Source organism: Oncorhynchus clarkii, unplaced genomic scaffold (genome assembly GCF_045791955.1).
Source record: "Oncorhynchus clarkii lewisi isolate Uvic-CL-2024 unplaced genomic scaffold, UVic_Ocla_1.0 unplaced_contig_3709_pilon_pilon, whole genome shotgun sequence".
Taxonomy (NCBI): domain Eukaryota; kingdom Metazoa; phylum Chordata; class Actinopteri; order Salmoniformes; family Salmonidae; genus Oncorhynchus; species Oncorhynchus clarkii.
The window spans coordinates 6,154-150,332 of NW_027261024.1; the positions used below are offsets into that span (position 1 = coordinate 6,154).

The 144,179-nt window shown below is 39.7% G+C and overlaps 4 protein-coding genes across 6 annotated transcripts in view; 2 read left to right on the forward strand and 2 right to left on the reverse strand.

Moving 5' to 3' along the window:
• The window catches only part of LOC139403844 (myelin expression factor 2-like), a gene marked incomplete at its 3' end in the record, with an annotated part of 10,089 nt that extends 3,262 nt beyond the window's left edge, over nt 1-6,827 (reverse strand). Inside the window, exons 1-6 of the mRNA XM_071146998.1 lie at nt 6,650-6,827; nt 4,967-5,367; nt 4,101-4,153; nt 3,124-3,131; nt 507-600; nt 1-195 (exon numbers count right to left, since the gene is read on the reverse strand). The exon at nt 1-195 is cut by the window's left edge and continues 3 nt beyond it. Of these exons, the coding sequence (XP_071003099.1) occupies nt 1-195; nt 507-600; nt 3,124-3,131; nt 4,101-4,153; nt 4,967-5,367; nt 6,650-6,735 (837 nt within the window). The remainder of the gene's footprint in view (nt 196-506; nt 601-3,123; nt 3,132-4,100; nt 4,154-4,966; nt 5,368-6,649) is intronic.
• Nucleotides 6,828-47,279: 40,452 nt separating this feature from the next.
• LOC139403838 (solute carrier family 12 member 1-like) lies at nt 47,280-111,538 on the forward strand. Its single transcript, XM_071146987.1, has 26 exons — nt 47,280-47,754; nt 52,464-52,601; nt 55,161-55,236; nt 57,081-57,176; nt 58,331-58,470; nt 58,652-58,762; nt 92,619-92,730; nt 92,988-93,115; nt 93,915-93,999; nt 94,087-94,250; nt 94,388-94,495; nt 94,791-94,914; nt 95,071-95,172; nt 95,636-95,791; nt 95,989-96,088; nt 96,294-96,405; nt 96,514-96,654; nt 99,050-99,156; nt 102,118-102,200; nt 104,535-104,660; nt 104,933-105,061; nt 109,166-109,277; nt 109,548-109,634; nt 110,164-110,299; nt 110,748-110,815; nt 111,180-111,538. Exons 1-26 carry the CDS (start codon nt 47,494-47,496, stop codon nt 111,313-111,315), a joined length of 3,138 nt encoding a protein of 1,045 aa, XP_071003088.1. The 5' UTR covers nt 47,280-47,493; the 3' UTR covers nt 111,316-111,538.
• An 11,928-nt stretch (nt 111,539-123,466) lies between these two features.
• Nucleotides 123,467-127,884, forward strand: LOC139403841 (deoxyuridine 5'-triphosphate nucleotidohydrolase-like). 2 transcript variants are annotated; one of them, XM_071146994.1, is made up of 7 exons: nt 123,467-123,741; nt 125,244-125,400; nt 125,815-125,906; nt 126,586-126,630; nt 126,849-126,923; nt 127,249-127,319; nt 127,731-127,884. In XM_071146994.1, the coding sequence occupies exons 1-7, from the start codon at nt 123,681-123,683 to the stop codon at nt 127,785-127,787; spliced, it is 558 nt and encodes a 185-aa protein (XP_071003095.1). In that variant the 5' UTR covers nt 123,467-123,680; the 3' UTR covers nt 127,788-127,884. The 2 variants fall into 2 exon arrangements, with proteins under 2 accessions (XP_071003095.1, XP_071003094.1); XM_071146993.1 differs by lacking the exon at nt 123,467-123,741 and adding an exon at nt 124,620-124,761.
• Nucleotides 127,885-130,354: 2,470 nt separating this feature from the next.
• Nucleotides 130,355-144,179, reverse strand: part of LOC139403843 (fibrillin-1-like) — a 122,480-nt gene continuing 108,655 nt past the window's right edge. Inside the window, exons 58-66 of one of the 2 annotated variants that reach the window (XM_071146995.1) lie at nt 143,902-144,108; nt 142,919-143,044; nt 138,822-138,944; nt 137,737-137,853; nt 136,182-136,310; nt 135,815-135,934; nt 134,457-134,685; nt 133,635-133,860; nt 130,355-131,183 (exon numbers count right to left, since the gene is read on the reverse strand). In XM_071146995.1, the coding sequence (XP_071003096.1) occupies nt 130,803-131,183; nt 133,635-133,860; nt 134,457-134,685; nt 135,815-135,934; nt 136,182-136,310; nt 137,737-137,853; nt 138,822-138,944; nt 142,919-143,044; nt 143,902-144,108 (1,658 nt within the window). In that variant the 3' untranslated portion in view covers nt 130,355-130,802. Of the gene's footprint in view, nt 131,184-133,219; nt 133,286-133,634; nt 133,861-134,456; nt 134,686-135,814; nt 135,935-136,181; nt 136,311-137,736; nt 137,854-138,821; nt 138,945-142,918; nt 143,045-143,901; nt 144,109-144,179 lie in introns of those variants that run through there. The other variant, XM_071146996.1, reaches the window with a different exon arrangement.

Genomic DNA, 144,179 nt, shown 5'->3' on the forward strand with positions numbered 1-144,179 from the left:
GGCTACGAACACAGTAGTCCCTAGGCGTCCGACCCGTAGAGAGCTGATGACTTCATGGGGGACGTTGGGGTTGTTAGCGATGGAAGGGGGTACACCTACACCACCCGGTCCCCCCTCCTGCCCCCTGCCTCCCCCTCCAGGGTACATCCCCCCTGTACGCTGCAGCACACGCCGAGCACGCTCACCATCAGGATCCTGAAAGAGGGAAACAGATAACCCCTAAACTTTGACCTATTACTTCAACTCTTGAGCTTTAGCCGTCCACATCAGGGTTCTGGAGCAGGGAAACAAGGGGTTAAACACCTATGGCCCCATCCTTTGACCTCTGACCTATAATACAACTCTAAACTTTGACGTTAACTAGGCCTAGTTCTCAGTGATTACAGTTACAAACCATGTTAATGTAACCACATTTCCAGCAGGCTGGATTAAAGTGCAGATTTAGCACACCACTAAATTTAATCTCTCATCACTGTGTGGTGCCTAGAGTGTGAACAGGTCCTTACCGCCATGATATTGAGGGGTCTTCCATTCAGATCATATTTGTTCATGACTTCTATGGCCTTCTTCACAAACTCCTCATCTTTGAACTCCACAACACTGCAGGACAGACAGTCAGTGGATGAAGACATGCATAACAATGCCTCATGAAATTAAGGTGTGTCTGAAATAGACCCGATTCCCCATGTACACTACTTTTGACCAGAACCCTATTAGCCGCCCCATGTGACTCTGGTCAAAATTAGTGTACTGAATGGAGAATATAGGGCCCTACACGAGGACGGTACCACAGAATCCAGACAATAAAATTCAAAAATGTATTGAACTTATTTAAAATTTATTTTACCTTTATTTAACTAGGCAAGTCAGTTAAGAACAAATTCTTATTTTCAATAACGGCCTAGGAACAGTGGGTTAACTGCCTGTTCAGGGGCAGAACGACAGATTTGTACCTTGTCAGCTCAGGGGTTTTGAACTTGCAACCTTCCGGTTACTAGTCCAATGCTCTAACCACTAGGCTAACCTGCCGCCCCAACCTAGTAGGGAATCAACTAAATGTCTAAAAAAAAGTATTAATTTGCCCAAGTTTATCATAAGACATTAACAGAATGAGTCAATGATTTGTATTTCCTGCAACTTTCTGAAGAGGCAACGAGAATTCCCCCCACCTGTGCGTGCAGCTACCCCTTTATGTAGCCGTTTGCGACAATGCTAATAAACTCTTCTGGTATATGGAAAGGCTCACCCAAAAACCTTCTACACTAAATGTTCACTACTATAATTATTTGCATAAATCCAGTGGGTATCTGTTTGGCAAACACTACCGTCACATACACTACAAAAACAAAGCAAAATAAAAGCCAATTGCTAGGTGCTGTGTATACCAAAATAATTGACATTGAAGTGTTTTCCCCAGGCCTCAAAATTGGCCTCCTGAGGTGGTTTAAGCATTGAGCAAAACAAAAACGGAGAAAACGGAATTTGGGGAGAAGCAAAACGGAGTCACGCAATATAATTCATACAGATTGTATAGGGCCCTAGGAATAGTGTGTCATTTGAGAAGCACCCCGTGTCCGCCTGGTCTCAGACTAGACTTAACATATAAGTAAATCCAGGACACTGAAATGAGTATGACTTGACACTTTTTACATGAAACAGAAGTTTACTTAAGGCAAAAAACTAAATGGTGGTTGGTTGGGGTGGATATATAACGTCTAGCAACCCAAAGGTTGCATGTTCGAATCTCAAGGACAACTTTAGCAACTACTTACTACTTTTTAGCTACTTAGCATGTTAGCTAAACCTAACCCGTTAACTTCTCTAGGATAGGGGGCAGCATTCGGAATTTTGGATGAAATGCGTGCCCAAATTAAACTGCCTGCCACCCACACTCAGAAGCTAAGATACGCATATTATTATAGATTTGGATAGAAAACACAGAAGTTTCTAAAACTGTTAGAATCATGTATGTGACTATAACAGAACTTATTTGGCAAGCGAAACCCCGAGGACAAATCATTCAGATTTCTTTTGGTTTTTGAGGTCACTCTTTTCAATGGGTTTTCATTGGGAATCCAGATTTCTAAGGGACCTTCCTGCAGTTCCTATCGCTTCCACCGGATGTCAGTCTGTAGATATTGGTTGAGGTTTTTCCTTTGAGAAATGAAGAAGTAACACTGTTCAGAATGAGGGAAGTGTACTCTTTGTTAGAGGCGCGTGACCTGAAAGCTAGCTACACTTTGTTTTCCTCCGGTATTGAACACAGACCATCCCATCTTCAATTTTATACGTAAAAAAATACCTAAAGTTGTATTACAAAAATAGTTTGAAATGTTTGGACAAAGCTTACAGGTAACTTTTGTAGTCATATTCATATTGAGCGAGTTGGAACCGGATCAAACGTGCCAAATAAATGGACATTTTGGATATATATCGACGGAATTAATTGAACAAAAGGACCATTTGTGATGTTTATGGGACATATTGGAGTGCCAACAGAAGAAGCTCGTCTAAGGTAAGGCATGAATTATATCATTATTTCTGTGTTTTGTGTCGCACCTGGATGGTTGAAAAATGCTTGTCTGTCTTTGTTTACTGGGGTGCTGTCCTCAGATAATAGCATTGTTTGCTTTCGCCGTAAAGTATTTTTGAAATCTGACACGTTGGCTGGATTCACAACAAGAGTAGCTTTAATTTGGTATATTGAATGTGTGATTTCATGGAAGTTTAATTTTTATAGTAATTTATTTGAATTTGGCACTGCATTTTCACTGGATTTTGGCCAGGTGGGAGGCTAGCGTCCTACATATCCCAGAGAGGTTAACCTAACCCTTAACCTAGCTAATGTTAGCCACCTAGCTAGCATTGGCCACAAATTGGAATTAGTAACATATACACATTGCAAATTTGTAACATATTGTACAAATTGCAATACGTAACATAATATAAACGGCAATTTATAACATATGAAAATTGTAACTAACATTTCATATGAAATGAACACATACCATACGAAATGTAAAACATCATATTAAAGGGAGTGTGTCAGATTTACGTACAGGATCATACGAAATGTACTGAGACCACGTTGCATAGTTAGACAGGTAAAGTTTGGTTCCTTACCCACATCCCTGTACAGATAACACCAGGGGTTCCAGAGACACAGATCCATAACAGAGGGAATGAACAAAGACAGTGATTAGACTGACAACAGTTAACATCATTATTACACATTTGACATCATGCTATCAGTGGATTACAGAATCCATCTTGAAGGGCCAGCTAACAGGCCTTGATGTGGGGAGTGTGTTTTGCTTGTATCCAAGGTAAAAAGTTAAGTGAATTTAAAAGACATTGACTTGGTTTGCTATAGACTTGTTTTTTTTGTTCCCAGTAGAGACATGGTAGGTACCCTTACCGTCTTCAGTGGAATAAAAAGAACTCAGGATATACTTACAAATATGTCCGTTCTGTGTCTACGTTTGTTTAGGAGTATATACTAAACAGTCCGTTTCTCAAACTACATATTACATTAAATGGCTGAATTGAATACATTCACAACCTTGTTTGCAAATTCCTGGCTGCATCATAATATTACAGATGAATAAACGATGGTGAGATTTTACTGTGAGCCGCTGGAGAAAGAAGAAAGTTACTTTATACAAAATCTACAATATTTTAGAAATAATTAGTTTGTTCATGAAGAGATAATTGTGCCATTGATCCAAATAAAAAGGTAACAATTTGAAGACCGAAAAGTAAAATTGTCAATCAATAAGACATCAAAATCCATTTGAGAAATGGTCAACTGCCAAACTTTGACACCAATTGAGAAGACTACAACAACTTAAAAACAAAGGTGTACTAAGTTTCAGATGAATTCAAGTTAGTGTTCCAGAATCAACAAGAAGACATCCTCCATCACTCTACAGCCAACTAGGCTATAACAGGCTCTAGCTAACAGCCACCAACATATCATCCCATAGACATACATGGATAACCCCTTGGATCAGTGCCTTACAGAACACTTGGTAAATAAAGATATACTGCAGTGGAGGGCATTTAAAACCTCGTGCAGTGAGTTGGTCCACATCACTTACCCTTGACTTTCCTTCAGCATCCTTAAAGAGCTCCACGTATGTAACCTCACCAACTTCATGAGACATACAAAGGAAAAATACCAAGAGAACAAAAGGCATTTAAAATCACCAGTCGACTGTTGAACCACCACTCTCGCTCCAGGGCAGGCCGTTGCCTTGGTTATGCCGTTACGATGCTTCCCCATGATTGGTCAACAGTGAGCCCAGACCAATAGTCACCACACAACCCCTTCCAATGCCTTCCTGGGCTCGACTGAGACAGACACACAGTCAGTCAACTACTGTCAACCTGGGAATTCAGATCACACTTCAGTATAGAAGAACAGTTTGGTCAACACGGTTCCTGTCAACATAGCAAGAAGTCACTACAGTTTAAAAGGTGTCCTTTTCACCTTGAAAAAAGTATTTGTGAAGAGCTAAAGACCCAATAGTTCAGTGCACAGAGAGACAATGGTTTCATTCATACAAAACAATAATTTGTCACCTTAACACAGGTTCAACGGAATCAAGTAGTCAATACTACTAATTGTCTGAGGTTACATTTTGGAGCTGTAAGTCAATATCATAAAACCAATAGTAGCTAACTACATAACAACTTTAACAAGCACAGACATTTCAATTCAATCCAAGCTAAATTGGTGTCCACCAAGGAGTAAAAAATGAAAAATCCAGAAATGTCTATTCTACTGACTTAATAATATCTGCAATACAATAACATGTTGCCTCAAAAGAAGGAACTACGAGAAGATATGGCTAGGTCTATGTTCTGGTCACAAAGAGGACTGAGAAAGCTCCTGTTGAGCTGGAAAGAATAGGGCTCATCTCTATAGGGAGAAGAAGCATGGCCCTGTGTGTGGATGGATTACCTTTCTCTCTCATCAGATCTTTAATAGCCTGCCACTTCGTGTCATAGGGGATATTGCTAATGAACACACGGTTCCTGTGACCCCCTCCTCCGCCCTTCTTGTCTCCAGTGACCTGCTTCTCTTTGTAGGGGTGGAAGCGGTTCCCTTTGCGGCCTCCTCCGGACATCTTTTCTTTGAGCTCAGACTTAGTATTTTGGGTTGGGGCGGTTGCAGGGGAATCATTAGGGTCATCTGCAAGGGTTTCGGCATCATTGATAGGAGCGTCATCGATAGGGTCACCATCGAGAGGGGTATCATCATCACCAAGGACCTCATCTCCAAGGACCTCATCATCACCCAGGCCTAGGTCCTCTTCTTCTGCAGGGACATCTTCACCAAGAACCTCGTCTTCTTCCGGCTCTCTGAAGAAAACAGAAGAGGACAGTATTAATGGATGCAGCTAGCTTGTCTGTTATAGGTAATGTTACCTAAACCTACATGGCATGGTCATTTCACCCATGTGCACATAAATTTATGTAACTTCAATCTCCCTTAAGTAACATGGGTTTATAGACACAAACGGCTAGTTAGCTACAAAGTCAACTTTTCACAGAGAGGAGAGGAAAGTTACTGTAGGCAACTCTTGATTCAACTACAAACTGTCGGCTCTACACGGGCAATACATTACTACCAACTGTCTGTTGTTGGCTAACTAACTGTTCGCTAGCTAAATCTACATTAAGGGACTGTGCACCTAAACCATATAAATCCTATTAAATTACCGAGGGGCCATGTTATACACCTTCAAAGTCCCACAATGGGATGAAAATTGCAGCCATATTGGTCAGGGAGAAATCCAAACCAGTCTAATAGGAATGGATGGCAGTCGAGGTATAATCCAGATTTTACTTTATATAGTAAAAGAAAAGGCATGTGACATATCAGAAATGCTGTAATATAATTGTCAAACTAAAAATATTGCCATATATTATACAGTTCATATTAGTTTTATACAAATGTTCTGTATAAAGAGACTAATTAAAATAGTATATATAATATACACACACACACAAAACAGACCTTAATGTCTAAATGTTTGTTTTCTTGGACAGCAATATTAGTAACGTTACTTGTTGCATTGATAATTTGTTTAAATCCCATCATCAACTGATTTCAACCAGATTATGGCTGTGGATTGACTGCATTGTCTGAATGGAATGTTGGCATTACAAAAAAATATGGAATCATTCCTCTAAAGCTGGCTAACATACAGTAAGGATACATTTCTCAAATTCATTATTTACAGTCTTTTCACAGTACTGGCAAACTGGTTGACCAACTCCCTGCCCAAAATGGCTGACCTTTATCCGCCAAACGGTTCATGTACGCTCTAGTATGATAATTCTATGAGTTAAACGCACTAACGTTAGCTAGCTACACATGGTTGGATGGATAAAACTAATGTGGTTATCTGCATAACTACCTAGTAAAATAACGATATATTACACAAATCTAAAAACAAATTTGACGATCAACGAAGACGACGATAACCAACAAGTTAGCTAGCAAGCAAGCAAAGTAGCAACTAGGTAGCAAGCCATGGCTAGTTTGATGCTAGCTTTAATGCTAGGCTAACGTTAGCTAGCCTCCATCTTGCCTGTGAGTGCAGCACAGATTGTCAGAAAAATACGATATTTTAGTTACATTTTCAGGCCATTCGTGCCATCCTGAGATGTTCCCTCTGTCTCAGCCTCAATGGGTTCAATAATTTCCTGGACAATATCTGCCATATTCGTCGGTTTGCAGAGAAAGCTAATTCAATCGAGAGATGCGCCTCCGCTAACACTGCGCAATTTAAAATGAGTGACGCTCCAGGCCTCCACCAACGCGAGAAAATGCGAGAATTTGGCCTGGTTGTCTGGTTGTCTTTCATAGCCTAAAACCGAAACACCCGTAGGTTTCCCACAAACAATTTATATATTTCTACAGTTTCGATTTGGTTTTAGTCATTTCAATATTTCAATGAAACATATATTATATATATATATACAGTACCAGTCAAAAGTTCGGACAGTAATTTCAAAAAAATATTTTACTAGGCATGTCAAAGAACAACCAGGGAACAGCCTTGTTCAGGGACAAAAGTACAGATTTGTACTTTGTCAGCTCAGGGATTCGATCCAGCAACCTTTCAATTACTGGCCCATCACTGTAACCACTAGGCTGACACGGGGCTGACATATGGAACATTTCTGGGATCTTTCATTTCAGCTCATGAAACCAACACTTGTTGCATTTATATTTTGTTCAGCGCCATTGTTTGACACCCCTTCTTTAGCCTTTCTGCATCTCTCTCACACTCTCTATCTCTCTCTCGCTTTCTCTCTGAACCTAAGGCCCTTTAACTTTGTACATTCATAACAGTCCAAAAAATATCTTTCTTCTATGAATTGATAACATATTTCCAATCAATATAACCATATAAATATGATTCATTAACTGAATATCAATAATGTAATAATGATAAAAAAAATGTTTAGATTAAACATCCAACCAGGTCCAAAGTGTCATGTTGAACAGCCAGAAGCCCAAATATATATCTGACCATGTGCTTGTTGCGTCAAGTTGATATCTTTGGGTTCTGAGAGGGAGCCAGAGATGTTTGGCAAGTGGATGTTGTTATCAGGTCCACAATCAAACGGGCACGTAAGGCATGTGCCCTGGGGGCCCAAACCTCCAGGGGGCCCACAACCCTTGTAGAGTTGCAGGAAATTAGCTTTAAAACCGCATCATTTTCTCTCAGCCTAATGGCAAAATGTGAAGAATGGTATGACATATTATTTCTCTCTGCCCCATGATAAAATGTGTTGAAATGCAGGAAGTTAGCTGTTATCGCCCCCAAAATATGTTTTACTAAAAAAAATAGAGGTAGGTGCCCCGGGGCCCAAATGTGGTAGTCCGGCCCTGATCAGGTACATTCCGTGACACTTCTCACTATTTGAGGTCTGCATGTGACTTGTGTAATGTACCTTGTACATACACTAATAATAGTGAAGTGATACCATGATGTCCCACTGTAGAATAATGTGAATGTAAGTGGTCAGGTGATACCATGATGTCCCACTGTAGAATAATGTGAATGTAAGTGGTCAGGTGATACCATGATGTCCCACTGTAGAATAATGTGAATGTAAGTGGTCAGGTGATACCATGATGTCCCACTGTAGAATAATGTGAATGTAAGTGGTCAGGTGATACCATGATGTCCCACTGTAGAATAATGTGAATGTAAGTGGTCAGGTGATACCATGATGTCCCAATGTAGAATAATGTGAATGTAAGTGGTCAGGTGATACCATGATGTCCCACTGTAGAATAATGTGAATGTAAGTGGTCAGGTGATACCATGATGTCCCACTGTAGAATAATGTGAATGTAAGTGGTCAGATGATACCATGATGTCCCACTGTAGAATAATGTGAATGTAAGTGGTCAGATGATACCATGATGTCCCACTGTAGAATAATGTGAATGTAAGTGGTCAGATGATACCATGATGTCCCACTGTAGAATAATGTGAATGTAAGTGGTCAGATGATACCACTGATGTCCCACTGTAGAACAATGTAAATGTAAGTAGTCAGATGATACCACTGATGTCCCACTGTAGAATAATGTGAATGTAAGTGGTCAGATGATACCACTGATGTCCCACTGTAGAATAATGTGAATGTAAGTGGTCAGGTGATACCATGATGTCCCACTGTAGAATAATGTGAATGTAAGTGGTCAGGTGATACCATGATGTCCCACTGTAGAATAATGTTAATGTAAGTGGTCAGGTGATACCACTGATGTCCCACTGTAGAATAATGTGAATGTAAGTGGTCAGTTGATACCATGATGTCCCACTGTAGAATAATGTGAATGTAAGTGGTCAGATGATACCATGATGTCCCACTGTAGAATAATGTGAATGTAAGTGGTCAGATGATACCATGATGTCCCACTGTAGAATAATGTGAATGTAAGTGGTCAGATGATACCACTGATGTCCCACTGTAGAATAATGTGAATGTAAGTGGTCAGGTGATACCACTGATGTCCCACTGTAGAATAATGTGAATGTAAGTGGTCAGATGATACCACTGATGTCCCACTGTAGAATAATGTGAATGTAAGTGATCAGGTGATACCACTGATGTCCCACTGTAGAATAATGTGAATGTAAGTGGTCAGGTGATACCATGATGTCCCACTGTAGAATAATGTGAATGTAAGTGGTCAGATGATACCACTGATGTCCCACTGTAGAATAATGTGAATGTAAGTGGTCAGATGATACCATGATGTCCCACTGTAGAATAATGTGAATGTAAGTGGTCAGGTGATACCATGATGTCCCACTGTAGAATAATGTGAATGTAAGTGGTCAGATGATACCACTGATGTCCCACTGTAGAATACTGTGAATGTAAGTGGTCAGGTGATACCATGATGTCCCACTGTAGAATAATGTGAATGTAAGTGGTCAGATGATACCACTGATGTCCCACTGTAGAATACTGTGAATGTAAGTGGTCAGGTGATACCACTGATGTCCCACTGTAGAATAATGTGAATGTAAGTGGTCAGGTGATACCATGATGTCCCACTGTAGAATAATGTGAATGTAAGTGGTCAGATGATACCACTGATGTCCCACTGTAGAATAATGTGAATGTAAGTGGTCAGGTGATACCATGATGTCCCACTGTAGAATAATGTGAATGTAAGTGGTCAGATGATACCACTGATGTCCCACTGTAGAATAATGTGAATGTAAGTGGTCAGGTGATACCACTGATGTCCCACTGTAGAATAATGTGAATGTAAGTGGTCAGTTGATACCATGATGTCCCACTGTAGAATAATGTGAATGTAAGTGGTCAGATGATACCATGATGTCCCACTGTAGAATAATGTGAATGTAAGTGGTCAGATGATACCATGATGTCCCACTGTAGAATAATGTGAATGTAAGTGGTCAGATGATACCACTGATGTCCCACTGTAGAATAATGTGAATGTATGTGGTCAGGTGATACCACTGATGTCCCACTGTAGAATAATGTGAATGTAAGTGGTCAGGTGATACCATGATGTCCCACTGTAGAATAATGTGAATGTAAGTGGTCAGATGATACCACTGATGTCCCACTGTAGAATAATGTGAATGTAAGTGGTCAGGTGATACCATGATGTCCCACTGTAGAATAATGTGAATGTAAGTGGTCAGATGATACCACTGATGTCCCACTGTAGAATAATGTGAATGTAAGTGGTCAGATGATACCACTGATGTCCCACTGTAGAATAATGTGAATGTAAGTGGTCAGATGATACCACTGATGTCCCACTGTAGAATAATGTGAATGTAAGTGGTCAGATGATACCATGATGTCCCACTGTAGAATAATGTGAATGTAAGTGGTCAGGTGATACCATGATGTCCCACTGTAGAATAATGTGAATGTAAGTGGTCAGGTGATACCATAATGTCCCAATGTAGAATAATGTGAATGTAAGTGGTCAGGTGATACCATGATGTCCCACTGTAGAATAATGTGAATGTAAGTGGTCAGATGATACCACTGATGTCCCACTGTAGAATAATGTGAATGTAAGTGGTCAGGTGATACCATGATGTCCCACTGTAGAATAATGTGAATGTAAGTGGTCAGATGATACCACTGATGTCCCACTGTATAATAATGTGAATGTAAGTTGTCAGGTGATACCACTGATGTCCCACTGTAGAATAATGTGAATGTAAGTGGTCAGATGATACCATGATGTCCCACTGTAGAATAATGTGAATGTAAGTGGTCAGGTGATACCATGATGTCCCACTGTAGAATAATGTGAATGTAAGTGGTCAGATGATACCATGATGTCCCAATTTAGAATAATGTGAATGTAAGTGGTCAGGTGATACCACTGATGTCCCACTGTAGAATAATGTGAATGTAAGTGGTATGATACCACTGATGTCCCACTGTAGAATAATGTGAATGTAAGTGGTCAGGTGATACCACTGATGTCCCACTGTAGAATAATGTGAATGTAAGTGGTCAGATGATACCACTGATGTCCCACTGTAGAATAATGTGAATGTAAGTGGTCAGGTGATACCACTGATGTCCCACTGTAGAATAATGTGAATGTAAGTGGTCAGGTGATACCATGATGTCCCACTGTAGAATAATGTGAATGTAAGTGGTCAGGTGATACCACTGATGTCCCACTGTAGAATAATGTGAATGTAAGTGGTCAGATGATACCACTGATGTCCCACTGTAGAATAATGTGAATGTAAGTGGTCAGATGATACCACTGATGTCCCACTGTAGAATAATGTGAATGTAAGTGGTCAGATGATACCACTGATGTCCCACTGTAGAATAATGTGAATGTAAGTGGTCAGGTGATACCATGATGTCCCACTGTAGAATAATGTGAATGTAAGTGGTCAGGTGATACCATGATGTCCCACTGTAGAATAATGTGAATGTAAGTGGTCAGGTGATACCATGATGTCCCACTGTAGAATAATGTGAATGTAAGTGGTCAGGTGATACCATGATGTCCCACTGTAGAATAATGTGAATGTAAGTGGTCAGATACCATGATACCACTGATGTCCCACTGTAGAATAATGTGAATGTAAGTGGTCAGGTGATACCACTGATGTCCCACTGTAGAATAATGTGAATGTAAGTGGTCAGGTGATACCATGATGTCCCACTGTAGAATAATGTGAATGTAAGTGGTCAGATGATACCACTGATGTCCCACTGTAGAATAATGTGAATGTAAGTGGTCAGATGATACCACTGATGTCCCACTGTAGAATAATGTGAATGTAAGTGGTCAGGTGATACCATGATGTCCCACTGTAGAATAATGTGAATGTAAGTGGTCAGATGATACCATGATGTCCCACTGTAGAATAATGTGAATGTAAGTGGTCAGATGATACCATGATGTCCCACTGTAGAATAATGTGAATGTAAGTGGTCAGATGATACCACTGATGTCCCACTGTAGAATAATGTGAATGTAAGTGGTCAGGTGATACCACTGATGTCCCACTGTAGAATAATGTGAATGTAAGTGGTCAGATGATACCATGATGTCCCACTGTAGAATAATGTGAATGTAAGTGGTCAGATGATACCATGATGTCCCACTGTAGAATAATGTGAATGTAAGTGGTCAGATGATACCACTGATGTCCCACTGTAGAATAATGTGAATGTAAGTGGTCAGATGATACCACTGATGTCCCACTGTAGAATAATGTGAATGTAAGTGGTCAGATGATACCACTGATGTCCCACTGTAGAATAATGTGAATGTAAGTGGTCAGATGATACCATGATGTCCCACTGTAGAATAATGTGAATGTAAGTGGTCAGATGATACCATGATGTCCCACTGTAGAATAATGTGAATGTAAGTGGTCAGGTGATACCATGATGTCCCACTGTAGAATCATGTGAATGTAAGTGGTCAGATGATACCACTGATGTCCCACTGTAGAATAATGTGAATGTAAGTGGTCAGAGAGGAGCATGAGGGGTGTGGCAGTATTTTGCAGATATAAAACCAGTAAGCCTAATAAAGATGTCTCAGCAACTGGGCTCTGATTGGAGAGAGTGCAGACTGCGTCGCTGTTCTTAATGTCTCTGTAAGTCAATAACCAAATAACCATTACCACAGGACTCTCTGTAATGACCCAACGGGACACAGGCCAGAGAATGATGTGAATACATTCATCATGAAAAACATCAGCCTGTCTCAAAGGAGAGAGAGAGAGAAAGAGAGTGAAAGAGAGAAGAGAAAGAGAGAAGAGAAAGAGCAAATAGAGCAGAGAGAGAGAGTGAAAGAGAGAGATCAAATAGAGCAGAGAGAGAACGAGAGAGCTCAAATAGAGCAGAGAGAAAGAGAAAGAGAGAGATAAAATAGAGCAGAGAGAGAGAAAGAGAAAGAGAGAGATCAAATAGAGCAGAGAGAAAGGGAGAGAAAGAGAGATCAAATAGAGCAGAGAGAGAAAGAAAGAGAGATCAAATAGAGCAGAGAGAGAGAAAGAGAGAGATCAAATAGAGCAGAGAGAGAGAGAAAGAGAGAGATCAAACAGAGCAGAGAGAGAGAGCGATGTACCAGGTCTAATTGTTACATTAGCACTGAGCCAAAGATCAAAGCGCACTAATGAGTCTAGTAATGTGGGGCGGCAGGTAGCCTTATGGTTAGAGCGTTGGGCCAGTAAACGAAAGGTGACAAGGTAAAAATCTGTCGTTCTACCCCTGAGCAAAGAAGTTAACCCACTGTTCCCTGGCGCCGAAGATGTCGATTAAGGCAGCCCCCCGCACCTCTCTGATTCAGAGGGGTTGGGTTAAATGCGGAAGACACATTTCAGTTGAAGGCATTCAGTTGTACAACTGACTAGGTATCCCCCTTTCCCCTAATGTTCCCCTCACACTGCCCTAACCCATCTGGACAAGAGGAATACCTATGTGAGAATGCTGTTCATCGACTACAGCTCGGCATTCAACACCATAGTACCCTCCAAGCTCGTCATCAAGCTCGAGACCCTGGGTCTCGACCCCGCCCTGTGCAACTGGGTACTGGACTTCCTGACGGGCCGCCCCCAGGTGGTGAGGGTAGGCAACAACATCTCCTCCCCGCTGATCCTCAACACTGGGGCCCCACAAGGGTGCGTTCTGAGCCCTCTCCTGTACTCCCTGTTCACCCACGACTGCGTGGCCACACACGCCTCCAACTCAATCATCAAGTTTGCGGACGACACAACAGTGGTAGGCTTGATTACCAACAACGACGAGACGGCCTACAGGGAGGAGGTGAGGGCCCTCGGAGTGTGGTGTCAGGAAAATAACCTCACACTCAACGTCAACAAAACTAAGGAGATGATTGTGGACTTCAGGAAACAGCAGAGGGAACACCCCCCTATCCACATCGATGGAACAGTAGTGGAGAGGGTAGCAAGTTTTAAGTTCCTCGGCATACACATCACAGACAAACTGAATTGGTCCACTCACACAGACAGCATCGTGAAGAAGGCGTAGCAGCGCCTCTTCAACCTCAGGAAGCTGAAGAAATTCGGCTTGTCACCAAAAGCACTCACAAACTTCTACAGATGCACAATCGAGAGCATCCTGGCGGGCTGTATCACCGCCTGGTATGGCAACTGCACCGCCCTCAACCGTAAGGCTCTCCAGAGGGTAGTGAGGTCTGCACAACGCATCACCGGGGGCAAACTACCTGCCCTCCAGGACACCTACACCACCCGATGTCACAGGAAGGCCATAAAGATCATCAAGGACATCAACCACCCGAGCCACTGCCTGTTCACCCCGCTATCATCCAGAAGGCGAGGTCAGTACAGGTGCATCAAAGCTGGGACCGAGAGACTGAAAAACAGCTTCTATCTCAAGGCCATCAGACTGTTAAACAGCCACCACTAACACTGAGTGGCTGCTGCCAACACACTGACACTGACTCAACTCCAGCCACTTTAATAATGGGAATTGATGGGAAATGATGTAAATATATCACTAGCCACTTTAAACAATGCTACCTTATATAATGTTACTTACCCTACATTATTCATCTCATATGCATACGTATATACTGTACTCTATATCATCGACTGTATCCTTATGTAATACATGTTTCACTAGCCACTTTAAACTATGCCACTTTGTTTACATACTCATCTCATTTGTACATACTGTACTCGATACCATCTACTGTATCTTGCCTATGCTGCTCTGTACCATCACTCATTCATATATCCTTATGTACATATTCTTTATCCCCTTACACTGTGTACAAGACAGTAGTTTTGGAATTGTTAGTTAGATTACTTGTTATTACTGCATTGTCGGAACTAGAAGCACAAGCATTTCGCTACACTCGCATTAACATCTGCTAACCATGTGTATGTGACAAATAAAATTTGATTTGATTTGATTTGATTTCCTGACAGTCACTATATGATCAAAAGTATGTGGACACTTGCTTGATAAACATCATGGGCATCAATATGGAGTACTGTGTGAGTGTTTGTCTCAAAAAGCATCTTGCTTCAATCAGTTTATTCCAGTTAAGAATCAAATGTATTACTTGTAACAGCAACAGTTCCAACCTAAACTTGTTTTCAGCAATCATTTCTACAGTAAAATGTACAGTAGGCCTGATCATTTTTCACCTGTACTGTTTCTTAGGGTTGCACTAGCTAGCTTGCTTTGGCTAATGTTAGCTAGCTATTAGCTGAAAACAAGGGGATTGTTTGAAAGAGAAACTCACATCTACTACTATGAGAGATAGCACTCCCTTATTTCTGCTTATCATCATCACCTGTTATAAAATGACAACAATGCCGTGCTAATTGACTTACTTTCCCACTGTCGAAGCACTGTTTCCTGACGCATTCTGCCCTGTTCTGAAATAACTCCCTGTTTAACGTTAACGTCATGTTGTGCCAGGATGTTTGGTCAGGACATGTCATTTTATTAATTTGGTCGTGTCGAGAGACTCATTACTAAGCATTTCCCCACACAAAACAGATTGTGGGCGCTCCTCGATATTTCTCAAAGTTTGTATGAAAGAGACAAAAAGTAATCACTGAATTTGCTCAGTCAGAACTTGTGGCTAGCAGGAGTCCATTTCATGACAGCGGTGAGTGATGGCGAGCGGGAATAACAATCAGTGGCTTGAACAACAGCGCTGCAGCGTGTGGGTCGCGGAGTGATCTTCTAGAAAACTGCAGATAAAAGATCCGGTAAACAGCGAAGCACATGGGCATCTCCCTCTACAACCTCTCCCCAAACTGAGACCGCTGATAAGTAGAGAGCGCACTGAACGGATAGCGCGGTTGCACTTGGCCAAATGAATTCAATTAATGAAATAATTATACATTTACGTCGCGACCAACCATTAACAGGTCCACGACCCACTTTGGGTCTCGACCCATACTTTAAGAAACGCTGGTCTAGAATGTCATTGTATGCTGTAGAGTTAAGATTTCGCTTCACTGGTCACATTGGCAGTAAACCTACCCTAACCAGAAACCGTGAATTGATGGCTGCCAATGTTTGTCTATGGAGATTGCATGGCTGTGTGCTCGATTTTCTATACGTGTCAGCAACGGGTGTAACTGAAATAGTCAAATCCACTCATTTGAATGGGTGTCCACATACTTCTGTATATATAATGTATATTCTACTTTTTTTTTTAGATTAATCTCATCATTGATAACCCAATATTTCCACTGGTGATAATATGCTATGTGTGCATACAGTATCTGCTCATTCTGCAAAGGTATCTGGCACGATCAAATCTCAATCTACTAATGTTCTATTGTAATTACTTAGGACTTTAATTATATTTCTATGGGGGTAGATCAGCTTTAATATTGCAGACAGATTGTAGCTTCCATCAATGTAATTGTCTGCATATTTTCCAATCACCCATCTTTTTTGGGGGTATATACACACACACACACAAACCCACATTATTTATATATATATATATATATATATATAAACTTACATACACATTTAAAAAATATATATTTTCCTTTATTTCCTGCAAACCCTACCATCCCTCCCCTAGTTGGAGTAAACTAATAAACAATAACACTTAGGCTTCTACTTCCAGTTTATACATACTATGTACATTTTACAGACACAATCTATTTTACAATAGCTATATTTTGTTTGTTTTTAGTCCTGGCCTTCATCTATTTCTGATGTCTACACAATTCTATTTGCCATATTTTAACTCTGCTATTTCACAACAGTTCTGAACCTATATACATTTTACAGACACGGTATATTTTACAATTACTTTGGACTTTCCTGGAGTAGGCTACAATATGCAGTGTTATCAAAAAATGACATCTTAAAAGGGGAACAGCAGTAAAGGTTTGGTCACGCAGATTGAGGATGTGAATACAGTTGCCTCCTCAAGCCCCAAAGGTAATTTACTAGGTATAAGTTGAGTGCGAACACATTCTCTCTTGTACAATAAATAGCCTAATGACCTGGAGAAGAAAGGCAGAGCATGATAATATGCATACAGTGGCTAGTGAAAGTATTCACCCCCGTTGGCATTTAGCCTATTTTGTTGTCTTACAAACTTGGAATTAAAATAGTTTTTTTTTTGGGGGGGGGGGGGGTTGTTTCATTTAATTTACACAACATGCCTACCACTGTGAAACAAACAAGAAATAAGACAAAAAAAACAGAAAACTTGAGCATGCGTAACTATTCACCCCCCCCCCCCAAAAAAAGTCAATACTTTGTAGAGCCACCTTTTGCAGCATTACAGCTGCAAGTCTCTGAGGGTATGTCTCTATAAGCTTGGCACATCGAGCCACTGGGATTTTTGCCCATTCTTCAAGGCAAAACTGCTCCAGCTCCTTCAAGTTGGATGGGTTCCGCTGGTGTACAGCAAGCTTTAAGTCATACCACCGATTCTCAATTGGATTGAGGTCTGGGCTTTGACTAGGCCATTCCAAGACATTTAAATGTCTCCCCTTAAACCACTCAAGTGTCGCTTTAGCAGTATGCATAGGGTCATTGTCCTGCTGGAAGGTGAACCTCCATCCCAGTCTAAAATCTCTGGAAGACTGAAACAGGTTTCCCTCAAGAATTTCCCTGTATTTAGCGCCATCCATCATTCCTTCAATTCTGACCAGTTTCCTTGTCCCCGCCGATGACAAATGGGATGGTGTTCTCTGGGTAATGAGAGGTGTTGGGTTTGCACCAGACATAGCGTTTTCCTTGATGGCCAAAAAGCAACATTTTAGTCTCATCTGACCATAGTACCCTCATCCACATGTTTGGGGAGTCTCCCACATGCCTTTTGGCGAACGCCAAATGTGTTTGTTTATTCTTTAAGCAATGGCTTTCTTCTAGCCACTCTTCAGTAAAGCCCAGCTCTGTGGAGTGCACGGCTTAAAGTGGTCCTATGGACAGATACTCCCATCTCTGCTGTGGAGCTTTGCAGCTCCTTCAGTGTTTTCTTTGATCACTTTGTTGCCTCTCTGATTAATGCCCTCCTTGTCTGCTCCATGTTTTTTGGTAGGCGGCCCTCTCTTGGCAGGTTTGTTGTGGTGCCATATTCTTTCAATTTTTTAATAATGGATTTAATGGTGCTCTGTGGAATGTTAAAAGTTTCTGATATTTTTTTATAACCCAACCTTGATCTGTACTTCTCCACAACTTTGTCCCTGACCTGTTAGGAGAGCTCCTAGGTCTTCATAGTGCTGCTTGCTTGGGGGTGCCCCTTGCTTAGTGGTGTTGCAGACTCTGGGGCCTTTCAGAGCAGGTGTATATATACTGAGATCATGTGACACTTAGATTGCACACAGGTGGACTTTATTTAACTAATTCTGTGACTTCTGAAGGTAATTGGTTGCACCAGATCTTATTTAGGGGCTTCATAGTAAAGGGGGTGAATACATAGGCACGCACCACTTTAACTTTTTTTTTATAGTTATTTTTTTCATTTCACTTCACCAATTTGGACTATTTTGTGTCTGTCCATTACATGAAATCCAAATAAAAATCTATTTAAATTACAGGTTGTAATGCAACAAAATAGGAAAAATGCTGCAGTGATTGTTTTACAGTTGATTATGTCAGTAACCCGCTGTCCAACTCTCTCTGATAAAGACACTACATTTCAATTCAAGGGGCTTTATTGGCATGGGAAACATATGTTTACATTGTCAAAGCAAGTGAAATAGATAATAAACAAAAGTTACATAAACAATATCAAATGTACAGTAAACATTATACTCACAAAAGTTCCAAAAGAATAAAAACATTTCACATGTCATATTATGTCATATACAGTGTTGTAATGATGTGCAAATAGTTAAAGTACAAAAGTACAAAAAATAAATAAACAAATCTAGGTTGTATTTACAATGGTGTTTGTTCTTCACTGGTTGCCCTTTTCTTGTGGCAACAGGTCACAAATCTTGCTGCTGTGATTCCACACTGTGGTAATTTCACCCAGTAGATATGGGAGTTTATCAAAATCGGATTTGTTTTCAAATTATTTGTGGATCTGTGTAATCTGAGGGAAATATGTGTCTCTAATACGGCCATACATTTGGCAGGAGCTGAGGAAGTGCATCTCAGTTTCCACCTCATTTTGTGGGCAGTGAGCACATAGCTTGTCTTCTCTTAAGAGCCAGATCTGCTTTCGGCGGCCTTTCTCAATAGCAAGGCTCACTGAGTCTGTACATAGTCAAAGATTTCCTTCATTTTGGTCAGTCACAGTGGTCAGGTTTTCTGCCACTGTGTTTAGGGCCAAATAGCATTCTAGTTTTTTGTAAATTCTTTCAATGTGTCAAGTAATTATCTTTTTGTTTTCTCATGATTTGGTTGGGTCTAATTGTGCTGTTGGGGCTCTGTGGGGTCTGTTTGTGAACAGAGCCCCAGGACCGGCTTGCTTAGGAGACTCTTCTCCAGGTTAATTTCTCTGTAGGCGATGGCTTTATTATGGAAGGTTTGGGAATCACTTCCTTTTAGGTGGTTGTAGAATTTAACTTCTCTTTTCTGGCTGGTATCGGCCTAATTCTGCTCTGCAAGCATTATTTGGTGTTTTACATTGTACACAGAAGATATTTCTATTGTCAAAGATTCACTTGCGGGTGAAGCACATTCCAGATGACGAATCTGATAACAGTGATTCTATTGTGACTTAACAAGACACAGGGTTCTTTAAAAGCCCATCCCTCTATCCCTACATCCCCCTGTTCCTCCACCTCTCAATCCCATCATCAATTCATCCCTCCATCCACGTCCCTCCATTCCTACATCCCACCATCCCTCTGTCATCAGGCAGTGTCTGGTAATGAGTGTTTAATTAGATGGGCTGTTTCAATTATCAGCCAGCCAACAGTAGCACCAATTACACTACATATTATACAACCCATTGGGGAGGAGACTGGCTTATGTAGCAGTATACCTACAGGGTGAATATGACCTCATAGTGTAGCAGTATACCTACAGGGTGAATATGACCTCATAGTGTAGCAGTATACCTACAGGGTGAATATGACCTCATAGTGTAGCAGTATACCTACAGGGTGAATATGGCTTCATAATGTAGCAGTATACCTACAGGGTGAATATGACCTCATAGTGTAGCAGTATACCTACAGGGTGAATATGACTTCATAGTGTAGCAGTATACCTACAGGGTGAATATGACCTCATAGTGTAGCAGTATACCTACAGGGTGAATATGACATATTGTAGCAGTATACCTACAGGGTGAATATGGCTTCATAATGTAGCAGTATATCCTGCAGCATTAACAGAGCAGTACCTATAGAGATCAGTAGCTGGAGGGGCCTGCAGGCAAAACCATCACATTCCTCATATTCGGATGGATCTAGAAAATACAAATAAAGAAGAGGAGAAGGAGTGGGAAAAGGAGGAGGGGAAGAAGCAGTGGTGGAGAAAGAGGAGGAGGGAGAGGAGGGCTGTTGCTGCAGCCCCAGTACTAGTGCAGCAGAGGGAGAGAGTGTGTGTGTGTCTGTGTGTGAGAGAGAAAGAGAGAGAGAGAGAGAGAGAGAGAAACGGCAGACTGACTGGCTGTGTGAGACTAACAAATGGTTGCCATGCAGCAGGAGGGGGGAACGTGCTTTTGGAGGGAGAGGTAGAGAGACAGAATGATAATGAAGAGGAGGAGGAGGAGGCAGCGAACCTGATGCTGAGCCATCTGACCAGCAGATGGGGGTTAGTCTTGTGTATCTAATGAGAGGACTATGGATGGAGAGATACATTTACGGAGGGAGGGCTGTGTGTGTGTGCGTAGCGTGCTCTAGGAAACAGCAGTTCTCCAGTAGAAACAGAAACAGAAACAGCAGCAACAGGTTGGAAAGAATGTCACGACAGTGAGCTGCCTGCCTTCCTGCTGCCTACCTCTTCTCTACCCAACCACATCACATCTTCTGTCAACAGCACATCGCCTATCTCTCTCTCTCTCTCTCTCTCTCTCTCTCTCTCCTTTTCTCCCTCCCTCTCTCTCTCTCTCTCTCTCCTTTTCTCCCTCCCTCTCTCTCCTTTTCTCCCTCCCTCTCTCTCTCGCTCTCTCTCCTTTTCTCCCTCCCTCTCTCTTTTGCTATAACTCTCATTCTCTTACACTCTTTCTCCCACTATCTTCTCCCTCTCTCTCTGATCCATTTTTCTCATTTTCTCCTCTATCCCTCTCTCCCACTATTTTCTCTCTCTCCTCTCTCTCTCTCTTGCCACCTGCTGCTCAGTCATACCCCAGGCAGAAAGAGGCTAGTGTTGGTATCGTATGAGAGCAGTCCTCATTCCTCACAGAGCTCTGTCTTTTCTCCTTTCTGTTATCATGTGTTGTCAGTCTACATCACCTCCTTTTGTGATGAGATTACACCATCTGGCCAGCTGCTACTCACAACAAGCAACAGGTACAGAGGCTTTCTCCTTATTATACTATGCACCACAATGCATGTGTGATGTCAGGTTTTTGTTTGATATCCTATCGCTTATATGGTTTATGCCATGATGCATTTTCATTTAGTTACGGCATCAATGGAGAATAAGTCGAACTGAATTCGACATAGGCTTTGAACCGCATGTTACTGTTGTGCGGACTGTGTGTGTTTGATGTTATGACTGAACGTTAGATTGTCGTGTCTCTGTCTGTCTTCCTCTGTCTCTCTGGTGTGTATGTCCATGTTAGCGGTCTGCCGACTTCAGTTATGTGTACGATGAACAGAGGAGCTGGAGCGTGTGGATGTTTTAACGTTGTGTTTGATTAGATATTTACAGAGGAGCTATTTATAGATGACTATTTATTAGTGTTTCATTTCATTCAGTTCAATCATATTGGGTGGTTTCATTTGGTGGTTTAGATACGTACAGTTGCCAAAGTAAATTATTTAGATTAAATTGTATGTTATAGTAAATTCTAAACAGTACAGGAATTTAGTCTCCTTATGGGATCCTTTTATGACAAAACGTGCAGATATACAGTGAACAATCTAAGGTAAACGACTCCAACACAGCACCAACCCCCTCTCTTCCTCTGCTCTCTCCCTGTCTCGGTCTTTCTTTCTCTCGCTCTCTCGCTCTCTCCACTCTCTCTCTCTCTCTCTCTCTGTCTCTCTCCAGGTAGCATGCAGGCTTCTCCCCGTCTGGGCGTGTGTTCACCATGTGAAGCTAGCTTCCTGCTATGAGCGTGTGTTCACCAGGGTCATATTCATTAGTGTACACTGTAGCAAAATGGAAAACAAAAACAAGCGTTTCTCATTGGACAAGTCCAGGTAGTCCCCCCTGTTTCAGTCCGTTTTCTTCAGTTTGGTGCTAGTGAACACCACCCATGTGTAGCCTCCACTATAACCACTCCCCGACTGCTATGAGTGACAGTGAAATGCTTCTCAACTCCTTGATCCTGTCGGAACAGAAGGCAGCATTTGCCTTCATAGGGATGTTGCTGCTGGTCCTGGGCCTGCTCATAGTCCGGTGTTTCAGGATCCTTCTGGACCCCTACAGTAGCATGCCCTCCTCCAACTGGTCTGATGGGATAGAGGGCCTGGAGAAAGGGACATTTGAATATGCACTGACCTAACACAGAAGGATACACACATCACATACATTGATTGCAGAGGCACGTATGCACGTACACAAGCATGCACACAGGAACGAGTATGCATTCATGCACACACACACAGAAAACACACACACACCACAGACACATTAGATCCCAGCCAGCCCCTGAAAACTGGAATGAATTAACTGAAGATGAAGCTGTTTCTGTGAGCTTTTACTGAAACTCTGTCCAGCTCATTGTCTTAGGTAGGCTTTGCTTTCGTCGTCCGAGGGACTATAGCGTCACGTAGGACTGACGCCACCTGTGGAAAGACAATGCGTTCCACATGGGTAACATGTGAGTTGGTATTGAGCCTGGTTAGAGAGAACAGAGAACCATGCCTGTGGCAAGATGGAGGTCTCAGGGAAAACCACACATCTAGTGATTAATTTGGAGAAAGGTGAGAACGGACTAATTCTGATCCTGATTCAGACAGGAGTAACATGGAGGAGAGGATCCCATCTTTCACATGGCTCTGCTCTACACAACACAGTAATGTACGGATGGAAACAGGGTAATACAAGAATACCATACCAGAGCTAATCAACCATCAAAGTGCTGTTTGCCTGTCATCCTAATGGATTGTTGTGTAGTTCATTTAGGACGGTCCTATAGAACAAGATTGTTATATTATAGTAAGACTGATATTGACTGACCAACATTGTTCTCAGTTTCAAACAGATGATGTTAATAATGTTGATGATGGCGAAGATGAGGAGGAGGAGGAGAAGAAGGATGATGATAATGATATTTTTTTTATTTAACCTTTATTTAACTAGGCAAGTCAGTTAAGAACAAATCCTTATTTACAATGATGGCCTACTTGGGCCAAACCCGGACGACGCTGGGCCAATTATGTGCCGCGCTATGGGACTCCCAATCACGGCCGAATGTGATACAGCCTGGATGATGATGATAGGGATGATAACATTGATGATGATGATGGTGGTGATGATAATAATGATGATGATAACATTGACGATGATAATGACTAGTGCATTACATGTGTGTCATGTTCTTTTGTAAACCTACTGATCTGGCAGAGAGATACTATGTCTGAACTGTGATTTATCTGGACATGGTGTACAGAACTGTTTCTAATCAATGCAGCAATGGTCTTCAGAGTGAGTACTGTATGTATGTACTGTTGATGAGAGAAGAGAAGAGAAGAGTTGGGAGAGTCTTGTCACTGGCTGTCTCCTGAGGGAAAGGTTACTGGGATAATGATGGTGGAGGAGTGTTTATCCACACTGCACACGCCTCACCCTTCTTCACCCCATCCTACCCTGCACAGTCTCATCCCCTCCTCACCCATCCTCCCCTGCACATGAGTCCCTCTCTCATCCCTCCTCACCCCTCCTCCCTGGCACAAGACTAACTCTCTCACCCCTCCTCATGCTTCTTACCCCCTCCTTCCTCTCCTTTATCTACTCACCCTTCCTCCTCCTCACACATACTCACTCCTCCACACCATCCTCCTCACTCTTCCTCACTCCTCCTAACCCTAGGAATGGAGGAGAGAGCCCTCACCCAGACAGAAACAGAATGTTCATCTCAATGCTGTGAATCTGCCTTACTGTGACCTATGGGTTTACGTGCCTTTGTTTAGAAATATTTGCCCGTGTGTGTGTGTGCACATGCTTGTGTGTGTATCTGTGTGTGCACGCACGTGTGTGTGTGATCATGCTTGTATGTGTGCGTGCGTATGTCATGATGACTGATGACGGTGTATCTACTCAACTGTTGCTCAGAGCCAGAGGAAGAGACAACTCATTGCTGTTGGAATAAATCATGTCAAATAAAAACTACTTTATTTAAACAAATTCATTATTAATGCTTCCTGTGTCTACAAAATATATGATAAAACAATTCACACATCTATTCAATCACTTATAGTCTTGAATACTAACATCGAAGTGATTGATGTATTACTGATATATGGACTAAAACGGATACCACAATGGCCCTCAAAGAACTTCACTGGACTTTATGCAAACTTTATGCAAACTGGAAACCACATATCCTGAGGCTGCATTTATTGTAGCTCCTGAAATTCTATCAACATATTGATTGTTGTACTCGCGCTGCTAAAACCCTTGACCGTTTCTATACTACTTTCCAGAAAGTAGTATAGTAAAGTAGTCCCCGCCCTCCATTCGGCAAATCAGACCACAATTCAATCTTGCTTCTCCCCTCCTATAGGCAGATACTCAAACAGGATGCACCCGTAGTGAGGACTAGAGGTCGACCGATTATGATTTTTCAACGCCTATACCGATTATTGGAGGACCAAAAAAAGCCGATACCGATTAATCAGACGATTTTTTAATTTTGTAATAATGACAATTACAACAATACTGAATGAACACTTATTTTAACTTAATATAATAATGAAACATGTTCAATTTGGTTTAAATAATGCAAAAACAAAGTGTTGGAGAAGTAAAAGTGCAATATGTGCCATGTAAGAAAGCGAACGTTTGAGTTCCTTGCTCAGAACATGAGAACATATGAAAGTTGCTGGTTCCTTTTAACATGAGACTTCAATATTCCAAGGTAAGAGGTTTTTAGGTTGTAGTTAATATATAGTATTTATAGGACTATTTCTCTCTATACCATTTGTATTTCATATACCTTTGACTACTGGGATGTTCTTATAGGCACTAACAGTATAGCTTCCGTCCCTTTCCTCGCTCCTACCTGGGCTCGAACCAGGAACACATCGACAACAGCCACACTCGAAGCAGCGTTACCCATCGCTCCACAAAAGCCTTGCAGAGCAAGGGGAATAACTACTCCAAGTCTCAGAGCGAGTGACGTTTGAAACGCTATTAGCGCGCACCTCGCTAACTAGCCAGCCATTTCACATCGGTTACACCAGCCATTAAGCTGATAGGCTTGAAGTCATAAACAGCGCTGTGCTTGTGAAGAGCTGCTGGCAAAACGCACGACAGTGCTGTTTGAATGAATGCTTACGAGCCTGCTGCTGCCTACCATCGCTCAGTCAGACTGCTCTATCAAATCATAGACTTAATTACAACATAACACACAGAAATACGAGACTTTGGTCATTAATATGGTCGAATCCGGAAACTATCATTTTGAAAACAAGTGAAATACGGAACCGTTCAGCATTTTATCTAACGGGTGTCATCCCCAAGTCTAAATATTCTTGTTACATTGCAGAACCATGAATGTTATGTCATAATTACGTAAAATTCTGGCAAATTAGTTCGCAATGAGCCAGGCTGCCCAAACTGTTGCATATACCCTGACTCTGCGTGCAATGAACGCAAGAGAAGTGACACAATTTCACCTGGTTAATATTGCCTGCTCACCTGGATTTCTTTTAGCTAAATATGCAGGTTTAAAAATATATACTTCTGTGTATTGATTTTAAGAAAGGCATTGATGTTTATGGTTAGGTACAGTCGTCCAACGATTGTCCTTTTTTCGCAAATGCGCTTTTGTTAAATCATCCCCCAGTGTTGCATTGATTATATGCTAGATAAGGACACGCTAGATAAACTAGTAATATCATCAACCATGTGTAGTTATAACTAGTGATTGTTTTTTATTAGATAAGTTTAATGCTAGCTAGCAATTTACCTTGGCTTCTACTGCATTCGCATAACAGTCAGGCTCCTCGTGGAGTGCAAAGAGAGGCAGGTGGTTAGAGCGTTGGACTAGTTAACTGTAAGGTTGCAAGATTGGATCCCCCGAGCTGACAAGGTGAAAAATCTGTCGTTCGAACCCTGAACAAGGCCGTTAACCCACCGTTCCTAGGCCGTCATTGAAAATAAGAATGTGTTCTTAACTGACTTGCCTAGTTAAATAAAGGTATAATTTTTTTTTTTAAATAGGCTAAATTGGCGCCCAAAAATACCGATTTCCGATTGCTATGAAAACTTGAAATCGGCCCTAATTAATCAGCCATTCCGACCTCTAGTCAGGACTATTCAACGCCGGTCTGACCAATCCAAATCGCGCTTCAAGATTGTTTTGATCATGTGGACTGGGATATGTTCAGAGTAGCTTCAGAAAATAACATTGACACATATACTGATACGGTGAATGAGTTTATGTATTACTGATATATAGCTCTCGCCAGTTCGTACAACACTATTGTTTCTAAGATGGCGTAGCAGTCAGACGTCTTTGTCTTGTCTCGTGTATATATCTTTCTTTTTCCTCGCATTCTTTTTAATATTTTTCCTAAACCTCAACTTCAAAATACTCTCCTGCAACCCGCCTCACCCAATGTGGTGTGCATCTGTTTTTTTTCTAAGTATTTCTATTTACCTTCCAAACTGGAATACCTCAACTGAAGCTAGCTAGCTAACTAGCTACCAGCTATCAGTCAGCTAACCACTGCTAGAGGTCATCAGCTAACCTTTAGCTCGGAAAGCTCTCGTACAACGCGTTTCAAACCAGAGCATACCGGACCTATTTTTCTCTCCATATCCCCGGATTCCTACCTCAAAATCTGAACCTTTTCATCTGGATCATGGCAGCTAGCTAACTGCAACCCGGGTTGACAACTCCTGGCTAACGTTTCCGTCCCGGAGCAAGCACCAACTAGCCTGGAGCTAGCCCATGCTAGACCCATCTCCCGGCTAGGGCTCCTGGGCTACTCCTGAAGCCCACTCCTCGGCTACAATATCCGGACCCTTTCTACTGCCGGTACGGGGCACGGAACCCCGCCGATCCTTCACGACTGGAATACCGACATAATCTGCCCGAGGATCCCAACAGGCCCCTCAGGCGCGACTTCCCCTGAAGGCCCATTCTGCTAAACGCGGTCTGCTAGCTGTCTATAGCATATTGGACTGTTAGCTGATCAATTGGCCAGTTTCTTGGACCACTATACCCATTTTGCCAATTGGACTTGGACCCCTCTGCTACTTGGAACCCTACTAATTCCATGACTGGTCTATCGACGTCACCGCACGAGGAGGCAAAAACAGACTTTACCTCATCACGACGTCCCTCTAAGGCCCTTATGCTAGTTTGCTAGTCCCGGCCTGCTAACTGCTAGCTTGCTAGCCCTGGCCTGCTAACTGTCTGAATCGCCGTGTCCCCAGCCAGCCCAACCACTCACTGGACCCATACGATCACTTGGCTACGTATGCCTCTCCCTAATATCAATATGCCTTGTCCATTACTGTCCTGGTTAGTGATTACTGTCTTATTTCACTGTAGAGCTTCTAGCCCTGCTCAAAATGCCTTAACCAGCCATGTTGTTCCACCTCCCACATATACGATGACATCACCTGGTTTAAACGTCTCTAGAGACGATATCTCTCTCATCATTACTCAATGCCTAGGTTTACCTCCAATGTACTCTCTTCCTACCATACCCTTGTCTGTACATTATGTCTTGAATCTATGCTATCGTGCCCAGAAACCTGTGCCCTTTACTCTCTGTTCCGAATGTGCTAGACGGCCAGTTCTTATAGCCTTTAGCCGTACCCTTATCCTACTTCTCCTGTGTTCCTCTGGTGATGTAGAGGTTAATCCAGGACCTGCAGTGCTTAGCTCCACTCCTACTCCCCAGGTGCTCTCATTTGTTGACTTCTGTAACCATAAAAGCCTTGGTTTCATGCATGTTAACATTAGAAGCCTACTCCCTAAATTTGCTTTATTCACTGCTTTAGCACATTCTGCCAACCCAGATGTTTTAGCCGTGTCTGAATCCTAGCTTAGGAAAACCACCAAAAACCCGGAAATTTCCATCCCTAACTATAACATTTTCCGCCAAGATAGAACTGCCAAAGGGGGCGGTGTTGCAATATACTGCAGAGATAGCCTGCAGAGTTCTATCTTACTATCCAGGTCTGTACCAAAACAATTCGAGCTTCTACTTCTAAAATTCCACCTTTCCAGAAACAAGTCTCTCACCGTTACCGCTTGCTATAGACCACCTTCTGCCCCCAGCTGTGCCCTGGACACCATATGTGAATTGATTGCCCCCATCTATCTTCTGAGCTCGTGCTGCTAGGTGACCTAAACTGGGACATGCTTAACACTCCGGCCATCCTACAATCTAAACTTGATGCCCTCAATCTCACAAATTAACAATGAACCTACCAGGTACAACCCCAAATCCGTAAACACGGGCACCCTCATAGATATCATCCTAACTAACTCGCCCTCCAAATACACCTCTGCTGTTTTCAACCAAGATCTCAGCGATCACTGCCCCATTGCCTGCATCCGTAATGGGTCTGCGGTCAAACGACCACCCCTCATCACTGTCAAACGCTCCCTAAAACGCTTCAGCGAACAGGCCTTTCTAATTGACCTGGCTGGGGTATCCTGGAATGACATTGACCTCATCCCGTCAGTAGAGGATGCCTGGTTATTCTTTAAAAGTGCCTTCCTCACTATCTTAAATGTAAAAAAAATAGGACTTAGAACAAAATAATGTAGAACTAGGAATAGATATAGCCCTTGGTTCACTCCAGACCTGTCTGCCCTTGACCAGCACAAAAACATCCTGTGGCGTTCTGCATTAGCATCGAATAGCCCCCGTGATATGCAACTTTTAAGGAAAGTTAGGAACCAATATACAAAGGCAGTTAGGAAAGCTAAGACTAGCTTTTTAAACAGAAATGTGCATCCTGTAGTACAAACTCAAAAAGGTTCTGGGACACTGTAAAGTCCATGGAGAATAAGAGCACCTCCTCCCAGCTGCCCACTGCACTGAGACTAGGAAACACTGTCGCTATTGATAAATCCACAATAATTGAGAATTTCAATAAGCATTTTTCTACGGCCGGCCATGCTTTCCACCTGGCTACCCCTACACCGGTCAACAGCCCTGCGCTCCCCACAGCAACTCGCCCAAACTTCCCCCGCTTCTCCTTCACCCAAATCCAGATAGTTGATGTTCTGTAATAGCTGCAAAATCTGGACCCCTACAAATCAGCCGGTCTAGACAATCTGTACCCTCTCTTTCTAAAATTATCTGCCGAAATTGTTGCAACCCCTATTACTAGCCTGTTCAACCTCTCTTTCGTATCATCTGAGATTCCCATAGATTGGAAAGCTGCCGCGGTTCTCCCCCTCTTCAAGGAGGGAGACACTCTAGACCCAAACAGCTACAGACCTATATCTATTCTACCCTGCCTTTCTAAGGTCTTTGAAAGCCAAGTTAACAAACAGATTACGGACCATTTCGAATCTCACCGTACCTTCTCCGCTATGCAATCTGGTTTCAGAGCTGGTCATGGGTGCACCTCAGCCACGCTCCAGGTCCTAAACGATATCATAACCGCCATCGATAAGAGACATTACTGTGCAGCCGTATTCATCGAACTGGCTAAGGCTTTCGACTCTGTCAATCACAACATTCTTATTGGCAAACTCAACAGCCTTGGTTTCTCAAATGATTGCCTCGCTTGGTTCACCAACTACTTCTCCGATAGAGTTCAGTATGTCAAATTGGAGGGCCTGTTGTCCGGACCTCTGGCAGTCTATGGGGGTGCCACAGGATTCAAGTCTCGGGCCAACTCTTCTCTGTATACATCAATGATTTCACTCTCGCTGCTGGTGATTCTTTGATTCACCTCTACGCAGACGACACCATTCTGAAAACCTCTGACCCTTCGTTGAACACTGTGTTAACTAACCTCCAGATGAGCTTCAATGCCATACAACTCTCCTTCCGTGGCCTCCAACCGCTCTTAAATGCAAGTAAAACTAAATGCATGCTCTTCAGCCGATCACTGCCCCCACCTGCCTGCCCGTCCAGCATCACTACTCTGGACGGTTCTGACTTAGAATATGTGGACAACTACAAATACCTAGGTGTCTGGTTAGACTAAACTCTCCTTCCAGACTCACATTAAACATCTCCAATCCAAAATTAAATCTATAATCGGCTTCCTATTTCGCAACAAAGCATCCTTCACTCATCCTGCCAAACATACACTCGTAAAACTGACCACCCTACTGATCCTCGACTTCGGCGATGTCATTTACAAAATAGCCTCAAACACTCTACTCAACAAATTGGATGCAGTCTATCACAGTGCCATCCGTTTTGTCACCAAAGCCCCATATACTACCCACCACTGAGACCTGTATGATCTCGTTGGCTGGCCCTCGCTTCATACTCGTCGCCAAACCCACTGGCTCCAGGTCATCTACAAGTCTCTGCTAGGTAAAGCCCCGCCTCATCTCAGCTCACTGGTCACCATAGCAGCACCCACCCATAGCACGCGCTCCAGCAGGTATATCTCACTGGTCACCCCCAAAGCCAATTCTTCATTTGGCCTCCTCTCCTTCATGTTCTCTGCTGCCAATGACTGGAACGAACTGCAAAAATCCCTGAAGCTGGAGACTCTTACCTCCCTAACTAACTTTAAGCACCAGCTGTCAGAGCAGCTCACAGATCACTGCACCTGTACATAGCTCATCTGTAAATAGCTCATCCCCATACTGTATCATTTATTTATTTATTTTGCTCCTTCGCACCCCAGTATCTCAACTTGCACATTCATCTTCTGCACATTCTACCATTCCAGTGTTTAATTGCTATATTGTAATTACTTCGCCACCATGGCCTATTTATTGCCTTACCGCTCTTATCCTACCTCATTCGCACATGCTGTATATAGATTTTTCTACTGTATTATTGATTGTATGTTTGTATATCCCATTTGTAACTCTGTGTTGCTGTATGTGTCGAACTGCTTTGCTTTATCTTGACCAGGTCGCAGTTGCAAATGAGAACTTGTTCTCAACTAGCCTACCTGGTTAAATAAAAGGGGAAATAAATAAATAAATACAAATATCAGGAAGTGCATAGGAGATGTTGTACCCACAATGACTATTAAAACCTACCCCAACTAGAAACCATGGATAGATGGGAGCATTTGGGCAAAACCGAAAGCCCGAACCTTTGCATTTAACCAGGGCCAGAAGACTGGGAATATGGAAGAACACACAGTGTAGTTATTCCCTCTGCAAAGCAATCAAGGTGGCTAAACGTCGGTATAGGGACAAAGTTGAGTCCTAGTTCAACGGCTCTGAAACGAGCCGTATGTGGCAGGGTCTACAGACAATCATGGATTATAAAGGGAAAACCAGCCACATCGCGGACACAGATTACTTGCTTCCGTACAGGCTGAACACCTTCTTCGCTCGTTTTGAGGATAATACACTGCCACCGACGTGGCCCGCTATCAAGGACTGTGGACTCTCCTTCTCCATGGCCAACGTGAGTAAGACATTTAAGCGTGTTAACCCTCGTAAGGCTACCGGCCCAGATGATATCCCTAGCTGTGTCCTCAGAGAATGCATAGAACAGCTGGCTGGTGTGTTCACAGATATGTTCAATCTCTCCCTATCCAGGCTGTTGTTCCCATGCTTCAAGATAGCCAACATTGTCCCTGTACATAAGAAAGCAAAGGTAACTGAACTAAATGACCACCATCCCGTAGCACTCACCTCTGTCATCATGAAGTGCTTTGAGAGACTAGTCAAGGATCATATCACCTCCACTTTACCTGCCACACTAGACCCTCTTCAATTTGCTTACCGTCCCAATAGATCCACAGAATGATGCAATCGCCACTACATTGCACACTGCCTTGTCCCATCTGGACAAGAGGAATACCTATGTAAGTGTTACGTTCCCCAGTTTCTGTGTTGTAGATTGTGTATTTGAGTGTGTTTCAGGAGATGGCTTCCTGAAATCCCCCAGCAGCTGATTGGTCGACTCCACGGCTAATTGTAGCTGACCCCGCCCCCTCGTCAGGACGCAGCTGTCTCCAATTTCCAATGCCTTCTGAAGCTATATAAAAGCCAGTGTTCTGTTCAGAAGAGAGATCATTGTTGGTAGGAGATTGCAGAGAGAGATTGAATGTGATATAGATCATTGCTGAGAGAGGAGGTTGATGGTTGAGGGGTATAGCATGTTGGTCGTTGGTATGTACTATGTTAGTTGTTGTTGGTAGCAGCTTTGGTATGTTCTGTGTTTGTTGCTTTGTCAGAGCTTCTTTAATGGCCTGAGTTAGTTTTTTCTCAGTTTCATTGTGAAGTGCATTGTTTAATATTCTGTTTCATTTGTTCCCAGGGGGGAAGGGGAAGGCACCCAGGGAGTGCTTAGGCAAGAGGCCCGTGGGCATACATATACCCGTAGTATATTCACTGTCTAGGCACACAAGGTGAGACCTGGGCGGACCACCCCCTGTATTTTGGTTAGGGCACCAGGTGGTGCTAAATTAGGTAAGTAGTGGGTAGGCAGGTAAGATAGGAGAGGGCGCTTTGAGATTTACTTTCTTTGCTTTGGTTCCGTCCAGCCCCTTTTCCCCATATTACTGTATGAAGGAATACATTCAAGGTAAACTGTAAATTCTCTGCCTTTTGTCATCCTTACTCACACCTACAGTCCATACCTCTTTCACTTCGCGTTGAGTTGTAGCAGGGTGTTGCGTTCCCTCTTCATAGAGCCGTGCGTAACAGTAAGAATACTGTTCATTGACTATAGCTCAGCATTCAACACCATAGTTCCCTCCAAGCTCATCATCAAGCTCGAGGCCCTGGGTCTGAACCCCGCCCTGTGCAACTGGGTCCTGGACTTCCTGACGGGTTGCCCCCAGGTGGTGAAGGTAGGAAACAACACCTCTTCACTGATCCTCAACACTGGGGCCCCACAAGGGTGCGTGCTCAGCCCCCTCCTCTACTCCCTGTTCACCCATGACTGCGTGGCCAAGCACGCCTCCAACTCAATCATCAAGTTTGCAGATGAAACCACAGTAGTAGGCTTGCCAACAATGATGAGACCGCCTTCAGGGAGGAGGTGAGGGCTCTGTGAGTGTGGTGCCAGGAAAATAACCTCTCACTCAAAACTAAGGAGATGATCGTGGACTTCAGGAAACGGCAGAGGGTGCACCCCCCTATCCACATCAATGGGACCACAGTGGAGAAGGTGGAAAGCTTCAAGTTCCTTGGCGTACGCATCACTGACAAACTGAAATGGTCCACCCACACAGACAGTGTGTTGAAGAAGGCGCAATAGTGCTTCTTCAACCTCAGCTTAAAACCTAAAACCCTCACAAAATTTTACAGATGCATATTTGAGAGCATCCTGTCAGGCTGTATCACCACCTGGTATGGCAACTGCACCACCCACAACCGCAAAGCTCTCCAGAGGGTGGTGCGGTCTGCCTAAAGCATTACCGGTGGCAAATTTCCCGCCCTCCTGGACACCTACAGCACCCGGTGCCATAGGAAGGCCAAAAAGATAACCAAGGGCATCAACCACCTGAGCCACTGCCTGTTCACCACGTTATCATCCAGAAGGTGAGGTCAGTACAGGTGCATCAAAGCTGGGACCGAGAAACTGAAAAACAGCTTCTATCTCAAGGCCATCATACTGTTAAACAGCCATCACTAGCACATCAGGGGCAGCTGCCTATAGACATACAGTGCCTTGCGAAAGTATTTGGCCCCCTTGAACTTGTTGACCTTTTGCCACATTTCAGGCTTCAAACATAAAGATATAAAACAGTATTTTTTTGTGAAGAATCAACAACAAGTGGGACACAATCATGAAGTGGAACGACATTTATTGGATATTTCAAACTTTTTTAACAAATCAAAAACTGAAAAATTGGGCGTGCAAAATTATTCAGCCCCTTTACTTTCAGTGCAGCAAACTCTCTCCAGAAGTTCAGTGAGGATCTCTGAATGATCCAATGTTGACCTAAATGACTAATGATGATAAATACAATCCACCTGTGTGTAATCAAGTCTCCGTATAAATGCACCTGCACTGTGATAGTCTCAGAGGTCCGTTAAAAGCGCAGAGAGCATCATGAAGAACAAGGAACACACCAGGCAGGTCCGAGATACTGTTGTGAAGAAGTTTAAAGCCGGATTTGGATACAAAAAGATTTCCCAAGCTTTAAACATCCCAAGGAGCACTGTGCAAGCGATAATATTGAAATGGAAGGAGTATCAGAACACTACAAATCTACCAAGACCTGGCCGTCCCTCTAAACTTTCAGCTCATACAAGGAGAAGACTGATCAGAGATGCAGCCAAGAGGCCCATGATCACTCTGGATGAACTGCAGAGATCTACAGCTGAGGTGGGAGACTCTGTCCATAGGACAACAATCAGTCGTATATTGCACAAATCTGGCCTTTATGGAAGAGTGGCAAGAAGAAAGCCATTTCTTAAAGATATCCATAAAAAGTGTTGTTTAAAGTTTGCCACAAGCCACCTGGGAGACACACCAAACATGTGGAAGAAGGTGCTCTGGTCAGATGAAACCAAAATTGAACTTCTTGGCAACAATGCAAAACGTTATGTTTGGCGTAAAAGCAACACAGCTCATCACCCTGAACCCACCATCCCCACTGTCAAACATGGTGGTGGCAGCATCATGGTTTGGGCCTGCTTTTCTTCAGCAGGGACAGGGAAGATGGTTAAATTGATGGGAAGATGGATGGAGCCAAATACAGGACCATTCTGGAAGAAAACCTGATGTAGTCTGCAAAAGACCTGAGACTGGGACGGAGATTTGTCTTCCAACAAGACAATGATCCAAAACATAAAGCAAAATCTACAATGGAATGGTTCAAAAATAAACATATCCAGGTGTTAGAATGGCCAAGTCAAAGTCCAGACCTGAATCCAATCTAGAATCTGTGGAAAGAACTGAAAACTGCTGTTCACAAATGCTCTCCATCCAACCTCACTGAGCTCGAGCTGTTTTGCAAGAAGGAATGGGAAAAAATGTCAGTCTCTCGATGTGCAAAACTGATAGAGACATACCCCAAGCGACTTACAGCTGTAATCGCAGCAAAAGGTGGCGCTACAAAGTATTACCTTAAGGGGGCTGAATAATTTTGCACGCCCAATTTTTCAGTTTTGGATTTGTTAAAAAAGTTTGAAATATCCAATAAATGTCGTTCCACTTCATGATTGTGTCCCACTTGTTGTTGATTCTTCACAAAAAATACAGTTTTATATCTTTATGTTTGAAGCCTGAAATGTGGCAAAAGGTCGCAAAGTTCAAGGGGGCCGAATACTTTCGCAAGGCACTGTAGATTAGGAGGCACTGGCCACTTTTAGAAATGGATCACTAGCCAATGTAATAATGTTCCGTATCTGGCATTACTCATCTCATGTGTACAAACTGCACTCCACACTATTCTACGGTATATTAGCCACTTGTAAATTGTGTTTACATATTCCATCATCCACTTCATACTGTATTGTATTCTATACTACACCACTGACTGTTAAACAGCCATGTCCAGTACATCAGGGGTGGCTGCCTATCGACATACACTGGAGGCACTGGACATTGTTAGAAATGGATCACTAGCCACTGTAATAATGTCTGTGTATCCTGCATTACTCATCTCATATGTGTAAACTGTACTCTATACTATGCCACTGTATCTTAGTCAAATGCCGCTCTGACATACATATATACTGTAGCTATGTGCATATAGCTATTCATCTAGTGACAGCCATGTTTGGGGAAACTCCTCTAGTGTACCATACTGTCCTGTACAGCCTGTTGCCCAACCCTGTCCCTGCCCCGCATGAACTCTGGACCTGGACTATCATCTACCATTATCAACCATTATTGTTATTGCCTGTGCCCTTTGGATCTCACCACCATGCCTAGGTCCATTTCCTGTTATACCATTATCAACCATTATTATTATTATTACCTGTGCCCTTTGGATCTCACCACCATGCCTAGGTCCATTTCCTGTTATACCATTATCAACCATTATTATTATTATTACCTGTGCCCTTTGGATCTCACCACCATGCCTAGGTCCATTTCCTGTTATACCATTATCAACCATTATTGTTATTACCTGTGCTCTTCGGATCTCACCGCCATGCCTAGGTCCATTTCCTGTTATACCATTATCAACCATTATTATTATTACCTGTGCCCTTTGGATCTCACCACCATGCCTAGGTCCATTTCCTGTTTATGTACAGTATTGTATTTTATTGTATGGTTCCTGAAACCTGGTTATTAGGGTTGATGAAATAGGCCCCTAGTGCTAGGGAGGATGTATCTATTCATAGAACCTGGGTCTCCCTGTGAGGAACATGCCATATTTCATTTGCACAATCAATATATAGATGTAGGATCTTAAAGGTGCAATATGCAGAAATAGCTACACCATTTCCTGGTTGCTAAAATTCTAATAGTTTGCCTAATTTCAGTTTGTGACAAAACAAGCTATGTATAATGTAGAGCATAATTGCACCATTTAAACCGCTGTGAAATATATTTTACATAACCACAAATATTGTATTTTCAACTGTTTTTACTTAAGAAGGGAAGCATAGAAATACCGCACCTAGAACAGATCTACCGCTTCTTAGATGTGCTTTCAATGAGAATGAGAGATCTATAACTTTCTATGGGAATTTGGTCAGGTAGCCCAAAAAGTTACATATTACAGCTTTAACTTGATTACCCTGTTGTAGGATTACTTTCATGCTATGCAGAACATTTTGTGTATTTGAGGCTTCTGAAGTTGGTAATTTGTACTATGAAATTTCAGACTTGATTTTCTCCTACGACAAATGTATCTAAACCCCTACAAAAATGTTAATTAATTATAATCCAGATAATAATTCACATTTCCTGTTGCTGTAGAATTATTTTCCTGCTGTGACTAAAATTAAGGTCCTATATTGTAGCAATTGAATAGCAATATATAGCCTGTGTTTAGTCTCCTAGCTGTCATCAGTTATTAGACTATCCCTAATCTGCTATTAGAAACACGTGCTGCTCCTGGGGTGTTTTTGTCTTCAGGCTAAAGCCAAGGTCAGCCAAGGTCAGATACACAGCGACTGTGTCCCACCCTATTCCCTATCTAGTGCACTACTTTTGACCACTTGTCAAAAGTAATCCACTATGTAGGGAATAGGATGCTATTTGGGACGTAGGCAGATATTAGCTATTAGCCCTGCCAGTCATTCACAGCTACATAAATGACTGGTAGTTCTGGGTAATAAGGAAGTTTACGTGTGAAGCCTTTTAAACAACACCTTAGCAGCAGCAGCTCAGGGTCGTATTCAATATAACACACTGCAGAAAACATTTTGCAACAGAAAACTAAAACAAGCATTTCTTATTGGACACATGTAGGTAGTCCCTCCCTGTTTCAGCCTGTTTTGTCCGTTTGGTGCCTGATGAATACAACCCAGGAGTCATGTGGCTGTAGAAAGAGAGAAAGGCCCTGGAGCTGTTCCTGTTATTAAGTCTCATATTAACCTCCATATTAACACCTTTCATTTCCTGTCCACCTGTTCACCTCCTAGTGCTCTGCCACTCTGGGTTCAGCTTCAGGTTGAGGTTTATTTACCTGACATCATAGTACATTATGTGAAACATACTTAACATGTGATGTCATACAATAGTTCAAAAGATGGGTACAAATAATAGTTATACTTTATTTAAAAGGTACCAACATATTGACTTCTTAACGCATTCCGAGTTCATACAGAATGCTTTTTAAAAATTATTTATATATTTTTAACCGTTATTTAACTAGGCAAGTCAGTTAAGAACAAATTCTTATTTACAATGATGGTCTACTCCGGACAAACCTGGACGATGCTGGGCCAATTGTGCGGCACCCTATGGGATTCCCAATCACGGTTGGGTGTGATAGAGCCTGGATTCGAACCAGGGACTGTAGTGACACCTCTTGCACTGAGATGCAGTGCCTTAGAACGCTTTTACAAGAAGTGCAATGCAGTGCATAAGGCTAACACGGACTGTGCATGAAGAACTAAGCCTAACATGGACTGTTCATGAATAACTAAGCCTAACAGGGACTGTGCATGAAGAACTAAGCCTAACAGGGACTGTGCATGAAGAACTAAGCCTAACAGGGACTGTGCATGAAGAACTAAGCCTAACAGGGACTGTGCATGAAGAACTAAGCCTAACAGGGACTGTGCATGAAGAACTAAGCCTAACAGGGACTGTGCATGAAGAACTAAGCCTAACAGGGACTGTGCATGAAGAACTAAGCCTAACAGGGACTGTGCATGAAGAACTAAGCCTAACAGGGACTGTTCATGAAGAACTAAGCCTAACAAGGACTGTTCATGAAGAACTCAGCCTAACAGGGACTGTGCATGAAGAACTAAGCCTAACAGGGACTGTTCATGAAGAACTCAACCTCATCCTATTACTGCACCACTCAACCTGTCCAGTATGACAACCTCCATTACAGTTCATTTTTTAATACCTTTTTACTAAACCTTTATTTAACTAGGCAAGTCAGTAAAGAACACATTCTTATTTACAATAACCAAAAGGAAAAAAGCCTCCTGGGGGGACGGGGGCTGGGATTAAAAATACAAATCAGAGATAAGTGTTACTCCTCCCTGCGCACATGTTTACTGTGATTTAACTAGGCGTTGGGAAGGGCTCGTAAGCAAGCATTTCACGATAGTCTACACCCGTTGTATTTGGTGCACGTGACAAATAAAATGTTCTTTTATTTGAAGACAGTTTCGGTCGGTGTGACCTTCCTATAAACATTCCCCACCTCCACAACTCTCTCTCTCTCTCTCTCTCTGTTCTATTTTATTTTATTACTAAACATATAAACTGAACAAAAAAAATGTTGGTCCATGTTTCATGAGAAATTTTCCAGATGCACAAAAATATTATTTCTCTTAAATGTTGTGCACAAATTTGTTGACATCCTTGTTAGTGAGCATTTGCCAAGATAATCCATCCCCCTGACAGGTGTGGCATATCAAGAAGCTGATTAAACAGTATGATCATTACAAAAGTGCACCTTGTACTAGTGACAATAAAAGGCCACTCTAAAATGTGCAGTTTTGAAACACAGCACAATGCCACAGATGTCTCAAGTTTTGAGGGAGTGTGCAATAGGCATGATGACTACAGGAATGTCCACCAGAGCTGTTGCCAGAGAATTTAATGTTCATTTCTCTACCATAAGACACCTCCAAAGTCGTTTTAGAGAATTTGGCAGTGCGTCCAACCGGCCTCACAACCTCAGACCACTTGTAACCGCACCAGGCCAAGACCTCCACATCCTGCTTCTTCACCTGCGGGATAGTCTGAGACTAGCCACCCAGACAGCTGATGAAACTGAGGAGTATTTCTGTCTATAATAAAACCCTTTGTGTGGAAAAACTATTTCTGATTGGCTGGGCCTGGCTCCCAAGTGGTTGGGCCTATGCCCTCCCAGGCCCCCCAACGACCCTGCCCAGTCATGTCAAATCTTTAGATTAGGTTCTAATTGATTTATTTTCATTGACTGATTTTCTTGTATGAACTGTAACTCAGTAAAATCAATGACATTGTTGAAGCGTTTATATTTTTGTTCAGTATAAATAGATATTGTTATTGAGACAGACAATAGGCGTTACAGACACTAAGACTGCAGATGTATACACTGTCAAATGTATCAATCCCTACAAAAATGATCATTAATTATGACAGAGTATCAACGGCAATTTATATCATTCGAGAATAACGCTGAAGTTATTTCTCCACACCGTCTGTGTCAATTATAACCTCCAACGATCATGACTCACATTACCATTCCTCTCTAACCTAGTCATTGTGTTTTGGCATATCATTAGCGACTTTAACCTTGAAATGTTTTCTGGCCATCGTGCAAGGTTTACCTGTAAGTGTAAACTTCCATGCTGCCAGCCAGCCTCTATCAATCTATCTAGGAAGGCAGTCATCTAGCCAGGCAGTCATTCAACTTCTGAGTCATTGTGAGGCATCTTTGTTCCAGAGATGAATAGTATTAATTAAAGATCAGACCTAGGTCCAAATATTATTCAATATAATTTCAAATACTTTAAATCTGTACTTGATTAAGCTTGTCTGGTTTAATGCACACTATAATAGTGCCCAAATCTTACCCAGCTGGCAATTCAGGAAGGCTAGAGCAAACACTCAAAGTATTTGAAAGATTTAAAATAGTTTTTGAACTCAGGTCTGCTAACTATAGGCTAACTACAGGCCCCATAAACATGGACCAACAGAACAACATGTCCCTTCCTCCTGCACTTCTGAAAATAATATTAGTCATCAATTCTCAAATCAAATGTATTAGTCACATGCTTGGCAAACAACAGGTGTAGAATAACAATGAAATGTTCCCCAACAACGCAGAGAGAAAGAAAATAAAGCAATAATAGAAAAGTAAAACACGTAATAATAAAGGTAATAATTAATACACAATGAATAATGATAACTTGGCTATATACAGTGGGGAGAACAAGTATTTGATACACTGCCGATTTTGCAGGTTTTCCTACTTACAAAGCATGTAGAGGTCTATAATTTTTTTTATCATAGGTACACTTCAACTGTATACACTGTCAAATGTATCAATCCCTACAAAAATGATCATTAATTATGACAGAGTATCAACGGCAATTTATATCATTCGATATAAATGTGTGATTGTCTGAAAACCTGCAAAATCGGCAGTGTATCAAATACTTGTTCTCCCCACTGTACATGGGGTACCAGTACCGAGTCGATGTGGGATACATATAACTAGGAATAAAGGGACAGATAATAAATAGTAGCAGCAGCGTATGTGATGAGTCCAAAAAGTTAGTGCCAAAAGGGTCAATGCAGATTGTCCGGGGAGCTATTTGGTTAACTATTTAACTAACGATCTTATCACTTGGGGGTAGAAACTGTTCAGGGTCCTGTTGATTCCAGACTTGGTGCATCGTTGTGTTTTGCCTTGTGGTAGCAGAGAGAACAGTCTATGACTTGGGTGGCTAGAGTCTTTGACAATTTTTAGGGCCTTCCTGTAGAGGTCCTGGATGGCAGGGACCTCGGCCCCAGTGATGTACTACCCTCTGTAGCACCTTGAGGCCGGATGCCAAGCAGTTGCCATACCAAGCGGTGATGCAGCCAGTCAAGATGCTCTCAATGGTGTAGCTGTAGAACTTTTTGAGGATCTGAGGGCCCATGTCAAATCTTTTCAGCCTCCTAATGTGGGAGCGGCATACCCTCTTCACAACTGTCTTGATGTGTGTGGACCATATTAGATCCTTAGTGATGTGGACACAGAGGAACTTGAAGCTCTCAACCTGCTCCACTAAAGCCCTGTCGATGTGAATGGGGGTGTTCTTGGCCTTCTGTATGGAAACTGGAGTGGGTCCAGGGTGTCTGGGATGATGGTGTTGATTTGAGCCATGACCAGCCTTTCAAATAATTGTATGGTTATAGATGTGAGTGCTACAGGGCGATAGTCATTTAGACAGGTTACCTTGGCATTCTTGGGCACAGGGACTATGGTGGCCTGCTTGAAACTTGTAGTTTTTACAGACAGGATCAGGGAGAGGTTTAAAATGTCAGTAAAGACATTTGCCAGCTGGTCAGCGCAAGCTCTGAGTGCGCATCCTGTTAAACCTGTTTCAAGGTCTTACATCTGCTATGGAGAGCATGATCACACAGTCTTCCGGAACAGCTGGGACTCTCATGTATGGTTCAGTGTTGCTTGCCTTGAGGGAAAGCATAGAAGGCATTTAGCTTGTCTGGTTGGTTCGCATCACTGGGCAGCTCGCGGCTGGGTTTCCCTTTGTAGTCTGTGATAGTTGGCAAGCCCTGCCACTTCCGACGAGCATCAGAGCCGGTGTTGTAGGATTCGATCTTTGTCCTGTATTGACGATTTGCCTGTTTGATGGTTTGTAGGAGGGTGTAGAGGTATTTCTTATAAGTGTCCGGATTGGTGTCCCGCGGAAGCTTTAGCCTTTATCTCAGTGTGGATGTTGCCTGTAATCCATGGCTTCTGGTGGGGGAAAAGGGAAACCTAGTCAATTGCACAACTGAATGCATTCAACCGAAATGTGTCTTCCGCATTTAACGGAAGGGGCTGCCTTAATCAACGTTTTCGTCATCAGCGCCCGGGAAGCAGTATGTACGTTCACTGTGGGGACAACGTTGTTGATGCACTTATTAATGAAGCCGGTGACTGATGTGGTCAACTCCTGAAAGCCATCGGATTATTTTTTTTTTCGTCTCTAGTTGCACAGGTGACATGATTGTAGAAATGAGGTAAAACAGATTTCGGTTTTCTTGCATTAAATCACCGGCCACTAGGAGTGCCGCTGGATAAGCATTTTCTTGTTTGCTAATGGCCCTATACAGCTCGTTGAGTGTGGTCATCATCGGTTTGTGGTGGTAAATGGTGGTAAATTTAAACTCTCTTGGTAAATAGTATAGTCTACATCTTATCATGAGGTGAAGTGCTTCCTACAGGGCAGCTGTATTCACGGTGTCGCCGGTGTTGTATGGAGGTGAATACCGACGTGAAGTGCTTCCTACAGGGCAGCTGTATTCACGGTGTCGCCGGTGTTGTATGGAGGTGAATACCGACGTGAAGTGCTTCCTACAGGGCAGCTGTATTCACGGTGTCGCCGGTGTTGTATGGAGGTGAATACCGACGTGAAGTGCTTCCTACAGGGCAGCTGTATTCACGGTGTCGCCGGTGTTGTATGGAGGTGAATACCGACGTGAAGTGCTTCCTACAGGGCAGCTGTATTCACGGTGTCGCCGGTGTTGTATGGAGGTGAATACCGACGTGAAGTGCTTCCTACAGGGCAGCTGTATTCACGGTGTCGCCGGTGTTGTATGGAGGTGAATACAGACGTGAAGTGCTTCCTACAGGGCAGCTGTATTCACGGTGTCACCGGTGTTGTATGGAGGTGAATACCGACGTGAAGTGCTTCCTACAGGGAAGCTGTATTCACGGTGTCGCCGGTGTTGTATGGAGGTGAATACCGACGTGAAGTGCTTCCTACAGGGAAGCTGTATTCACGGTGTCACCGGTGTTGTATGGAGGTGAATACCGACGTGAAGTGCTTCCTACAGGGAAGCTGTATTCACGGTGTCGCCGGTGTTGTATGGAGGTGAATACCGACGTGAAGTGCTTCCTACAGGGCAGCTGTATTCACGGTGTCGCCGGTGTTGTATGGAGGTGAATACCGACGTGAAGTGCTTCCTACAGGGCAGCTGTATTCACGGTGTCGCCGGTGTTGTATGGAGGTGAATACCGACGTGAAGTGCTTCCTACAGGGCAGCTGTATTCACGGTGTCGCCGGTGTTGTATGGAGGTGAATACCGACGTGAAGTGCTTCCTACAGGGCAGCTGTATTCACGGTGTCGCCGGTGTTGTATGGAGGTGAATACCGACGTGAAGTGCTTCCTACAGGGCAGCTGTATTCACGGTGTCGCCGGTGTTGTATGGAGGTGAATACAGACGTGAAGTGCTTCCTACAGGGCAGCTGTATTCACGGTGTCACCGGTGTTGTATGGAGGTGAATACCGACGTGAAGTGCTTCCTACAGGGAAGCTGTATTCACGGTGTCGCCGGTGTTGTATGGAGGTGAATACCGACGTGAAGTGCTTCCTACAGGGAAGCTGTATTCACGGTGTCACCGGTGTTGTATGGAGGTGAATACCGACGTGAAGTGCTTCCTACAGGGAAGCTGTATTCACGGTGTCGCCGGTGTTGTATGGAGGTGAATACCGACGTGAAGTGCTTCCTACAGGGCAGCTGTATTCACGGTGTCGCCGGTGTTGTATGGAGGTGAATACCGACGTGAAGTGCTTCCTACAGGGAAGCTGTATTCACGGTGTCGCCAGTGGTAGCTAACGTGCACAATTAATTTTTTTACCTCCAATGATTTTATTTAAATAGGATAGTAGCATCCTACACAATAAATAACTAATATTGATAACCATCTAGATGTCACCTTGATACAAGCATGAATGGCAACAACACCAGGACACAATGTATTTGTTCCCATTTGTCAAGCACTGTAGTCCCGAAAATGTGTGGTGGAAGGGTATCAAATACATCAATAACATGGTTTCCATGTGTTTGATACCATTCCATTTGCCCGTTCCAGCCATTATTATGAGCTGTCCTCCCCTCAGCAGCCTCCACTGTGTTGGAAGTAGCTGGGCTACTGATGCCAATATCAGGGTGACAGTCACAGTAAGCACATGCATACAAGAAAGACTACACCTATCATCAGTACTTTCATTGAAAATAAACAATCGTCAACTCAGACTCCAACTTTCACAGTTCAATTGTAAATCTCATCTGTAGCTGTAGTCCATCTAGTCACAAGCCATATTGGCACTCCTCGGAAAAGCAGTCCTCCATAGGAATGAATGGAATTCTACAGTAATTCATTTCAATGTTTCAATGACAGAATTACATGTATTTAAGTCATTTTTTGTGGTGGGGACAGTACCATTAGTACTTCAAAATAATTATGCTTTAAGGAAAATGTTTTAATATATATATATATATAAATGTTTTGGTCACATAACATAATTTAAAAGTATGTGTTAAGGTGTGTGTATGTAATATAATTAACGTGTAATGGTTGTTTGATCAATAGGACTGTAAAGTTCCGATTTGACTCACATGGTATTTACACATTTGCAGAAAACGATTAAACTGCATTTCGTGACTTTTGCAAATGATTTCTAATGATGTAAAGTTGTTCTGTTACTACTGCCTGTGTCCAGTTCAAAGTGAATGATGGAAGGCAGGCCTGTGTGCCTAATTTCATTAAGGACTACTGTAGCTTCTTACTTTCTTACTGTGGATTGCTATGGAATTTTCACCAATACCTTACTCTGCGTCATTCCCAAACATTCTATGAAAGTATGAAAATGTGAAGAACCTATGTGCTCGCTTGTCAGAAGAAAAGGCATCATATTCTTCCTGGGGGTGTAAATAAATAGATTTGAATAAGATTTAATGTTGCTAAAACGCTGTCAGTTCCACTTTAAGTCTCATATTAACTTCCATATTAACACCTTTCATTTCCTGTCCACCTGTTCACCTCCTAGTGTTCTGCCACTCTGGGTTCAGCTTCAGGTTGAGGTTTATTTACCTGACATCATAGTACATTATGTGAAACATACTTAACATGTGATGTCATAAAATACTTCAAAAGATGGGTACAAATAATAGGCAACACTTTATTTAAAGGGTACCTACATATTGACTTCTTAACGCATTCAGAGTTCATGCAGAATGCTAACAGGGACTGTTCATGAAGAACTAATCCTAACAAGGACTGTGCATGAAGAACTAAGCCTAACAAGGACTGTGCATGAGGAACTAAGCCTAACAAGGACTGTTCATGAAGAACTAAGCCTAACAAGGACTGTGCATGAAGAACTAAGCCTAACAAGGACTGTTCATGAAGAACTAAGCCTAACAAGGACTGTGCATGAAGAACTAATCCTAACAAGGACTGTTCATGAAGAACTAATCCTAACAAGGACTGTGCATGAAGAACTAAGCCTAACAAGGACTGTTCATGAAGAACTAAGCCTAACAAGGACTGTGCATGAGGAACTAAGCCTAACAAGGACTGTTCATGAAGAACTAAGCCTAACAAGGACTGTTCATGAAGAACGAAGCCTAACAAGGACTGTTCATGAAGAACTAAGTCTAACATGGACTGTTCATGAAGAACTAAGCCTAACAAGGACTGTGCATGAATAACTAAGCCTAAGAATTCCCACCTCCACAACACTCTTTCTATCTCTGTTCTATCAACAGAACATGTTGCTGATTTTTTTTCTTCATTATTAAGCACAGAAATAGATACTGGGATTGAGACAGACAATAGGCTTTACAAACACTAAGACTGTAGATGTATACACTGACAGAGTATCAACGCCAATTTACATAATTTGAGAATAAGGCAGAAGTTATTTCTCCACACCATGTGTCAATCATAAGCCCCTACCATTAGAGTCACATTGCCATTCCTCTCTAACCTATTCATTGTTTAGTGGCATATCATTAGAGTCTTTAACCTTTAAACTTTTTCCTTGTGACCTTAAGCCTACATTGTTTTTAAATATATTGAGTGATAATTCACTTTTTAAAATAATTCCTATCATTGGCAGATCATTTTGCGTATTTTAATCTATAGACTATAGACTATAGAAAGCTGCAATATGTAACTTTTTGGGCGACCGGACCAAATTCACATAGAAATGTGTGTTATAGATCTGTCATTCTCATTGAAAGCAACCAGGAAATGGCGTAGCGTTTTCTACATTGTGCATCTTTAATATAAGTAATCTGTTCAAGATATTGTACCTTAATAGTTGTATTAAGGTAAGATATCAATAAAATGATATTGAAATAAGAGAAATTACTTGTATTAGGTTTTTCGGCGGTTAAAATAAGCAAAATTGTCTGCCAATGTAGTCAGATAATGCAGCTTGCTACAAAAAAACTATAAAAAATACTAATTTTAAGTGAATTATCACTCAATATAAGATATTTAGGCTTGCTTTGATTTCACACTGCGAGCTCCAGGTCTTTATCTTCCAAGGTGTTTATTACTTGGTTAATGTTTAGTCAGAGGCTTTGTGGCCCTGAGGATGCAGCAAGGACATCTGAGACATACAGGGTTCTGAGAGTGGTTGGTAGAACCGCTGGTTCAGCCAATGGCTGAGTCCCAGGCAGAGCCCAGCATAGGGGCCAGGAGGATATAAAGCTGGGGTGGCAGAGCCAACCTCAGCCTATATGACAGGTCTATAGGTCAGCTCTGGACCTACACAAGGATTTAACTAAACAGAATAAGATGAACCAACACTAGTCTGTCATACCAGCGCTCCAAACCCATAGCTGCCGATTGCTTCTGATACTTAGACAGTCTCTAGGCCCTGACCAGAGGACTGAAGGACCTCAGTATTCCTTTTCTGTAGTGTTTGACCTGTAGAAGCCAGTAGGTGTGAGGAGCTTGTATTTACAGCCAGTCTGATGGAGAATGATGCCTATGACAGGATCGGGGACGAACCCCCTAACTACGAGGAGACGTCTTTCTCCGGTGGTACCACCTCTAACGGTAATGGGACCGGTAACGGAGAGCACCGGGCCGTCCGTCCGTCCGTGGTCAGTGCGTTTGGTCATGACACGCTGGACCGCGTGCCCAACATCGACTTCTACCGGAATGCTGGGAGTGTGAGCGGTAACCGTGCGGTCCGACCGTCCCTGCAGGAGCTCCACGATGTATTCCAGAAGGTCAGTGTGTGTGTGTGTCCTCCTCACCTCTACAACCCCCTCCACACACATCTGTATATCACTCTCTTTTCCTTACCGACACACACAACTGTCTCCACCAAGTCAGCAGACTTCTAACTGGAATCAACTCTCCTTTAATCCAGACAATTCAGAAAGATCATTGAAATTCAGATTCAGTAAATGAAAAACATTTTTATGTGGAACATGTTTTGACAACAACATTGGCCTGTTTGTCTCTCAATTCAATGAAATCAATTCAAAGGGGCTTTATTGTTAAGGGAAACATATGTTTACATTGTCAAAGCAAGTTAAATAAATAATTAACTAAAGTAAGAAGAAAAAAGAAAACATCAACAACAAAAAACTATGTCCTGTAAACATTTCACTGATAAAGGCTTGAAAAGGATAAAGACGTGTCAAATGTTATATTATCAGCTATGTGTTTTAACAATGTACATATAGTTGTACTACGACTAGTAGGGGAAGAAAGGAAACAGATAAATATTGGTTGTATTTACAATGTTGTTTTCATGGCAACTTGTCACAAATCTCTCTCTCTGTTTGTATTGGTTTCTCTCTGTTCATTTGTTTATCTCACTCTCTCTTTCTCTTTCTCTCTCTGACTGTGTGACAGATTACTATCATGTGATTGGGTCATGTCTGTTCTAAAGAAGGGAAAGTCACTTCCCACTGGGCACAAATTGGTTGAATCAATGTTGTTTCAGCTTAATTTCTCAACATATTGTGATGTGGAATCTATGTGGGAAATACATTGGATTTGAAAAAAGTAATCAACAGCTGTTTTGAGGGTAACATTTCAACCACAAGATTGTGTCATCATGGTAACCAAATGTCCACATAGACAAACCTTGTATAAAATATGTTGGATTTGTACCTTTATAACAACGTCAGATCTTCAACATTATATCCACTATCAGTAGAACAAGAAAAGACAATAGGCTAGGCAGCACCTCCTACTGGAGAACTGATTTATCTACAGCTACCCTCTGGCCTCACATCCAGGGTTTAAACAAGTCCTGCTGAGCTATGATGCTCCCGAGTGGCGCAGCGGTCTAAGGCACTGCATCTCAGTGCTAGAGGCGTCACTACAGACCCTGGTTCGATCCCGGACTGTATCACCGTGATCGGGAGTCCCATAGGGCGGCACACAACTGGTGCAGCGTCGTCCGGTTTAGGGAAGGGTTTGGCCGGGGTAGGCCGTAATTGTAAAATAAGAATTTGTTCTTAACTGACTTGCCTGGTTAAATGAAGGTTAAATAAAAATGTTTTATAAAATAAGGACATTTGTCACTGACTTTTACCAGTGTGATTTGCTGTTGCTATCGAACCCATTCTAAAGGGTAGGTTTAACAGAGCAAATTACATGTGACCATAATGTATCAATCATGTATCATCAATTAAGCTATTTTTAGCCCTATGTAGCATTTTCAAAGTCATCAACAGCTATTGCAGGATTGAACTAAAAATAGACAATAGGATTTCCAGTGATAGTGATATTGAATTGTGTTTGGTTGTCAACGCAACCAAATATCAACATTTGAAGGAGATGTATATTCTGCTTGGATAGTTCCATCTGTACCACTGACTTAGTCTGGCTTTAATTCCACTTCGTTTTCAAATGAATCATTGTTGGATAAATAAATGTTGGATTGTCTCCATCTCAATCCAAAATCTAAGTTAAACAACAGGACTAAATCAAATTCAACTTTATTTAAAGTGTATTTAAACAACAGGACTAAATCAAATTAAACTTTATTTAAAGTGCATTTAAACAACAGGACTAAATCAAATTCAACTTTATTTAAAGTGCATTTAAACAACAGGACTAAATCAAATTCAACTTTATTTAAAGTGTATTTAAACAACAGGACTAAATCAAATTCAACGTTATTTAAAGTGCATTTAAACAACAGGACTAAATCAAATTCAACGTTATTTCAAGTGCATTTAAAGTTTCATTTGCCTTTAATTCAGTGCAAGCAGAAGATAAATCTCCTTCACATGTTGATATTTGGTTGTTTACAACCAAACACAATTCAATATCACTTTTGAAATACAATAAACAGCCTATTAACTTGTTAACAAATTATATGGTGGATCCACATCTCCAACTCAGCCAAAAATAAAAGTTAAAGAATGGGATTAAGCCAGTTGACAGATGGAACTATCCAAGCAGTAGATACATCTCATTTAAATGTTCATATTTGGTTGCCTTGTCAACCAAACACAATTCAATTGTAATACAGTAAATAGGCTATCTTACAAACTAATGAAACATTCACCCTTAAAATGAGCAACACATCCATGGTCACAGTTTGAGGTTACTGTAACTATAAATGTCTTCTTCCATCATCATATAAAGCATGCATGTTGAAGATAGCATGCAGAGGTATTCACAGGTCTGTGGAGATATTCACAATTGCTGTAATAATCTGCCCAGAATCTCGAATGGCATTGATCATTGCACCATGTACTTTGAATGTAATCTCAACTGTAATCCAGGTCATTTGGTTCTGCTATTAGATAAAGGACAGTAATAAGTAACACATAAATAAATCAACCAAATATCTGACATTGTTTTCCCATTTGAACTTTTGCTGTGTCTTTAATGGTTAAAAGCACAGTGATATACATTTGGGTGATAACTAAACCAGATATCTGACATTGTTTTTTCATTTGAATTTGGCTGTGCTTTTAGATGGTTGAAAGCATAGTGATAACACATTGGAAATTCAACTAACTTTCGGCTCTCTTTTTGAGTGGGTGAATATAGGTTGTAATCTCATTGATCAAGGTCTCAACCAAATATTTCCCAATTATCCACGTTGAAATGAGGTGGAGTGTGCAGTGGGTTGGCCTTGGATTGGTCAACTCATTCCTCTTAAAGCATTTCTAGACCTACTGTGTCCTGAAAGAGAACAACATGAACTCTCTGGAGGAAAGAACATATGTTTTACAGTCTCAGAGAGGAAGATAAGATAGAGAGATAAATGGACTTTATAGTCCTTTAATCATTCATTTCACTGGAAACATTCCTGCCACTTTCATTAACCGCAGTTCAACCATCTTTCACACCCTATAAACCTTCTGCCAACACTGGGACTGAACAGTCGTCAAAGACAGAGATAAGAATAGATCTACACAATGGTTGACATACTGACAGGCTAAAGTGTTTTATAGATTTTTAACACCTTTGGGTGACAGCCAGTCTGTTATCTCTGTCTGACAGCCACGCCACGCCCTACACCAGACAGAGATCTGAGCATCTCATTAAAGAGCTTGGTACTCATGTGTCCTTTAAACACTTCATATTCGTCTTACAAAAAGTTTAAACTGGGTCCACCCTGTTCTCTTTCTGTTCTATTCCCTCTCTCTCTCCTTCTCTCTCTCTCTCTCTCTCCTTCTCTCTCTCTCTCTCTCAGTTCTATTCCCTCACTCTCTCCTTCTCTGTTCTATTCCCTCACTCTCTCCTTCTCTCTCTCTCTCCTTCTCTCTCTCTCTCTCTCTCTCACTCTCTCTGTTCTATTCCCTCACTCTCTCCTTCTCTCTCTCTCTCTCCTTCTCTCTCTTTCTCTCTCTCTCTCCTATCTCTCTCTCTCTCTCCTTCTCTCTCTCTCTCTCCTTCTCTCTCCCTCTCTCCTTCTCTCTCTGTTCTATTCCCTCACTCTCTCTCTCTCTCTCTCTCTGTTCTATTCCCTCACTCTCTCCTTCTCTCTCTCTCTCCTTCTCTCTCTCTCTCTCTCACTCTCTCTGTTCTATTCCCTCACTCTCTCCTTCTCTCTCTCTCTCTCCTTCTCTCTCTTTCTCTCTCTCTCTCCTATCTCTCTCTCTCTCTCCTTCTCTCTCTCTCTCTCCTTCTCTCTCCCTCTCTCCTTCTCTCTCTGTTCTATTCCCTCACTCTCTCCTTCTCTCTCTCTCTCCTTCTCTCTCTCTCTCTCTCACTCTCTCTGTTCTATTCCCTCACTCTCTCCTTCTCTCTCTCTCTCCTTCTCTCTCTCTCTCTCTCACTCTCTCTGTTCTATTCCCTCACTCTCTCCTTCTCTCTCTCTCTCTCCTTCTCTCTCTTTCTCTCTCTCTCTCCTATCTCTCTCTCTCTCTCCTTCTCTCTCTCTCTCTCCTTCTCTCTCCCTCTCTCCTTCTCTCTCTGTTCTATTCCCTCACTCTCTCTCTCTCTCTCTCTCTGTTCTATTCCCTCACTCTCTCTGTTCTATTCCCTCACTCTCTCCTCTCTCTCTCTCTCTCTCTCTCTCTCTCTCTCTCTCTCTCTCTCACACACACAGAGTGCAGTCTTCAAGGACAAGCACACAGTATAATAATGCTTCTCCAAACATGTATTCATCTTCATCAGAATCAAACTGCACAACTCTCTCTCACACACACACACACACACACACTCAGGAACAAGAACACTGCGTCTCTTGTTTGATTGATTTAGAAAGAGAACATTTCAACAGGGTTCTGACCTCATAGAGACTTACCTATCTAACAGGAGGCCCAGAATTCTAACATCAAGTTACTGCACTGCTAACTCTCTCTGATTTCCTAAAGACAAAACTAATCTAAACTTCCTCTAAAGTTTCAACAAATTCCTTCTTCCTCTACCAGCCGTATTCTTTATCTTCCTCCAGGTAGACTGGAGTGATACGTACCCCTGACAAGTCTTTTCCTCTCCTATTTTCTCTCTCTAGAATGGAAGGATCTCAGTGACGAACACGGTGGAGGACAGAGAGGGGAGCGACGGGACGCCGTCAGACGATGTGGAGTCTGTCATTCCCCTGGACAACAAAGATGGAACCGTGAGGTTCGGCTGGATAAAGGGAGTCCTGGTTAGTAGAGATGGGTTACTGTTATGAGAACTTTGTAAACTGAACTTCACTTAAATTATTCTGTCTATTACTAAGGATTTGTAAGGTTCTTATTGAAATGAAATATACAGAGGCCAGTTTACAATAGTCAGTAAGGTTTATATACGAGAGCGCTGCTGTACATATACAAAGACATTCCTTTTATAACTTTCTCTTACCCTACACACATACATACACACCAACATAGGGGTTTTCTCATGAGTCTCACCACAGTTTATTACCACTCAGCTGACAGTTCCAGTCTCCCCCAGATACAAGAGCTCTGGAGGGGCCCTCCCTGTCCTACCTTATCTCCCCAGAGTTACAGCCAGGTCGGTTCAAACATAGGTTAATGCCCCTCTTCGTTCTCTTTCGACACACACATACATTCCTTTCTTCCTAGGTCTATGCTACATAACCCCTTCCTAATCAACAAACATTATTTAACACTACTAGAAAGATAGGGTAGAATTCTGTTAGTTATAATTCTACGTTAAATGTATACATCATTTAGTCATTATTCATAATAAATCCCATAACAGTTGCATTGGACAGGGTTAGGAGGGTCCTGGGGAGTGGAGATGGGTTATATTGGACAGGGTTAGGAGGGTCCTGGGGAGTGGAGATGGGTTATATTGGGGCAGGGTTAGGAGGGTCCTGGGGAGTGGAGATGGGTTATATTGGACAGGGTTAGGAGGGTCCTGGGGAGTGGAGATGGGTTATATTGGGGCAGGGTTAGGAGGGTCCTGGGGAGTGGAGATGGGTTATATTGGGGCAGGGTTAGGAGGGTCCTGGGGAGTGGAGATGGGTTATATTGGGGCAGAGTTAGGAGGGTCCTGGGGAGTGGAGATGGGTTATATTGGACAGGGTTAGGAGGGTCCTGAGGAGTGGAGATGGGTTATATTGGGGCAGGGTTAGGAGGGTCCTGGGGAGTGGAGATGGGTTATATTGGACAGGGTTAGGAGGGTCCTGGGGAGTGGAGATGGGTTACATTGGACAGGGTTAGGAGGGTCCTGAGGAGTGGAGATGGGTTATATTGGACAGGGTTAGGAGGGTCCTGGTTAGTAGAGATGGGTTACATTGGACAGGGTTAGGAGGGTCCTGGTTAGTAGAGATGGGTTACATTGGACAGGGTTAGGAGGGTCCTGGGGAGTGGAGATGGGTTATATTGGGGCAGGGTTAGGAGGGTCCTGGGGAGTGGAGATGGGTTATATTGGACAGGGTTAGGAGGGTCCTGGGGAGTGGAGATGGGTTATATTGGACAGGGTTAGGAGGGTCCTGGGGAGTGAAGATGGGTTATATTGGGGCAGGGTTAGGAGGGTCCTGGGGAGTGGAGATGGGTTGTATTGGGGCAGGATTAGGATGGTTCTTAATGGGGTCCTGGCGAGGGCAGCTGGTTATGGGAACTGGCCTGTCCTAATGGGAACCTGGTGAGGGAAGTTTGTTATAGGGACTGGTCTAATGGGATCCTGGTGAGGGCAGTTGGTTATGGGGACTGGCCTAATGGGATCCTGGTGAGGGCAGTTGGTTATGGGGACTGGCTTGTCCTAATGGGATCCTGGTGAGGGCAGTTGGTTATGGGGACTGGCCTAATGGGATCCTGGTGAGGGCAGTTTGTTATGGGGACTGTCCTAATGGGATCCTGGTGAGGGCAGTTTTATGGGGACTGGCCTAATGGGATCCTGGTGAGGGCAGTTGGTTATGGGGACTGGCCTAATGGGATCCTGGTGAAGGCAGTTGGTTATGGGGACTGGCCTGTCCTAATGGGATCGTGGTGAGTAGGAATGGAGTCTTAGAGAGTGTGGCTGGATATCGAGCAGGGTGAATGGGGAGTCCTGGTCTGTGTGGTCAGGTTATGGGAACTTCTTCTACTGGGGGTCACTGGGGGTCACCCTGGCCATTCCTGAGCTGTATATCACAACCCAGCATCAATTAGTTAACCTGCATACCTCAGTGATACCCTGACAGGTCACATGATCTGTCTGGAAGCCTCAGACACAGACACCGACACAGCGATAAAGAGATTCAGATAGTTATTCTGTCATAACCCGGTCTCTATCTAACCTAACTACGATCTGACTGGAAGCGAAGAGACAAGGTCAAAGTGATCCTGCCTTATGTGTAACTCAGGGCTAACCCCAGTCTCTACCTAACCTAGCCTCTCTCCTACTCTCTGTCTCTCTCCTCTCTCTCATCCTCTCTCGCCGCCTCTGTCTCCTCCTGTCCCTCTCCTCCTCTCTCTCCTCCCCTCGCTCTCCTCCTGTCTCTCCTCCTCTCTCTCCTCCTCTGTCTCCTCCTGTCTCTCTCCTCCTCTCGCTCTCCTCCTGTCTCTCCTCCTCTCTCTCCTCCTGTCTCTCCTCCTCTCTCCTCTCTCTCCTCCTCTCTCCTCTCTCTCCTCCTGTCTCTCCTACTGTCTCTCCTCCTCTCTCCTCTTTTCTCTCCCCCTCTCCCTCCTCTTGTCTTCCCTCCTCTCTCATCCTCTCTTTCCTCCTGTCTCTCCTCCACTCTCCTCTCGCTCCTCTTGTCTTTCCTCCTCTCTAGGTGAGATGTATGTTGAACATCTGGGGTGTGATGCTGTTCATCCGTCTGTCCTGGGTGTTTGGACAGGCCGGCTGGGGTAAGTACAACACAGAGTAATAAATAATTACACCACACACACTATCAGAAAAAAGGAGTGCTATGTAGCAGGCTCCTTTTCAGGTCAGATAGAACCCTTTAGGTTTCCAAAAAGAACCAGGTTACAAAAAAATAATCTGGATTCCAAATAGATAAAGGTTGGTATTGGGAACCAGAAAGAGTTCTACCCATCTTAAATTCAGAGGGTTCCCCAATACTCCCCTACAGAAGTGCTATTCAAAGTTGGGGTCGCGATGGGGTAACTGCAGTGGGGTCACGATGGGGTAACTGCAGTGGGGTCACGATGGGGTAACTGCAGTGGGGTTGCGATGGGGTAACTGCAGTGGGGTCACGATGGGGTAACTGCAGTGGGGTCACGATAGGGTAACTGCAGTGGGGTCGCGATGGGGTAACTGCAGTGGGGTCACCAAAATGTTTTTAAAAATCATATTTAAAACAATGAGGAGTACAGATTATTACTGTATTACTGTATACAATATACAAGCATTTTGAGAAAGATAATTTGAAAGCTACAATTTTATTGAGAAAATGTATTTATTGGTTTCTTTTCATGTTGATAAGAAATGAATATGCAATGAACATTTTAAGGTTGTGTCTTTAGATTTGGGTTGGGGTCGCAAGAAATGATTGGGGGGAAAATGGGGTCCCCAGAAATTCTGGTGGAAAAAATTGGCTCCCCGCTGGAAAAGTTTGAATACCTCTGACCTACTGGGACATTCTTTGTTGCACTCTTTGTTTCTGAGAGTGTAGACATGCAAAAATATGTACACCACAAAAAGACAACCAGTCAGCTCCCAGTGTCCTTCACTCTGAGGTCAAAGCAAAGGAAGTAGCTTGAATGTACCAGGTGTGTGTATGTGTGTGTGTGTGTGTGTGTGTGTGTGTGTGTGTGTGTGTGTGTGTGTGTGTGTGTGTGTGTGTGTGTGTGTGTGTGTGTGTGTGTGTGTGTGTGTGTGTGTGTGTGTGTGTGTGTGTGTGTGTGTTTGTGTGCATGTGTGTGTTTCTCAGGGGTGAGGACCTCTTTATGGAGCATAACTAATGTATTTCAGAGCGCTGGCTGCAGTGCAGATAGAGACCATGACAGATATCAGAGTAAACCGCCTGCTGGAACTAACAGCCTGCAGGCCTACAGCACCATTAGTCCTGAGAATGGACCATTTCAGACGCACAGAAGGCTTCACTGTGTTTCTCAAGGTGTTAGAGGTGACTGGAGGGGACAGAAGGCTTCACTGTGTTTCTCAAGGTGTTAGAGGTGACTGGAGGGGACAGAAGGCTTCACTGTGTTTCTCAAGGTGTTAGAGGTGACTGGAGGGCACAGAAGGTGTGGTCAGGTGTTAGAAAGAGGAGGTGGTAGATTATTTCAGAACCAGCACAGTGTGACAAAAACAGCACTCTACACTCCTTTATACACGGGTTCTTAAAGTCGTACTCCAGTTTCTGATTTAGCTCATTTATCAGCTGATTTACTTAACAAAAGGCACATCTCAATAGGTGGTCCAGGTATCCTTATGATATGGCACAAGTGGGGGTTGGCCTTTCCTCTTCTGTTCTCTAATGCTCCTCTATTGTTCCTCAAGCAAGGGAGGAGGCGGATGACATCACAACTTCCCATCAGACCAACTCCTTGAAGTTTGCAGTTGTGTTTTTTTTTTAAACGATTTTGCTCAAAACATAAAATTGCTGGAGGACCATCTTTAAGAAGAAAAGAAAGACATTTCAGTGTGGAATTCAAACTTTGCAAAACATTGTATGCCTTCACATGTAGACAGACTGTAAATGGCCTGAGCAGGGGTGAGTTGGATTAACAGGTATTTTGTGTTTTAGGTCTGGGCATTGTGGTCATTGCTCTGAGCTGTGTGGTGACCACCGTCACAGGTCTCTCCATGTCTGCTATCTGCACCAATGGAGTGGTACGAGGAGGTGAGTCAACCAAATCAAATCAAATGTTATTTGTCACATGAGCCGAATACAACAGGTGTCGGTAGACCTTACAGTGAAATGCTGAATACAACAGGTGTCGGTAGACCTTACAGTGAAATGCTGAATACAACAGGTGTCGGTAGACCTTACAGTGAAATGCTTACTTACAAGTCCTTAACTAACAATGTTTTGAGAAAAATAAGTGCTAAGTAAAAAAAAAGAAAAGAAAAATAGAAAAATAACAAATAATTAAAGAGTAGCAATAAAATAACAGTAGCGAGGCTTTATACAGGCACTCAACACATTATAAACATGAGACAATGTTGAAAAAACAAGGAGAGCTCAAAGGTTGTTTTCAATGACTGTCCACTGTATGTACAAGTAGAGGAATGTTATTATCCTTGCTCCCTACCTGCTCTGTGTCCACTGTATGTACAAGTAGAGGAATGTTATTATCCCTGCTCCCTACCTGCTCTGTGTCCACTGTATGTACAAGTAGAGGAATGTTATTATCCCTGCTCCCTACCTGCTCTGTGTCCACTGTATGTACAAGTAGAGGAATGTTATTATCCCTGCTCCCTACCTGCTCTGTGTCCACTGTATGTACAAGTAGAGGAATGTTATTATCCCTGCTCCCTACCTGCTCTGTGTCCACTGTATGTACAAGTAGAGGAATGTTATTATCCCTGCTCCCTACCTGCTCTGTGTCCACTGTATGTACAAGTAGAGGAATGTTATTATCCCTGCTCCCTACCTGCTCTGTGTCCACTGTATGTACAAGTAGAGGAATGTTATTATCCCTGCTCCCTACCTGCTCTGTGTCCACTGTATGTACAAGTAGAGGAATGTTATTATCCCTGCTCCCTACCTGCTCTGTGTCCACTGTATGTACAAGTAGAGGAATGTTATTATCCCTGCTCCCTACCTGCTCTGTGTCCACTGTATGTACAAGTAGAGGAATGTTATTATCCCTGCTCCCTACCTGCTCTGTGTCCACTGTATGTACAAGTAGAGGAATGTTATTATCCCTGCTCCCTACCTGCTCTGTGTCCACTGTATGTACAAGTAGAGGAATGTTATTATCCCTGCTCCCTACCTGCTCTGTGTCCACTGTATGTACAAGTAGAGGAATGTTATTACTGATTGGTTTCCAGGAGGGGCGTACTACCTGATATCACGTAGTCTGGGACCAGAGTTTGGCGGTTCCATTGGTCTCATCTTCGCCTTCGCTAACGCTGTTGCCGTGGCGATGTACGTGGTGGGCTTCGCAGAGACTGTGGTTGACCTACTCAAGGTACGTAGCATCTGTGTGTGTGTGTGTGTGTGTGTGTGTGTGTGTGTGTGTGTGTGTGTGTGTGTGTGTGTCAGATCACTGACTGTGGTCCCTCTCTCCCTCTCCCCCCTCTCTCTCTCTACCTCTCCATGTGCATCTCTCTCTCCACCTCTGTCTCCCCCTCCTTCCCTCTCCTCTACAGGAAAACAATGCCATTATGATAGATGAGCTGAATGACATCAGGATCATCGGCTGTATCTCGGTGGTACTGCTGCTGGGGATCTCAGTGGCCGGGATGGAGTGGGAGGCCAAGGTGAGATACTACACTACGCTACATTACATTATACTACACATTATACTACATTAAACTACAGTGCACTACATTATACAACACTACGCTACATTATACTACATTATACTAGACTATGCTACATTACATTATACTACACTACACTACAATAAACAACACTACTCTACATTATACTACATTATACTACTCTACACTACATTATACAACGCTACTCTACGCTACATTACATTATACTACTCTACTCTACATTACATTATACTACTCTACACTACACTACATTACATTATACTACTCTACATTACATTATACTACTCTACACTACATTACATTACATTATACTACTCTACACTACATTACATTATACTACTCTACACTACATTACATTATACTACTCTACACTACATTACATTATACTACTCTACACTACACTACATTACATTACATTATACTACTCTACACTACATTACATTATACTACTCTACACTACATTACATTATACTACTCTACACTACATTACATTATACTACTCTACACTACACTACATTACATTACATTATACTACTCTACACTACATTACATTATACTACCATACACTACATTACATTACACTATACTACTCTACACTACATTACATTATACTACTCTACACTACATTACATTATACTACTCTACACTACACTACATTACATTACATTATACTACTCTACACTACATTACATTATACTACTCTACACTACATTACATTATACTACTCTACTCTACATTACATTATACTACTCTACACTACATTACATTATACTACTCTACACAACTCTACATTACATTACATTATACTACTCTACTCTACATTACATTATACTACTCTACTCTACATTACATTATACTACTCTACATTACATTATACTACTCTACACTACATTACATTATACTACTCTACACTACATTACATTATACTACTCTACACTACACTACATTATACTACTCTACACTACACTACATTACATTATACTACTCTACACTACACTACATTATACTACTCTACACTACACTACATTACATTATACTACTCTACACTACATTACATTATACTACTCTACACTACATTACATTATACTACTCTACACTACTCTACACTACATTACATTATACTACTCTACACTACATTACATTATACTACTCTACTCTACTCTACGCTACATTACATTATACTACTCTACTCTACATTACATTATACTACTCTACATTACATTATACTACTCTACACTACTCTACACTACATTATACTACTCTACACTACATTACATTATACTACTCTACACTACATTACATTACATTATACTACTCTACACTACATTACATTATACTATTCTACACTACATTACATTATACTACTCTACACTACATTACATTACATTATACTACTCTACACTACTCTACACTACATTATACTACTCTACACTACATTACATTATACTACTCTACACTACATTACATTATACTACTCTACTCTACTCTACGCTACATTACATTATACTACTCTACTCTACATTACATTATACTACTCTACATTACATTATACTACTCTACACTACTCTACACTACATTATACTACTCTACACTACATTACATTATACTACTCTACACTACATTACATTACATTATACTATTCTACACTACATTACATTATACTACTCTACACTACACTACATTACATTATACTATTCTACACTACATTACATTATACTACTCTACACTACATTACATTACATTATACTACTCTACACTACACTACACTACTCTACACTATATTACATTATACTACTCTACACTACATTACATTATACTACTCTACACTACTCTACACTACACAACTCTACACTATATTACATTATACTACTCTACACTACATTACATTATACTACTCTACACTACTCTACACTACACTACTCTACACTATATTACATTATACTACTCTACACTACATTACATTACATTATACTACTCTACACTACACTACATTATACTACTCTACACTACTCTACACTACATTACATTATACTACTCTACACTACACTACATTATACTACTCTACACTACTCTACACTACATTACATTATACTACTCTACATAACATTATACTCTACTCTACGTTACTCTACGATACATTATCTACATTACATTATACTACGCTACATTACATTATACTACTCTACGCTATTCTACGCTACGCTACATTACATTATACTACTCTACTCTACTCTACACTACATTACATTATACTACTCTACACTACATTATACTACTCTACACTACATTACATTATACTACTCTACACTACATTACATTATACTACTCTACTCTACTCTACATTACATTATACTACTCTACACTACATTATACTACTCTACACTACACTACATTACATTATACTACTCTACACTACATTACATTATACTACTCTACACTACACTACAATACATTATACTACTCTACACTACATTACATTATACTACTCTACTCTACACTACACTACATTACATTATACTACTCTACACTACACTACATTACATTATACTACTCTACACTACATTACATTATACTACTCTACTCTACACTACACTGCATTACATTATACTACTCTACACTACATTACATTATACTACTCTACGCTATATTACATTATACTACTCTACACTACATTACATTATACTACTCTACACTACATTACATTATCCTACTCTACACTACACTACATTACATTACATTATACTACTCTACACTACATTACATTATACTACTCTACGCTATATTACATTATACTACTCTACACTACATTACATTATACTACTCTACACTACACTACATTATACTACTCTACACTACATTACATTATACTACTCTACACTACACTACATTACATTATACTACTCTACACTACATTACATTATACTACTCTACTATACACTACACTACATTACATTATACTACTCTACACTACATTACATTATACTACTCTACACTACACTACATTACATTATACTACTCTACGCTATATTACATTATACTACTCTACACTACATTACATTATACTACTCTACACTACATTACATTATACTACTCTACACTACATTACATTATACTACTCTACACTACACTACATTGCATTATACTACTCTACACTACATTACACTACATTATACTACTCTACACTACATTACATTATACTACTCTACACTACACTACATTACATTATACTACTCTACACTACATTACATTATACTACACTACACTACATTACATTATACTACTCTACACTACATTACATTATACTACTCTACACTACATTGCATTATACTACTCTACACTACACTACATTGCATTATACTACTCTACACTACATTACATTACATTATACTACTCTACACTACATTACATTACATTATACTACTCTACACTACACTACATTACATTATACTACTCTACACTACACTACATTACATTATACTACTCTACACTACATTACATTATACTACTCTACACTACATTACATTATACTACTCTACACTACACTACATTACATTATACTACTCTACACTACTCTACACTACATTACATTATACTACTCTACACTACATTACATTATACTACTCTACACTACACTACATTATATTATACTACTCTACACTACTCTACACTACATTACATTATACTACTCTACACTACTCTACACTACATTACATTATTCTACTCTACACTACACTACATTACATTATACTACTCTACACTACTCTACACTACATTACATTATACTACTCTACACTACATTACATTATACTACTCTACACTACATTACATTATACTACTCTACACTACACTACATTACATTATACTACTCTACACTACACTACATTACATTATACTACTCTACACTACATTACATTATACTACTCTACACTACACGACATTACATTATACTACTCTACACTACTCTACACTACATTACATTATACTACTCTACACTACACTACATTACATTATACTACTCTACACTACTCTACACTACATTACATTATACTACTCTACACTACATTACATTATACTACTCTACACTACACTACATTACATTATACTACTCTACACTACTCTACACTACATTACATTATTCTACTCTACACTACACTACATTACATTATACTACTCTACATTACATTATACTACTCTACACTACATTACATTATACTACTCTACACTACATTACATTATACTACTCTACACTACATTACATTATACTACTCTACACTACATTACATTATACTACTCTACGCTACGGTACATTACATTATACTACTCTACACTACTCTACACTACACTACTCTACACTATATTACATTATACTACTCTACACTACACTACATTATACTACTCTACACTACACTACATTATACTACTCTACACTACTCTACACTACATTACATTATACTACTCTACACTACACTACATTATACTACTCTACACTACTCTACACTACATTACATTATACTACTCTACATAACATTATACTCTACTCTACGTTACTCTACGATACATTATCTACATTACATTATACTACGCTACATTACATTATACTACTCTACTCTACATTACATTATACTACTCTACACTACTCTACACTACATTACATTATACTACTCTACGCTACGCTACATTTCATTATACTACTCTACATAACATTATACTCTACTCTACGTTACTCTACGATACATTATCTACATTACATTATACTACGCTACATTACATTATACTACTCTACGCTATTCTACGCTACGCTACATTACATTATACTACTCTACTCTACTCTACACTACATTACATTATACTACTCTACACTACATTATACTACTCTAAACTACATTACATTATACTACTCTACACTACATTACATTATACTACTCTACTCTACTCTACGCTACATTACATTATACTACTCTACACTACACTACATTACATTATACTACTCTACACTACATTACATTATACTACTCTACACTACACTACATTACATTATACTACTCTACACTACATTACATTATACTACTCTACACTACACTACATTACATTATACTACTCTACACTACATTACATTATACTACTCTACTCTACACTAAACTACATTACATTATACTACTCTACACTACACTACATTACATTATACTACTCTACTCTACACTACACTGCATTACATTATACTACTCTACACTACATTACATTATACTACTCTACGCTATATTACATTATACTACTCTACACTACATTACATTATACTACTCTACACTACATTACATTATCCTACTCTACACTACACTACATTACATTACATTATACTACTCTACACTACATTACATTATACTACTCTACGCTATATTACATTATACTACTCTACACTACATTACATTATACTACTCTACACTACATTATACTACTCTACACTACATTACATTATACTACTCTACACTACACTACATTACATTATACTACTCTACACTACATTACATTATACTACTCTACACTACACTACATTACATTATAATACTCTACACTACATTACATTATACTACTCTACACTACATTACAGTATACTACTCTACACTACACTACATTACATTATACTACTCTACACTACTCTACTCTACACTACATTACATTATACTACTCTACACTACATTATACTACTCTACACTACATTACATTATACTACTCTACACTACACTACATTACATTATACTACTCTACGCTATATTACATTATACTACTCTACACTACATTACATTATACTACTCTACACTACACTACATTGAATTATACTACTCTACACTACATTACATTACATTATACTACTCTACACTACATTACATTACATTATACTACTCTACACTACACTACATTACATTATACTACTCTACACTACACTACATTACATTATACTACTCTACACTACATTACATTATACTACTCTACACTACATTACATTATACTACTCTACACTACACTACATTACATTATACTACTCTACACTACTCTACACTACATTACATTATACTACTCTACACTACATTACATTATACTACTCTACACTACACTACATTATATTATACTACTCTACACTACTCTACACTACATTACATTATACTACTCTACACTACTCTACACTACATTACATTATTCTACTCTACACTACACTACATTACATTATACTACTCTACACTACTCTACACTACATTACATTATACTACTCTACACTACATTACATTATACTACTCTACACTACACTACATTACATTATACTACTCTACACTACTCTACACTACATTACATTATACTACTCTACACTACATTACATTATACTACTCTACACTACATTACATTATACTACTCTACACTACATTACATTATACTACTCTACACTACACTACATTACATTATACTACTCTACACTACACTACATTACATTATACTACTCTACACTACATTACATTATACTACTCTACACTACACTACATTACATTATACTACTCTACACTACTCTACACTACATTACATTATACTACTCTACACTACATTACATTATACTACTCTACACTACACTACATTATATTATACTACTCTACACTACTCTACACTACATTACATTATACTACTCTACACTACTCTACACTACATTACATTATTCTACTCTACACTACACTACATTACATTATACTACTCTACACTACTCTACACTACATTACATTATACTGCTCTACACTACATTACATTATACTACTCTACACTACATTACATTATACTACTCTACACTACACTACATTACATTATACTGCTCTACACTACACTACATTACATTATACTACTCTACACTACATTACATTATACTACTCTACACTACAATACATTACATTATACTACTCTACACTACATTACATTATACTACTCTACTCTACACTACACTACATTACATTATACTACTCTACACTACATTACATTATACTACTCTACACTACACTACATTACATTATACTACTCTACGCTATATTACATTATACTACTCTACACTACATTACATTATACTACTCTACACTACACTACATTGAATTATACTACTCTACACTACATTACATTACATTATACTACTCTACACTACATTACATTATACTACTCTACTCTACACTACACTACATTACATTATACTACTCTACACTACATTACATTATACTACTCTACACTACACTACATTACATTATACTACTCTACGCTATATTACATTATACTACTCTACGCTATATTACATTATACTACTCTACACTACATTACATTATACTACTCTACACTACACTACATTGAATTATACTACTCTACACTACACTACATTACATTATACTACTCTACACTACACTACATTGAATTATACTACTCTACACTACATTACATTACATTATACTACTCTACACTACACTACATTACATTATACTACTCTACACTACATTACATTATACTACTCTACACTACATTACATTATACTACTCTACACTACACTACATTACATTATACTACTCTACACTACTCTACACTACATTACATTATACTACTCTACACTACATTACATTATACTACTCTACACTACATTACATTATACTACTCTACACTACACTACATTACATTATACTACTCTACACTACACTACATTATATTATACTACTCTACACTACTCTAAACTACATTACATTATACTACTCTACACTACTCTACACTACATTACATTATTCTACTCTACACTACACTACATTACATTATACTACTCTACACTACTCTACACTACATTACATTATACTACTCTACACTACATTACATTATACTACTCTACACTACATTACATTATACTACTCTACACTACATTACATTATACTACTCTACACTACATTACATTATACTACTCTACACTACACTACATTACATTATACTACTCTACACTACACTACATTACATTATACTACTCTACACTACATTACATTATACTACTCTACACTACACTACATTACATTATACTACTCTACACTACTCTACACTACATTACATTATACTACTCTACACTACATTACATTATACTACTCTACACTACACTACATTACATTATACTACTCTACACTACTCTACACTACATTACATTATACTACTCTACACTACATTACATTATACTACTCTACACTACACTACATTATACTACTCTACACTACATTACATTATACTACTCTACACTACACTACATTACATTATACTACTCTACACTACATTACATTATACTACTCTACTCTACACTACACTACATTACATTATACTACTCTACACTACATTACATTATACTACTCTACACTACACTACATTACATTATACTACTCTACGCTATATTACATTATACTACTCTACACTACATTACATTATACTACTCTACACTACACTACATTATACTACTCTACACTACATTACATTATACTACTCTACACTACACTACATTACATTATACTACTCTACACTACATTACATTATACTACTCTACTCTACACTACACTACATTACATTATACTACTCTACACTACATTACATTATACTACTCTACACTACACTACATTGCATTATACTACTCTACACTACATTACATTACATTATACTACTCTACACTACATTACATTATACTACTCTACACTACATTACATTATACTACTCTACACTACATTACATTATACTACACTACACTACATTACATTATACTACTCTACACTACATTACATTATACTACTCTACACTACATTACATTATACTACTCTACACTACATTACATTATACTACTCTACACTACACTACATTGCATTATACTACTCTACACTACATTACATTACATTATACTACTCTACACTACATTGCATTACATTATACTACTCTACACTACACTACATTACATTATACTACTCTACACTACACTACATTACATTATACTACTCTACACTACACTACATTACATTATACTACTCTACACTACATTACATTATACTACTCTACACTACATTACATTATACTACTCTACACTACACTACATTATATTATACTACTCTACACTACTCTACACTACATTACATTATACTACTCTACACTACTCTACACTACATTACATTATTCTACTCTACACTACACTACATTACATTATACTACTCTACACTACTCTACACTACATTACATTATACTACTCTACACTACATTACATTATACTACTCTACACTACATTACATTACATTATACTACTCTACACTACATTACATTATACTACTCTACACTACACTACATTACATTATACTACTCTACACTACACTACATTACATTATACTACTCTACACTACATTACATTATACTACTCTACACTACACGACATTACATTATACTACTCTACACTACTCTACACTACATTACATTATACTACTCTACACTACATTACATTATACTACTCTACACTACACTACATTACATTATACTACTCTACACTACTCTACACTACATTACATTATACTACTCTACACTACATTACATTATACTACTCTACACTACACTACATTACATTATACTACTCTACACTACTCTACACTACATTACATTATTCTACTCTACACTACACTACATTACATTATACTACTCTACACTACTCTACACTACATTACATTATACTACTCTACACTACATTACATTATACTACTCTACGCTACGGTACATTACATTATACTACTCTACACTACTCTACACTACATTACATTATTCTACTCTACACTACACTACATTACATTATACTACTCTACACTACTCTACACTACATTACATTATACTACTCTACACTACATTACATTATACTACTCTACACTACACTACATTACATTATACTACTCTACACTACTCTACACTACATTACATTATACTACTCTACACTACATTACATTATACTACTCTACACTACATTACATTATACTACTCTACACTACATTACATTATACTACTCTACACTACACTACATTACATTATACTACTCTACACTACACTACATTACATTATACTACTCTACACTACATTACATTATACTACTCTACACTACACTACATTACATTATACTACTCTACACTACTCTACACTACATTACATTATACTACTCTACACTACATTACATTATACTACTCTACACTACACTACATTATATTATACTACTCTACACTACTCTACACTACATTACATTATACTACTCTACACTACTCTACACTACATTACATTATTCTACTCTACACTACACTACATTACATTATACTACTCTACACTACTCTACACTACATTACATTATACTGCTCTACACTACATTACATTATACTACTCTACACTACATTACATTATACTACTCTACACTACACTACATTACATTATACTGCTCTACACTACACTACATTACATTATACTACTCTACACTACATTACATTATACTACTCTACACTACAATACATTACATTATACTACTCTACACTACATTACATTATACTACTCTACTCTACACTACACTACATTACATTATACTACTCTACACTACATTACATTATACTACTCTACACTACACTACATTACATTATACTACTCTACGCTATATTACATTATACTACTCTACACTACATTACATTATACTACTCTACACTACACTACATTGAATTATACTACTCTACACTACATTACATTACATTATACTACTCTACACTACATTACATTATACTACTCTACTCTACACTACACTACATTACATTATACTACTCTACACTACATTACATTATACTACTCTACACTACACTACATTACATTATACTACTCTACGCTATATTACATTATACTACTCTACGCTATATTACATTATACTACTCTACACTACATTACATTATACTACTCTACACTACACTACATTGAATTATACTACTCTACACTACACTACATTACATTATACTACTCTACACTACACTACATTGAATTATACTACTCTACACTACATTACATTACATTATACTACTCTACACTACACTACATTACATTATACTACTCTACACTACACTACATTACATTATACTACTCTACACTACATTACATTATACTACTCTACACTACATTACATTATACTACTCTACACTACACTACATTACATTATACTACTCTACACTACTCTACACTACATTACATTATACTACTCTACACTACACTACATTACATTATACTACTCTACACTACTCTACACTACATTACATTATACTACTCTACACTACATTACATTATACTACTCTACACTACATTACATTATACTACTCTACACTACATTACATTATACTACTCTACACTACACTACATTACATTATACTACTCTACACTACACTACATTACATTATACTACTCTACACTACATTACAGTATACTACTCTACACTACACTACATTACATTATACTACTCTACACTACTCTACACTACATTACATTATACTACTCTACACTACATTACATTATACTACTCTACACTACACTACATTATATTATACTACTCTACACTACTCTACACTACATTACATTATACTACTCTACACTACTCTACACTACATTACATTATTCTACTCTACACTACACTACATTACATTATACTACTCTACACTACTCTACACTACATTACATTATACTGCTCTACACTACATTACATTATACTACTCTACACTACATTACATTATACTACTCTACACTACACTACATTACATTATACTGCTCTACACTACACTACATTACATTATACTACTCTACACTACATTACATTATACTACTCTACACTACAATACATTACATTATACTACTCTACACTACATTACATTATACTACTCTACTCTACACTACACTACATTACATTATACTACTCTACACTACATTACATTATACTACTCTACACTACACTACATTACATTATACTACTCTACGCTATATTACATTATACTACTCTACACTACATTACATTATACTACTCTACACTACACTACATTGAATTATACTACTCTACACTACATTACATTACATTATACTACTCTACACTACATTACATTATACTACTCTACTCTACACTACACTACATTACATTATACTACTCTACACTACATTACATTATACTACTCTACACTACACTACATTACATTATACTACTCTACGCTATATTACATTATACTACTCTACGCTATATTACATTATACTACTCTACACTACATTACATTATACTACTCTACACTACACTACATTGAATTATACTACTCTACACTACACTACATTACATTATACTACTCTACACTACACTACATTGAATTATACTACTCTACACTACATTACATTACATTATACTACTCTACACTACACTACATTACATTATACTACTCTACACTACACTACATTACATTATACTACTCTACACTACATTACATTATACTACTCTACACTACATTACATTATACTACTCTACACTACACTACATTACATTATACTACTCTACACTACTCTACACTACATTACATTATACTACTCTACACTACATTACATTATACTACTCTACACTACATTACATTATACTACTCTACACTACACTACATTACATTATACTACTCTACACTACACTACATTATATTATACTACTCTACACTACTCTACACTACATTACATTATACTACTCTACACTACTCTACACTACATTACATTATTCTACTCTACACTACACTACATTACATTATACTACTCTACACTACTCTACACTACATTACATTATACTACTCTACACTACATTACATTATACTACTCTACACTACATTACATTATACTACTCTACACTACATTACATTATACTACTCTACACTACATTACATTATACTACTCTACACTACACTACATTACATTATACTACTCTACACTACACTACATTACATTATACTACTCTACACTACATTACATTATACTACTCTACACTACACTACATTACATTATACTACTCTACACTACTCTACACTACATTACATTATACTACTCTACACTACATTACATTATACTACTCTACACTACACTACATTACATTATACTACTCTACACTACTCTACACTACATTACATTATACTACTCTACACTACATTACATTATACTACTCTACACTACACTACATTATACTACTCTACACTACATTACATTATACTACTCTACACTACACTACATTACATTATACTACTCTACACTACATTACATTATACTACTCTACTCTACACTACACTACATTACATTATACTACTCTACACTACACTACATTACATTATACTACTCTACGCTATATTACATTATACTACTCTACACTACATTACATTATACTACTCTACACTACACTACATTATACTACTCTACACTACATTACATTATACTACTCTACACTACACTACATTACATTATACTACTCTACACTACATTACATTATACTACTCTACTCTACACTACACTACATTACATTATACTACTCTACACTACATTACATTATACTACTCTACACTACACTACATTGCATTATACTACTCTACACTACATTACATTACATTATACTACTCTACACTACATTACATTATACTACTCTACACTACATTACATTACATTATACTACTCTACACTACATTACATTATACTACTCTACACTACATTACATTATACTACTCTACACTACACTACATTACATTATACTACTCTACACTACATTACATTATACTACTCTACACTACATTACATTATACTACTCTACACTACACTACATTGCATTATACTACTCTACACTACATTACATTACATTATACTACTCTACACTACATTACATTACATTATACTACTCTACACTACACTACATTACATTATACTACTCTACACTACACTACATTACATTATACTACTCTACACTACACTACATTACATTATACTACTCTACACTACATTACATTATACTACTCTACACTACATTACATTATACTACTCTACACTACACTACATTACATTATACTACTCTACACTACATTACATTATACTACTCTACACTACACTACATTACATTATACTACTCTACACTACATTACATTATACTACTCTACACTACATTACATTATACTACTCTACACTACACTACATTATATTATACTACTCTACACTACTCTACACTACATTACATTATACTACTCTACACTACTCTACACTACATTACATTATTCTACTCTACACTACACTACATTACATTATACTACTCTACACTACTCTACACTACATTACATTATACTACTCTACACTACATTACATTATACTACTCTACACTACATTACATTACATTATACTACTCTACACTACATTACATTATACTACTCTACACTACACTACATTACATTATACTACTCTACACTACACTACATTACATTATACTACTCTACACTACATTACATTATACTACTCTACACTACACGACATTACATTATACTACTCTACACTACTCTACACTACATTACATTATACTACTCTACACTACATTACATTATACTACTCTACACTACACTACATTACATTATACTACTCTACACTACTCTACACTACATTACATTATACTACTCTACACTACATTACATTATACTACTCTACACTACACTACATTACATTATACTACTCTACACTACTCTACACTACATTACATTATACTACTCTACACTACATTACATTATACTACTCTACGCTACGGTACATTACATTATACTACTCTACACTACTCTACACTACACTACTCTACACTATATTACATTATACTACTCTACACTACACTACATTATACTACTCTACACTACACTACATTATACTACTCTACACTACTCTACACTACATTACATTATACTACTCTACACTACACTACATTATACTACTCTACACTACTCTACACTACATTACATTATACTACTCTACATAACATTATACTCTACTCTACGTTACTCTACGATACATTATCTACATTACATTATACTACGCTACATTACATTATACTACTCTACTCTACATTACATTATACTACTCTACACTACTCTACACTACATTACATTATACTACTCTACGCTACGCTACATTTCATTATACTACTCTACATAACATTATACTCTACTCTACGTTACTCTACGATACATTATCTACATTACATTATACTATGCTACATTACATTATACTACTCTACGCTATTCTACGCTACGCTACATTACATTATACTACTCTACTCTACTCTACACTACATTACATTATACTACTCTACACTACATTACATTATACTACTCTACACTACATTACATTATACTACTCTACTCTACTCTACGCTACATTACATTATACTACTCTACACTACATTATACTACTCTACACTACACTACATTACATTATACTACTCTACACTACATTACATTATACTACTCTACACTACACTACATTACATTATACTACTCTACACTACATTACATTATACTACTCTACTCTACACTAAACTACATTACATTATACTACTCTACACTACACTACATTACATTATACTACTCTACACTACATTACATTATACTACTCTACTCTACACTACACTGCATTACATTATACTACTCTACACTACATTACATTATACTACTCTACGCTATATTACATTATACTAATCTACACTACATTACATTATCCTACTCTACACTACACTACATTACATTACATTATACTACTCTACACTACATTACATTATACTACTCTACGCTATATTACATTATACTACTCTACACTACATTACATTATACTACTCTACACTACATTATACTACTCTACACTACATTACATTATACTACTCTACACTACACTACATTACATTATACTACTCTACACTACATTACATTATACTACTCTACACTACACTACATTACATTATACTACTCTACACTACATTACATTATACTACTCTACTCTACACTACACTACATTACATTATACTACTCTACACTACATTACATTATACTACTCTACACTACACTACATTACATTATACTACTCTACACTACATTACATTATACTACTCTACGCTATATTACATTATACTACTCTACACTACATTACATTATACTACTCTACACTACACTACATTGAATTATACTACTCTACACTACATTACATTACATTATACTACTCTACACTACATTACATTACATTATACTACTCTACACTACACTACATTACATTATACTACTCTACACTACACTACACTACATTACATTATACTACTCTACACTACTCTACACTACATTACATTATTCTACTCTACACTACACTACATTACATTATACTACTCTACACTACTCTACACTACATTACATTATACTACTCTACACTACATTACATTATACTACTCTACACTACATTACATTATACTACTCTACACTACATTACATTATACTACTCTACACTACACTACATTACATTATACTACTCTACACTACACTACATTACATTATACTACTCTACACTACATTACATTATACTACTCTACACTACACTACATTACATTATACTACTCTACACTACTCTACACTACATTACATTATACTACTCTACACTACATTACATTATACTACTCTACACTACACTACATTACATTATACTACTCTACACTACACTAGATTACATTATACTACTCTACACTACATTACATTATACTACTCTACACTACATTATATTATACTACTCTACACTACTCTACACTACATTACATTTTTCTACTCTACACTACACTACATTACATTATACTACTCTACACTACTCTACACTACATTACATTATACTACTCTACACTACATTACATTATACTACTCTACACTACACTACATTACATTATACTACTCTACACTACACTACATTACATTATACTACTCTACACTACATTACATTATACTACTCTACACTACAATACATTACATTATACTACTCTACACTACATTACATTATACTACTCTACTCTACACTACACTACATTACATTATACTACTCTACACTACATTACATTATACTACTCTACACTACACTACATTACATTATACTACTCTACGCTATATTACATTATACTACTCTACACTACATTACATTATACTACTCTACACTACACTACATTGAATTATACTACTCTACACTACATTACATTACATTATACTACTCTACACTACATTACATTACATTATACTACTCTACACTACACTACATTACATTATACTACTCTACACTACACTACATTACATTATACTACTCTACACTACATTACATTATACTACTCTACACTACATTACATTATACTACTCTACACTACACTACATTACATTATACTACTCTACACTACTCTACACTACATTACATTATACTACTCTACACTACACTACATTATATTATACTACTCTAAACTACTCTACACTACATTACATTATACTACTCTACACTACTCTACACTACATTACATTATTCTACTCTACACTACACTACATTACATTATACTACTCTACACTACTCTACACTACATTACATTATACTACTCTACACTACATTACATTATACTACTCTACACTACATTACATTATACTACTCTACACTACATTACATTATACTACTCTACACTACATTACATTATACTACTCTACACTACACTACATTACATTACATTATACTACTCTACACTACATTACATTACATTATACTACTCTACACTACATTACATTATACTACTCTACACTACACTAGATTACATTATACTACTCTACACTACATTACATTATACTACTCTACACTACACTACATTACATTATACTACTCTACACTACACTACATTACATTATACTACTCTACACTACATTACATTATACTACTCTACACTACACTAGATTACATTATACTACTCTACACTACATTACATTATACTACTCTACACTACACTACATTACATTACATTATACTACTCTACTCTACACTACATTACATTATACTACTCTACACTACACTAGATTACATTATACTACTCTACACTACATTACATTATACTACTCTACACTATATTACATTATACTACTCTACTCTACACTACACTACATTACATTATACTACTCTACACTACTCTACACTACATTACATTATACTACTCTACACTACATTACATTATACTACCATACACTACATTACATTATACTACTCTACACTACATTACATTATACTACTCTACACTACACTACATTACATTATACTACTCTACACTACACTACATTACATTATACTACTCTACACTACATTACATTATACTACTCTACACTACTCTACACTACATTACATTATACTACTCTACACTACTCTACACTACATTACATTATTCTACTCTACTCTACACTACATTACATTATACTACTCTACACTACATTACATTATACTACTCTACACTACATTACATTATACTACTCTACACTACATTACATTATACTACTCTACACTACACTACATTACATTACATTATACTACTCTACACTACATTACATTACATTATACTACTCTACACTACATTACATTATACTACTCTACACTACACTAGATTACATTATACTACTCTACACTACATTACATTATACTACTCTACACTACACTACATTACATTATACTACTCTACACTACACTGCATTACATTATACTACTCTACACTACATTACATTATACTACTCTACACTACACTAGATTACATTATACTACTCTACACTACATTACATTATACTACTCTACACTACACTACATTACATTATACTACTCTACACTACATTACATTATACTACTCTACACTACAATACATTACATTATACTACTCTACACTACTCTACACTACATTACATTATACTACTCTACACTACAATACATTATACTACTCTACACTACACTACATTACATTATACTACTCTACGCTACATTACATTATACTACTCTACGCTACATTACATTATACTACTCTACTCTACTCTACACTACATTACATTATACTACTCTACGCTATATTACATTATACTACTCTACTCTACTCTACACTACATTACATTATACTACTCTACACTACATTACATTATACTACTCTACACTACGGTACATTACATTATACTACTCTACACTACATTACATTATACTACTCTACACTACACTACATTGCATTATACTACTCTACACTACATTACATTATACTACTCTACTCTACACTACATTACATTATACTACTCTACACTACATTACATTATACTACTCTACACTACATTACATTATACTACTCTACACTACACTACGGTACATTATACTACTCTGCACTACATTACATTATACTACTCTACACTACATTACATTATACTACTCTACACTACACTACATTACATTATACTACTCTACGCTACATTACATTATACTACTCTACGCTACATTACATTATACTACTCTACTTTACTCTACACTACATTATACTACTCTACGCTATATTACATTATACTACTCTACACTACATTACATTATACTACTCTACACTACTCTACACTACATTACATTATTCTACTCTACACTACACTACATTACATTATACTACTCTACACTACTCTACACTACATTACATTATACTACTCTACACTACATTACATTATACTACCATACACTACATTACATTATACTACTCTACACTACATTACATTATACTACTCTACACTACACTACATTACATTATACTACTCTACACTACACTACATTACATTATACTACTCTACACTACATTACATTATACTACTCTACACTACAATACATTACATTATACTACTCTACACTACTCTACACTACATTACATTATACTACTCTACACTACATTACATTATACTACTCTACACTACACTACATTACATTATACTACTCTACACTACATTACATTATACTACTCTACGCTACATTACATTATACTACTCTACTCTACTCTACACTACATTACATTATACTACTCTACGCTATATTACATTATACTACTCTACTCTACTCTACACTACATTACATTATACTACTCTACACTACATTACATTATACTACTCTACACTACGGTACATTACATTATACTACTCTACACTACATTACATTATACTACTCTACACTACACTACATTGCATTATACTACTCTACACTACATTACATTATACTACTCTACTCTACATTACATTATACTACTCTACACTACATTACATTATACTACTCTACACTACACTACGGTACATTATACTACTCTACACTACATTACATTATACTACTCTACACTACATTACATTATACTACTCTACACTACACTACGGTACATTATACTACTCTACACTACATTACATTATACTACTCTACACTACATTACATTATACTACTCTACTCTACATTACATTATACTACTCTACACTACATTACATTATACTACTCTACACTACACTACGGTACATTATACTACTCTACGCTACATTACATTATACTACTCTACGCTACATTACATTATACTACTCTACTTTACTCTACACTACATTATACTACTCTACGCTATATTACATTATACTACTCTACACTACATTACATTATACTACTCTACACTACATTACATTATACTACTCTACACTACACTACATTACATTATACTACTCTACACTACATTACATTATACTACTCTACACTACATTACATTATACTACTCTACACTACACTACATTACATTATACTACTCTACACTACATTACATTATACTACTCTACACTACATTACATTATACTACTCTACGCTACATTACATTATACTACTCTACTTTACTCTACACTACATTATACTACTCTAGGCTATATTACATTATACTACTCTACACTACATTACATTATACTACTCTACTCTACATTACATTATACTACTCTACACTACATTACATTATACTACTCTACACTACATTACATTATACTACTCTACACTACATTACATTATACTACTCTACACTACATTACATTATACTACTCTACACTACATTACATTATACTACTCTACACTACATTACATTATACTACTCTACACTACATTACATTATACTACTCTACACTACACTACATTACATTATACTACTCTACACTACATTACATTATACTACTCTACACTACACTACATTATACTACTCTACTCTACTCTACACTACATTATACTACTCTACTCTACTCTACACTACATTGCATTACTCTACTCTACACTACATTACATTATACTACTCTACACTACATTACATTATACTACTCTACACTACTCTACATTACATTATACTACTCTACACTACACTACATTACATTATACTACTCTACGCTACATTACATTATACTACTCTACGCTACATTACATTATACTACTCTACACTACACTACATTACATTATACTACTCTACTCTACTCTACACTACATTACATTATACTACTCTACGCTACATTACATTATACTACTCTACACTACATTACATTATACTACTCTACACTACTCTACACTACATTACATTATACTACTCTACACTACACTACATTACATTATACTACTCTACACTACTCTACGCTACATTACATTATACTACTCTACTCTACTCTACACTACATTACATTATACTACTCTACGCTATATTACATTATACTACTCTACACTACATTACATTATACTACTCTACACTACTCTACACTACATTACATTATACTACTCTACACTACACTACATTACATTATACTACTCTACACTACACTACATTACATTATACTACTCTACGCTACATTACATTATACTACTCTACACTACATTACATTATACTACTCTACACTACATTACATTATACTACTCTACACTACGGTACATTATACTACTCTACACTACACTATATTACATTATACTACTCTACACTACATTACATTATACTACTCTACACTACACTACATTACATTATACTACTCTACGCTACATTACATTATACTACTCTACACTACATTACATTATACTACTCTACGCTACATTACATTATACTACTTTACACTACATTACATTATACTACTCTACACTACATTACATTATACTACTCTACACTACTCTACACTACATTATACTACTCTACGCTACATTTCATTATACTACTCTACACTACATTACATTATACTACTCTACACTACATTACATTATACTACTCTACACTACTCTACGCTACATTATACTACTCTACACTACGCTACATTATACTACTCTACACTACATTACATTATACTACTCTACACTACACTACATTACATTATACTACTCTACGCTACATTATACCACATTATACTACTCTACACTACACTACATTATACTACTCTACACTACATTACATTATACTACTCTACACTACACTACATTATACTACTCTACACTACATTACATTATACTACTCTACACTACACTACATTACATTATACTACTCTACACTACACTACATTACATTATACTACTCTACACTACATTACATTATACTACTCTACACTACATTACATTATACTACTCTACACTACATTACATTATACTACTCTACACTACATTATACTACTCTACGCTACATTACATTATACTACTCTACGCTACATTACATTATACTACTCTACACTACACTATATTACATTATACTACTCTACACTACATTACATTATACTACTCTACACTACACTACATGACATTATACTACTCTACTCTACGCTACATTACATTATACTACTCTACACTACACTATATTACATTATACTACTCTACGCTACATTACATTATACTACTCTACGCTACATTACATTATACTACTCTACACTACATTACATTATACTACTCTACACTACATTACATTATACTACTCTACACTACATTACATTATACTACTCTACACTACATTACATTATACTACTCTACACTACATTACATTATACTACTCTACACTACTCTACGCTACATTATACTACTCTACGCTACATTACATTATACTACTCTACACTACATTACATTATACTACTCTACACTACTCTACGCTACATTATACTACTCTACACTACGCTACATTATACTACTCTACACTACATTACATTATACTACTCTACACTACATTACATTATACTACTCTACACTACTCTACGCTACATTATACTACTCTACACTACATTACATTATACTACTCTACACTACATTACATTATACTACTCTACACTACATTATACTACTCTACGCTACATTACATTATACTACTCTACGCTACATTACATTATACTACTCTACACTACACTATATTACATTATACTACTCTACACTACATTACATTATACTACTCTACACTACACTACATGACATTATACTACTCTACTCTACGCTACATTACATTATACTACTCTACACTACACTACATGACATTATACTACTCTACTCTACGCTACATTACATTATACTACTCTACACTACACTATATTACATTATACTACTCTACGCTACATTACATTATACTACTCTACTCTACATTACATTATACTACTCTACACTACACTACATTACATTATACTACTCTACACTACACTACATTACATTATACTACTCTACACTACGCTACATTATACTACTCTACACTACATTACATTATATTATACTACTCTACATTACATTATACTACTCTACACTACATTACATTATACTACTCTACACTACTCTACGCTACATTACATTATACTACTCTACACTACATTACATTATACTACTCTACACTACATTACATTATACTACTCTACACTACATTACATTATACTACTCTACACTACGGTACATTATACTACTCTACACTACACTATATTACATTATACTACTCTACACTACATTACATTATACTACTCTACACTACACTACATTACATTATACTACTCTACTCTACGCTACATTACATTATACTACTCTACACTACACTATATTACATTATACTACTCTACGCTACATTACATTATACTACTCTACGCTACATTACATTATACTACTCTACACTACATTACATTATACTACTCTACACTACACTACATTACATTATACTACTCTACGCTACATTATACCACATTATACTACTCTACACTACACTACATTATACTACTCTACACTACATTACATTATACTACTCTACACTACATTACATTATACTACTCTACACTACACTACATTATACTACTCTACACTACATTACATTATACTACTCTACACTACACTACATTATACTACTCTACACTACATTACATTATACTACTCTACACTACACTACATTACATTATACTACTCTACACTACACTACATTACATTATACTACTCTACACTACATTACATTATACTACTCTACACTACATTACATTATACTACTCTACACTACATTACATTATACTACTCTACACTACATTATACTACTCTACGCTACATTACATTATACTACTCTACGCTACATTACATTATACTACTCTACACTACACTATATTACATTATACTACTCTACACTACATTACATTATACTACTCTACACTACACTACATGACATTATACTACTCTACTCTACGCTACATTACATTATACTACTCTACACTACACTATATTACATTATACTACTCTACGCTACATTACATTATACTACTCTACGCTACATTACATTATACTACTCTACACTACATTACATTATACTACTCTACACTACATTACATTATACTACTCTACACTACATTACATTATACTACTCTACACTACATTACATTATACTACTCTACACTACATTATACTACTCTACGCTACATTACATTATACTACTCTACACTACATTACATTATACTACTCTACACTACTCTACGCTACATTATACTACTCTACACTACGCTACATTATACTACTCTACACTACATTACATTATACTACTCTACACTACATTACATTATACTACTCTACACTACTCTACGCTACATTATACTACTCTACACTACATTACATTATACTACTCTACACTACATTACATTATACTACTCTACACTACATTATACTACTCTACGCTACATTACATTATACTACTCTACGCTACATTACATTATACTACTCTACACTACACTATATTACATTATACTACTCTACACTACATTACATTATACTACTCTACACTACACTACATGACATTATACTACTCTACTCTACGCTACATTACATTATACTACTCTACACTACACTATATTACATTATACTACTCTACGCTACATTACATTATACTACTCTACTCTACATTACATTATACTACTCTACACTACACTACATTACATTATACTACTCTACACTACACTACATTACATTATACTACTCTACACTACGCTACATTATACTACTCTACACTACATTACATTATATTATACTACTCTACATTACATTATACTACTCTACACTACATTACATTATACTACTCTACACTACTCTACGCTACATTACATTATACTACTCTACACTACACTACATTACATTATACTACTCTACGCTACATTACATTATACTACTCTACGCTACATTACATTATACTACTCTACTCTACTCTACACTACATTACATTATACTACTCTACACTACATTACATTACATTATACTACTCTACACTACACTACATTACATTATACTACTCTACACTACACTACATTACATTATACTACTCTACACTACATTACATTATACTACTCTACACTACATTACATTATACTACTCTACACTACACTACATTACATTATACTACTCTACACTACTCTACACTACATTACATTATACTACTCTACACTACACTATATTATATTATACTACTCTACACTACTCTACACTACATTACATTATACTACTCTACACTACTCTACACTACATTACATTATTCTACTCTACACTACACTACATTACATTATACTACTCTACACTACTCTACACTACATTACATTATACTACTCTACACTACATTACATTATACTACTCTACACTACATTACATTATACTACTCTACACTACATTACATTATACTACTCTACACTACATTACATTATACTACTCTACACTACACTACATTACATTACATTATACTACTCTACACTACATTACATTACATTATACTACTCTACACTACATTACATTATACTACTCTACACTACACTAGATTACATTATACTACTCTACACTACATTACATTATACTACTCTACACTACACTACATTACATTATACTACTCTACACTACACTACATTACATTATACTACTCTACACTACATTACATTATACTACTCTACACTACACTAGATTACATTATACTACTCTACACTACATTACATTATACTACTCTACACTACACTACATTACATTACATTATACTACTCTACTCTACACTACATTACATTATACTACTCTACACTACACTAGATTACATTATACTACTCTACACTACATTACATTATACTACTCTACACTACACTACATTACATTACATTATACTACTCTACTCTACACTACATTACACTACTCTACACTACACTACATTACATTATACTACTCTACACTACATTACATTATACTACTCTACACTACACTAGATTACATTATACTACTCTACACTACATTACATTATACTACTCTACACTACTCTACACTACATTACATTATACTACTCTACACTACATTACATTATACTACTCTACACTACACTACATTATACTACTCTACTCTACTCTACACTACATTATACTACTCTACTCTACTCTACACTACATTGCATTACTCTACTCTACACTACATTACATTATACTACTCTACACTACACTACATTACATTATACTACTCTACACTACTCTACATTACATTATACTACTCTACACTACACTACATTACATTATACTACTCTACGCTACATTACATTATACTACTCTACGCTACATTACATTATACTACTCTACACTACATTACATTATACTACTCTACACTACACTACATTACATTATACTACTCTACTCTACTCTACACTACATTACATTATACTACTCTACGCTACATTACATTATACTACTCTACACTACATTACATTATACTACTCTACACTACTCTACACTACATTACATTATACTACTCTACACTACACTACATTATACTACTCTACACTACTCTACGCTACATTACATTATACTACTCTACTCTACTCTACACTACATTACATTATACTACTCTACGCTATATTACATTATACTACTCTACACTACATTACATTATACTACTCTACACTACATTACATTATACTACTCTACACTACTCTACACTACATTACATTATACTACTCTACACTACACTACATTACATTATACTACTCTACACTACACTACATTACATTATACTACTCTACGCTACATTACATTATACTACTCTACACTACATTACATTATACTACTCTACACTACATTACATTATACTACTCTACACTACGGTACATTATACTACTCTACACTACACTATATTACATTATACTACTCTACACTACATTACATTATACTACTCTACACTACACTACATTACATTATACTACTCTACTCTACGCTACATTACATTATACTACTCTACACTACACTATATTACATTATACTACTCTACGCTACATTACATTATACTACTCTACACTACATTACATTATACTACTCTACACTACATTACATTATACTACTCTACACTACTCTACACTACATTACATTATACTACTCTACACTACACTACATTACATTATACTACTCTACACTACACTACATTACATTATACTACTCTACACTACATTACATTATAATACTCTACACTACACTAGATTACATTATACTACTCTACACTACATTACATTATACTACTCTACACTACACTACATTACATTACATTATACTACTCTACTCTACACTACATTACATTATACTACTCTACACTACACTAGATTACATTATACTACTCTACACTACATTACATTATACTACTCTACACTACACTACATTACATTACATTATACTACTCTACTCTACACTACATTACACTACTCTACACTACACTACATTACATTATACTACTCTACACTACATTACATTATACTACTCTACACTACACTAGATTACATTATACTACTCTACACTACATTACATTATACTACTCTACACTACTCTACACTACATTACATTATACTACTCTACACTACATTACATTATACTACTCTACACTACACTACATTATACTACTCTACTCTACTCTACACTACATTATACTACTCTACTCTACTCTACACTACATTGCATTACTCTACTCTACACTACATTACATTATACTACTCTACACTACACTACATTACATTATACTACTCTACACTACTCTACATTACATTATACTACTCTACACTACACTACATTACATTATACTACTCTACGCTACATTACATTATACTACTCTACGCTACATTACATTATACTACTCTACACTACATTACATTATACTACTCTACACTACACTACATTACATTATACTACTCTACTCTACTCTACACTACATTACATTATACTACTCTACGCTACATTACATTATACTACTCTACACTACATTACATTATACTACTCTACACTACTCTACACTACATTACATTATACTACTCTACACTACACTACATTATACTACTCTACACTACTCTACGCTACATTACATTATACTACTCTACTCTACTCTACACTACATTACATTATACTACTCTACGCTATATTACATTATACTACTCTACACTACATTACATTATACTACTCTACACTACATTACATTATACTACTCTACACTACTCTACACTACATTACATTATACTACTCTACACTACACTACATTACATTATACTACTCTACACTACACTACATTACATTATACTACTCTACGCTACATTACATTATACTACTCTACACTACATTACATTATACTACTCTACACTACATTACATTATACTACTCTACACTACGGTACATTATACTACTCTACACTACACTATATTACATTATACTACTCTACACTACATTACATTATACTACTCTACACTACACTACATTACATTATACTACTCTACTCTACGCTACATTACATTATACTACTCTACACTACACTATATTACATTATACTACTCTACGCTACATTACATTATACTACTCTACACTACATTACATTATACTACTCTACACTACTCTACACTACATTATACTACTCTACGCTACATTTCATTATACTACTCTACACTACATTACATTATACTACTCTACACTACATTACATTATACTACTCTACACTACTCTACGCTACATTATACTACTCTACACTACGCTACATTATACTACTCTACACTACATTACATTATACTACTCTACACTACACTACATTACATTATACTACTCTACGCTACATTATACCACATTATACTACTCTACACTACACTACATTATACTACTCTACACTACATTACATTATACTACTCTACACTACATTACATTATACTACTCTACACTACACTACATTATACTACTCTACACTACATTACATTATACTACTCTACACTACACTACATTATACTACTCTACACTACATTACATTATACTACTCTACACTACACTACATTACATTATACTACTCTACACTACACTACATTACATTATACTACTCTACACTACATTACATTATACTACTCTACACTACATTACATTATACTACTCTACACTACATTACATTATACTACTCTACACTACATTATACTACTCTACGCTACATTACATTATACTACTCTACGCTACATTACATTATACTACTCTACACTACACTATATTACATTATACTACTCTACACTACATTACATTATACTACTCTACACTACACTACATGACATTATACTACTCTACTCTACGCTACATTACATTATACTACTCTACACTACACTATATTACATTATACTACTCTACGCTACATTACATTACATTATACTACTCTACACTACATTACATTATACTACTCTACACTACATTACATTATACTACTCTACACTACATTACATTATACTACTCTACACTACATTACATTATACTACTCTACACTACATTACATTATACTACTCTACGCTACATTACATTATACTACTCTACACTACATTACATTATACTACTCTACACTACTCTACGCTACATTATACTACTCTACACTACATTACATTATACTACTCTACACTACATTACATTATACTACTCTACACTACTCTACGCTACATTATACTACTCTACACTACATTACATTATACTACTCTACACTACATTACATTATACTACTCTACACTACATTATACTACTCTACGCTACATTACATTATACTACTCTACGCTACATTACATTATACTACTCTACACTACACTATATTACATTATACTACTCTACACTACATTACATTATACTACTCTACACTACACTACATGACATTATACTACTCTACTCTACGCTACATTACATTATACTACTCTACACTACACTATATTACATTATACTACTCTACGCTACATTACATTATACTACTCTACTCTACATTACATTATACTACTCTACACTACACTACATTACATTATACTACTCTACACTACACTACATTACATTATACTACTCTACACTACGCTACATTATACTACTCTACACTACATTACATTATATTATACTACTCTACATTACATTATACTACTCTACACTACATTACATTATACTACTCTACACTACACTACATTACATTATACTACTCTACACTACATTACATTATACTACTCTACGCTACATTACATTATACTACTCTACACTACATTACATTATACTACTCTACACTACATTACATTATACTACTCTACACTACATTACATTATACTACTCTACACTACATTACATTATACTACTCTACACTACTCTACGCTACATTATACTACTCTACACTACGCTACATTATACTACTCTACACTACATTACATTATACTACTCTACACTACACTACATTACATTATACTACTCTACGCTACATTATACCACATTATACTACTCTACACTACACTACATTATACTACTCTACACTACATTACATTATACTACTCTACACTACATTACATTATACTACTCTGCACTACATTACATTATACTACTCTACACTACACTACATTACATTATACTACTCTACACTACACTACATTACATTATACTACTCTACACTACACTACATTATACTACTCTACACTACATTACATTATACTACTCTACACTACACTACATTATACTACTCTGCACTACATTACATTATACTACTCTACACTACACTACATTACATTATACTACTCTACACTACACTACATTACATTATACTACTCTACACTACACGACATTATACTACTCTACACTACACTACATTATACTACTCTACACTACATTACATTATACTACTCTACACTACATTACATTATACTACTCTACACTACACTACATTATACTACTCTACACTACACTACATTATCCTACTCTACACTACATTACATTATACTACTCTACACTACATTACATTATACTACTCTACACTACACTACATTACATTATACTACTCTACACTACATTACATTATACTACTCTACACTACATTACATTATACTACTCTACACTACATTACATTATACTACTCTACACTACACTACATTACATTATACTACTCTACACTACACTACATTACATTATACTACTCTACACTACACTACATTATACTACTCTACACTACATTACATTATACTACTCTACACTACATTACATTATACTACTCTACACTACACTACATTACATTATACTACTCTACACTACACTACATTACATTATACTACTCTACACTACACTACATTATACTACTCTACACTACACTACATTATACTACTCTACACTACATTACATTATACTACTCTACACTACATTACATTATACTACTCTACACTACACTACATTATACTACTCTACACTACATTACATTATACTACTCTACACTACACTACATTATACTACTCTACACTACATTACATTATACTACTCTACACTACATTACATTATACTACTCTACTCTACACTACATTACATTATACTACTCTACACTACATTACATTACATTATACTACTCTACACTACATTACATTATACTACTCTACACTACATTACATTATACTACTCTACACTACATTACATTATACTACTCTACACTACATTACATTATACTACTCTACACTACATTACATTATACTACTCTACTCTACATTACATTATACTACTCTACACTACATTACATTATACTACTCTACACTACACTACATTACATTATACTACTCTACACTACACTACATTATACTACTCTACACTACATTACATTATACTACTCTACTCTACATTACATTATACTACTCTACACTACATTACATTATACTACTCTACACTACATTACATTATACTACTCTACACTACACTACATTATACTACTCTACACTACATTACATTATACTACTCTACGCTATATTACATTATACTACTCTACTCTACTCTACACTACATTACATTATACTACTCTACACTATACTACATTACATTATACTACTCTACACTACACTACATTATACTACTCTACACTACACTACATTATACTACTCTACACTACACTACATTACATTATACTACTCTACACTATATTACATTATACTACTCTACTCTACTCTACACTACATTATATTATACTACTCTACGCTACATTATACCATATTATGCTACTCTACATTATATTATACTACTCTACATTACATTATACTACATTGCTCCACTACATTATACTACACTACATTGTACTACACTATACTATGCTACATTCCACTACATTATACTATGCTACACTACGCTACACTATTCTACATTATACTACACTACATTATACAACATTGTACTACACTAAGCTACACTACATTATACTACGCTACATTATACTACGCTACATTGTACAACATTATACTACACTAAGCTACACTACATTATACTACACTACATTATACTACACTACATTATACTACACTACATTATAATATACTACACTACATTATACTACGCTACATTATACTACGCTACATTATACTACGCTACATTATACTACAATACATTATACTACGCTACATTATAATACACTACTCAACGCTACATTATACTACGCAGCATGATATAATACACAACACATACACTACACTACATTATGCTACTCTCACTACGCTACACTGCACTTCACTGTACAGCTAGAGACAGATCCACATACAGTGTGGTTCAAATCCCCATGTTTCCAGTAGAAAATTAATCAACTGATATCAACTTGACATCTTTCAATTCCATGTCTGATATTGACCGTAACTGAGATCAGTATGTGTTCAGTTCCTTATCACAGTCGGTTTCTCCTCTTCAGCTGTTGGAGAGGAATGGTGTGACCTTGTAACTGTCCTCTAGTTTCATATGAAAACTTTGTAACCCAGACTAACCTGTTGATCCTGTCTCTTCAGGCCCAGATCGGTTTGCTGATCATCCTCCTGGTAGCCATCGCCAACGTCTTCGTAGGAACTGGCATCCCAGCCTCCACCGACAAGAAGTCTAAAGGATTCTTTAACTATGACGGTAAGGCAACAGAGGTTTCCTTCGCATAGATAGAGGAATTCATCAAATACATAACCTTTATAATGCTCACATTTATAATCAAGCTATATTAGTTTCATGATGAGAGCCCCGAGTTTGTCCTGCTCAGGTCACATGGTCAGGAGGAGAACATGTCTTTTTCTATACTCTGTCAAATGACACACAGAGACAGCATCACCAGTATGACACAGAGACACCCTTCTCATCCACATCTATTCTTTTCTCTTTCTCCCCCACAGCCAAAATATTTATGGAGAACTTACCGCCGGACTTCCGAGATGGAGAGACGTTCTTCTCTGTGTTCGCCATCTTCTTCCCTGCTGCCACGGGTATCCTGGCTGGAGCTAACATCTCTGGAGACCTGAAGGTATGAAGGGCAAAAAATGACCCACTATGTTCCTCTGCCTGACCACACAGCAGATCTCAGTTCACTGTTAACATACGACTCCAGAGAGATGTGTTCTTGTAGTCATGTTTCTTAAAATTATATTATGACATTTCAGATTTAGATATGATTATTTTCACGAAGTAGTTTGTAGCTTTATAAGTAGCTTTATAAACTACTGTATATTTCTCTTTAGGGTAGCTTTACTGTAGCACAACCTCTTCCTGTGTGAAGTCATTGGTAGCTTAGAGAGAGAGAGAGGGAGAGAGAGAGGGAGAGAGAGAGGGAGAGAGAGAGAGAGAGAGACAGAGACAGAGACAGAGAGAGAGAGAGAGAGACAGAGAGAGAGAGACAGAGACAGAGAGAGAGAGAGAGAGAGAAAGAGAGAGAGAGAGAGAGAGACAGAGAGATAGTGAGAGAGACAGAGAGATAGTGAAAGATGATCAGTGAAAAGAGAGGTAGAAGCACAATACCTGGACCACGAAACATCCAATAGAAGATAGGACATATCCACTCAGTGTTTATTGTAACATGTTTCTAACAGCCAGTGATGAGTGTGTAACGGATGTGAAATGGATAGCTAGTTATCGGTGGTGGGCGCTAATAGCCTTTCAATCGGTGACGTCACTTGCTCTTAGACCTTGAAGTAGTGGTTCCACTCTTTATTGTGTCTGTGAACAGGCACCTTCACTTTAAACAGCAGAGAATGATGATCCCATAGACCCAAACCACTGTTTCCTCCAGCTATCACTTCTGCTGTTTATTTCTGGTTCTACTGCAGGATCCCCAGGATGCTCTCCCTAAAGGAACCCTGCTGGCCATCCTCATCACTGGAGTCACATACCTGGGAGTTGCCCTCTGTGTCTGTAAGGATGCACGCGCGCACACACACACGAACGCACACACGAAACCCTCCCTAAATGTTGTGTCTGTTCTGTTTTCTGATTGATCAGCTGCCACGGTGGTGCGTGATGCAACAGGAAACATCAACGACACCATTGCCACAGGGATGGACATGTTCTGTAACGGTACCAACACTGCTGCCTGTGAGCAGGGATGGAACTTCTCCTCCTGTGATGTCAGCAGCTGCAAGTTTGGCTCCATGAACAACTTCCAGGTACAAGAACAACAACAACAATGTAACAACAATCAAACAACACAGTTACACATTCAGTACAACAACACAACAAAATAACCAGACACACACACACAGTCCAGTGAAACTAAACAGCCCCTGTGTCTCCTCCTCCCCAGGTGATGACCATGGTGTCAGGGTTTGGTCCTCTCATCACAGCAGGAACCTTCTCTGCCACCCTCTCCTCTGCCCTCGCCTCCCTCGTCAGCGCACCCAAAGTCTTCCAGGTCAGTCACACTACTAATGTCTATCACCTGTCTCCTCATTCATCAGCTCTGAGGGTTCCAGGTACTACTACAAGGTCTATGATGAGTGAAACAGAGCCCCTCTCTTTTTCATGTTCCTTCTAGCCAGATGACAACAATTGTCAAACTATGTTACAATCAGCTAACTCCCACTCCTCCCTCCTCTACCTCTCTCTCTTCCTCCTCCCCCACCTCTTCATCCACCCTTCTCTTCCTGCTCCTCCTCACCTTCTCGCCCCCCTCTTCCTCTTCTTCCTCCTCTTCCTCCTCCTCTCAGGCTCTGTGTAAAGACAACATCTACACTGCACTGAAGTTCTTCGCCAAGGGACACGGCAAGAACAACGAGCCAATCAGAGGCTACGTTCTGACTTTCATCATCGCTGTCGCCTTCATAATCATCGGTGAGTGAGGTCACTACACACATTTAAGATAAACCACAGTCGCCAATTAGTTTAATATTGGTAATGTCACAAACAACTCAAATGAATCTCTGTTGTGTGTGTCTCTCTCTGTGTTTGTGTGTGTGTGTGTGTGTGTGTGTGTGTGTGTGTGTGTAGCCGATCTGAACGTCATTGCGCCCATCATCTCCAACTTCTTCCTGGCATCGTACGCCCTCATCAACTTCTCCTGCTTCCACGCTTCATACGCTAAGTCACCAGGTACTCTCTCTAACTCTCTCTCTCTCTAACTCTCTCTCTCTCTAACTCTCTCTCTCTCTCTCCCTCTCTCTCTCTCTTTAGCTCTCTCTAACTCTAACTCTCTCTCCCTCTCTCTCTCTTTAGCTCTCTCTAACTCTCTCTCTAACTCTCTCTCTCTCTCTAACTCTCTCTCTCTCTCACTCTCTCTCTCTCTCTCTCTAACTCTCTCTCTCTCTAACTCTCTCTCTCTCTCTCTTTAGCTCTCTCTCTCTCTCTCTCTAACTCTCTCTCTCTCTCTCTAACTCTCTCTCTCTCTCTCTAACTCTATCTCTCTCTCTCTAACTCTCTCTCTCTCTCTCTAACTCTCTCCCTCTCTCTCTTTAACTCTCTCTCTCTCTTTTTAGCTCTCTCTCTCTTTAACTCTCTCTCTCTCTCTCTCTAACTTTCTAACTGTTGTCTCCTGTGATCTCTCCCCCCTGTGTAGGCTGGAGGCCAGCGTACAGGTACTACAACATGTGGTTGTCTCTGTTTGGAGCGGTGCTCTGCTGTGGTGTGATGTTTGTCATCAACTGGTGGGCTGCTCTCCTCACCTACGCAATCGAGATCTTCCTATATGTCTACGTCACTGTCAAGAAGCCAAGTGAGACACAGACATTGATTTGCATCAAGCTGACATTAGAATACATATGAACCAGTCACACACAAAGAACCAAAAAGTTCTACTATGATAAAGGAATGAGTACATAGGGATGACATAAGATGTACATAGCTACTACATATGACATACGTAGCATCTCTAAGTTCAGTGTTAACATCAGAGTGTTCTGTTGTCCTCAGATGTGAACTGGGGCTCGTCCACTCAGGCCGTGACGTTTGTCAGCGCGGTCAACAACGCTCTGTCACTGACCGGAGTAGAGGACCATGTTAAGAACTTCAGGTAAGAGCCAACAGAAGCCACTGGTATTACACCTCTTACTATGCTGTTGGATGGCGAGTGGAAGAAAACCTACTCTGTTCATGGTTAGAGGTGAAATTAAAAGAAGGGGACTGGTACAATACTGCTCTGCATTCTAACCTGAAAGTGTAGAATGTTAAGAAGACTAATGTGATTTAGATAACTGACTGTTATCCCCCCTCCTCAGACCTCAGTGTATGGTGCTGACAGGAGCACCTAAGAACAGACCGGCACTCCTGGACCTGGCTCATTGTTTCACTAAGAACTACGGACTCTGTCTCACATGTGAAGTCTTTGTGGTAAGAGGACAGACATTTGATTAAAGTCACCAAGTTCTTCATCCTTCAATTCCTCCTTCACACACAGCGCTATGAGATAATATAATATCCCCTCCTATCTCTCCCCAGGGCCCCAGAACAGAGACATTGACAGATGTGAACGCTGGAATGGAGAAGAACCAGATGTGGCTGAATAAGAAGAAGATAAAAGCCTTCTATGCTGCAGTGGCCTGTGACTCCTTCAGACAGGGAACTGAGAACCTCATGCAGGTACACCTCCACGTCTACTACCTGGACCTCTAATAGATACACATACTCTGTGGTAGTTATTGACTGCTGCAGGAACCTACACATGGATTCATCATTTATAATAGATACACACACACACACACTTTGATAGGAAGGCTTTCTATACTACTTTTATTATTGCCTCTTACATGAGTACAATGAATCAATTCATGGAGATATCAAGCCTAATGGTTCATCCTTAATAGTCTATTGACACATGTATATCAATCTAAGCAACATTATTAAGAAATCCCTATCAAAATCCATCAGTTTAAGCTAGAGATGAGTTTCTGCATGGGCTGTATCTCAATCCACCGCAGGCCTGTCACCCTTCCACATCTGTGGTGGAAGGTGGCCGAGCTACAGCGGTGTTTGTCAGACCATGAGACATGCCCAAAATCGGTCTTCTCATGAAAAAGTCTGTAGGGTCCGAAGAGCCTACAAACTATGGAAAAGGGAGACTCTCACAAACACGATGGTGTTCTCAGTTTTGCTCTATGACTCCCACATGTGTTACGGGACTCGTCTGAAGGTAACCCATACAAATGGATAGAAGCATGGAGTTAAATATGTGTCCAAAAAAATAAGAATATTTCTAATATCTCCTAGATATAGGACAGACAATTCAAAACCTTATTCCTTATGATTATTATTATTTATTTATTTTGCCATTTATAAATGTGTTATTCAATGCGTTTTTATGGGCTATAGTAGTAAACGCCAAATTCAATATTTTACCTGATCATGTTTAACTTCTACTTTGAGGTTAAAACTGTTTTCTATATAATATGACTATTCAACTGTTACCATGACAACAACATGTCATGGTTCAAAGTTAACTAGACTAGAGGACGGGTTAGGTTGGTTTTCTAACATTTTGGGATGAAAGTTACTTAATTTTCACATGTAAGCCTCAACAGGCTATGCTAGCTGAGATGAGTGCTAAAGCATAAGAAACAAGAGCAGCGTAGCATGGTAGCAGCAGCGTAGCAGAGCGTAGCTGCGTAGCAGCAGCAGCAGCAGCGTAGCAGCAGCGTAGCAGCAGCGTAGCAGCAGCGTAGCAGGGCAGCAGCGTAGCAGCGTAGTCCAGTCTTGACTAGTTTTACACAGCATTTCTACCTCCCTTCAGTCCAGCCTAGCTCAGCCCAGACAGAACTGGTGTCTAAGTTAATGAGGTAGGAAGAGGAGAAGATAGAGTTATGGTCCATTTATGGTTGTCTTTATCACATTGGAACGGAGATAAGACTGTGTAGCGTGGTGTGGGTGGTCAAGAGGAGTGCTAGCTTTAAAGAGAAGCCAGATTAAACAGAACTATAGTCTATCAGTGATTAACACAATGGTGAATGAGATCCTGCAGACAAATACAGTGCCTTCAGAAAATATTCAGACCCCTTGACTATTTCTATATTTTGTTAAGTTACAGCCTTATTCTAAAATGGATTAAATATTTTTTCCCCCTCGTCAATCTAGACACAATACCCCATAATGACAAAGCAAAACAGGTTTTTAGAAATGTTTGCTAATTTATTTAAAATAAACTGAAATATTACATTTGGATAAGTAAATGTAATATTTACTCAGTACTTTGTTGAAGCACCTTTGGCAGCGATTACAGCATCGAGTCTTCTTGGGTATGACGCTACAAGCTTGGCACATCTGTATTAGGGGAGTTTCTCCCATTCTTCTATGCAGATCCTCTCAAACTCTGTCAGGTTGGATGGGGAGCGTTGCTGCACAGCTATTTTCACATCTCTCCAGAGATGTTCAATTGGGTTCAAGTCCGGGCTCTGGCTGGGCCACTCAAGGACATTCAGAGACTTGTCTCGAAGCCATTCCTGCATTGTTTTGGCTGTGTGCTTAGGGTCTTTTTCCTATTGGAAGGTGAACCTTCACCACAGTCTGAGGTCCTGAGGGCTCTGGAGCATTATTTATTTAATCCATTTTAGAATAAGGCTGTAATGTAACAAAATGTGGAAAAAGTTGAGGGTTCGGAATAATTTCCGAAGGCAGTGTACCTCTTCAGAGATCAGGGAGGTTAATTAATCAGGCTGTGAAAGAACTTTATAGTATTGTTTACTAGGCTATTCTCAACTTCTGTGTTTTGGAATATACTTTTCATTAATAAAATACTATTTTTGCTGGAAAGTCTTGCGGTCTTGGAGTCAAATACTTCCAAACGCGACCTTGATTTAAGTTGACCAGCATGCAGGGTTGGTGAAGTTTGCACTTTGGAGATGATTCCATTGGTTTTATTGTACCAGGCAGGAAAACTAGAAGTCTTTTCCATGTTTTTGTCCCAGGTCTGCTTGAATGCAGGTAGTGTAAGTCTTTCAAGATCAGCCTGTGTGTTATAACCTGTTGTCATTCTCTGTCCTAGGCATCAGGTCTGGGTCGTCTGAAACCCAACATTCTGATGATGGGCTTCAAGAAGGACTGGAGGACAGCAGACACAGCCGGCGTACAGAGCTATGTAGGAGTACTGCAGTAAGTCACACTCATACACTGAGTGGAACACCTGCTCTTTCCATGACAGACTGACCAGCTGATTCCAGGTGAAAGCTATGATCTCTTATTGATGTCACCTTTTAAATCCACTTCAATCAGTGACGATGAAGAGGAGGAGACGGGTTAATGAAGGATTTTTAAGCATTGAGACAATTGAGACATGGATTGTATATGTGTGGCATTCAGAGGGAGAATGGGTGAGAACGTGCTTTTACGTGCCTTTAAACAGAGTATGGTGGTAGGTGCCAGCTGCACTGGTTTGTGTCAAGAACTGCAATGCTGCTGGGTTTTTACAGTTTTTTTTCGATTGCTAAACGACAGTGGGCACAACTGGAGTCACATGTGCAAAACTCTAACTACAGTCTGCACTACCAACAGTCACCTGAGCTAAACAGTTCACATCACCTGCAAAACTCATTCCAAGCAACACAACTCTTAACACATGGCTCAAAACACGCTCAGTGCAGCCAAACACTATGCACAACCCTCACTGAGATAACACACACTGTCACTCAGAACACACTGAGAGTAAAAACACTAGCATCAAACACCAATACAGAAAATACAAACTTTTCATCTTTACAGTTTGAACAATTTCAGTGACTTCATACAAAGTAATATTTTCTTCAAAGAAAAGAGTGACATTCTTTCACATGATTTATTACATTTTTTAGAACATAACAATTCTTTAAGGTAAATGAAAATTAGCAGTTTGCTTCAATAGTCTGTAGTAATTTACGGAATTACAGTAATGAGAAAAAAAAGGTAGAAACTAAAAGTACATACTGTAATTCGAACAAATAATTGAGGGGCTAATCCTGCCTCTCTCTAGCATCAGGCCACAGGTTTTCTTCAACATCACATCTAATGTTTTCTCTTGCCATGCACCTCGGGAAGAACCTTCTGGAGTGCCTTATCCATCCCTGGCAGTCCTCTGGACTCGTGTCCTCACATCCGGCACGCATGGCTTCCAAAAGAGACATTTGGTCATGTGGGTGGTGACCAAACACTTTCCACCTCCAGGCAGAGAAAAACTCCTCTATTGGGTTGAGGAAGGGTGAATATGCAGGCAGGTACAAAACCATAAATCTGTGATGTGCTGCAAACCAATCTGTGACAGCTGCAGAGTGGTGAAAAGCAACGTTATCGCAAACTATGACAAAAACTTGGGGGTTTCTTACTGGCTCCCCCTGTTCTGCTGGCACTAGCTGAGCATAGAGCTGTTCTAGGAAAGCTATAAGCCTTTCTGTGTTGTATGGGCCAATGAGTGGTGTGTTGAGAAGCAAACCATCATTGGCCATTGCAGCACACATGGTGATATTTCCCCCCCTTTGGCCTGGAACCTCCACAGTGGCCCTTTGACCTATAACATTCCTTCCTCTGCGCCGTGTTTTGGCAAGGTTAAATCCAGCTTCATCGATAAATACAAATGAATGTGGTCTTTCCAGTGCTTCCACCTCCATTACTCTCTGAAAAACAGTAAGTGCACAGTTTTACTGTAGAAATGCTAGTGTTTTTTTTTTACTGTAAATATTTTGTATAGCTGTGTACGTAACCTCAGACGTCTTACCTGGACATATTGGTATCTTTTCTCTTTTACCCGTTCACTGTTTCTCTCGAACGGTACAGTGTATAACTGTTTCATTGTAACTTGGTGTTTCTTTAGGACTCGAGCAATAGTTGTTGTGCTGACAGAATTAACATTTTCAAATATATCATTATCAGCCAGCACTCTATCTTGAATCTCCCACAGTTTTATTGCATTGATAGACAACAACCATGTCAACAATAGCATTTTCCTGCGCATCTGAAAATATTTTTCCTCTTCCCCCTGTTGGGGGCAGCCTTTGGGTCCTGTTGTAAAAATATATTTTACAGTCAAACTTACTGTAATATATATCTGTGTAAATATTATATAATTGCAATACAAAATAGATTCCTGTAATGTTTTCATTTACTGTAAGGATGTAACTCTCACCTGTTTGCATGATGGAAAATTCGCATTACAGATGCCACTGTGGATCTTTGCAGATTGGGTTGCACCCTCAACCCTGCCTCTCTCAATGAGAGACCATGGTTCACGACATGGTCTATAAGTGTAGCCCTTATTTCATCTGAAATAAAAGCTCTTTGTCTTCTTTGTCTTCCTCCACGCATCCGCCCTCTCCCTGCCACCCTTCTCCCTCCACGAACCCATCTTCCTTGTTCCATTTCCAAAATGAGTCTTTCTGAGCTCTACCTATATATACTGTAATATGTGTGTGTGTTCACTAACAAGTCTAAAACAAGACACCTGCTTAGCCTTTCAGCTGAAATTGCAATCAGCAGTGTTTGAAAGGCACAAGGCTGAAGTCTATTCCGTTTTGAATGTGTGGTTCACAGTTTTGACAGCAGTGTGTTAGCATTTGAACAAAGTGCTGTAAATCCACAGTGTTATGCAGGTTGTGGTTAAAGTCATGGGATAAGTGTGTAGAGTTTTGAAAACTGTGTTCAAGCAATGAAAAACGAACTAGTATTTGGTCCACATGAACTGCTGCTGTGCAGACTGTAGTTAGAGTTTTGCACATGTGACTCCAGTTGTGTCCACTGTCGTTTAGCAATCGAAAAAAACTGTAACACTCAACAGTTTCCCATGTGTATCAAGAATGGTCCACAAACCAAAGGACATCCAGACAACTTGACACAACTGTGGGAAGCATTGGAGTCGACATGGGCCACCATCCATGTGGAACGCTTTCCACACCTTGCAGAGTCCATGCCCCGATGAATTGAGGCTGTTCTGAGGGGAAAGTGGGGAGGGGGGTGTAACTCAATGTTAGGCAGGTGTTCCTAATGTTTGGTATACTCAGTGTACACACACACACACAAACAAAATAAGCAAGATAAGTGCTAACTGTGTGTTATTAAAGTGTATGTTCTGTGCCGGGTGTGTGTTTTTAGCGATGCATTTGACTTTGAGTACGGAACCGTGGTACTAAGGATGAACCAGGGACTGGACATCTCACACATCATAAAGGCTCAGGGTGAGTACACACACACGCATGCATGCATACACACACACACACACACACACACACACACACACACACACACACACACACACACACATACACACACACACACACACACACACACCAATGTATAAAACAGAAGCAGTCAGAATACTCCAGCCTCGGGGCCTGTGATGTAAATAGAGCTGTTGTATAGATATAGTACTGGTTAAAGTACACTCACTTTGTCAGAAAAACACCACAAGTCATCTCCTCATGGTTTGTTGTGTGGCTGTTTCCATATAACAACCCCAATCATACAATGACTATTGATAACATTGACAACATTGATCGAGTTGATAAGGAGAGCTCTTTGGTCCATAGATCAGAGGCAGTAGATGAAGGTCACATCTAATCAGCTCCTAGCAATAACATCTACTGAATAAACTGTTACCAACAGAGCCACTGCAGGGCTATGGGCCCTAGTCAGAAGTAGTGCACTATATAGGCAATAGAGTGCAATTTGAGACACTCCCCAGGAGTCATAGATGCACTAATCTAGTAGTTACTCCTGTCCTGGAGAGATACAGGGTTTGCTGGCTTTAGTTCCAGCCCAGCACTAACACACCTTATTCAACCACTCCAGGGCTCGAGAATTAGTAGATTAGTTGATGGATGTGTTAGTGCAGGGTTAGAACAAACATGTGGGCTACCAAGTGGCGCAGCGGTCTAAGGCACTGCATCTCAGTGCTTGAGGCGTCATTACAGACACCCGGGATCAAATCCAGGCTGTATCACAACCGGCCGTGATTGGGATTCCTTTAGGGCGGCGCACAATTGGCCCAGCATTATCTGGGTTTTGCCGGTGTAGGCCATCATTATAAATAAGAATTTGTTCTTAACTGACTTGCCTAGTTAAATAAAGGTTAAATTAATTCTAATTATATTATATATATTTTTGAAACTCTGTGGTGGTCCCCCAGGAGAGGTTTGAGACACAGTGGTCTAATGTGATGGGTCGTATTCACTAGCGACAACCCAGGAGAGGTTTGAGACACAGTGGTCTAATGTGATGGGTCGTATTCACTAGGGACAACCCAGGAGAGGTTTGAGACACAGTGGTCTAATGTGATGGGTCGTATTCACTAGGGACAACCCAGGAGAGGTTTGAGACACAGTGGTCTAATGTGATGGGTCGTATTCACTAGCGACAACCCAGGAGAGGTTTGAGACACAGTGGTCTAATGTGATGGGTCGTATTCACTAGGGACAACCCAGGAGAGGTTTGAGACACAGTGGTCTAATGTGATGGGTCGTATTCACTAGCGACAACCCAGGAGAGGTTTGAGACACAGTGGTCTAATGTGATTGGTCGTATTCACTAGGGACAACCCAGGAGAGGTTTGAGACACAGTGGTCTAATGTGATGGGTCGTATTCACTAGGGACAACCCAGGAGAGGTTTGAGACACAGTGGTCTAATGTGATGGGTCGTATTCACTAGCGACAACCCAGGAGAGGTTTGAGACACAGTGGTCTAATGTGATGGGTCGTATTCACTAGGGACAACCCAGGAGAGGTTTGAGACACAGTGGTCTAATGTGATGGGTCGTATTCACTAGGGACAACCCAGGAGAGGTTTGAGACACAGTGGTCTAATGTGATGGGTTGTATTCACTAGGGACATCCCAGGAGAGGTTTGAGACACAGTGGTCTAATGTGATGGGTCGTATTCACTAGGGACAACCCAGGAGAGGTTTGAGACACAGTGGTCGAATGTGATTGGTCATATTCACTAGGGACAACCCAGGAGAGGTTTGAGACACAGTGGTCTAATGTGATGGGTTGTATTCACTAGGGACATCCCATGACAGGTTTGAGACACAGTGGTCTAATGTGATTGGTCGTATTCACTAGCGACAACCCAGGAGAGGTTTGAGACACAGTGGTCTAATGTGATGGGTTGTATTCACTAGGGACAACCCAGGAGAGGTTTGAGACACAGTGGTCTAATGTGATTGGTCATATTCACTAGGGACAACCCAGGAGAGGTTTGAGACACAGTGGTCTAATGTGATTGGTCGTATTCACTAGGGACAACCCAGGAGAGGTTTGAGACACAGTGGTCTAATGTGATGGGTTGTATTCACTAGGGACAACCCAGGAGAGGTTTGAGACACAGTGGTCTAATGTGATGGGTTGTATTCACTAGGGACAACCCAGGGGAAAATGGACTGAAACAGGGAGGGATGAGCTAAACTTAATTTTGGTTTTCCATCGCAAAACGTTTTGCTATGGCTACAATGTACACTAATGATGTAATGATGAGTAGAACCCTGTTGTAACGTGTCTCTCTACCGCCCCCCAGAGGAGATGGAGAGAGAAGCCCAGGAGCAGAAGGATCTGGAGAAAGAAGAGCTGGCTGAGGAGAATAAGGGGAAATCCATCTTCAGGAAGTCACGGAACTTATCTACACAAGGCCTCACTTCCAGAGGTACCAGATCACTCACTCACTCACTCACTCACTCACTCACTCACACACACACACACACACACACAACTCCCCCCCCCCCAACCAACCAACCAACCAACCTTGGGGAAAAAGAGAGGGGAAGAGATCAGAGATAGGGAGAGAGCGAAACAGACAGAGAGAGATAGAGAGAGGCACAGAGAGAGATGAATGATCATAGGAACTGAGCATACTTGGTCGTAACTGTATTATTAAACACATTACTAATGTGTTCTCTTTTCTTTTCTCTCCCCCAGCATCAGTGACGACCCCCCAGTCTCCCCAGGTAGTGGTAGTGAATGAAAGGCTGGTGTCCAACAGCACTCAGTTCCAGAGGAAACAGGGCAAAGGAACCATCGATGTCTGGTGGATGTTTGATGACGGAGGTAGGCGACCTCTCTTTACACATCACACAACGGTGACACATTATAGACACCAGCATGTCTATATCACTCTCTTCATTATAGACCACAGCATGTCTATATCACTCTCTTCATTATAGACCACAGCATGTCTATATCACTCTCTTCATTATAGACCACAGCATGTCTATATCACTCTCTTCATTATAGACCACAGCATGTATATATCACTCTCTTCATTATAGACCACAGCATGTCTATATCACTCTCTTCATTATAGACCACAGCATGTCTATATCACTCTCTTCATTATAGACCACGGCATGTCTATGTCACTCTTCATTATAGACCACAGCATGTCTATATCACTCTCTTCATTATAGACCACAGCATGTCTATATCACTCTCTTCATTATAGACCCCAGCATGTCTATATCACTCGTCATTATAGACCACAGCATGTCTATATCACTCTCTTCACTATAGACCACAGCATGTCTAGATCACTCTCTTCATTATAGACCACAGCATGTCTATGTCACTCTTCATTATAGACCACAGCATGTCTATATCACTCTCTTCATTATAGACCACAGCATGTCTATATCACTCTCTTCATTATAGACCCCAGCATGTCTATATCACTCGTCATTATAGACCACAGCATGTCTATATCACTCTCTTCACTATAGACCACAGCATGTCTAGATCACTCTCTTTATTATAGACCACAGCATGTCTATGTCACTCTCTTCATTATAGACCAAAGCATGGCTATATCACTCTTCATTATAGACGAAAGCATGTCTATATTACTCTCTTCACTATAGACCACAGCATGTCTATATCACTCTCTTCATTATAGACCACAGCATGTCTATATCACTCTTCATTATAGACCACAGCATGTCTATATCACTCTTCATTATAGACCCCAGCATGTCTATATCACTCTTCATTATAGACCACAGCATGTCTATATCACTCTTCATTATAGACCACAGCATGTCTATATCACTCTTCATTATAGACCACAGCATGTCTATATCACTCTCTTCATTATAGACCACAGCATGTCTATATCACTCTCTTCACTATAGACCACAGCATGTCTATATCACTCTTCATTATAGACCACAGCATGTCTATATCACTCTCTTCATTATAGACCACAGCATGTCTATGTCACTCTTCATTATAGACCACAGCATGTATATATCACTCTCTTCATTATAGACCCCAGCATGTCTATGTCACTCTTCATTATAGACCACAGCATGTCTATATCACTCTCTTCATTATAGACCACAGCATGTCTATATCACTCTCTTCATTATAGACCGCAGCATGTCTATATCACTCTTTATTATAGACCACAGCATGTCTATATACCTCTCTTCACTATAGACCACAGCATGTCTATATCACTCTCTTCATTATAGACCACAGCATGTCTATATCACTTTTCATTATAGACCCCAGCATGTCTATATCACTCTTTATTATAGACCACAGCATGTCTATATCACTCTCTTCACTATAGACCACAGCATGTCTATATCACTCTCTTCATTATAGACCACAGCATGTCTATGTCACTCTTCATTATAGACCACAGCATGTCTATATCACTCTCTTCACTATAGACCACAGCATGTATATATCACTCTCTTCATTATAGACCACAGCATGTCTATGTCACTCTCTTCATTATAGACCAAAGCATGGCTATATCACTCTTCATTATAGACCAAAGCATGTCTATATCACTCTCTTCACTATAGACCACAGCATGTCTATATCACTCTCTTCATTCTAGACCACAGCATGTCTATATCACTCTTCATTATAGACCACAGCATGTCTATATCACTCTTCATTATAGACCCCAGCATGTCTATATCACTCTTCATTATAGACCACAGCATGTCTATATCACTCTTCATTATAGACCACAGCATGTCTATATCACTCTTCATTATAGACCACAGCATGTCTATAAGTCTCTCTTCATTATAGACCACAGCATGTCTATGTCACTCTCTTCATTATAGACCACAGCATGTCTATATCACTCTCTTCATTATAGACCACAGCATGTCTATATCACTCTCTTCACTATAGACCATAGCATGTCTATATCACTCTTCATTATAGACCACAGCATGTCTATATCACTCTTCATTATAGACCACAGCATGTCTATATCACTCTCTTCACTATAGACCACAGCATGTCTATATCACTCTCTTCATTATAGACCACAGCATGTCTATGTCACTCTCTTCATTATAGACCACAGCATGTCTATATCACTCTCTTCATTATAGACCACAGCATGTCTATATCACTCTCTTCACTATAGACCACAGCATGTATATATCACTCTCTTCATTATAGACCCCAGCATGTCTATATCACTCTCTTCCTTATAGACCACAGCATGTCTATAAGTCTCTCTTCATATTAGACCACAGCATGTCTATATCACTCTCTTCATTATAGACCACAGCATGTCTATATCACTCTCTTCCTTATAGACCACAGCATGTCTATATCACACTCTTCCTTATAGACCACAGCATGTCTATGTCACTCTCTTCATTATAGACCACAGCATGTCTATATCACTCTCTTCATTATAGACCACAGCATGTCTATAAGTCTCTCTTCATTATAGACCACAGCATGTCTATATCACTCTCTTCATTATAGACCACAGCATGTCTATATCACACTCTTCCTTATAGACCACAGCATGTCTATATCACTCTCCAACATTATAGACCACAGCATGTCTATATCACTCTCTTCATTATAGACCACAGCATGTCTATATCACTCTCTTCATTATAGACCACAGCATGTCTATATCACTCTCTTCCTTATAGACCACAGCATGTCTATGTCACTCTCTTCCTTATAGACCACAGCATGTCTATAAGTCTCTCTTCATTATAGACCACAGCATGTCTATATCACACTCTTCACTATAGACCATAGCATGGCTATATCACTCTCTTCATTATAGACCACAGCATGTCTATAAGTCTCTCTTCATTATAGACCACAGCATGTCTATATCTCTCTCTTCATTATGGACCACAGCATGTCTATATCACTCTCTTCATTATAGACCACAGCATGTCTATATCACTCTCCAACATTATAGGCCACAGCATGTCTATATCACTCTATTAATTTTAGACCACAGCATGTCTATATCACTCTTCATTATAGACCACAGCATGTCTATATCACTCTTCATTATAGACCACAGCATGTCTATGTCACTCTCTTCACTATAGACCACAGCATGTCTATATCACTCTCTTCATTATAGACCACAGCATGTCTATGTCACTCTCTTCATTATAGACCACAGCATGTCTATATCACTCTCTTCATTATAGACCACAGCATGTCTATATCACTCTCTTCATTATAGACCACAGCATGTCTATAAGTATCTCTTCATTATAGACCACAGCATGTCTATATCATACTCTTCACTATAGACCACAGCATGGCTATATCCCTCTCTTCATTATAGACCACAGCATGTCTATAAGTCTCTCTTCATTATAGACCACAGCATGTCTATATCACTCTCTTCATTATAGACCACAGCATATCTATATCACTCTCCAACATTATAGACCACAGCATGTCAATATCACCCTCTTCATTATAGACCACAGCATGTCTATATCACTCTCTTCATTGTAGACCACAGCATGTCTATATCACTCTCTTCATTATAGACCACAACATCTTCACATAATAGGCTTATAGATTGAAATAGCTACCTACCTTCCTCTCTCACGCTCTCTCTTTCTCTGCCTGTATCTCTGTCTGTGTATCTGTGTATCTCTCTCTCACTTTGTCTGTCTGTCTCTAGCTCTCTCACTGTCTCTCTCACTCTCTCTCTCTCTCACACACACACTCACTGTCTCTCTCTCTCTCACTGTCTCTCTCTCTCTGTCTGTGTATCTGTGTATCTCTCTCGCACTTTGTCTGTCTGTCTCTAGCTCTCTCACTGTCTCTCTCTCTCACACACACACACTCTGTCTCTCTCACTCATGGTCTCTCTCTCTCACTGTCTCTCTCTCTCTGTCTGTGTGTCAGGTCTAACCCTACTGCTGCCCTACATCCTGACAACCCGTAAGAAGTTCAAGGACTGTAAGATGAGGATCTTCATCGCTGGCCAGCCGGGACGTGTCGAGCAGGACAGGCATGAGTACGTATAATCAATTTCAATCATTTATGAATAGAGGAAGATAATACAGTCTAATCATCAACAACCACTAGCCTGGTCCCAGATCTGTTTGTACTTGTCACTAATCCATTTCTGCCATGGTCATGCCACACATTACAATTCCATAAGGAGTTGGCAAGAGAGCAGAAACAGACTGGCTAAACAAGCACATCTTTGGAAATAAGACCTGTTATATCGCAGCTCATAGCAGTGGTGATCAGTGTGTGCCTCTGTGTGTGTCTGTGTTTATAGGTTGAAGTCTCTGCTGGAGAAGTTCAGGATCAAATATGCAGACATCCACGTCATCGACGACATCACCCAAAACCCCAACTCTAACAGGTAATATAAACACACACACACACACACACACACACACACACACACACACACACACACACACACACACACACACACACACACACACACACACACACACACACACACACACACACACACCCTTGGGGAGATGTGACTGCTCACACACACACACTGTCGCTCACATGCTGTGGTGGGAGAGATTCCAGACATTCTGTACTGTAGCCGTGAGGTCACTCTCAGCTGACCAACCACACGTCAGGGATGTGATCAGCAGTCAGCCGAAAGCAACACCAGTCAGGAAATGGATAAAGGCTCTATTATAGTGAGATAGTTAATGACTATATAAAACAGACGCAGAACTTTGTCTCATTCAGTATTTACACAAGAAAAGACAACTCAGCTTCAAACTGCTCCATCTCTGGTGTCAGAGTAGTCGATTTCATTCTGTGCCAAGATGAATGATAACATGCACAGGTAAAATATAAAGTCATAGGATCAGTGATTAATACCTGATTAACCCAGCTAACTGCTGTCTGTGTTCGTCCCCCAGCTGGAAGATGTTTGAGGACATGATTGAGCCGTTCCGTCTTCACGAGGGGTCAAAGAGCACCACTCTGGCCGAGGCTCTGAGGAAAGACAACCCCTGGAAGATCTCTGACGCTGAGCTGGACACCTTCGAGGAAAAGGTGGAGTCTAGAGACAGACCAGTGACTGCTCACCATAGAGACTTGTAGAGCCAGAGCACTGCACAGTGCTCACCACAGAGACCAATAACTTCTACTGATTAACAACCACATACTGTGCTCATTGCAGTACAACATGAATGAACATGCTCAACCAGTGCTTGAGTTGGGCAGCTCACCGGGGCTGAGTACCAGCACCTCAAATGTTCCATTGCTTGAGCTCCTTTTCGTCTTATAGAATATTAGCTCCAAAGTATTGTGGAACTCCTGCACCTAAATATAAACTATATCTTCTTGTAGTAGAATGTAATGTATTCATCTGGACAATAGAATCCAACAGTCCCATGATGCAGTAGCAACAGAAGTAGACAGCTGTGTTTTCACTGAAGCCTTATATGGTTGTCATACCAACCATGTGGCCCACCACCACTTTGTGTCCTCTCTCCTCCAGACCAACCTCCAGGTCAGGCTGAATGAACTGCTGCAGGAGAACTCCCGAGCTGCCAACCTCATCATAGTGTAAGTACAATATACTGTAGAGTTTTTCCTGATCAGGTCACCATGTGTTCAGGAAAGACTCTAGGCCCTAATTATAAGAGACACCAACAAGAGCCATATTATCATCTATCAATCTCTCTGTAAAAAAGACATAAATATGATAGTCCAATGCGTCACAAAACTATGAAGCTAACTGAGGTATATAACAATAATAACAACAATAATAATCATTTGGTTGGTGCTTATATCTGTCCTGTTTCAACTATGTATTAGACGCATGTGTGAAATCCCCCTGAGACACCCACGGCCATATAGTGGTGACCTTGCTGCTAATAGCCAACTGTTTAGATAACTTAGGTTTAATACTGTACTTCCCTCTTTGCAGGAGTATGCCCATCGCCCGTCTAGGCTCAGTCTCTGACCACCTCTACATGGCCTGGTTGGACATCCTCACCAAGAACCTCCCTCCCACCATGTTGATCAGAGGCAACCACAAGAGCGTCCTCACCTTCTACTCATAGACCGACCCTCTCAGCAGTCACTAGATGGCCACAAGGGACAACCAAGGCACTTTCATCAATATCCAGGAGTTAGTTGCTATCAGTTTAAATGAAAAGGTGATGGTTAGAGATAAGGTTATGGGAAAGGTTAAAGGTTAGAAAGTGAGGCTCTTCCGTCTTGTCTAGCATGACCAAATAGTGATGACACAACACAGACATATGGACTCAGGGATATATGGGCACAAGGACCGGACACTGCCTGGGATGGGTCAATTACACTGCCAGTGCCTATGCTGCCCCCCGTTGGAATTGTACATGTGGTGCATAATTAGGGGTCCAAATCCTGAATCGGGCCGAAAAACTCGTATTATTATATATATTAGTCATGTAACAGATACTCTTATCCAGAGCAACTTACAGTTAGTGTTCTTGTTAAGGATATTATTATTCTGACATATTATTATTATTATTCCAATTTTAAGAGAGCTATAGTGCTTAAATAGTTCGACCTACAGAGACCAAACTTGGAGGGATGGTGTAAATTGGTGACCCAATACATCTGGTAAATCTTTGGTATTTGACACAGAGTGGGACTGGGATGTTAGATAACAGACTGGTCCCAGGCTAGTTGGAGCCCCCTGCTGGCTATGCATCTCAATACGGTATACTTTTTCGTTAAATGTACACTTGTCCACTACCCACATAGTGGTCCTCTGTAGCACAGTTGGTAGAGCATGGTGCTTGCAATGCCAGGATAGTGGGTTCGATATCTGGGACCATTCATATGTAAAACATTTTTGGCACGCATGACAGTAAGTTTCTTTAGATATAAGTGTCTGATAAATGGCATAAATTATATTATGAGATTAGTCTAAGAGCAAAAGATTGAGTCAAGACCAGAACCTGTAGTTCATACATACAGACTCCTCCATAGTTCTCAACCCTGAGGCCGGCATGGGCTAGTCCCTTCGTCTTGTACCTAGGTATGTACATGCCAACCCATGACGGCCCAGGTTCAAATCCCACCACTGCTGCTTTCAGATAGACATCCCTAAACACTGAGTTGGTGTTGTGGCTACATTTGATGACTTAAATAAGGGCAAAATATTTGAGGAAGTGTCAAAAGTCTTGGGCCCAGGTCATTGCTGCTTGCAGCTAGCCTATATGTATAATTCTTCTTTTGGGGGAACAACAGATGATACACACTGTACACAAAACATTAAGAACACCTGCTCTTTCCATGACATAGACTGACCAGGTGAAAGCTATGATCCCTTATTGATGTCACTTGTTAAATCCACTTCAATCAGTATAGATGAACGGGAGGAGACAGGTTAAAGAAGGATTTTTAAGCCTTGTGACAATTGAGACATGTATTGTGTATGAGTGCCATTCAGAGGGTGAATGGCCAAGACAAAATATTTAAGTGCCTTTGAACGGGGTATGGTAGTAGGTGTCAGGTGCACCAGTTTGTGTCAAGAACTGTAATGCTGTTGGGTTTTTCACACTCAACAGTTTCCCATGTGTATCAAGAAAGGTCCACCACCCAAAGGACATCCAGCCAACTTGACACAACTGTGGAAAACATTGGAGTCAACATGGGCCAGCATTCCTGTGGAATGCTAATTGAGGCTGTTCTGCGAGCAACTCAAGGTGTCCTTAATGTTTTGTACACTGTGTATGTAGGCTAGTATGCACAAATATGATGGTGTTCTAGGAAATGAACATTATAGCAAACAAATGACCTATGCAAAAAGTGATCAATATTTAAATAAAAAATAAAAAAATTATATTCAAATGCTACTAGTGGCGTTGATAACTTGATTTAGATGTGTATATTCCACACAAGTAGCTACTAGTTGAGTGTCTCGAGAAATAATGAAGGGATCACTTACTACCTTAATGCACACGCACGCACACACACACACACACACACACACACACACACACACACACACACACACACACACACACACACACACACACACACACACACACACACACACACACACACACACTGTGATGAAAATCTATCAAACAGAACAGGAAAATGTAAATCAACTTATGTGCTGTATATTTTCAATATAGAAATGCTTGATTTATTTCTGTGTTTTAACCATTGTCTTTTATAAGACTCAGTCCTTATCATATTTAACTGTCATATTTTAATTAATGTATTATGAAGAAGGAATAAAATGTTGAGTTACTCTTATTTTTCCTCATAATTTGTGTCCATCAAGACGGTCAGACACATTACATTAGAAGTCAATAGGTTAGTTACATTATTCTCAAATGTAGAAATGTAGAACATAATGCAGAATAATACAATAGTTGGGTACGCCAACCTTTCTTGTGTTTAGTCCTTGGTTATTGGCAATTATTTATATATACACTTGATGGCAGATAGGGGGCGCTGTGTTGAAGCCACTGAACCTCCATCTTGGCACACCAACACGGTGGTAAAAAATATTTGGGATTTATTAATGTCTACATTTATTTTTGCCACATTTAGAATATTATAGACACCTTAATGCATACTTTTAAATTATATTATGTGAGCCAAACATAAAAAAATATATACAAATATTTTCCTTATAGTATATGTTTGAGATTACTAACGATAGTGTCCCCATTACAAAGAAATCATACTTAAATACATGTCATTTTGTCCTTGAAACATTCAATTGAAATACTGTAGAAATCCATGAATTCCTATGGAGCAGTGTTTCAGTCCTCCAGTACCCCCCAACAGTACATATTTTTGTTATGGCCCCCTGGACAAGTACACCTGATTCTACCACTCAACTAATCATCAAGACCTTGACACACTGAATCAGATGCTTTTGTCCAGGGCTACAACAGAAATGTGTGCTGTTGGCGGTGCACGAGGACCAGAGTTGAGAAACACTGCTATGGAGGGAGGACTGCGCCTACTGGGTAATGACAATATGGCCGACCAGTGGCTTCAAAGCCTCTTAATGGCCAATTCATAGCATCAGCAATCCAGAGTTTATATATATCATTGGTTATTAGCCCCAAGCTACAAGTCTTCCATTACACAACAGAGGAGCATGAGGGAGCTACCTGGCCTGGGACGGACACACATGGGGGGTAAAAGACAATTTATGCTTCATCCGAAAATGTGGTCAGAGGCTCCATATGTAGGGTGTGATGCAATTGCGGAGCCTCCAGAGGCATGCAGAGGCCAAATTGAGCTCTGCATTGCATTGTGCCTCCCAAATGATGTAACAATGCAGAGGGCTCTGTATAGCTCTGCATTGACATGATTGGTTGACGGTAGGTGAGGGCGGGAGGTCCTGTATAAACACACACTCACTTCCTTGACAACTTCCTTCACAACAGCTCTGCGCTGCTCCATGAAGCGCATATGGCAGAGATCATATCACCGTAAATGCTACAGGCCAATGCAGACATCAGATTGACCATGCAATGCATTTTAGGAGGAGAATGATGCACACATCACTCCAGCTAGCTACCATTAGTTATTGTTACCAGGGCCACAAACAAACCATGCATGACGTGATAAAGTAGCATCTAGCTATTTGGCAAAAAAGATGATCTATCGCCTCTTCCTCTCTGGTTATAAGGTCTGTTAGTGGGTTATCCTGTGCCTTCAGAAAGTAATCATACCCGTGACTTATTCCATTTTGTTGTGTTACAGCCTGAATTCAAAATAGATTAAATAAAACTAATTCTCACCCATCACAATACCCCATAATTACAAAGTGAAAACATGTTTTTAGAATTTTTTGAAAATGTCTTAAATGAAATACACTACCAAAATCATGGGAATGAATATGGAGTTGGTCCCCCCTTTGCTGCTATAACAGCCTCCACTCTCCACATTTAATTGTGCAGTTGAAGTCTGAAGTTTACACGTTTACACCTTAGCCAAATACATTTAAACTCCGTTTTTCACAATTCCTGACATTTAATCCTAGTAAAAATTCCCTGTCTTAGGTCAGTTAGGATCAACACTTTATTTAAAGAATGTGAAATGTCTGAAATTAATGGTAGAGAGAATGATTTATTTCAGCTTTTATTTCTTTCATCACATTCCCAGTGGATCAGAAGTTTACATACGTACACTCAATTAGTATTTGGTAGCATTGCCTTTAAATTGCTTAACTTGGGTCAAACATTTTGGGTAGCCTTCCACAAGTTTCCCACAATAAGTTGGGTGAATTTTGGCCCATTCCTCCTGACAGAACTGGTGTAACTGAGTCAGGTTTGTAGGCCTTCCTGCTCGCACACGCTTTTTCAGTTTTGCCCACAAATTTTCTATAGGATTGAGGTCAGTGCTTTGTGATGGCCACTCCAATACCTTGACTTTGTTGTCCTTAAGCCATTTTGCCACAACTTTTGAAGTAAGCTTGGGGTCATTGTCCATTTGGAAGACCCATTTGTGACCAAGCTTTAACATCCTGAGTGATGTCTTGAGATGTTGCTTCAATATATCCACATAATTTTCCACCCTCATGATGCCATCTATTTTGTGAAGTGCACCAGTCCCTCCTGCAGCAAAGTACCCCCACAACATGATGCTGCCACTCCCATGCTTCACAGTTGGGATGGTGTTATTATGCTTGCAAGCCTCCCCCTTTTTCCTCGAAACAAAACGATGGTCATTATGGCCAAACAGTTCTACTTTTGTTTCATCAGACCAGAGGACATTTTTCCATAAAGTATGGTCTTTGTCCTCATGTGCAGTTGCAAACCGTAGTCTGGCTTTTTATGGCGGTTTTGGAGCAGTGGCTTCTTTCTTGCTGAGCGGCCTTTCAGGTTATGTAGATATAGGACTCGTTTTACTGTGGATAGAGATATTCTTTGTACCCATTTCCTCCAGCAACAAGGTCCTTTGCTGTTGTTCTGGGATTGATTTGCACTTTTCGCACCAAAGTACGTTCATCTCTAGAAGATAGAATGTGTCTCCTTCCTGAGTGGTATGACGGCTGCGTGTTCCCATGGTATTTATACTTGCGTACTATTGTTTGTACAGATGAACGTGGTACCTTCAGGCATTTGGAAATTGCTCCCAAGGATGATCCAGACCAACCAATTTTGAACCAACCAATTTTTTTTCTGAGGTCTTGGCTGATTTCTTTTGATTTTCCCATGATGTCAAGCAAAGTGGCACTGAGTTTGAAGGTAGGCCTTGAAATATATCCACAGGTCACACTCAAATAATGTCAATTGGCCTATCAGAAGCTTCTAAAACCATGACATAATTTTCTGGAATTTTCCAAGCTGTTTAAAGGCACAGTCAACATAGTGTATGTACATTTCTGACCCACTGGAATTGTGATACAGTGAATTATAAGTGAAATAATCTGTCTGTAAACATTTGTTGGAAAAATGACTTGTGTCAACCACAAATTAGATGTTCTAACCGACTTGCCAAAACTATAGTTTGTTAACAAGAAATTTGTGGAGTAGTTGAAAAACGAGTTTTAATGACTCCAACCTAAGTGTATGTAAACTTCCGACTTCAACTGTAAATAATATAGGGTGAGTATTGGTAAAGTGGGACACTTTCTGTAATTTGCTTTTCCGAACACTTTACAGAATCATCCCAATGTCTTAACCCCCAACATGATACCATTCTAAATAGCTTAAGAACTCCATTATTAACTTATACAAAATAAATCAATATTAAATACAGGATGGATAACTTTTTCAAACACATTGTCCTGAGACCACATTTTTTCAGTCGATACTGGCAAATTGGGACACCTTGATTGGCAAAGTGGAACACTTACTACTTTATTGTAAAGAAGGATAAATTAGAGAGTATATGCATAATTTCAATATTTTTATGATACTTTTGTGGAACATTAAAGTGGCATTATGTAACTTTTTGGGCAACCTGACCAAATTAACATAGATCTTTAACTCACTTTTCTATCCTTCGACTTGAAAGCAAGTCTAAGAAGTGGTAGATCCATTCTATGTATGCTATTTCTATGCTTCCCGTTCTTAAGTTTTGTTTTTGCATCTTCTACTTTTGGGTTTGTACAGCAGCTTCAGACTCGACCCTAAAGAACATTTTGTAGAATGAAACCAGAAAGACATCACCCCTCAACAATTTCAATGACTGTTTTACTGTCATTGTGCCTTACACCTGTCCAGTGTGCATTTACAGGTGATTAGAACGCTTGTTATGGGCACATATTTACACGTGTTCATTACACCTGTTTAGCCTATTGGGTAAGGAATTGTGTTTTTGTAGTTAGCTTTTTAATAGTAGTAGCTTTTTAATAATTTCAGAAAACAACTTATTTGGTAGATAACGTCACATTTTGTGATTTTTTAAAGCATTGATGTATTGAAAAAAGCACATAAAGGCTTCATAATTCATAAAGGTATTTATTTGAATTAGCTATCCATCATTTTTCATCATCTGAGGTATCAAGCTCTAAGTCCATGTGAAAAAAATATATACAACACTATATACAACACTTTATACAACACTTTCCATCCACCAGATGGGATTGTCTGGTGAAAAGTACCTACTTTTCCAAAACTCCATTTGTTTGATAAATAAATGAAAGCAATAATAGTCACTATGCTTTCCAAACCACAAAGACCGAATTAAAATGTTTTCTAAAAAGGAATTGATGAACTGTTATGGAGGCAGTGGAGGAAGGACCAGGGTGCAACATTTGAGAGAAATAAGCTTTTTGTGCATATGGAAACTGTCTGGCATCGTTTATTTCAGCTCATGAAACCAATCACTTTACATGATGCATTTATATTTTTTTTCCGTGTATATATGTCCATGTGAAAATGTGCTGCAAACTGATATGTCACTGCTCAAGTTGGTAATCCAATGTTTTGAGAATAGCTGGCTAGCCTCTGTCCAGTACATAAGATAACATTAGATATTTACATGTTAAGGCTATGTCATGGCGTGGCCCTTTCTGGGTATAGATCGTGGCATCCCCCTCTCCTACACCCAGGTTCTGTTATCTCAGGTCGTAAATTCCTGGAGGAGACTCTCTCCTCCTGGCCATGCAGTATAGAGAGAGAGTTTCACAGTAGAACAAAGGAACTTCTTCTACATCACAGAACTTGAGAACTGAACAATATCCATGTATTGGAGAATGTGTAAACGGTCGGTGGAGAAGCCAGCTACGACCCGGTCCGTTTTGTTTCATGTTTGTGACCTCATGAAAGACAATACAGCCACATTACCATAACTCTGTTTATACAGGAGCCTCCATTATGAGGCTTGTGTCTAATTATTGTATCAAATGAATGAGTAAAGATGAAACTATATGTGAAATTATGTAAGGTGATGTTAAACCTTTTAATGAAAGAGAATTGTATTCCCTTTAAAGTTTAACCAAGTCATTGGCCCGCCCCCATGAGCACAGACATGATCTGGCATCATGGAACAGCCCTTTTCTACTGTTATGAATAAAAAAAACACCTGAAGAAATCCTCTTCAGACCATGCATACCTCGGTCAGTTGAGGGGGCAAAGGTTTGAGTAGAGACCACAGAAACCTCAGTCTAAGCTAAGGTTGTAATGGTTGTTGAATTCCTAACCATACCACGTAGAGCATTGGCTACACGACAGGAAATGGTTAAACTCTGAGTCTATCGATCACGACAGAATAACAGCAAATCTTAGATACAAATTATTAGTCTGCAGCTAGAAATTATGTCAACCTGAGATGCGGAGACCGACAACCGCCGAAACAGCTATTCTATAAGAACATTTCTGAATGGTACTCTGAAGTATCCATTCTAACCGCAAAATACTTCAGGGAAGCGGAGATCCTCTGATGAACATTCCAACAGAAGGACTGACGATTCCAACAGAGATCACGACAACACACTAGGCGTAAATATATAATTGATCCCAATTATTCCCGAATGAGTGAGCGTTCATGTGCAAAGGATTAGCATTTAAATTATCAACTGCGTAGTGTCTCTTTTGTCTTTCGCCCCCTTCTCAGTCCACACCCACTTCCCTTTGTCCACCAAGCTATCATATCGGCTTAGCCCACAAGGGAACCTCCCCTATCATTTCCTTGTAACCATATCTACTTGTTTGTTTATGTATTTCTGTGATTATTTAGTTAGTTAGTAAATACATTATTAAGACAATTGGTGTATGGATGATTCATAGTAAAATCTGGGTTTGTGCAGATAACCAACAATTTACGACGTTTGGAATGAGACTAACGTGAGGCAAAGAATAATTCATTAGAAGACTAATTGATCAGATATAATAATATCTGAAGAGTTAAATTAGGAAAATTATAACTTTGTAATCTGAAGATTTTCCTTGGTGTCCCGACTTCCTAGTTAATTACATTTACATGATTGGTTTAATCACGTAATAATAATTACAGAGAATTGATTTGATAAAATAACAGTTAACTTTAATGATGCCAAAGACATGACAGCTACCTCTGAACCTGTTTATTTTGTCATTGATAGGCTGGACATTTACCTATTTATTCCCTGACATTGTCCAAGTTCTGATTTGTCATTAACTCTCCCTTCCTCCTCCAATGTATCCATATTGCCCACTTCCTCACCAGACAGTAGAAACAAACTATTAAAAAACTGTGCTAATTTCAATCATAAACATTTTTAAAAAGGGTAGTAGACATTTACAGTAGACATTACCCAATCATAGTCTAGCTCAAAACTAATGAGACTGTATCAGTATGTAAAAAGTAACAGTAGAAAACACATTACTTTAGCAAAAAGTGAGTTTTGACTGAATATTTTTTTAAATAAAAGTTTCAAAACAATACATTATACTATGGACCTGCTAAATTACTCACATCCAGCATAAAAAAAACAGAATAAACTAAAATAATGTTGTATTTATTTCTGATGTAACAATTGTTCATGAAGCAAACATTGTATGACTTGGTGAAGGTGTGGTAGAAGGAAGTTGTCTATTTTCCTCCCCCTCTTTCATCCGCGGTGCTCATTCAACATAGTATTTGGAGATTCCTGTGAACATCAACAGTCATAAACATGTCATTCTGAACAGTAACATCTTCTTAACAAGAATTTAGTCAGTTGCCAATTCAACAGAATTCAATCTTGTTCATGTTGATGATCGGTACAACATGAGACAGATAGCAAGCCATGGTATATCAGACCGTATACTACGGGTGAGTCAATATTACTTGTTTACTGTTGTAATTACGTTGGTAACCAGTTATATAGCAATAAGGCACCTTGGGGGTTTGTGGTATATGGCCAATATACCACGGCTAAGGGCTGTATCCAGGCACTCCGCATTGAGCATAACAGCCCTTATCCGTGGTATATTGTCCATATACCAGGCTAGACAAAATACTATTGCTAGCTAGCTAACTAGCCATGCTATTTCAATGAAAATAAGCTAGCTAGCCAGCGTCAGCTTTGTAGTTGTAATGCTATGTGGAAAAAGTAGTTTTAATTTCTCCCTAAATGTTTCTCACCAACGCCTTGCATTCTGTAAATTACTAATTGTAACAATTTGATCCATATTTAGAAACATCTCCTCCCTACCTGGGAAAGCGATTCATCGCAACATGCCGGAAGTCAAACTCAATGTGCTACTTTCAGACACATGAAATGTACCTGTTACTACACAGACGTTCAGAACGTGTGCAAAGGCGCAATTTCTTCTTCTTCTGAGGTTTAACGGCGGTTTGCATCCAATTTGTTGCATTACCGCCACCCACTAGACTGTAGTACAACACCCTTATTCTTTGCTTGAAAAATAAAAAATGTACTAAATAAATACCCTACCATCTAACACTACTCACTAATTTCAAAATTATATAAAATAAAAATGAACACTACCCTACTCCACTAATTAAATGTAGTTATTCCTACCTCATGCCATTATCCTGAAAGAATGGGACATCGCCACCTAACACATCTTGTAACTCTTCTGATGTCAAGTGTCGCACACCCAAATACCTCTCTGCAGCTGCCACCACAAACGTGACTTCCGATCCATCCCTGCAGTACAATTGGTAACCATTTTTATAAATGCTAAAAATCCAATCTTACTCTGTACTGGTATGGCTCTACTTGAACCTGGAAACCTCAACCTGCCTCTCTCGCTCGGGACATTTCTGATCCCCAGCTCCATGGGTACCCCTACAATTAACACATTCCCCAATAGTACGCATTCCTTTGTCTCATGCCCTTCTGAACATTTCTCACACCTTGAACCCTCCCTCCTACACACTGCTGCCACATGCCCATAAGCTTGACACCCGTAACATCGTAATGTATTCGGCACATACAGGATAACAAATCCTAACTTCACTTTGTCGGGCAAAGACTCAACATCAAAACTCAAAAGAACAGACACAATGTATCTTCTGTTTCCCCACTCTTTCCGCATCAAACGACTAACATCAGATACACTGGAAATCTTATCCCCCAGCTGGTCAACTGTTATATTTAATGCTACCCCAGTTTATCACATTGGTGCCCTTTTCTTGAGAACAAAAAATGAACTTTTCTTGCCACCATTCGTTTTAGTCCGAGCGCATTCTCCCTCTACCCAACAGAAACACACTTATCACTAGACCACTTCTGGTTACCCTCACTGATTCCACATGACCCAACTCTTTTTTTCACACCGCGCAACCACAAATGGATCAGCCAAAGGGCAAGAGTCCACTTTTTCAATAAACTTCACTCCTACTGTCACAGCAGTGTTGCCAACTTAGCGACTTTGTAGCTATATTTAGCGAGTATTCAGACCCCTCTAGCGTCACATTTTTCAAAAAAGCGACTAGCAACAAATCTAGCGACTTTTTCTGGTGTTATTTGAGACTCTGACATGAAAGCCACTTAATCGTTCTTACTCTTCTCAACGAGGAGCGGGTGCTGCCGTGGGCCCCACCCCCGTCCCAAAGCACCCACAGTCCTCGCGCAGCGGTTCCTCCCAGATGCAGTCAGAGCAGGAGCTGTTCACCCCTCTGCATCCAGACTGCAAATGAATCGCGCATGCTGGAAGCTGCGGTTGACTGATCCCGCACTGGGTTACATTAAAAAAATTAAAAACCTGAATTAGGGCCAGACTAGTTACCATCATTTTCTCACATTGCCATTAACAGTTTTTTCTATTGTCTCTTTTTGGTCCATTTAGATTGTTAATGTTGATTGTATACAAAACTTTTTTAATTTTTTATGGAATGGTTAAAGATGTTCATGTTTTACTGTGACTTGTTGTAGGCTCCTAAGTGGACCATACGGTTAAAAACCAAACCAAATTAAGAAAAATAAAAAACGAAGTAACTCTGCCAGAGTGTATCTTTTAGGTCGCTTTTGCCGGTCCCAAGCCCAGATAAAGGAGGAGGGTTGGAATTGGGACATTACAAAAAACAAGAATCGACAGAAGAAAGTTAATTTGTAGTTCTAAACATATTTAGTTTTTTTACTCACTTTTTGTCTCTCCCACACATTATTCCTCTCTCCTTCACGATTACATGACCAATTATGCAAATTTGGTGATGACGTCATTTAGCGACTTCTAGCTACTTTAGGACAGCCAATAGCTACTTTCCTTACTGAGGAGTTGGCAACACTGTCTCACAGACATGTGTTTTTCCTGATTCTGGGAGCATACCTCGGTCTCTGGATAACTTCACCCTCATTCACTTCAATTTCTCCAGCTCCATCTGCTTACACTTTCTACCATTCTACTTTAACAAACCATCTCCCTTTTTTCCACCATTTTTATCCGACTCAAGCTTACACCCTTCTTCCCTCCATTCCTCCTCCCGTTTCCAAGTATACGTCTCCTTATGATAATACTGCTGCCCCACTCCTGACACCCATCTCGTTCTTTCTCTAGGGACTCCATTTCCGCCTAGCGTTCTCTTGGCCTGGCTTCGTTCGTTCCAAAGCCGTGGCACAATTTCACGCGTCTGAAATTACAATATTCAAACGTTCTAATCACCTGTAAATGCCCTCTGGACAGATGTGAAGAACGCGTGTAAAAATGCCCATAACAGGCGATCAAATCAAACCACACACTGGACATGTGAAAAAATCATGTGTACAAAAAATGACATTTGACACTTGAAAAAAGTAATTACAAATTTTCACTTGCAAGTGTTTTGAAACTCGTAGCCTTTCTAACCTGACAGCCTGTCAACATGTCATTCCCACTCGCCATCATCAAATGGACTCAAACTAGCCACAAATTCTGACGAACTCAATCGTCATGAAACGAAAATACAGCGATGCGTTTCTCTAGCTTGGTTTAATACAAACTTTGATAAATAACGAGGAGCGCCCAAAATGTGTTTTGTGCAGGGAAGTGCTTAGTAATGTTCAAAACGAACTAATTAAAACGACAGGTCTTGACCAAACACCCACAGCATGACGGTAAACCCAGAACAGGGCAGAATGCGTCAGGAAACAGTGCTTCGACAGTGGAAAAGTAAGTCAATTAGCACGGCATTGTTGTCATTTTATAACAGGTGATGATGATAAGCAGAAATAAGGGAGTGCTATCTCTCATAGTAGTAGATGTGAGTTTCTCTTTCAAACAATCCCCTTGTACTCAGCTAATAGCTAGCTAACATTAGCCAAAGCAAGCTAGCTAGCTACTGATAGTGCAACCCTAAGAAACAGTACAGGTGAAGATTAAACATTATCAGGCCTACTATACTGTACATATTACTCTAGAAATATTGTTAATTGAGTTTAGGTTGGAACTGTTGCTAGTAAAATACAAACATTTTATTCTGGAATAAACTAATTGAAGCAAGATGCTTTTTGAGGCAAACATTCAGTTCTGGGTTGCTCATCTACAGCAGGAAGCAGTCTCCTGTCTAGACTGAAAGCAGTAGATGTTCTAAGCTAGTTTGGCACCACATACCTATGCGAGTCAGGGTTCTCAACCCTGGCATACTTAAAAAACAAGTACAGATACAGACTCAATGCTGAGCATGACCTCAGGGTTGCACTGTCAAAAATGTAACCCAGAATAGACATGCTTGTTGAAAACTTCAAACACCCACACACCTCTCATTAGGACTGTGTTTAATCCAGTTTATAATCAAATATATGTATTGTATGTTAACAGCAACCAATACTCACTCTGCCTGTATTTAATTGTCAATACATTAGCAAAAATGTATAAAAACATTTTCACTTTGTAGTTATGGGATAGTGTATAGATGGGTGAGATTTTTTTTTAAATCAATTTCTAATTCGGTCTGTAACACAACATGTGGAATAAGTCAAGGGGTATGAATACTTTCTGAAGGCGCTGTAGCTGATGCCGCAGCCGGGGAGGACTGTATCTTTAACAAGATGGAGCACTTCGTTGCAAAGCAGAGGCTCTACTGGCGGTGTTGTTCTTCGATTATCGCTGCCCAGTCTTCAGTACTCTCACAAAGAACATTTTATCTGCATTCTCCCACTCTGGCCAGGAGAAAAGGATGCGAGAATGCAGGTAGCTCGTTGGCTAGCTACATTGCTTTTCAGTAATAGCTCATGTTTGCTAGCACTAGCAGCTAGCTACTTTGCTATGCTAACTGGTTGTTGTATTATCAACTTTAGTATTAACATGATGTGTAGTCAATACATTTGTAGGTACCGGTAATTGTACTGTTGTCAGATTTGTAGTCGAGTATTTTACCGAAATCAAGATGCATCATTCAAGGATTAGTAAACTAAAGCTTTCCTGTCATTCAGCTCACAGCTCGTCAAATTGTCAGAAGTCTCGCGAGATTTTCTAATTTTTTTCAACGACGGCGAGGCAGATTCAATTGAAATTGGCGGGAATGTGTGCTTCCTAATACGATTCAGAGAAGTAGCAACAACTCAAGCCATATTTTAACTAGTTAGCTAACGTTAAACTAACCATAGCCATCTTATTATTTTGGAATTAACTCAATTTTCTTACCACAAACTTTGTAAACATGCCTTGCTCAGAAGTGATAGACGCCGCAGAAGTTTCTCCACTGAAGAGGACAAAGCCACATGCAGTGGCAGAGAATGTGATATCGGTGCTGAAGTTCTCCAAGTTGTCTGAACATGCCACTGCTCCTACCCGGGGCTCTGCTAAAGCTGCAGGCTACGACCTGTTCAGGTGGGTCAGAGTCCGGGACATGGTCACTGGAAGTGATTTGAACGCTGTACATTTTACTGGCTTGTATTTACTTAGCTAGCTTGCTATTCACATAAGCAAGATAACGTTACTTGAATTCAAAACGTTGCAGTGAGTGTATCCTGCATGTGGCTTTTATTTTTCTGCTATCAATCAAAAGTAAAACTGTAGTTAGCAAACGACCATGCATAATGTTGTCTTCATATCAAGCTACCTAACTAGGTAGCCTAGTCTTGCTTCATGTTTATACGACCAACTTTAACAGGAGAAAAGTTGGCTAACGGTAGTGCTAGCCTGCTCCTCCTACTAACGATTGGATGGAAGGGGAGTTAGATGTAGGTCACTGCCTTTGTAAGTTAGTGACTGTAAGCCACCTGTTGATGTTTTTTCTAACAGTGCCTATGACTACAGTATTGGTCCTATGGACAAGGCTATCGTGAAGACTGACATCCAGATAGCAGTTCCTTCAGGCTGCTATGGCAGAGTGGGTGAGTAGGGTACCAGGACACAAACTTAAATGTTTTTAAAGAAAACATGTAATTGCACCCTGGCCTACGGGTATGTGGGGGTAGGTCTCTGGGTATTGTTTGACTTGACAGTGAGGGAGTTATTTTACTTTGACCTGGGTTGAACCAGAAACTTACATCTCTTTTACATAAAATAAATGTTAAAAATGTCAAACTACTTTTCATTGGGAAGGCAGAAAGCGATCACTTTTGCATGGCAACACAGAATCCTACTAATTACTACATGCTTAATTATGTCACTTTTGTTTTGAGCAAACATTGCAGTCAGCCAGAGCGGGACGCCTGGGAGGCAGCCCAGTTCCAAATCTAATGCAATCAACTTTCAGCTGGTGCAATACATGCCTACACAGGCATCCGGGCAAGATTAATCAAACCCCCTCATTGCAACTGAAAGTGCAGGCGACTGACTGTCTACTGACAAATCACCTTGCAACATAAATAACTTCTCATTGTTATTGGTAGATCAGTCAGTCACAATTTACCCACAATGCATCACATATGTGATGCTCCAACACGGTCAATGGAGACTGCTTTCAGACTCATCTCGTTCAACCCCTCTTTCTCATCTCCCCTTCACTTTTCTCCAGCATAAAAAGTTAAGGAGTTTAGTCATATTTGATGTATTTCTCTTTTTTCACAGCACCACGGTCTGGCCTGGCTGCAAAACACTTCATCGATGTTGGGGGTGAGTTTACTTTTTGACCTTCAGATATGAATGTAACATTTTTCCTAAGAGATGGGTTATAGGGTTATAAAAATGGCAGGAAAGTGGTAACCATAATTCTGATGGAGATTTCATGAACCCAAGTCACTCTTTGGCTGTTCTAACCAGAGTCTAGAACATAGAACTGACAGGGTACATTCATGACAGCTAGGCTAACTGGAGTGCCTGTCTCCCCCCAGCTGGAGTAGTGGATGAGGACTATAGAGGTAATGTGGGGGTGGTGCTGTTCAACTTCAGCAAGGAAACCTTTGACGGTGAGCTTTAAAAATAATCATTAATCATTCACATACCACCTTTCCAAACTCAAAGCATTGAAAGCACTTTGTATCCATGTTTAAAGGGACCATCTGCAATTGGTACATCCATTTATTTTTATTTTTTTTACTTTTACGTTAATTATATACCCTTTGCTCTTTGAAAAAAATAACTTAAAATGCCTCATCAGAAACTGAAATAACTTGTTTTACTGATTGCTCAATCCAAATGCATTTCACATTGAGATCTGTTTTCCAGTGAAACATTGTAGTGTTGGGAAACTGGGTGACCTGTGGAGTGATGGTGTTTCTTTCTGTGTCCCAGTGAAAAAAGGGGACCGTGTGGCTCAGCTGGTGTGCGAGAGGATCTGCTACCCAGACCTACAGGAGCTAAAGGTACTTCACGCTTCTCTATAGACTGAATATGACCATTTATAGTATTACCATACAAGCGCAGACCTAGTAGTGAATTGCTGATCACAGCTTTACGATCCATTTCACACAAACCTTAAATGGACACACCTTGTCAAGCAGTCTCGTTTCATTTAAACTTGAGACTGAAATGTCGATTTTAAGTGCATCTTATTTCTGTGAGAATGAGCCTTCAGCCCTTAGGGCTGTTTTTCTCGACTCTGATCGTCCTGGACTTAACCTCTTCACTTTAACAATTTCCATTGAACATACTTTTTGTCCTGGACTAGGCTAAATCTGTGTTTGGGAAAACTGGGCTCATTCGCATAGAAAGTCACTAAAATACCCTTCGCTCCAGTGTTGTAGTATTAACCGTGTCTTCCCTCTGTGTTTCAGACTCTGGATGAGACCGAGCGTGGGGCTGGAGGATTTGGCTCCACAGGCAGCAACTGATACATCAACGTTGTAAATAAACCAGCTTATTAGTTTAGTTCTGTTACATGTTATGAGGTTGTACAATCATTACATTAAAGATTGTTATTATCCCTTTGCTTCACTGTCTATGCCTGCTGATTTGGCCATTTATGGCAATGAAACATCACTGATTTTCTTGTCTGTGTGGCTCGGTTTGCAAGAGCATGGTTCTAGAGATGCCAGTGTTGCAGGTTCAATTCCAATTGGGGAAACCTATATGAAAATGTCGGCTATGCCCACTTATGTATATCGGCTTTGGATAGAATTCTATGTAAGTCTGTACCCTGAATGACCACTAAGTGATGCTGTTAAACCATTTATTTTCATAGTTCGAGGGAGTTTCCCTGTCTTAGGGACCAAACCCTTCACATAGGCTCATATTTGGGCAGCATGTCGGCAACCAAAACATTCCACTGTACTGTTTGTTACATGTTAGATCTGTTAACTGTAGAATCAGAAGGCTAATGTGAACCACACCAGGGAGGAGTTTCACTGAGAAATGGGTAGAGTTCCAGGCTGACTAACTTGCAGATGCATGCCAGATCTTACAATGCCTGGATAGGTATTTTATGTCTCAGCTAACCACGTTATAGCACTGTCGGTGACGTGGCACGCAACCATTGGTTGATGCATGCAATGTCTGAGAAGGGGAACGGGACCCTTGCCTTCTAGATGCAGTCATTGGGTTGTGTTGAACTGGATATGGTGGCTGTGGTTCAGTAGTCTTCGTTTTATATCGTCTCTGGAATTACAATAGCTTCCTTTCATTAGGCAGAGATGATGCTAGCTAGAAGCAGGAAGCATTGTGGAGAGGAGAATTCACCAGTCCTTTCAGCTGTCAGTAATGAAAGGAACCAAGGAAAGGTAGACTCTTAGGGCAGCAGGTAGCCTAGCGGTTAAGAGCATTGGGCCAGTAAACGAAAGGTTAATCAATGGTTCAAATCTCTGAGTGGACTAGGTGAAAAAATAAATTCAACCATGTCTGTATCCTAGAGCAAGGTGATTGCATCTGCTAAATGAGAAATGTAATTTAAGCATACACTAAAAATATTGGTCAATGAATGTGCATTAAAAGTGCTTTTTAGTCCAGGATTAGGCTTAATCTGTGTCTGGGATTTTGGCCCTTAAAGTGGTTAAAATACATCCCATAAATAGCATAATCTGCAAAGAGAGGAAGTGAAGTAGGGAGACAGGGACAACAATGAAACCTTTTAAACAAAAAAACAAGTTTTTATTGTGACTTTACAACTAAACCCTCACTGATGTGACAGAGCGACAGATGGATGAGTCTGCGGCTGGTCTGATTGACTTCGCTACGGAGCACTGATGTGACAGAGCGACAGACGGATGAGTCTGCGGCTGGTCTGATTGACTTTGCTACCGAGCACTGATGTGACAGAGCGACAGACGGATGAGTCTGCGGCTGGTCTGATTGACTTCGCTACCGAGCACTGATGTGACAGAGCGACAGACGGATGAGTCTGCGGCTGGTCTGATTGACTTCGCTACCGAGCACTGATGTGACAGAGCGACAGACGGATGAGTCTGCGGCTGGTCTGATTGACTTCGCTACGGAGCACTGATTGTACGAGCAAAAAGTGTGTGGCCGCGTCGACCTCAGTGCATAATCATGAAGGCACAGGTTTGGCATCATCAGAACGGTGTATGTTTTGAGTGTGTTTGAGGGCGTGTGTGTGTATTTGTGTTGTGTGTGCGAGTGTGTGTGTTTTTAATGTGTGTGTGTATACAGTTTATCAAAGGAAGTAGTAGGTCATTATAAGCACCATTACACCCCCTCCTCTCAGGGGCGTTCTCTAGTTTACAAAAGGCTTCATAGATTAACATTCTAAACATGGCATTGATTACAGTATAAACACACTTCATTTACATGTGGTATAGAGAGCAGACAGGCTGTTACTTTGGTTTTGGTTGAAGAGAAGACGTCTGACATCTTATTAAAAGGACAGTAGACAGACAGCTACTGTGTGTTGAGTATTACAGTGCATTCATAAGTCTATGTGGATTTGTTACTAGCACCAGTAAATATGTGTAATGCTGAAGTCTAGTCAGTGGGGAAGATGAAGAAGCATAGTTATGATGAGGAAGAGGGGTCCTTCTAGCTAAAGACTTTAGCTACGCTTCGATTCCCTACCCTTCTCCCCTCAGGGAGTTGAGGGGCATGGACTGGTTTACCTAATATGGTGGAAACTCTCCTTAGCAGCCAATGCTTTGTGAACCATGAAGGGGGAGTGAGCAAGTGCACACTTCAGGGAGAAGGGTGGAGAATCTGAACGCTGCCTTTCACTTCCACCTCTGCCAAGCTGTGAACACTCAGCATCAGTGACTTCTGCACTCTGCTACTCAGTCCAAATCCACCGCTAGCCCCTACCTCCTACCCCATACTCCCTAGCTACCCTCATGGTCTTGGGGGTAGGGGCTATGGGTGGATATGGCATTTGCCTTACATGTCCCACAAAAGAGTGGCAGATTCCACATATCATCATACAAAACCTATTTCATATAAACCTTTTTCATTAAAAAAAACTAAAAAAACATTCAAACCAGAGCTTCCTGCACAGAGCAGTTTAGAGTGGTTATTGTTGTGTCATTGTCATGTCTTCCCTCCATGTCATTCTCATTCTCTAAGCCTTTCTTCAGACAGCCAGCCATACTGTAGCCAGTGGGTTAGGCCTACACTGTAGCACTAAAGGTTGTATCTATGATATGTAGAATCATCTTTGGGAATCAAACATCGCAATCCCCCCTCCCCCCACCCACCCATTAGTCTCTTTGGCGTTGAGATTGTCCCAAGCTCTCTCTCAGAGTAGGTAGAAGTTGCCCATAACCACTGACCCAGGGTCAGATCTTCTCTCCCCATCCTAATGGTTGAGATATGGATCAAGGGTAAATGAATCTGTTCCTAGACCAGTGTTTACAGGCATACACTCCCCACCCAGCCCAGACCAGCCACCCCAGTCAGTCCTGTAGTGTAGGTTAATGCAGGACTATCTGCACCCTCATGGTGAGTGTGTCTCCCAGCTGGCCTGTGAGGTAGTCTTTATCGTTGCTGTCCTCCAGCGCTGCCAGCTCCTTCTTCCTGTACACGGCCACGCTACTGATCTGCAGGAAGTAGGCTCCAGGGGGGAGGGACTTCCTCTTGGACAGGTGCAGGTAGCTAAGCCCCTCCCTCTGGTTGATCTTGAAGTAGCCCAGTTCGTTGCCGTAGTCGATGGAGTAGCGCACGTGGTTGTTGAGCGTGGACAGGGCCGGGGTGAACTCCAGGATGTGGTCTCGGCTGGACAGGCCAGACATGTTCAGGTTGAACAGCAGGGTGTCCTCAATGTCCACACTCTCCAGACTCACTGTCTCCTGATGCTGAGGACACAGGACAGGTTACATACAGTATTATACAGATATATGATGTGTAACACTGTCCAGACTCACTGTCTCCTGATGCTGAGGACACAGGACAGGTTACATACAGTATTATACAGATATATTATGTGTAACACTGTCCAGGTTCACTGTCTCCTGATGCTGAGGACACAGGACAGGTTACATACAGTATTATACAGATATATGATGTGTAACACTGTCCAGACTCACTGTCTCCTGATGCTGAGGACACAGGACAGGTTACATATACAGTGGGGCAAAAAAGTATTTAGTCAGCCACCAATTGTGCAAGTTCTCCCACTTAAAAAGATGAGAGAGGCCTGTAATTTTCATCATAGGTACACTTCAACTATGACAGACAAAATTAGAAAACAAAATCCAGAAAATCACATTGTAGGATTTTTAATGAATTTATTTGCAAATTATGGTGGAAAATAAGTATTTGGTCAATAACAAAAGTTTATCTCAGTACTTTCTTATATACCCTTTGTTGGCAATGACAGAGGTCAAACGTTTTCTGTAAGTCTTCACAAGGTTTTCACACACTGTTGCTGGTATTTTGGCCCATTCCTCCATGCAGATCTCCTCTAGAGCAGGGACGTTTTTGGGCTGTTGCTGGGCAACACAGACTTTCAACTCCCTCCAAAGATTTTCTATGGGGTTGAGATCTGGAGACTGGCTAGGCCACTCCAGGACCTTGAAATGCTTCTTACGAAGCCACTCCTTCGTTGCCCGGGCAGTGTGTTTGGGATAATTGTCATGCTGAAAGACCCAGCCAAGTTTCCTTCTTCAATGCCCTTGCTGATGGAAGGAGGTTTTCACTCAAAATCTCACTAGACATGGCCCCATTCATTCTTTCCTTTACACGGATCAGTCGTCCTGGTCCCTTTGCAGAAAAACAGCCCCAAGGCATGATGTTTCCACCCCCATGCTTCACAGTAGGTATGGTGTTCTTTGGATGCAACTCAGCATTCTTTGTCTTCCAAACACGATGAGTTGAGTTTTTACCAAAAAGTTATATTTTGGTTTCATCTGACCATATGACATTCTCCCAATCTTCTTCTGGATCATCCAAATGCTCTCTAGCAAACTTCAGACGGGCCTGGACATGTACTGGCTTAGGGCAGGGGGACACGTCTTGCACTGCAGGATTTGAGTCCCTGGTGGCGTAGTGTGTTACTGATGGTAGGCGTTGTTACTTTGGTCCCAGCTCTCTGCAGGTCATTCATTAGGTCCCCCCGTGTGGTTCTGGGATTTTTGCTCACCGTTCTTGTGATCATTTTGACTCCACGGGGTGAGATCTTGCGTGGAGCCCCAGATCGAGGGAGATTATCAGTGGTCTTGTATGTCTTCCATTTCCTAATAATTGCTCCCACAGTTGATTTCTTCAAACCAAGCTGCTTACCTATTGCAGATTCAGTCTTCCCAGCCTGGTGCAGGTCTACAATTTTGTTTCTGGTGTCCTTTGACAGCTCTTTGGTCTTGGCCATAGTGGAGTTTGGAGTGTGACTGTTGAGGTTGTGGACAGGTGTCTTTTATACTGATAACAAGTTCAAACAGGTGCCATTAATACAGATAACGAGTGGAGGACAGAGGAGCCTCTTAAAGAGCAAGTTGCAGGTCTGTGAGAGCCAGAAATCTTGCTTGTTTGTAGGTGACCAAATACTTATTTTCCACCATAATTTGCAAATAAATTCATTAAAAATCCTACAATGTGATTTTCTGGATTTTTTTCCCTCATTTTGTCTGTCATAGTTGAAGTGTACCTATGATGAAAATTACAGGCGTCTCTCATCATTTTAAGTGGGAGAACTTGCACAATTGGTGGCTGACTAAATACTTTTTTGCCCCACTGTAGATATACAGTATTATACAGATATATGATGTGTAACACTGTCCAGACTCACTGTCTCCTGATGCTGAGGACACAAGACAGGTTACATACAGTATTATACAGATATATGATGTGTAACACTGTCCAGACTCACTGTCTCCTGATGCTGAGGACACAAGACAGGTTACATACAGTATTATACATATATATGATGTGTAACACTGTCCAGACTCACTGTCTCCTGATGCTGAGGACACAAGACAGGTTACATACAGTATTATACAGATATATGATGTGTAACACTGTCCAGGCTCACTGTCTCCTGATGCTGAGGACACAGGACAGGTTACATACAGTATTATACAGATATATGATGTGTAGGTTCACTGTCCAGGTTCACTGTCTCCTGATGCTGAGGACACAGGACCATGTAGTAGGTGGATTATGTAAACACTGACAACACTCAACACTCCGGATCCTGATGACACAACACAGGACCACACAGTTAATATGTACTACGGATTCAGTGAAGAGCAGGCAAGACATGATAGCATGACCATTCTAGGGGCCACCAGACCAAGACAGACAGACATTACCTGTGCATTGTCCAGAGGTTGCTCCAGCGTTGAGTTGGTGTCGCGGCGTTTGCGCCCCTTCTTGGGGTAACCGTTGATCTTACACTCGTAGCAGGCCTCAGGAGACAGATCGTTGTCACCCACCTCTGCTGCCCCTCCTCCTCCTCCTCCTCCTCCTCCTCCTCCTCCTCCTCCTCCCTGGCCCAGACTCACACCACTACCAAAGCCCACGCCTGACACACAGTGCCTGGAACACACAGAAAGGAGTCAATCACACACACACAGGGCATAAAATCATACCCAAACACCATCTTGCCTATACGTGGGCTAGCTGACAACATCACCAAAACAATGTGCACACTTCAATGTTGTGATTGTGGATGGCCAGATAGCTACCAACAATGACAATAAAGTGACTCGTTTCAGCTAGTTTCATCTTGTTCTTGATACCATGTCTTTTTTAGGGGTTTTGACTGATTTCATTACAATGCTAATATGGCTAAAATTCGCTAGCTAGCTAACCAACAACTGTAACGATGTATTTGAGAGACATTGTGCACATTTATATATGTTTTCAATAAATATCGGAGACAAAATGTAGTTTACATGTTGTCAACAATCTAAGCCAACCCTGTCTGTTTTGTCCCATAGTTACGCACGTGTTGGTTTTGTTGCTAAACAACAAACCTGTCTATCCATCAAAATTGATAATGATATTGCTCCAAACACACACACACACACACACACACACACACACACACACACACACACACACACACACACACACACACACACACACACACACACACACACACACACACACACACAGTCTCAATCACTCACCCCTGTCCAGCACGGTAGTATCCAGGTGGACAGCCACAGAGATACCCTCCGTCTGTGTTGGAACAGCCGTAGTTACATGGATTAGAGGAGGAGGAGCACTCGTTGATGTCACTGCACCCCCCCTGGTCTCCATAGTTGAACCCAGTGGGACAGAGGCAACGGAAGCTCCCCAGGGTGTTATGGCACGACGCTCCCCCACAGATCTGAGTGTTCTGGCACTCGTTCTCATCTGACCACAGGAAACAAACAACACAGACAGGAAGTCAACAAAACAAACAGATGTCAAATATGGGTCAAACCTCGGCCAGAGAACACAAACAATACTGAGAAACTCTTGAAGGGAATGAGGAAACCATCTGTAGTACCGGTTCAGCTGATAAACATTGGCCGTGTTCTTTTTGGGAAAGGCCACTGAATATCAATGCTGTAATTCCCATCAGTAGAGTCAAGTTAAAGTGCCAGCGACTCAGTTATAACAACAGTGTTCATGTAGGACAGTGACTCAGGGAGGGAGTGCTTCCAGTAATCTAGAGAGGAACAAGTTCAACTTCCAGGAAAGGGATGTAGATTTGATGTTGAGGGAGAGAGAAAGACAGAAGACAGACAGACAAGGGGGGAGAGAAAGACAGAAGACAGACAGACAGACATGGGGAGAGAAAGACAGAAGACAGACAGACAAGGGGGGAGAGAAAGACAGAAGACAGACAGACAGACAGGGGGGGGAGAAAGACAGAAGACAGACAGACAGGGGGGGAGAAAGACAGAAGACAGACAGACAAGGGGGGAGAGAAAGACAGAAGACAGACAGACAAGGGGAGAGAAAGACAGAAGACAGACAGACAGGGGAGAGAACGACAGAAGACAGACAGACAGGCATGGGGAGAGAAAGACAGAAGACAGACATACAGAGGGGCAGAAAGACAGAAGACAGACAGACAGGGGGAGAGAAAGACAGAAGACAGACAGACAGGGGGGGAGAGAAAGACAGAAGACAGACATACAGAGGGGGAGAAAGACAGAAGACAGACAGACAGGGGGGGGAAAGACAGAAGACAGACAGACAGGGGGGGAGAGAAAGACAGAAGACAGACAGACAGGGGAGAGAAAGACAGAAGACAGACAGACAGGGGAGAGAAAGACAGAAGACAGACAGACAGGCATGGGGAGAGAAAGACAGACATACAGAGGGGCAGAAAGACAGAAGACAGACAGACAGGGGGGGGAAGACAGAAGACAGACAGACAGGGGGGAGAGAAAGACAGAAGACAGACAGACAGGGGGAGAGAAAGACAGAAGACAGACAGACAGGGGGGGAGAAGGATTGAGAGAAAGAGAGAGAGAGAGTCTGTACCACTCACCGACACACTGGTTCCATTGATAGTGTTGTAGGTATCCCTGAGGACAGCTACACCGGTACCCTCCCACCAGGTTCTGACAGCCATGTTGACAACGGTGGTTACCATCACACTCATCCATATCTGTCAGGGAAACCACATACACACACAAACAAACACCCACACACACAGCATTACAATAGTTATGTGGCCATACAGTTATCTAACTGTACTGGATAGGTACAAGCAAAAAGGTGAAGTTTCTACCAAATCCCTGTTTATAGTGGAGTTATTGCCATATTGCCTATACCTATCTGATCATTTCAGATCCATATAAAGTGCCTAGGGGTATGGAGTCAGCTGATCCCGAGAGAGGCAGTGATTGGCTGACCTTCACAGCTCTGTCCATTGGGGTCCATTGAGAATCCTCTAGTACACTCGCAGTTGAAGCTGCCTGGGCTGTTCTGACACACACCATTAGAGCCACACAGAGCAGGGTCCGACCCACATTCATTATTGTCTACAGAGAGAGAGAGAGACATTCATTACTATCTACAGAGAGAGAGAGAGACATTCATTACTATCTACAGAGAGAGAGACACTCATTACTATCTACAGAGAGAGAGACACTCATTACTATCTACAGAGAGAGAGAGACATTCATTACTATCTACACAGAGAGAGAGACATTATTATCTACAGAGAGAGATACTCATTACTATCTACAGAGAGAGAGACACTCATTACTATCTACAGAGAGAGAGACACTCATTACTATCTACAGAGAGAGAGACACTCATTACTATCTACAGAGAGAGAGACACTATTTACTATCTACAGAGAGAGAGAGACACTCATTACTATATACAGAGAGAGAGACACTCATTACTATCTACAGAGAGAGAGAGACACTCATTACTATCTACAGAGAGAGAGACACTCATTACTATCTACAGAGAGAGACACTCATTACTATCTACAGAGAGAGACTCATTACTATCTACAGAGAGAGACACTCATTACTATTTACAGAGAGAGACACTCATTACTATCTACAGAGATAGACTCATTACTATCTACAGAGAGAGACTCATTACTATCTACAGAGAGAGACGCTAATTACTATCTGCAGAGAGAGACTCATTACTATCTACGGAGAGAGAGAGACATTACTATCTACGGAGAGAGAGAGACATTACTATCTACAGAGAGAGAGACATTACTATCTACAGAGAGAGAGACATTCATTACTATCTGCAGAGAGAGAGACACTCATTACTATCTACAGAGAGAGAGACATTCATTACTATCTACAGAGAGAGAGACATTCATTACTATCTACAGAGAGAGAGACATTCATTACTATCTACAGAGAGAGAGAGACATTACTATCTGGAAGGAGAGCGGGAGAAGAGAGGAGGAGAGAGGGGAGAGTGGGGGGTGAGCGAGAGGTAGAGAGAGAAAGACCATTGGTCAACAACAGACTGTCTGAGTGACTTACCGACTGATTTACTGACTGACTGACTGACTGGGTGCATCTGTTTGACCTTGGCCAGTGCAGGACCAATGGAATGGTCTCAAATATGCAACCTTCCTTGTTACTCGGGCGAGGTAAAAATAATTCACCACAGACTGACTGGCTGATTGACCAATGAACGGAGGGAGGCTGTCTAGCCACAAAGTCATGGGAGCTGAAGTGCGGAATGGAAAACCCCTGTTGTAACCATGGCAACAGACTGCAAAATTCCACAACAAGTCATTGTTAAGTTGTCATGGCGACAGTTCAGTTGAGCCCAATCTGATGTGTGATAGCAGACGAAGAACATTAAAGAGACTTTTTATGGGGAGAGATGGAAGATAAGTGGCTACATTTGGTTATGTTTGTAAAGCCTAGTCGAGTGGAGGAGGGAGGAGTTTGTGTGTGTGTGTGTGTGTGTGTGTGTTACCTATGCAGGCAGTATGGTGCTGGGTGAAGCCTGGAGGACATTTGCAGGTGAATCCTCCAATGGTGTTCACACACAGGAACTGACAGTTGTGCTGTTTGCTCTGACACTCATCCAGATCTGAGAGGAGGGGGAGAGAGAGAGAGAGGGAGAGAGAGGGGGACAGGGAGAGAGGGGATAGAGAGAGAGGGAGATAGAGATAGGGGGGATAGAGAGAGGGGGGGATAGAGAGAGAGAGAGGGGGATAGAGAGAGAGAGGGGGATAAAGAGAGCGGGGGATAGAGAGAGAGGGGGATAGAGAGAGAGGGGGATAGAGAGAGAGGGGGATAGAGAGAGAGGGGGATAGAGAGAGAGAGGGATAGAGAGAGAGAGGGGGGTAGAGAGAGAGGGGATAGAGAGAGATGGGGATAGAGAGAGAGGGGGATAGAGAGAGAGGGGGATAGAGAGAGAGAGGGATAGAGAGAGAGGGGGATAGAGAGAGAGAGGGGATAGAGAGAGAGGGGGATAGAGAGAGGGGGATAGAGAGAGAGGGATAGAGAGAGAGGGGGATAGAGAGAGAGGGGGATAGAGAGAGAGGGGGATAGAGAGAGAGAGTAAAGGTTAGATTCCAGCTCCACAACTGTATAGAGTTAGTTTCCAGTCCTTCTCCTGTCAGTGACCTGTTGATGAACTGCCACAGAACCAGACCCCGGAAACATGGTGGAAACCAGGCGGAAAGTTTGTGCGTGTGTCTGAATGTGTGTGTCTGAGTGTGTTTGTGTGTATGTGTCTGTGTGAGTGAGTGAGTGTGTATGTGTGTCTGAGTGTGTGTGTGTCTGTGCATGTCTGTGTGCGTGAGCATGTGTAGATACTGCCCTAGGGTAAACATAGCTGTCGCCAAGAGTGGTAATGAGCAATATGGACCAATTATGTTTGTATAAACTCCCCAAACTGACCATACACACTGATAAACACATGACCTACCAGACGCAACAGATCACAATCTCTGCTCACCACATACACGGAAATGCACACACTGTGTGTGTGAGGCTGGCACTGTGACTGTGTGTGTGTGTGTGTGTTTGTGTGTGTGTCTGTGCATGTCTCACCTCGGCAGCTCTTGCCGTCCTCCTGCAGGATGTATCCTCTGGGACAGGAGCAGAGGTAGCTTCCCTCTGTGTTCTTACAGAGGAAGTTACACGGCTTAGGAGCCTGCACACACTCATCCATATCTACACAGGAGAGACAAGTTACACTCATCCATATCTACACAGGAGAGACACGTTACTCATCCATATCTACACAGGAGAGACAAGTTACACTCATCCATATCTACACAGGAGAGACAACTTACACTCATCCATATCTACACAGGAGAGAGACAAGTTACACTCATCCATATCTAGAGAGGAGAGAGAGAAGTTACACTCATCCATATCTACACAGGAGAGAGAAGTTACACTCATCCACATCTACACAGGAGAGAGATAAGTTACACTCATCCACATCTACACATGAGAAAGAGAAGTTACACTCATCCACATCTGCACAGGAGAGAGATAAGTTACACTCATCCACATCTACACAGGAGAGAGACAAGTTACACTCATTCATATCTACACAGGAGAGAGAGAAGTCACATTCATCCACATCTACACAAGCGAGAGACAAGTTACACTCATCCACATCTAGAGGAGAGAGAAGTTACACTCATCCACATCTAGAGAGGAGAGAGAGAAGCTACCCTCATCCATATCTACACAGGAGAGACAAGTTACACTCATCCATATCTACACAGGAGAGAGACAAGTTACACTCATCCATATCTACACAGGAGAGAGAGAAGTCACATTCATCCACATCTACACAAGCGAGAGAGAAGTTACACTCATCCACATCTAGAGGAGAGAGAAGTTACACTCATCCACATCTAGAGAGGAGAGAGAGAAGCTACCCTCATCCATATCTACACAGGAGAGACAAGTTACACTCATCCATATCTACACAGGAGAGAGACAAGTTACACTCATCCATATCTACACAGGAGAGACAAGTTACACTCATCCATATCTACACAGGAGAGAGAGAAGTTACACTCATCCATATCTACACAGGAGAGAGAAGTTACACTCATCCATATCTAGAGAGGAGAGATAGAAGCTACACTCATCCACATCTAGAGGAGAGAGAAGTTACACTCATCCACATCTAGAGAGGAGAGAGAGAAGTTACACTAATCCATATCTACACAGGAGAGAGAAGTTACACTCATTCACATCTACACAGGAGAGAGAGAAGTTACACTCATCCACATCTACACTGGAGAGAGACAAGTTACACTCATCCACATCTAGAGAGGAGAGAGAGAAGCTACACTCATCCATATCTACACAGGAGAGAGAAGTTACACTCATCCATATCTAGACAGGAGAGAGAGAAGTTACACTCATCCACATCTATAGGAGAGAGAAGTTACACTCATCCACATCTACACAGGAGAGAGACAAGTTACACTCATCCACATCTAGAGAGGAGAGAGACAAGTTACACTCATCCATATCTACACAGGAGAGAGAAAAGTTACATTCATCCACATCTACACAAGCGAGAGAGAAGTTACACTCATCCACATCTACACAGGAGAGAGAGAAGTTACACTCATCCATATCTAGAGAGGAGAGATAGAAGCTACACTCATCCACATCTAGAGGAGAGAGAAGTTACACTCATCCACATCTAGAGAGGAGAGAGAGAAGTTACACTCATCCATATCTACACAGGAGAGAGAAGTTACACTCATTCACATCTACACAGGAGAGAGACAAGTTACACTCATCCACATCTACACAGGAGAGAGAGAAGTTACACTCATCCACATCTACACAGGAGAGAGAGAAGTTACACTCATCCATATCTACACAGGAAAGAGACAAGTTACAATCATCCATATCTACAAAGGAGAGAGACAAGTTACACTCATCCATATCTACACAGGAGAGAGACAAGTTACACTCATCCACATCTAGAGAGGAGAGAGAGAAGTTACACTCATCCATATCTACACAGGAGAGAGAAGTTACACTCATCCATATCTAGAGAGGAGAGAGATAAGTTACACTCATCCACATCTACACATGAGAGAGAGAAGTTACACTCATCCACATCTGCACAGGAGAGAGAGAAGTTACACTCATCCACATCTACACAGGAGAGAGACAAGTTACACTCATCCATATCTACACAGGAGAGAGAGAAGTCACATTCATCCATATCTAGAGAGGAGAGAGAGAAGCTACACTCATCCACATCTAGGGGAGAGAGAAGTTACACTCATCCACATCTAGAGAGGAGAGAGATAAGTTACACTCATCCATATCTACACAGGAGAGAGAAGTTACACTCATCCACATCTACACAGGAGAGAGATAAGTTACACTCATCCACATCTACACATGAGAAAGAGAAGTTACACTCATCCACATCTGCACAGGAGAGAGAGAAGTTACACTCATCCACATCTACACAGGAGAGAGACAAGTTACACTCATCCATATCTACACAGGAGAGAGAGAAGTCACATTCATCCACATCTACACAAGCGAGAGAGAAGTTACACTCATCCACATCTAGAGGAGAGAGACATTACACTCATCCACATCTAGAGAGGAGAGAGAGAGAAGCTACACTCATCCATATCTACACAGGAGAGAGAAGTTACACTCATCCATATCTAGGCAGGAGAGAGAGAAGTCACATTCATCTACACAAGCGAGAGACAAGTTACACTCATCCACATCTAGAGGAGAGAGAAGTTACACTCATCCACATCTACACAGGAGAGAGACAAGTTACACTCATCCATATCTACACAGGAGAGAGAGAAGTCACATTCATCCACATCTACACAAGCGAGAGAGAAGTTACACTCATCCACATCTAGAGGAGAGAGAAGTTACACTCATCCACATCTAGAGAGGAGAGAGAGAAGCTACACTCATCCATATCTACACAGGAGAGAGAAGTTACACTCATCCATATCTAGACAGGAGAGAGAGAAGTTACACTCATCCACATCTATAGGAGAGAGAAGTTACACTCATCCACATCTACACAGGAGAGAGACAAGTTACACTCATCCATATCTACACAGGAGAGAGAGAAGTCACATTCATCCACATCTACACAAGCGAGAGAGAAGTTACACTCATCCACATCTACACAGGAGAGAGAGAAGTTACACTCATCCATATCTACACAGGAGAGAGAAGTTACACTCATCCATATCTAGAGAGGAGAGATAGAAGCTACACTCATCCACATCTAGAGGAGAGAGAAGTTACACTCATCCACATCTAGAGAGGAGAGAGAGAAGTTACACTCATCCATATCTACACAGGAGAGAGAAGTTACACTCATTCACATCTACACAGGAGAGAGAGAAGTTACACTCATCCACATCTACACTGGAGAGAGACAAGTTACACTCATCCACATCTACACAGGAGAGAGAGAAGTTACACTCATCCACATCTACACAGGAGAGAGAGAAGTTACACTCATCCATATCTACACAGGAAAGAGACAAGTTACAATCATCCATATCTACAAAGGAGAGAGACAAGTTACACTCATCCACATCTAGAGAGGAGAGAGAGAAGTTACACTCATCCATATCTACACAGGAGAGAGAAGTTACACTCATCCATATCTAGAGAGGAGAGAGATAAGTTACACTCATCCACATCTACACATGAGAGAGAGAAGTTACACTCATCCACATCTGCACAGGAGAGAGAGAAGTTACACTCATCCACATCTACACAGGAGAGAGACAAGTTACACTCATCCATATCTACACAGGAGAGAGAGAAGTCACATTCATCCATATCTAGAGAGGAGAGAGAGAAGCTACACTCATCCACATCTACACAGGAGAGAGAGAAGTTACACTCATCCATATCTACACAGGAAAGAGACAAGTTACAATCATCCATATCTACACAGGAGAGAGACAAGTTACACTCATCCATATCTACACAGGAGAGAGACAAGTTACACTCATCCACATCTACACAGGAGAGAGAGAAGTTACACTCATCCATATCTACACAGGAGAGAGGGAGGAGAAAGCCTGGTCAAAGGTAGTGGGAAATAGAGTGTGATTTGGGGCTGGACCTTAGACAGTGTTAGAGTGTCATAGTCTTACCCACACACAGGGTGCCAGTGATATCTGTGGTGTACCCAGTTTTACACACACAGCTGTAGGAGCCCAGGCTGTTGACACACTGTCCGTTCACACACAGGTTCCCCATCACACGACACTCATCTATGTCTGAGGGAGAGAGAGTCCTGTCAACTACAACATTATCATAATAAACAAACACTTATCAATGTCTGAGGGAGAGAGAGTCCTGTCAACTACAACATTATCATAATAAACAAACACTTATCAATGTCTGAGGGAGAGAGAGTCCTGTCAACTACAACATTATCATAATAAACACACACTCATATATGTCTGAGGGAGAGAGAGTCCTGTCAACTACAACATTATCATAATAAACACACACTCATATATGTCTGAGGGAGAGAGAGTCCTGTCAACTACAACATTATCATAATAAACACACACTTATCAATGTCTGAGGGAGAGAGAGTCCTGTCAACTACAACATTATCATCATAAACACACACTTATCAATGTCTGAGGGAGAGACAGTCCTGTCAACTACAACATTATCATAATAAACACACACTCATATATGTCTGAGGGAGAGAGAGTCCTGTCAACTACAACATTATCATAATAAACACACACTCATCTATGTCTGAGGGAGAGAGAGTCCTGTCAACTACAACATTATCATCATAAACACACACTTATCAATGTCTGAGGGAGAGAGAGTCCTGTCAACTACAACATTATCATCATAAACACACACTTATCAATGTCTGAGGGAGAGAGAGTCCTGTCAACTACAACATTATCATAATAAACACACACTCATCTGCATTTGCCTGAGTAGTCCTCAGGTAGATCCCAACCGTCCATAAAGTGGAGGTAGTTTGGTTAGACCTGAAGACAATGTGATGTCACAGAGCTATTGCCTCTGCTTTAGCTCAGTGGACTAGTGATTGTGTACCATCCATGGCGCAGGGTTGTGTATAGATATGAGTGAGTATTTCTACCTTTGCCGTCTGTTGTGTATCCGGGCCCCAGTGGACACATCTTCTTGTAGTGTGTGGTCCCAGGTAGAGGACACAGCTCACAGTTAGAACCCCAGCCTCGTCCTCCATCACAGCAACACTCAGACTTAGTCACACTGTTCCTGCTACTGGACTGCATCTGGCACAGTGTAGTCAACACCTCCGTGAAACACAGTCCCTGGCGGTTATCTAGATGAGAGGGAGAGAGAGAGAGTGAGTGAGAGATAGAGATAGAGTGAGAGTGTGAGTGAGAGAGATGT

Bases quoted from the DNA above. Each gene is read 5' to 3' on its own strand.
- LOC139403838 (XM_071146987.1), top strand. From the start codon at position 47,494: ATGGAGAATGATGCCTATGACAGGATCGGGGACGAACCCCCTAACTAC. The intron at 57,177-58,330 runs GTGAGTCAACCA...ATTGGTTTCCAG, and splicing joins CAATGGAGTGGTACGAGGAG to GAGGGGCGTACTACCTGATA. The intron at 110,816-111,179 runs GTAAGTACAATA...CCCTCTTTGCAG, and splicing joins GCTGCCAACCTCATCATAGT to GAGTATGCCCATCGCCCGTC.
- LOC139403841 (XM_071146993.1), top strand. From the start codon at position 124,620: ATGGAGCACTTCGTTGCAAAGCAGAGGCTCTACTGGCGGTGTTGTTCT. The intron at 124,762-125,243 runs GTAGCTCGTTGG...TGCCTTGCTCAG, and splicing joins AAAAGGATGCGAGAATGCAG to AAGTGATAGACGCCGCAGAA. The intron at 127,320-127,730 runs GTACTTCACGCT...TCTGTGTTTCAG, and splicing joins CAGACCTACAGGAGCTAAAG to ACTCTGGATGAGACCGAGCG.